Source organism: Polypterus senegalus, chromosome 3 (assembly GCF_016835505.1).
Source record: "Polypterus senegalus isolate Bchr_013 chromosome 3, ASM1683550v1, whole genome shotgun sequence".
NCBI classification, from domain to species: Eukaryota; Metazoa; Chordata; class Cladistia; order Polypteriformes; family Polypteridae; genus Polypterus; species Polypterus senegalus.
The window spans coordinates 216,388,121-216,522,164 of record NC_053156.1 but is presented as its reverse complement, the minus strand read 5'-3'; the positions used below and the strand labels follow the sequence as shown (position 1 = coordinate 216,522,164).

At 38.2% G+C, this 134,044-nt stretch overlaps 2 protein-coding genes across 4 annotated transcripts; both read right to left on the bottom strand.

Annotated features, from left to right (window-relative positions):
• Positions 1–25,532: 25,532 nt before the first annotated feature.
• fdft1 (farnesyl-diphosphate farnesyltransferase 1) lies at positions 25,533–66,690 on the bottom strand. Of its 2 annotated transcripts, XM_039748453.1 has the most exons (8): positions 66,487–66,690; positions 62,966–63,063; positions 62,492–62,675; positions 55,526–55,654; positions 51,101–51,292; positions 36,924–37,100; positions 35,519–35,671; positions 25,533–26,761 (listed from the first exon to the last, which is right to left on the bottom strand). In XM_039748453.1, exons 1-8 carry the CDS (start codon positions 66,583–66,585, stop codon positions 26,537–26,539), a joined length of 1,257 nt encoding a protein of 418 aa, XP_039604387.1. In that variant the 5' UTR covers positions 66,586–66,690; the 3' UTR covers positions 25,533–26,536. The 2 variants fall into 2 exon arrangements, with proteins under 2 accessions (XP_039604387.1, XP_039604386.1); XM_039748452.1 differs by lacking the exon at positions 66,487–66,690 and having other exon boundaries at positions 62,966–63,444.
• A 27,141-nt stretch (positions 66,691–93,831) lies between these two features.
• On the bottom strand, positions 93,832–123,638 carry LOC120525837 (cathepsin B-like). 2 transcript variants are annotated; one of them, XM_039748451.1, is made up of 10 exons: positions 123,526–123,638; positions 114,245–114,371; positions 113,012–113,097; positions 110,038–110,152; positions 106,457–106,575; positions 106,266–106,351; positions 100,378–100,524; positions 97,557–97,673; positions 97,103–97,231; positions 93,832–94,748 (listed from the first exon to the last, which is right to left on the bottom strand). In XM_039748451.1, exons 2-10 carry the CDS (start codon positions 114,368–114,370, stop codon positions 94,651–94,653), a joined length of 1,023 nt encoding a protein of 340 aa, XP_039604385.1. In that variant the 5' UTR covers position 114,371; positions 123,526–123,638; the 3' UTR covers positions 93,832–94,650. The 2 variants fall into 2 exon arrangements, with proteins under 2 accessions (XP_039604385.1, XP_039604384.1); XM_039748450.1 differs by lacking the exon at positions 123,526–123,638 and adding an exon at positions 115,074–115,150.
• Positions 123,639–134,044: the final 10,406 nt, after the last annotated feature.

The window sequence follows — 134,044 nt, the reverse complement described above, 5'->3', positions numbered from 1 at the left end:
ACTGTTAATTAACTTTTTTTCCCTTCATTTTAATAGGCCTGTTTTTAAGGATTCAGTCCTCTGAATTGATTCGTTTCTTCATTAAATGGCAGCCAAACAGAAATGTGATGTGAAACGAGCCAACAGATGACCAGTTAAATTGGGCCCACAAACTCCAACCAATTTTACTCCAGCTAATCTCTTAATGAGAAGCCAATTCTTGCTGTTAATTAAACCCATTATTTAATTCCATGGCTTGTTGCTGCTGTCATTCTGCCACAGCAGACTTTTCCAAAATCGCTGATTTTCTGTTTTTTTCTAAGAACGGCGTAAAAATGTTTTGGAGATCTAAGAGATCAGCGTTACAGAGACCATCACCTTTCTTTACTTTCAGATATTGTGCGATGGGCACAGGGGAGCTGGTCATGTGGCGGCTTGTTTTGTTTCTCATTATTGTTTGGTTGCTAATTAAGGGAAAAGAGACAACTAAGGGGTCTGAGTCAAGTTAATTAAAACTAAAGCAAAAGACATTAATTAGCAGCAAAAACTAGTCACTAATGAATAAGATGGTTAGAATGAAAACCTGCAGCCACTGCGGCCCTCCAGGACCAGAGTTCGGTACCTATGGTCTAAAGGATTACGTATAGAGAAGCCACTTTGACTTAACGGGGATAACATCATAACTCAGTACCACAACTTATTATTAGGAGAACCAGGGGTTCAAAGATACTGGAGATGGAAAGTAGTTTTAGGTAAAGGTTTCACGTTATGCTTTTACTGGCAGTCAGTGGTGGCTCTGAGGCTAGGGATCTGCACTGGCAATCAGAAGGTTGATGGTTTGAATCCCATAAATGCCAAAAGGGACTCTGCTCTGTTGGGCCCTTAGCCTGCAATTGCTCCATCCTGGGTATGACATTAATTTGCATCCATCCCTGCATGTAGGCCCTCTAACCTGCAGGGAAAATCGTGGGGGTTGGTGGCAGAATTGACACTCCAGCCACCATAAAGAACTTCACACTGGTTCCATTCCATCTGAACTAGTGTGGTGCTGAGGTGTCACCCATCACATGGCTCCACTCGGGTCCTAATCTGGGATCCTGAGTTGTTTTGTCGTGTGGTGGGTGCGGCAATGTGCTGTATCAGCACGTGCTCCTGACCTTTCTCTCATATCCATCTGTCTAGTTTTACCTTTTGCTGATAGGCTTAGTTTACCTTCATTTGTTATGGACAACAACAGAGTAGATTTATACAGGCAATTGTGATCTTGTCCTCTTTCAGTTTCTTATTTTTTGAAGGAGACAGAGTGGTTTTACTAAGGTACAGTGACAAAGACCAGTTCCAGTTCTGGTCAGTGTCTCTTTGAAGTTTGCATATTCACCCATTGTTGGCTTATATTTTGTTTTAATATGTCCCAATGATATCCATGTTAGGCAAATGGGTAACTCTCAATTATTGCAGTATGTATGAATATGGAAGTGTGGATGAGTATTTCTTGACTATTTTAATTTTTATGGTTGCTTTCTGCCTTGTGACTAGAAGATGTTTAATGGATGGAATGGGCAGTGAAAAGTGATTGATAAACCTCTTGGTGCTGAATGAAACATAGTATTGCAAGTGTCATCCAAGACATTTTACTCTCAGTTGATTATATATTCCAGCAGGATGGGGTTCAGATAGTGAAAATTCAAAGGTACAAGTATGGTAGTGCGGTGTGGGTGCAATACACCTGAAATAAACATGTTTAGAAGTGAATGCTAAAAAACTTTGACATCCTGAATAATAACGTGTATGCCACAGTGATCTGTAAGCATATTTGTGTTGTAAGTATTGTTAAACAAACATATAGGAATTTTTTCTGGTTTCCCAATCCTTTTTTGTGTTTTTGTCTCTCTAATATCTGAGATCTGGGTGAGATAAAACAAGAAATGAATAATTAAGCAGTTCACGTCTTTGATCATGGTGATGTGCCTCAAGCGCAGTTTGGATACAAATGAACAATGATTTCCTCTTGTGTCTGTATTCTATTACAGAGGACCAGAAATGGTGGAATCAAAGACAGGGGTTAGAGTTCTTCTTCTTGGTCTTTGCCTTTAAATCTGGAGGCAAAAAAGGGAAAAACCAAAGTGGCTATGTAGCAGCTAAATCTTTTCCCACTGGGCCCTTAAAATCAGTCCTAATAAAATAAGCCTGTGCATGTGACAGTATACTTATACAAAAATGTTTTTGTTTTATAAAACAATTCTATCTAGGGACACAACATGTAAACCAATGAGATGTAAGGCTGAAGCAGATGGGGTGTTAGAAGAGATGCTTATACCAATAGAAAGAGTTATGTAAATCTTCAAATATCATGTTTGCATCTAATTGGTTCATTCTGCAGCCAACAATGCCACAAGATATTAGCAGGGACTCTCCAGGACAGGGGTGTCCAAACTACGGCCGGCGGGCCAACTGCGGCCCGTGCTTCATTTTTAATTGGCCCACAGCAAATTCTAAAAATATAATGACATAAATGGCCCACAGACAAAACTTGTTTTTAACTGTATTGTACTTCTTGATCAAGGCAGCATCTTCACTAACAAGCGCAACCAAAGAACAATTTTGCTACAGGTGACCAAAAATGGCAGAACGAAAGAAACGCACAATAGCAAGTGAGTGCAGAAAATTTGAAACACGGTGGGAAAATTAATATTTCTTCCTAGATGTCAAGAGCAAGTCTGACTATTTGATTTGCAATGAAACTATTGCAGTGATAAAAGAGTATAAAGTTTGTCGACACTATAAAACCAAACATCCGACCTACACATCCTACGCTGGTGCCAAGGGAGAACAGAAAGCTAAGCAAATTATCAGAGAAGGACTTGAACAGAAAATGTCTCTATATGCAGATGATATGGTACTATATATCAGACCCACAAAATACTGTGCCTGCAGTCTTAAGAGCGCTTACAGAATTTCAAAAGATATCTGGTCTCAGAATTAATTTGAATAAAAGTGTGCTCTTTCCAGTGAATTCTCAAGCACACAATATCAGATTGGACATCTTCCCTTTTATCATTGCAGATCAGTTTAAATACCTAGGGGTAAATATCACAAGTAAATATAAAACTCTTTATCCACAAAATTTTGCCGTCCGTATGGAAAAAATTAAGCAGGACTTGCATAAATGGTCAACCCTTCATCTCACTTTAGCTGGAAGAATTAACACTGTTTTATTTCAAAACATTCCAATATACTATACATCAATAAATCATTTTTTAAGCATTTAGATTCAACAATAATATCCAAAAAGCGACCCTACAAAGACCAAAGGCAGAAGGTGGCATGGCTCTACCTAACTTTCAGTTTTATTACTGGGCAGCAAACATACAAGCTATAAAAACCTGGACACAAATAGAAGAACAGGCACAGGCCTGGTACGCAATAGAAATAAAATCCTGCAGTACTTCTTTATATTCCCTGCTTTGTGCACCAATAAATGCAAGTTATCACCAATATACGAATAACCTAATTGTGCTTCACTCACTCAGAATATGGAACCAATATAGAAAGAATTTTAAGATGGAGAATCTTTTATCTGTGGCACCTCTGCATGAGAAACACCTTTATCAACCCTCGCAAACATATGCAGTTTTTAATACCTGGAAAACATTTGAGATTATATTGCTTAGCGATCTTTATATAGACCACATCTTTGCATCCTATGAACAAATATATTTTAAATTTAACTTTTCAGCAACACATTTCTTTCACTATCTTCAAATTAGAAACTTTGTCAAACAGAACCTGCCCAATTTCCCTCATCTCGCACCTTCCTCTATGCTGGGAAAAATATTGCTCAGTTTGGAGGACTCAGACAGCATTTCTGCAATATATAAAATTACTAGCAAAATACCCGCGCTTCGCAGCGGCGAAGTACTGCCTCAAAATTTTTATTAAGAAGAAAATTAAACCTTTTTAAACTGAGGGAAAATATAAAAATAATTATTTGTTAAGGATCTCTTTGTATACCACATTGTGAGTTCGGCTCTCTGGTTGTAATATGACCAAGATGTGCACTGAGCTTACTCTTGAGCATGCAACGTACAGTTGGCCATGTGAACAGTAATCTTGTTTCAAATCTCACAGCTTGGATTGCTGCTGTCATAATCGGTTTGAGTTTCATGGTTTGTTTCAATTACGACAGCATTTGTAGGACTTGTGTTGAAGAGACATTCGGCATCTGTCAAGCGTTGTAAGTATACAACCAGTTTCATCAATATCTTCACATCCAGCTTTTGAGAGTTTAAACATTCATAAACATCAAAGTGTCCACTACTGAAATCATCACCTGTGAATCTAAGATATTTAAGAGGCATTGGCGGTTGTCAAAAGGTGTAAAATATTTGGCCATTTCAGTACATTTGAAAGCGACAACCAAACAATTCACCGGCAGCCATCAACTCACATGCAGATGCATAGGTGAAGGGCTTAAGCATTTCACTCTTATAGTGCTCCTGTGTAGTATAATTATCTCCTGTACCGTCATCGGTCCACACCTTGAACCTGTCCCAGTCATTCAATACACAAGACACAATGTTCCTCCGGATATCAAGAGTGAGCCTGATATGGCTGTGCAATATGTACCAAAGAGAATGGAAAAGGTAGGTGCCATCTCCGGGCATGGAAACCACTCGGTAAGTGACAGTTCTTTGATCGATGGTGATCACCTCGATAGACATGGTAATGGGGTTACGGTTGGAATGATAAAGGAAATGGGTACCTGAACAATGTAAAGTAAGTCTAAAATACCTACACAATAACTATAATCGTAATAAATGAACAATAAAACAGCGGAGAAGCCATGGATTAAATAAAAAGGCTGTAGTTATCAGCAGGGAGACGTGAATCCCGTGGCGAAGAAAGGAAGGGAATGTAGAGACTGGAGCGAAAAACAGCCTTATATAGGCAGGCAGCCAACAACGTGGGAGGCGTTGGGATGGGGGACCCAACGCCTCACACAATGACCGAGCTGCAGGCTATGGACGTATATATGTACGTAAGTAGGATTCAGTTAGCATTGGGTATCCGCGTACCAAATTTCTTGAAGATGGGCCCATAAGTAACAAAGACCGTTGAAAAGTTCAATATGGCGACCGACGGTGGCATCATACCACCGAAATAAGTACCAAATTTCAGCCTTCTACCTACACGGGAAGTTGGAGAATTAGTGACATTGGAAAGTTTAATGTGGCGGCTGAGAGTGGCGTCATACCACCGAAATAAGTATGTACATTGGTTTTGGTTAGCGCAGGGAAGCCGCCTACCAAATTTCGTGAAGATGGGGCCATGAATAAGAAAGTTCAACATGGCGGATGTTGTTGACCGTTATGACCGTTACGCGTAGAATTTCAAAATGAAACCTGCTTAACTTTTGTAAGTAAGCTGTAAGGAATGAGCCTGCCAAATTTCAGCCTTCTACCTACATGAGCAGTTGGAGAATCAGTGACATTGGAAACTTCAATATGGCAGCCAACAGTGGCATCATACCACTGAAATAAATATGTACATTGGTTTTGGTTAGCGCAGGGAAGCCACTTACCAAATTTCGTGAAGATGGGGTCAGCCTTCTACCTACACGGGAAGTTGGAAAATTAGTGACGTTGGAAAGTTCAATATGGCGGCCGACAGTGGCATCATACCATCGAAATAAGTACGAACATCGGTTTCGGTTAGCGCAGGGAAGCCGCCTACCAAATTTCGTGAAGATGTGGCTATAAATAAGAAAGTTCAACATGGCGGACATTGTCGACCATTACGTGTAGAATTTCGAAATGAAACCTGCTTAACTTCTGTAAGTAAGCTGTAAGGAATAAGCTTGCCAAATTTCAGCCTTCTACCTACACGGGAAGTTGGTGAATTAGTGATGAGTCAGTGAGTGAGTGAGTGAGTGAGTGAGGGCTTTGTCTTTTATTAGTATAGATTTTACAGTCCCTCCCTTTCAAAGATCCAAGAGGACACTGGGAAAAAGATCTCTTAATCAATACATCAGAAAAGAAGTGGAAAGTAGCAATGCAGAGAATTCACTCAAGCTCCATATGCGCAAAGCATACAATTATTCAACTCAAAATGATATATCGAGCACATCTGTCTCGCCTAAAATTCTCCAAAATGTTTCCAGGGCATGATCCAACCTGCGAACACTGCAACCAAGTCCCAGCCACACTGGGTCACATGTTTTGGGCCTGCACCAAATTAACATCATCCATATATCCATTATCCAACCCGCTATATCCTAACTACAGGGTTTTTGGACCAAAATTTTTAATTACCTTTCAGACAGCCTTGGTCTCACAATCCTTCCTAACCCATTAACAGCTGTGTTTGGGGTTCTTCCAGATGGGTTTAAAGTAGAGAAAGACAGACAAACAAACTGTGATTGCCTTCACTCCACTTTTGGCACTTAGACTGATTTTGCTAAACTGGAAGAATCCTAACTCTCCTCTTTTAAGTCAGTGGGAAACTGATGTTTTATAATATTTGAAATTGGAAAAAATTAAATTCTCACTTAGAGGATCTGTGCAGAACTTTTTCAAAACCTGGCAGGATCTAATCAATAATATTTAGAATAAGCTCTTTTTCTGTTTTCATTTATACACCATATGCACCAGCATAGGTCTGACAATGGGCCCAAGGATTTTATCCCGATACCTAATGGCAGTCAAGGTGCAATTGTCTAGCCTGTAGAGGTCTGTGCATCCCTCCATGAATATGCCTCCCAAGACCATCATTGAGCAACCACCAAACTGGTCATGCTGAATGATGTTACAGGCAGCATAACATTTTCCATGGCTTCTCCCGACCCTTTCACATCTGTCACATGTGCTCAGGGTGAACCTGCTCTCATCTGTGAAAAGCACAGGGTGCCAGTGATGGACCTGCTAATTCTGGTATTCTATGGCAAATGCCAATCGAGCTCCACGGTGCTGAGCAGTGAGCAAAGGGCCCACTAGAGGACATCAGGCCCTCAGGCCACCCTCATGAAGTCTGTTTCTGATTGTTTGGTCAGAGACATTCACACCAGTGGCCTGCTAGAGGTCATTTTGTAGGGCTCTGGCAGTGCTCATGCTGTTCCTCCTTGCCCAAAGGAGCAGAGATCAGTCCTGCTGATGGGTTAAGGACCTTCTACAGCCCTGTCCAGATCTCCTAGAGTAACTGCCTGTCTCCTGGAATCTCCTACATGCCATTGAGACTGTGCTGGGAGACACAGCAAACCTTCTGACAGTGGCACATATTGATGTGCCATCCTGGAGAAGTTGGACTACCTGTGCAACCTCTGTAGGGTCCAGGTATCGCCTCATGCTGCCAGTAGTGACACCAACCATAGCCAAATGCAAAACTAGTGAAAAAACAGTCAGAAAAGATGAGGAGGGAAAAATGTCAGTGGCCTTCACCTGTTGAACCATTCCTGTTTTGGGGGTCATCTCATTGTTGCCCCTCTAGTGCATCTGTTGTTAATTTCATTAACACCACAGCAGCTGAAACTGATTAACAACCCCCTCTGCTACTTAACTGACCAGATTAATATCCCATAAGTTTCATTGACTTGATGCCAAACTCTGATTAAAAAGTGTTTCCTTAATTATTTGAGCAGTATATATATATATATATATATATATATATATATATATATATATATATATACTGTGTGCACAATTATTAGGCAAGTGAGTATTTTGACCATATCATCATTTTTAATGCATATATTCCAACTCCAAGCTGTATTAACTTGAATGCTTATTGGATTTAAGCACGCCAGGTGATGTGTATTTGTGTAATGAGGGAGGGTGTGGCCTAAGGAGATCAACACCCTATATCAAGGTGTGCAGAATTATTAGGCAGCTAGTTTTCCTCGGGCAAAATGGGCCAAAAAGAGATTTAACTGACTCTGAAAAGTCAAAAATTGTAAAAGTCTTTCAGAGGGATGCAGCACTTTTGGAATTGCTAAGATATTGGTGTGTGATCACAGAACCATCAAACATTTTGTTGCAAATAGTCAACAGGGTCGCAAGAAACGTGTTGAGAACAAAAGATGCAAATTAGCTGCCAAAGATTTGAGAAGAATCAAACGTGAAGCTACCAGGAACCCATTATCCTCCAGTACTTTCATATTCCAGAGCTGCAACCTACCTGGAGTGCCCAGAAGTACAAGGTGTTCAGTGCTCAAAGACATGGCCAAGGTAAGGAGGGCTGAAACCCAACCACCACTGAACAAGAAACATAAGTTGAAACGTCAAAACTGGGCCAAGAAATATCTGAAGACAGATTTTTTCAAAGGTTTTATGGACCATGAGATGAGAGTGACTCTTGATGGACCAGATGGATGGACCTGTGGATCAGTAATGGGCACAGAGCTCCACTCCAACGTGGAGGTGGGGTACTGGTATGAGCTGGTATTTTTAAAGATGAGCTAGTTGGACCTTTTGCATTGAAGATGAACTCAAAATCAACTCCCAAACCTACTGCCAGTTTTTCAAGACACTTTCTTCAAACAGTGATACAGGAAAAGACCATGATTTTTATGCAGGCCAATGCTCCATCACTTGCATCGAAGTTCTCCACTGCGTGGCCAGCCAGTAAAGGCCTTAAAGATGAAGGAATAATGACATGGCCCCTTCCTCATCTGACCTAAACCCTATCGAGAACTTGTGGGCACTTCTTAAACGCTAGATTTACGGGGGAGAAAAACAATACACCTCTCTGAAGAGTGTCTGGGAGGCTGTAGTCACTGCTCCACAAAAAGCTGATCGTCAACAGATCAAGAAACTGACAGACTCCATGAATGGAAAGGCTTATGACTGTTATTGGAAAGAAGGGTGGCTATATTGGTCATTGATTGATTGATTTATTTTTTAAATGTCAGAGATGTTTATTTGTAAATTTTGAGGTGTTTGTTTATTATTCTCACTATAACAGATGAAAATAAACAAGTGAGATGGGAAAATTTTCATTTTTCCTTTAGTTGCATAATAAATCTGCACACTAATAGTTGCCTAATAATTGTGCACATATGTATTCCCCTGATGATGTTCACACTCACATTTCCGTTGTGAAACATTCAGGTTTCAGGTTTATTAACATTTTGGATTGACTGATAGCACTGTGTTTGTTCCATATTAAAATTAATCCTCAAAATACAACTTGCCTAATAATTCTGCACTCCTGTATATATATATATATATATATATATATATATATATATATATATATATAAAATATATCTTTTTTACGGAGTGGCACGGTGGTGTAGTGATAGCACTGCTGCTCCCCCTCAGTTAGGAGACCTGTGTTCGCTTTCCGGGTCCTCCCTGCGTGGAGTTTGCATGTTGCATGTTTGCATGGGTGCTCCGGTTTCCTCCCACAGTCCAAGGACATGCAGGTTAGGTGCATTGGCATTCCTAAATTGTCCATGGTGTGTGCTTGGTGTGTGTGTGTGTGCCCTGTGGTGGTCTGGCGCCCTGCCCGGGGTTTGTTTCCTGCCTTGTGCCCTGTGTTGGCTGGGATTGGCTCCAGCAGACCCCTGTGACCCTGTAGTTAGGATTTAGCAGGATGGATGGATGGATATCTTTTGTACAGGCTTCATACTGGTATATTTACAGTTGTTTGGTGATACTTCTTGCCCTTTATTAACTTCATATCTAAATATATGCACATATATTATTAATAGATTGTGAATATGTGTATCACAAAAAAGCATATATGTATAAAAATAAATATATTTAACAACTCTTATTTTTCTGCGGTGGACTGGCGCCCTGCCCAGGATTTGTTCCTGCCTTGCGCCCTGTGTTGGCTGGGATTGGCTCCAGCAGACCCCCGTGACCCTGCAGTTAGGATATAGCAGGTTGGATAATGAATGGATGGATGTACAAAGAATACATTACATTTGGCATTTGTAATTTGTGGGCTTAGAATCCACAGATCTATCATGTAATTGCTGGTTTGTCATCAATAATTAAATGGAAATCATTTTTGCAAATTTTGCGACCTACTGCATAGGCTAGAGAATGTAAAGAAAATTAGGTCCAGTAAGTAATAAGGTCCGGTAAGTCACAAGAGCATAAAATATATACAATATTAATAATTTCTATCATTTACTGCCATAAATATACACACACATTTATTATAATAAGGAAAGATTACAGTTCACCAAAGAGCACACTTTGTTTGGGAGACACCATGCATCTTTGTCTTGGCAGCCAGCCTCACACATGCCATTTTCTTGTGATCATTCTGTCTGGCGTTTCCACCAAATTTTTGCATCTTATACAGTGTTTAGAACTTAGAATATAATCATGGCTCCAAAATGTAATGTTTCTAGTGCTCCTGAAAGTGACATATTATTGGATATGTTTTGTTTGGTGAAGTCAGCTGCTGTTGTTGCTTGCCAGTAAGGTCTATCAAGAGAAAAAGAACAGGAAATCTGAGAAGCCGTAGCAGCAGCTACTCCAGCTGGGAAAGTGGATATTCATGTTTTTTTTTCAATTTACAGTTAGGGCTAGGTATAGAAAACAAATGTAAGTTTTATATTTTATCTCATACACTATTGAGTAATAATCATGCTGCACATGTATTGCTCCCTCTGTATGTGTGTTAGTCAAAATTGTTCAATGTATTTGAGGATTTTTATATTCACCCATAACCCCTGTGAATCACTAGGGCTGACTGCATATTTGTTGATGTTCTCTGTTGGAGCTCATGTGGTGCAAATAAAGGTGCAGCCTACTCACAGTGCCCAACGGTCGAAAATAGAGCACTTCCTGCTGCTGAAAAGAAAGCGTGTGATTGGCCCGCTAACCCATTAATATTATAATAAATCATAAATGAAATTCCTCACTCATAAACAATACACAAACATGAATAATAGCTGCCCTGAATGTAAAACTGTTAACTAGGTGGGATAACGAAGTAAGTTTAGCGTTTTTAACCAGCAGGGTTTATGTATCATGGCCCCAGCATGTTTGTGTTTATGTGATGTTACCACAAGCTGTGTCTTCCTTGGCTGCCGAGTTCACTGCCATGAATCATCCTGTTCATTTCCCTGGATTTTCCAAACCCACTAAATTCTAACACAAGGTCACAGCAGGCCAAACCCTGTCCTGGAAGCATTTGGGTACAAGACATTAAATCGGAACAAATGGAGAGCCCACTTGCACATACAGATCAAGAGTCCGCGATCAGCCCACATTTTTGTCTTTGGCATTTGGGAGGAATTGAGAATATCATAAAAGTGCAATTGAGATGACAAGAGATTAAGTGTTAGGATATTCTCACATCACAAATACCAGAGGAAATGGTGGCTTCTTTCTTTACTCTACACCTTCACATCCAACCCCTGCCTCACCTCAAAAGTGACCACCTTTAAATAACAATTATAAATAGAATATACAAAAAGAAAGTGAAAGAGTCAGTTTAATTTAGATAGATAGATAGATAGATAGATATAGATAGAACCTTGGCCACCACCAGGGGGCACCTGGATGGTTCCAGAGCCATGGACTGCAGCACTTCCACCACACCAGGGAGTGTTGCTGGAAGGCCATCAGGGAGCAACTGGAGCATATCCGGGTGCATTATAAAAGGGGCCACCTCACTCCATTCAGAGATCCGGAGTCAGGAGGTAGAAGACAGAGCTTGCGGGCGTGGAGTGGAGTGGAGTGGGTAGAAGAGAAGGAGAAGAAAGTAAAGCAAAAGGGACTGAGCATTGTGGATGAATTGTGCACTGTGTGTGCTGTATTGAAGAAAGCAAAATAAACGTGTGTGTTCTGGACACTGGAAGTCCTGTGTCGGTCTGTAGTCGGGCTGATCTTCACAGCTGGCAACAGCAGCATGGTAACAACTTTCTTGCACCTGCTCAGGCCATGTGAACAACGTTTATTGCTGTAATGTTAATGACTTATAAATACAGTTTGGGGGCAATGGAGGAGTCAAAATACAATAAACTGACACACACATCAGAAAACCAAAGGCCTGTCACGATCAGGCTAGAATCCCTAAACCAGGCCAAAGTGGTAGCGACTACTGCCGCAGTTTCCCAGCAAAACACTTCAACTGTAAGCATGATTAGTTAAACGAGCAATGCCGAGAGGAATCGTTGAGAACAGGTAGCTCAAGCTGAAGAGAAACAGGCTACCACAGCGGAAAGAGATTTGAGCGCGTATTATTATACCAGGGGCGGCACGGTGGCGCAGTGGTAGCGCTGCTGCCTCGCAGTTAGGAGACCCGGGTTTGCTTCCCGGGTCCTCCCGGCGTGGAGTTTGCATGTTCTCCCCGTGTCTGCATGGGTTTCCTTTGGGTACTCCGGTTTCCTCCCACAGTCCAAAGATGTGCAGGTTAGGTGGATTGGTGATTCTAAATTGGCCCTAGTGTGTGTTTGTGTGTGTCCTGCAGTGGGTTGGCACCCTGCCCAGGATTGGTTCCTGCCTTGTGCCCTGTGTTGGCTGGGATTGGCTCCAGCAGACCCCTGTGTTCAGATTCAGTGGGTTGGAAAATGGATGGATGGATGGATTATTATACCAGGCCAAATGGACAACCCCTGCATCAAAAAGAAAACATGAGATCTACTTAAATTTCAATCTGTCCTAGGTAGTTTTACAATAAGTCAGCCATGTTTATGTTTAACCGCTGGTGTTTAAATTCATTTTAGGTACTTTAATATAATGGGCTTTTGGCATCAAATGGCTCACTGTACTGGGTTAGGGTGGGGATTCAAGTGTTAATTATCATTCAGGTATCTTAAACTCCTTTTGATTTGAGTATTGATTGCATTAACGATTGGTCTGTTTTTTTTTTTTTCCTCCATATAGCAGCGTTTTGCTTTAACAAAATTTGATAAAATAAAAAATGAGTGTCAAGCACAGATACCAGTGAGTTTATACAAATATTAAAGAATTTTTAGCTTTGATATGAAAACCAACATAGTCTGGGTAATCGTCACATATGAAAAGCACCATCTTTGTTTGTCTCTTCTTTATGTAAAGCTTTGTTTTTCAAGCTACAGACTTGAAATTCAGCTTATGGTTGCTTCTCAAAGTAATGCTGGAGTCTGACAAATAACTTTCGGCCTTAATCTAGACAGCTCAGGATCAGGGAAAGTGGCAAGAAATTCTACAGTGGGATCTATCAAAAAAGAAAGAGTGCCATAGTGGTTGGGGCTCCATGCTGCCCCAGGTGGGGTAATATTATTTAGTGCAATTTGGGGTTGCAAGTGTTAACTCTTGCCATTCCCCACCATCAAAACCTGCTTGGCACTGCTTCTCTGTCATATGTGTAGAGTACAAGTTCAAACAGGTTATGCTGAAGCTTTAAAACACACTGGTTAGACCTCATCTGCAGAACTCCATTTTTATTTAAATTTGTGCTACACATTTCAGGAATAAAATGTATCACTCCTGTCCCAAAGGTATCACGTCCTAGTGAGCTGAATGACTTCCGGCCTGTTGCTCTGACGTCACATCTGATGAAGTCCATGGAGCGGCTGCTGTTTCACCACCTGAGGCCACAGGTCCGTCACGCCCTCGACCCTCTGCAGTTCGCATACCAGGAGAAGGTGGGAGCGGAGGATGCCATCATCTATATGCTTCATCGATCCCTCTCCCACCTAGACAGAGGCAGTGGTGCTGTAAGAATTATGTTTTTGGACTTCTCTAGCGCCTTCAACACCATCCAACCTCTGCTCCTTAGGGATAAGCTGACTGAGATGGGAGTAGATTCACACCTTGTGGCATGGATTGTGGACTATCTTACAGACAGACCTCAATATGTGCGTCTTGGGAACTGCAGGTCTGACATTGTGTTCAGCAATAAAGGGGCGCCGCAGGGGACTGTACTTTCTCCGGTCCTATTCAATCTATATACATCGGACTTCCAATATGACTCGGAGTCCTGCCACGTGCAAAAGTTCGCTGATGACACTGCTATTGTGGGCTGCATCAGGAGTGGGGAGGAGGAGTACAGAAAGTTAATCAAAGACTTTGTTAAATGGCGCGTCTCAAACCACTTACACCTTAACACCAGCAAGACCAAGGAGCTGGTGGTGGATTTTAGGAGGCCTAGGCCCCTCATGGACCCTGTGATCATCAGAGGTGACTGTGTGCAGAGGGTGCAGACCTTTACATATCTGGGAGTGCAGCTGGATGACAAATTGGACTGGACTGCCAATACTGATGCTCTATGTAAGAAAGGTCAGAGCAGACTAAACTTTCTGAGAAGGTTGGCATCCTTCAACATCTGCAGTAAGATGCTGCAGATGTTCTACCAGACGGTAGTGGCGAGTGCCCTCTTCTACGCGGTGGTGTGCTGGGGTGGCAGCATAAAGATGAAAGACGCCTCACACCTGGACAAACTTGTTAAGAAGGCAGGCTCTATTGTAAGATTAAAGTTGGACAGTTTAACATCTGTGGCAGAGCGACGGGCACTAAGCAAACTCCTGTCAATCATGAATAATCCACTGCATCCACTTAACAGTGTCATCTCCAGACAGAGGAGTAGCTTCAGTGACAGACTTTTGTCACTGTCCTGCTCCACTGACAGACTGAGGAGATCGTTTCTCCCCCACACTATGTGACTCTTCAATTCCACCCGGGGGAGTAAATGCGAACATTAATTTTATTTTAATTCTTTTCATTTTTATTATTATTTAATTTAATATTGTTTCTTTGTATCAGTATACTGCTGCTGGATTATGTGAATTTCCCCTTGGGATTAATAAAGTATCTATCTATCTATCTATCTATCTATCTATCTATCTATCTATCTACTTAACAGGTTACATCAAAGAATTTCTCTATTGTGTTAGAACGAGTGGCCAAATTACTGTTGAAAGAAGGATGTATCGTACTGTTATTGCGTAATTTATGTATGAGTGATGGGCTATGCAATAGGACAAGATTAGTTGTATTCAAAATTGGTCGAACAATTCTATCATGTAAAATTGTAAAAGGCAACAAGAAAGGTAATGTAATACAGGCATGTCAAACTCACTACCATTGGTGGGCCGCTTCGACTGCCATATGTGCGTCAGCGGGCTGCACTGTAACAAATACTATTATACTATTATACAAAGTTACTGTAGCTTTCTTTCCAATACTGAAAACTTTAAAAAATGTAACACTTAAAGTTTAAAGAAAAGCAATTTATTTCCATACAATCTCCATACAACAACGCACAATTAGAGTCTTAGCCTCTTAGCTAGGTCCTTATATTATTATATTATATTCATTATATTATATTCATTGCTTATATAAGAGTCTTACTGTGTGAGATCTATTTCTTTTGTCCCGACACTTGGCATCTCTTGTTAGTAACCAGTTTGTCAATATCAGGCTTAAAATCTTGTGCAGCTGCAACATTTATGAGGGATGAAAGGTGCTCGACAGTAAGTCTTAAGTAATGTGCGGTTTTGGTAGCTTACATTAATGAGAACAATTGCTCACAAAGGTAAGTGCTTCCAAACATAGACAGTACTCTCGATGCCAACTTATGGATCTGCACATACGAGGGTGGCAGGTAAGCATACAAGCCTGGCATGCCAACTTTGTTGTATTTTGCCATCAGAATAGAATCTGACTGCAGTTCAATCAATTCCATTGGGATATTCTCAGGCGCATTCTCAACGTTGTAAGAGTATGGTGACGCAAAGAGCACAAAGTTCTGTTCGTGTGAACTGAAATCGCGAAAACGCTCACTGAATTCATTGCTCAGTAATACAAGTTGGAAAACAAATCCTCCAAAAATCTAATTTTACTTTACTAAGTTTACTTCAAAGTTTATATCTATACTAATAAAAGGCAAAGCCCTCACTCACTCACTCACTCACTCACTCACTCATTCATCACTGATTCTCCAACTTCCCGTGTAGGTAGAAGGCTGCTTACTTACAAAAGTTCAGCAGGTTTCATTTCGAAATTCTACACGTAACGGTCATAACAGTCGACAACGTCCGCCATGTTGAACTTTCTTATTTATGGCCTCATCTTCACGAAATTTGGTAGGCGGCTTCCCTGCGCTAACGGAAAACCGATGTACGTACTTATTTTGGTGGTGTGACGCCACTGTCGGCCACCATATTGAACTTTCCAACGTCACTAATTCTCCAACTTCCCGTGTAGGTAGAAGGCTGAAAATTGTCAGGGTTATTCCTTACAGCTTACTTACAACAGTTAAGCAGGTTTAATTTCGAAATTCTACGCATAACGGTCATAAATGTCGACAACGTCCTCCATGTTGAACTTTCTTATTTATGGCCCCATTTTCACGAAATTTGGTAGGCGGCTTCCCTGCGCTAACCGAAATCAATGTACATACTTATTTCGGTGGTATGACGCCACTGTCTGCCGCCATATTGAACTGTCCAACGTCACTAATTCTCTAACTTCCCATGTAGGTAGAAGGCTGAAATTTGGCAGGCTCATTCCTTACAGCTTACTTACAAAAGTTAAGCAGGTTTCATTTTGAAATTCTACGCGTAACGGTCATAACAGTTGACAACGTCCGCCATGTTGAACTTTCTTATTTATGGCCCCATCTTCACGAAATTTGGTAGGCGGCTTCCCTGCGCTAACCGAAACCAATGTACATACTTATTTCAGTGGTATGATGCCGCTGTCGGCCCCCATATTGAACTTTTCAACAGTCTTTGTTACTTATGGGCCCATCTTCAAGAAATTTGGTACGCGGGTTCCCAACGCTAACTGATAACATGACTTGACTCGAGTCAGACTCGAGTCATAATTTTCAGGACTTGAGACTTGCTTGACTGAAGTAAGAAAATGACTTGACTTGACTTTGACTTGAGAGTAAGTGACTTGAGACTTGACTTGACTTAAAGTGGAAGACTCGACAATGACTTGAACTTTTAAATATAATTAAATATAATTCGTTTAATAAAATAAAATAATTTAATAAAATAATTATGACTCAGCAGCACCATAATTGGCGCCTGCGCCCTTAACGCTGCACAACTCTTAATGTTACCAAGAAGAAGAAGAAGAAGAACGCTGCACAACTCAAACCGCGCCAAACATGGCAGACAATAGTCGAGCTCCTCATATAGTCACGTTTGGCTATAAGGACTTTGAACTAGACCGTACTAACAAAAAAAGATTTGCCAGATGCAGAGAATGCAACGCGAGAGTATCAGACACGACAACCACAACATCAAATTTCATCCGCACTTCAAAAACCACAAGGAAAGGTAAGAAAGTCGAATTCTTTATAGTCAATTTAATAAAACGATTACTAATTAATTAAATTAATCTTTTCTGTTTGTCATAATTTAGCCTTGGTTGCATGTTTTTTTATCAGAAATGTGATAATCATCTCATAAATAAAACGCTATAACGTTACCAGTGGCGTAGCCACATTTTAATGTTGAGTGCAACTTGAAATGAAAGGGCTTCTCGATATTACATGTAAACTATAATGTCTATATTAAATGTGCACATTTTCAAGCGTTTGTATGGACTGACTGCGTGTGGTTAGTTGAATGGCAGCTCGTGTAACGTTATACTGCATGAAAATCTAAGATGAAAGCGTCGGTGCAATCACTTCTCCTTCAATAACTCGTTCAAAACTTTTTGGTCATACAGACAAGAATAATTTCATCGTTCGAATCGGTTACGTTAAGTGTCTATAATTTTTTTGTGTACACTCACAATAACAACAAAATGTTGTGTGCTGTATAACAATGAAACCAGTTCAAATAGAAAACAAATATATCAGATTATATATTATGTATGAAATGTGTATATTGCGCGTCCACCGTAGAGATGACGATTAAGCTTCATAACTTCATCACTGGGCTATATTAACATACTTTGTACATTATATTTATATTCTGCTGAAATGAAAAGATCCGTTCATTTTAATTAACGAGATTCATCACTAACGTTAGATTAAAAAGAGTGGATAAATCCCTACTGTGCCTTATAATGGACAGCATAAGTATTAAAGCATCATATATAAAACATACTAGATAAATCTTCAGTCACAATACTTTAATTTATAAGGTTCATAGCCTGTATAAATACTTAAGTCTTACATTCTGTCAGTACATATAGTACATATCATTAAGAAATTGTTTTTTTGAGGAAAACATTTCAGGATTTCTCTCTATATAATGGATATGTATGGCACCCCGAAGTTTGAATTTCCAAAATGCAGTTTAAATGCAGCTTCAGAAGACTCTAAACGATTCCAGCCGAGGAGGAGGAGTCTTATCTAGCGAAACAATCGGTTATTTTCTAAACAAATGGACAATTTATATACTTTTTAACCTCAAATGCTGGTCTTGTGTTGTCTCTGCGCAGTCTGTGTGATTCGGGTAAATACAGTCTTAGATTGCAGCAAAAGTGCAGACACAGTGTTTACACAGTTAACATGTATAGAAGCTCAAATGCCCTTTACAAAAAAAGGTAAAAACAGCATTGCAGGATGTTTTTGACATTAAAGATATAAAAGAGATTGTTGTTTTTTTGACATCTATTAACTGTATTTACCCGAATCACACAGACTGCACAGAGAGGAGACAAGACCAGCATTTGAGGCTAAAAAGTATATACATTGTCAATTTGTTTGGAAAATAACCAATCATTTTGGGCTTTCTGAAGCTGCATTTAAACTGCATTTTGGAAGTTCAAACTTCGGGGCGCCATACATATCCATTATATATAGACAGAAATCCTGAAATGTTTTCCTCAAAACAAAAAAACAATTTCTTTATGACTGAGGAAAGAAAGACATGAACATATTGGATGACAAGGGGTGAGTACATTATCTGTACATTGTTGTTGTCAAAGTAAACTAATCCTTTCAGATTGAATTGCATTATACATTTTAGACTGGATTTCTTAGTTTTAAACATTTTGTGTAAGCAACACAATTTTATTTTCAGATATTAATGTAGTACAGATATGCATATAATTTAAATATAGCAATGCAAATAAGATACATAATATATGTATATAAGTTCATCTTTTCTGTAAAAATTTTTCTGTGCAAAAATAAACGTATCGAAAATTTAACCTGTTTGTTTTAGTACTGCAACTTGACTTGACTTGGCTTGAAACTTATCAGGACTCGACTTGACTTGCTTAGGGTGAACCCTTGACTTGACTTGACTTGCTTGATTTGTCTTAACTGTGACTTGAGACTTGACTCGAGACTTGATGGTTAACACTTGAAACTTGCTTGGACTTGATCATATGCGACTTGTCCCCATCTCTGCAGGTTCAAGGTGTGGACTGATGACGGTACAGGAGATAATTATTCTACACAGGAGCACTATAAGAGTGAAATGCTTAAGCCCTTCACCTATGGTTCTGCATGTGAGTTGATGGCTGCCACTGAACTGTTCGGTTGTTGCTTTCAATGTAAAGAAATGGACAAATATTTTACACCTTTCCACAACCGCCAATGCCTCTTAAACATCTTAGATTGACAGGTGACGATTTCAGTAGTGGACACTTTGATGTTTATGAATGTTTACTCAAAAGCTGGACGTGAAGTTATCGATGAAACCAGTTGTGTGCTTACAACGCTTGACAGATGCCAAATGTCACTTCAACACGAGTCCTACAAATACTGTCGTAATTGAAACAAACCATGAAACTCAAACCGATTAGGACAGCAGCAATCCAAGCTGTGAGATTTGAGACAAGATTACTGTTCACATGGCCAACTGTACGTTGCATGCTCAAGAGTAAGCTCAGCGCACAGCTTGGTCATATTACAACCGGAGGGCCGAACTCACAATGTGGTATACAAAGAGATCCTTAACAAATAATTATTGGTATATTTTCCCTCAGTTTAAAAAGGTTTAATTTTCTTCTTAATAAAAATTTAAGGACAGTACTCCGCCGCTGCGAAGTGCGGGTATTTTACTATATATATATACACACACACATACACAATCATATATATATATATATATATATATATATATATATACACACACATAAACATATACACATATATATGTGTGTGTATGTATGTATATATATATATATATATATATGTATGTGTATGTGTGTGTGTGTGTATAGGTCTATATATATGTATGTGTATCTATGTATGTGTATATGTAGATATGTGTATATGTAGATGTGTACCTGTATATATACATGTGTGTATATATATATGTTTATATGCGTGTGTGTATATATATATACAGTATATATACGACAGCAACACTCATAACAGTGACAAAACAATTACACTGACAATCATGTTACGTTATTTTTAAAATGTTTCCTTTTCTTTTTTATAACTTCTCTAACACACTACTTCTCCGCTGCGAAGCACGGGTATTTTGCTAGTTGTATAATAAGCCGATATGCAAAAAGCCCCCTGACCTGCACTAATTTTACAAACTCAAAATCACAAAAGTATGTTAAGAAACAACTCACCAACTTCTCGCGTCCTCTTCAGATCTTCAGCTGTAGTCTGCACTAACTGTTTGCTACAATACTAGTACAAAATTACATAAAACTAGAGCAAAAAAATGTGAAAATATGCAAGCTATTACTACTCGTAATGGTCAGTTCTGCCCAGTGGCCAGTCTCAGCAGCCCAGCCAGTAGTGTAGCCCAGTGGTCCGCAACCTTTTTGACACCAAGGACCGCTTTACTAGAAGCAAATTTTTCCAGGGACCGGTAGGTTGTTGGAGGTTGGAGTTTGTGGGGTGATTATGGTTTGTAGGGCAGTTTTATACACAATTTACATTACATTTTTATTATTATTAAGTTATAATTTAGTAATAGAAATTATACAGCTGACCATAAAGCAGAATCAGTGAGACCCCTGAGCTTGTTTTCCTGCAACCAGATGATCCCATCTGGGGACGATGGAAGACAGTGACACGCGAAGTGTGTTGCTTATGTTCAGTCTACTCCGTAATCTCGTTTTGGTTGCTGTCACTGCAGAAAATGTGCCTCACAAAGATAGGATGTTAGAAATGGAAGCGGCTTCAATAGCTTCTTTTGCGTTATTTTAATCTTCTCCTGTCTACAAGTTATGCTGACGAGAATTTTTCTCAGCATTTCCTTGCGATAATACATTTTCAGGGTGCAAATGATGCCCAAATCCAATGACTGAAGCACTGCCGTGCAATTAATTGGGTGGGAGGAATTAAACGTGAAAAATATCTAAATGCGGAAGCATGTTGTGGTCAGCACAGTTATAGATAGATAGATAGATAGATAGATAGATAGATAGATAGATAGATAGATAGATAGATAGATAGATACTTTATTAATCCCAAGGGGAAATTCACATAATCCAGCAGCAGTATACTGATACAAAGAAACAATATTAAATTAAATAGTAATAAAAATGAAAAGAATTAAAATAAAATTAATGTTCACATTTACTCCCCCGGGTGGAATTGAAGAGTCGCATAGTGTAGGGTAGGAACGATCTCCTCAGTCTGTCAGTGGAACAGGACAGTAACAAAAGTCTGTCACTGAAGCTACTCCTCTGTCTGGAGATGACACTGTTCAGTGGATGCAGTGGATTATTCATGATTGGCAGTAGTTTGCTTAATGCCCGTCGCTCTGCCACAGATGTTAAACTGTCCAACTTTAATCCTACAATGGAGCCTGCCTTCTTAACAAGTTTGTCCAGGCGTGAGGCGTCTTTCATCTTTATGCTGCCACCCCAGCACACCACCGCGTAGAAGAGGGCACTCGCCACAACCGTCTGGTAGAACATCTGCAGCATCTTACTGCAGATGTTGAAGGATGCCAACCTTCTCAGAAAGTAAAATCTGCTCTGAGCTTTCTTACATAGAGCATCAGTATTGGCAGTCCAGTCCAATTTGTCATCCAGCTGCACTCCCAGATATTTATAGGTCTGCACCCTCTGCACACAGTCACCTCTGATGATCACAGGGTCCATGAGGGGCCTGGGCCTCCTAAAATCCACCACCAGCTCCTTGGTCTTGTTGGTGTTAAGGTTTTCGATCAGAAGCCAAATAATCCTTTTCTTCTTCTTCATATTGTGAGGTTTCTAAACTCTTTTGGGATCTGGGATCCCCCCACCCAACTGGAACGACACGCAGAAGTGCGTCCCAAAGCGCTATTGCCACGTGTGAGATTGTTTGTCCGGGTCCCAAGAGAGTTTAAAAGCCTCATATTTTTTTGAATGAGTGCCGGATTAATAGGAATGTTTCTTGAACAAGCATCACTGCAACCACATAAAAACGGCTTTTTCAGCGTCTTCAAATGCAGCAGTTCGCATACGTTTGCAACCCGAGATTTTTCTTCTTTTTTGTATATAACAAGTATGCCGTTTCTATAGAAGGGTGACAATGAGTTAAATTCCACTGGATATTTTTCAAATGTTGACGAGCAATAAGGAAAAGGTATTACTTAAAACCACACAAAACAAAAACAGCAAAAAAAACAGTACGAGGAAAGTTCGAAGAAAGAACATTTTTTTTACAGTGTTTTTTACAGCGTTTTCTGTTTGGGGATCGTTGTGCAAATGTCCACAACTGACCTGTTACCGCAGAACTAACTGCTCTGTGGATGATTCATTCAAGCATTTCAAGGTCACTTCATTGTAATGAAAGTATCTGCTGCTGAATGTACTTCATAGTAACGAGATTTCTGTGGACTCGTGTCATATGGGGAAACTGTAGAAACATAAAAATACTTTGTTATAATACTCTCTCACCGTGGTCTCTCCTCTCTATGCGCCGCTGCAAAGCCCCGCCCGCCTAGCATTCTGAAAAGTGTCCTCAGTGAAGGGGGCAGCCTTTTTGTTGTTGCCCTTCACTGAGTGAGTCTCCGTTGCTGGCAGTTCTCTCGCGGCCTGGTAGTGGGCTGCGCACTGCAGCCTAGCACTTCAGTTGCGATTTCGCGGCTGCAATTATACTAGCAGATGACATTTCCGGTACCGTAATGCTATGGGAAAACGTGCTTTTGTTAGAAGGCAGAAGTAAGAAAAGTCAATAAGTAACGGTGAAGATGCAGAATGATTCAATCACAAACAATAGTAATCATTTTGTACAAGTTTAGCGCTAACGAGGATCCCGGGAGGCCACGTGTTTGACATGCCTGATGTAGTACATCTTCCGTGGAGAACATTAGATACCAATGGAGATCTTAATACGCCATTCATATTAAAACATTTACAGTTTTCCATTAGAATAGCTTTTCCTATGACAATTAACAAATCTCAAGGCCAAACATTCGAAAAAGTTGTTTTATGTAATAGAGAAAAAGAAACTAAATTCTCTCATGGGCAGTTATACGTTGCATTGTGACTATGAAAGTCGAATCACCGAATCAAAATTCAATGTGATATTGACGAAAAGTTAATTCCAAATATTGTTTTAACTGAAGTTTTGCAGTAAAAGTGTAAGTTTAAAAAGTATTTGCGTGTCAATTTCAAAGCCAAACAGAATGAAAACATATAACACAACGAATACCTCTAATGCAATATGAAACATAGTTTTCTTTCAATTTATTACGTTTTACTATTTTTTACTATGGTTAATTACTTGCTGTAATGTAAAATAGTTAGGTCTATTATGCATATGTAACAATTCCTATGAAAATAACAATCTGTTTAAATTGTACATTCACATCCCCATACGTGAATGGCGGAGCTGCGAAGTGGCTAGCTCGTAATGCCTGCACGGGGGGTTGAGCCCCCTAGTTACATCAAAGAATTTCTCTATTTTGTTAGAATGATCTATGCATCTTGTGTACTTTCATGTGGCATTTTGCATAGTTCAGGGGCTCAGGAGGCCAGAGACCACCAAGGCACCATCTAGGGCGCAGAAGAACTCATCCAATTCTAGATGAAGTGCCAGTTTATCATAAGGCATGCCCACCTAAACACCCCCAACTAACTCATAAAAAAGCAATACAGAGTCAACAGTTAACCTACTCCTTTAAACCCCGCTTTCGTTTAAAGTGTATTTTGTAATCTTCATAAATTAATTATCACAAACAATTTAATTAAAAAAAAAAAAAATCACAACACTTGTTTTTCAAAAAAATATATACAATTGTTTTTTTGTGGATTAAATAGGACATTTTAATTGACAGGCATGCTTATGTCCAGATTGCATGGTCAGCATTGGCAGTTACTAAAGTTACCTTGGGTTTGTGTGTACAACCAAAGTCAGTAATGCAGATTTTTGATAGTGTAACCTGGACAACATAGAGCACCTGACCCAGCACAGACTGACGTAGAGGCACGTACAAAATGAATACAGGCTTTATTATTCTTCAACTGTGGGACACGTCTTCCTCGTGTCACACAGCCCAATACAGTCCTAACGCAAAATTACACCACCAAAACACTCTTCTCCTTTACCGCCACTCCTGCTCTAGGTTAGTCCTCCTCCTCCCGACTCTGGCTCTCGAGTGGTGGTGGCTGGCCCTTTTTATAGCCTACCCGGAAGCGTTCCAGGTGCTTGACTAACTGGTCCTTATTGCACTTCCGGGTGGGGCTGAAGACTTGTCCAGCCGGGCTGTTGGCTCCATGCAGCTCCCCCTAGCGGCCATCCAAGCTCCCAACCAGGTGGTGGAAGACTCCTTCTCCCATGGAGCCATGCGAAAGGTTGGGGGATCACTGTCCGCCAGGGATGCTGCCACCAAGCATCCCGGGGGAGGTATTGAGCTGCCCATGGTTGCTCCCCCAGAACAGATGCAGCAGGGGCATCCCGGCCGGGCATGGGAGCCGGCTGTCCATCACACTAGTTACAAAGCAGAAAGCTTCATGTTTGAAAAATTACAGGATTTGAAAATATCTGAACTGAAATCAATTTTACTTTAATTAGCATATGATTAATATTCCATTTAATTGAAATAACCTTATGTCTTGCCTATAATATATGGCACAGTTTTCAAAGCATTTGTTTGTAAATAGTTGTATTTTTGTTTTGCTGGTCTGTCTGGTTTACTGTAGTTTGGCTTCTAAGCTCTGTTGATGCCAGTTCCTCTGCTGGAGTGTAGGATGTTACACACCACCTCTTCAGTTTAAGTGCTTTATTGAAAATGTGTCACTGCCCTGTATTTAATTTAAATTCTTTTCACATTAATACTTTATTAAAATAGTTCTTGAAAATAAGACTGAAATTAATTTGATTTTATATTTAGTGCTTATCTATGAAAATGTAAACGCCCGCTTAAGATTTGGTTTGGATTGTAAGTCTGGGCAAATGATCTATTTTCCTGCAGACTCAATGGTCATTAACTGAAAAAAAAGTTTCTGTAATAGACATTGAACTTCAGATGCAGTTTATGATAATCAGTTCTTGACTGTTCATGTACGTTTTATGCATAAACAAAACGCTATTAATGATAAAAGTAAGAAATCAGGCTTTACTATAACAAAAGTGAAACACCTAAATGTACTTAGAAAAATCTGATTTAAAAGACAGTGCTCGAAAAGATTTCAAAAGACTCAAAACATTGCAGTCCTAGAACCTTTACACTATACAGTTGTACATTTTGCTCTTTAAAAATAAAGTACCAAAAATAACACACCAAAATAATGCTGTCATTTTATTTTCCATGTTTATTTATTTACAAAATACACTCAAGACTATACAAATTGAAAACTGATTAACCAATTCAATTTTTCTTTTTACATATAAACATGACTCCACATTACATAGCAATGCTGTCAAGCCAACTGTCTGTATACTGTACATTTCTTAAAGCTTCTACAATCAAAGCTCTCCATTAATTATACTTCTCAGTAGCACTGTATCATGGGGCTGGAGTGATGTGGTCAAATATTATCCACGTAATAATAATAACAAAACCACTACCACAGATAACCTTGGCTTCAATCCACTATAATTTAAGAAAAAGCGCTGCAAAGAACAATGTCAATTTAAGTTTGCTAAAGTGACCAGTTGATCAATATTATGAGTAAATTGTACTTTTCTACTGAATCAGTGTTAAAAAAATGATTTAAAACAGACAATCTTTAAAACACACACAAAAATCTTACTTTAATTTCTTCCATAGCACCTTCTGCATCATACCAGAAGTACCAAAGAGTTTTAACTCATAGTAAAGGATTTTGTTGTTTTTGCATTTTGTTTTTTAAACAGACTTTTAACAAAAAAAATACATATGCTGTACAGATGTACTGAAACATTTAAATGTGGCAGTGTAGAAATGATTTACCACACATATTTTAAAAGGTAGGTCTTTGCAATGATGCTGGAAAATCAGGACAAGCTCCTAAATCCATCTCCTTCCAGATGTAAAAAACGTTCAACAGAACCGAGTCTTGGACATTCAGTGATTTAAATACACTAAAGGTGTACATCTTCATTTGTGCCTCTCTCTTCTGCTTGCTTCACTGAATGTGAACGGAAAATGCATTAAACACACATTTTCTTTCTCACCAGTAAAAATGAATGTGTCATCTTCTCTTTTCTTATATAAAACACATCTTACTTTGCAAGAAAGAAACAGATAATGTTTGACTGTTCTATGTTAGGTATGTACTTTAGTTGAATACATTTCACGTATGTCACTGAAAAGTCCTTAACGTCCCTGTGTGTCCCCAACAGAGGCATTCTGTTCAGTGACTGTGCTGAGGTATTGCCAGCTTAGGGCTGCAAGAAGCATGGCGGCAGAGAGGTAGACTGGGGAGAGGTGCAACGTCCGCGACGCCAGAGGTGCTTGGGACTGAATTACTGCACGTATCTCGTCCACAATTTGCAGAGTTTTATCGTGTGAAGGGTCTGTCTGAGGAATCTTTTGGGCAATCTGTAGACAGAGAAAAGAACATGAATTGAATGATCTAAACTTCTCAAAAACAAACCCAATAAACGATTCACATGGAGCAATCTAGAGGAATATAAGAGTCACTGTATATTCTAGACATGGCACGATACCACTTTTTTATGTCCGATACCGATACCGATATTGTGAATTTGGATATCTGCCGATACGTCACAAATCCGATACAGTCATTGAGTCTTTTTTTAAACAGAAAACAAAAATTAATGCTTTCAAAAAAATGTCCAGATACATTTTATATACCTCAACACAAATACAGAAATCATAACTGTGATATAATAAGGAAGAAACATTGCAAAGAGAACATGGTTTAGTAACCGCTTCTTTTTATTTAAATGTCCTCAGTTTTAGCAGCATTTGACGGACCAGCACCATCCAAAAAATCCAAAAAGACAAGAGCAACTGTATACGAAAATAAAACATAGGATGACATAAAAGCTTAGTATCTAAAGAAACATTAATAATGAAATTGAGCTCATATTGAGCTCAATTTGAATGTTCTCCAAACGTGAATATGCAAGTGCAGAGTGCTTAAAGTGACCCACTATTTTTCTTCCGACAGCCACTGCATCACTAATACTACGTTGCGATAACAGTCCCTCATTCACCACGAGTTGCAAAGTGTGCGCGAAGCATCCTAAACTTGGAACTCCTAGTCTATCCATTGCCTTTATTACGTTGCTGCCATTGTCTCGTAAAACAACATGAACTTTGATTTTTGAAATTTTCCATTCATTTAACATTTCCTCTATAGCTGTAGCGATGCACTCTCCTGGGTGCGAGCCATGAAGCTGCTTAGCATGCAAAACTGCTTTTTGCAACTTAAAACTTGAGTCTATCCACTGTGCTGTTAGACCTAGCAAGGACAATGGACACACGTCTGAGCTCCAAATATCTGAGGTCAAGCTTAAAGCGGGAACGCTATCCAAGCATTCAAAAATGAACTTGCGCACTTGTTTGTACTTATCTGGAACAGCTGTCTCGGAGATAAAATGTCGGTTTGGTAGCGCGTAACGAGGCTCCAAATGTTCCATTAAGAGCCGAAACCCCACATTCTCAACAACAGAAAGGGGCTGGTCATCAAGCACAACAAACTCGACGATTTTCTCTGTTATCAGCTTTGCTTTGTTGCTTTCTGGAGGGAGTTTCTCGCGTTTCTGAATTGTTTCAAACAGTGTTTGTTGATGCAACACCATTTTCTTCTTGGCGCTCGTGGAATTAATAAATTCCGTGTACTCCTTTCCATGATATTTCTGCAGGTGTTTAATCAGATTCGTTGTGTTAAAGTTTCCAACTCTGCTACCACCCCGCGAAACACTTGTATTGCATAAATTACATTCGGCAGTCTTGGCTTTTTCTTCTTTGAGTCGGAAGTAACTCCAAACTGCTGACATGTCGGCAAGTCTCACACGCAACAGAAACTCTTATCACGTGATGCATGTCCCAAATCACGCTTATGCATCGCGGTAATTATTTTCCGTAATTTTTAAAGAATCAAATTACATTTTTTATTGCTTCCCGATCCAGTAATTTAGGTCAGGATCGGACCGATACCGATACAGAATATCGGATCGGCGCATCTTTAGTATATTCTAAAAAACTTAATAATTTGGGTGAAATATGTAAGAAAATTACATAAACATCCAAAAGAATCAATTTAATTTTCTTCAACTACAATTGTAGACATCAAAGAATGTACAGGATAGTTTATTCCATTTTGTAGTTAATCTTTACTTGCAATTAAATGACAATTAACAAATAACAATGTAAAAATTAATTTTATACTTTATATACATATACATATATTTTATCTGTTAAGTTTGTAAGGCAAAATTTTAAATTCATTTAGCATTGTAACCATTTTTATGTATCTACAGCTCAAAAAACACATTAATTAAATGGAACGAACTGCCCATCGCCATTCAAAATTTGGACTCCCTCAATATGTTTAAAAGTGTTGAAGACTCTTGGCGTGTATTAGAGGATAGATTTTTCTAAACTAAGAATTGTAACTCGCTTGTATTTTTGTTCTGAGCTCTTTACTGCTGGTGATCATCAATTTTGTAGCCTTGTCCTGTAACTCTCGTTTCCAAACAGTCCCCATACTGATGTTTACTCGATTATGGCGATCTCTTTTACAAGTCTCTTTGGATAAAAGCATCTGTTAAGTAAATTAAATTAAATTAAATGTAATTAAAAAGCAGAATGATTTTAACTGTATAGTTAGTATTAACTATAACTTATGGTTAACTAAATAAAGCTATCTGATATAAATCTGCTCTTTTACAAACTAAATTAAAAAAAATCACCAAGCTAACCATTTGCAATATGCAGCCTTACATAATGATTTTTTGCCACGCTTAGGTTTCTGGGATGTATAATACAAAGTTACAAGAGATCCAGGCAGTGAAAAATAATAACAACAGCCACAGTGATCTAAATAGATTTTTTAAAGCATCAAACAACACATTTACTGCCAAAGAAATGATATGTCCTTCATAAACATGCCATAAAATAGCACTGAACTGTATAATATTAACAAAGAACAATGGTATTGCCTGATCACTTTATTCTAAAGGTGAACAACAACATAGGCTTTCTCCCTTTTTGAGCTTGAAGATTTGGGTGAAATATGTAAGAAAATTACATACACATCCAAAAGTATCAATTTTGAAGATGACTTTGACTCAGCAGCCAATTAGGCTTGGCTACTTGTTAACGTCAAAAGTCATGTGACCACATCTACATATATATAAACAGTGCACAGCATGGAGGCACAGTTAAGAGGTTGAGGGGAGGTTTGACTGAACATCAGAATGGTCAATATTAGGGCTGAGTATTAGTACTAATGTCCCAATTTGATTCAAAGGATAGCATATCATATCATCACGGCCTACCTGATTTATCTTACCATGTGTAAATTCTAATTTTATTTGATGATATTTTCTTTCCTCAAACTGAAAAATACTTCTTAAAATCAATAATAAAAATATAATTTCAAATATTATTATATCTGTACTGTGGAATTAGTGATTTCCAAAATAATTCAGGATATTTCCAACTAAACAGACTGTTTAAAACGTTTTTTGTAATAATATGCTTTAAAATCCGATTTGTTAGAAAATCACTCTGTTAATTTTATAGCATGTGCTATTGCAAGATTTATACTTGCATCATTAGCTGGTTAAAAAATTGATAAAGAGTAAAAAAAAAATAACAGTCGAATCAAATTGATTCAAATGTCACAAACTATTGGGGATTTTATCCATGATGCAAGGAGTATTGTAAAGGCCGTTTTCAGAATATCTTACATAAGTGATTATATTCTGTTACTAGCAAAATACCCGCACTTCGCAGCGGAGAAGTAGTGTGTTGAAGAAGCAATGAAAAAGAAAAGGAAACATTTTGAAAATAACGTAACATGATTGTCAATGTAATTGTTTTGTCACTGTTGTGAGTGATGAGTGTTGCTGTCATATATATATATATATATATATATATATATATGTATATATTTACACACACATAAACATATATATATACATATCTATACATATACACATATATACACATATATATATATCTACATATACACACATACATATACATACACACACACATATATAAACATATATATACATATACATACATATCTACATATATACACACACAGCTATTTCTATCAGTGCAATACGCTGCTTGTTAAAACGGATAACTCCCGCTCTTACGTGCAAGTCTGCGTGGATATTATGAACTATCGTATTTGTTCAAGTTCTATTTAAATTTTAAATAGAAGGAATTTTTATTTAGTCGACAGAAATATCTTTGGTAGGAATGGTAAAAACAGACAGGAATATTATTCTGAATAAATCAACTCAATCCTTAAATAACTTAAAAGAACAAACATTCAAATTTCTTTACTCTTATGTAAATTTATATAAAAATAAACTTAGATTTTAAATATCCCAAAAGATTTTGCTCTCCATAAAAATATATCCTTTCAAAATTATACAAATTCAAATATGAACATGCTGCATAACAAAACCTGGAAATATAAATAAAATGTGTTCCTTTCAGCAATAACAAATCAAATCATTCAGTTGTCTTTGCTCATATGTCATTTTAGAGCTGGACGCCTGGCATCTTTTTTTGGCAACAGGTTCGTTTCTGTTTGGTGTGAGGTTCTGTGTTGTGGAGATTCTCAGGATGGATTGCAGGTGCTCATCAGTGAGGCAACTCCTGTGTGCTGTTTTGTTAGTCTTTATCACTGAGAAGAGCTTCTCACACAGATATGTGCTACCAAACATGCACAAGGTTCGAGCCGCATGTAGACGGACTTTTTTTGTTCTTCAAAGTCACCAAAGCGCCGTGCAAACTCAGTGCGCCGGTTTATCAGCAAAGTGCGATTTGGGAACACCGTAGTGACGACTTGGTTTAACATTACTTGGCAACAGGGAAAGTTGCACTGGTGCATTTGTGTCTCCCATAAAAGCAACTTCACTTGAAATCACTTTGTGATTGTGCACGGGTAAAACGTCCGCTGAAGTGTCAGATTCTTATTTAATTCTTCTGCTTTCTGTATCTTCTGCATTGCATTCAGGTCTTTCAGCCTCACTGATGAGCACCTGCAATCCATCCTGAGAATCTCCACAACACAGAACTCCCTGATGTTTTGTCTCATAGTGCCGTCTTAGATTAAATTCTGTAATTACAGCCACATTAGCTCCACAAATGAGACACACGGGTTCAGTAAACATATACTCAGCCTCCCATCGGTTTTAAAGGCTCTATTTTCAGAATCAACTTTTCTCTTCAGCATCGTGTGAGCTAGCTTCGCAATAACTTGCAGCATCATAAGCTAGACTTGATTAACGCGTAAGTGTTGGCAAGGCAGCTGAAGCGCTGCATTATGGGATCTGTAGTTTATTGTGTTACCAGCGCTTCATATACCCGGCCATTAATAACAATAATACAGTATATAAAATGATCTCGGGCTGGATATAATTACACGGGGCGGATGTGGCCCGCCCTTGAGTTTGACACATATGGACTAAATAGAACTTGAAAAGATATATTTTTTCAAATGTGATCGCAATTCAGATAGAGTTGACGCACTACAGCCTGCATGCCTCAATAAGTCATCCTCCCTCGCTCTTACTTTTTGCCGTTCATCTAATGAATACACTGAGTATGGCTTTACCAAAACAATCATTGATGGCGAATAAAGTATCCATTATTCGAGTATGTAGATCGGGATATATATATATATATATATATATATATATATGTATCGCAGCGGAGAAGTAGTGTGTTAAAAAAGCTAGAAAAAGAAAAGGGAACATTTTAAAAATAACGTAACATGACTGTCAATATACAGTATTTGTTTTGTGAGTGTTACTGAGTGTTGCTGTCATCAATGATTTGATTATCATTATTTCTTTCAATCAGGTTCGTATTTGTAGGATGTGTTGTGTTCAAGTTACATTCCGTGTTTGTCAATTGTTGTAAAGATGACAGGTTTCATTCATCGATTCGTTTCTTACTGCATCAATAAACAGCTCGTCTTCTTCTTTATCGAGACCTGACACACTGCATGCACGGGTTTTTTACACTGTCTTCCTTTAGCGGACATTGACTTTTTCCACCGTGTGCTTTGTTTCCACAGTAGCTGCATTTATGAATATGCTTGTATGTATCAGACGCTTCATATTTTTTGCTGCCTTTTCAATTGTGTAATTCGGTTTTGTTCAGCTCTTTGGAACTGTTGCTTTTATCTGTGCACTCGCGCCAGTTCACGGAGCCGCGGTGTACATGCATCAAGTTCCCAGCTGTGCTGGTGCCATCTCGCTATGTCCATGGCTGTATTTAATGTTACCTTAGTCCTGGCACTTAAAACTTTCTCTCGCAGTTTCGCTGAGTTTGTGCCAAACACCACGCTGACCATCTCATCTTCCTCTGCATAAGCACAGTCCTTAACCCGTGAATATTTAGTGGAGTTTGCTATTGGATTGCCGCTGACGGACGGCCTTATATGGGCAGGCACTAAATTACAAACGCCAGCGGCAGCCTGTCTATGAACTTAATTTAAAGTGTAGGTTTACATCGTGCTTTGTTTCCGAAGTAGCAGAACTCATCAATATGGTTGTATATGTCACTTCTTATTGTTTCGCTGCCTTCTCAATTATATAATGCATGTTTTCTTCAGCGCTTTTTGGAGGTCTTCCTGGTTTTCTATGTACTGCGTGATTACGTGGGAGGCGTGATGATGTCACACGAAACTCCGCCCCCACAGCGTTCAAGCTCATCTCCATTACAGTAAATGGAGAAAAACAGCTTCCAGTTATGACCATTACGCGTAGAATTTCGAAATGAAACCTGCCCAACTTTTGTAAGGAAGCTGTAAGGAATGAACCTGCCAAATTTCAGCCTTCCACCCACACGGGAAGTTGGAGAATTAGTGATGAGTGAGTGAGTGAGTGAGGGCTTTGCCTTTTATTAGTATAGATTATCTAGCATGTGTGCAAATTCAAAATGACAAAGTTAAGATTGACCTGCACTCAATTTTTTTAATTGAAAGACTTCATTACACTGTGGTGGGCTGGCGCCCTGCCCGGGGTTTGTTCCTGCCTTGCGCCCTGTGATGGCTGGGATTGGCTCCAGCAGACCCCCGTGACCCTGTGTTAGGATATAGCAGTTTGGACAATGACTGACAGTTGACTGACTTCATTACATTTTTCAACATAACATTCAAATATGTAATACACTATATATGTGCTTTCACTATGTCCGTCACTAGTGATGAATGAACTCCACGATGTTCCCTTCACCTCAAGTTCGGAGAATTCATAGAAGTGTTCGCGCAAATATTGCTGAACTCAGTAAAATGCATTGAAGTCAATGGGGAAGTACTAACTGAACTAGATTTGACAGAACAGTAATGGTGCAATCATCTTTAAAGTGTCCCCGAGGGCTAGGGAAATGGGAAACATCTGCCAACTATACTGGACTGATTATTGTGGCCAAAAAGGTGAAATGAGTTGTGCGGCAGCAGTTTCAATCACAGCACCACTGTGAGATCAAAATAGAAAGAACACAGTGCAATCATATATTTCGTCAAAACAAAGCAGAAATGCTGAAATTGTAGTCAAGTCTTTTAAAAGGTAGAAAATTCAAAGTGGAATGTCCTGATTGAAGCCGGGGTCTCATTCTGTTTTTTGAAGTAGTGCTTAAGGCTCTTAAAACTGTCTGTGCTAATGCTTTGCATTTTTTACTCTATCAAAACGACAGAAACTTCTTGTAAATAGTAATAAATATTTCGTTATTATTATTTCATAGACTCTCATGTATTTGGTGGTTTTGGGGGGGTGGGGTTTTTCAGGCTCCTTCAAGGTTTGTTTTCACTCTCGCTGCATAAACACGTGGCAAATTATTATGCATGCATAGGGTGTGCAACTACTTCTCTTATATTGGATGTGGAACTTCAAGATCGACCTGGACATTTGGCTACAACCACAGATAACTCATCCCGCAGAATCTGTAATGGAAATGATCAATGATAAATGATAATATACCCGGGGGACAGTCCAATTAATGTTGGCTGTTACAGCTCTGGAGGATGCTGCACTGCCCTCTCAAAGTGTTAAGGGGTTTTAAATAATAATAAAAAAAAAAAATCTTCTAAACCGGCTGGATTATCAATAAATAACTCAACTAACAAGGGTGAATGCGAATGCAGCAAATCCACTGCGAATAATACTTTCACTGATCAACACTACTCATCCCATAAGGCCATATATACTCATGAGCATTAGTTTTCCTTTAAAACTGTGTGTCTTTGTGATGCTTTATTGTTAACACAGTATATGTTGTTTTACTAGCGAGACCTGCATTAAAGCATTAAAACACTAAATAAATTTTTGTTTGGTATTAACAAATAGAGCAGCTAATTTCTTCGCCAGTGGGCACAACTCAAATAGCCTCTTCATTTACTTGTTTTAACTGTTATCAACTCTACCTATAGTACAGTCTCCTTCCACACTCCATTATCCTATATGTGTGATACTGGATGAGTGTGATGGTCAGAAAATGAATGGTTTCGGGAACAGACAACTATAGACATCCAATCAGAGAATGAATAATGCAAAGCCTCCTTTCCTTTATTGGTACTGTGTAGGACATGGTATTAAAAAGTGATTAATCTTGCCATCTGCAAGTCATACAATTACATCTCACATCTTCATAACAAGATGAAAGTGGCAATAATGAAAGCCTACGTATGTATGTGCCATTTTTTTAAATGATGATGATACCGGCAATCATGCACTGAAATTCTTGAACACAAAGCTTTTCCAGACATGACTTTTACTGGGTTTTTTTTTTCCAAGATGTGTTAATGCAGTTCAGTAGAACTTTGAGTCATTTTCATGAGTAGTTTTTCCTCACACTTTTATCACATATTGTTGTGGCTTCCAGTTTTTAGGTACTCATCAGTGCGGTACGGACTTTCACTCTGTACTACCGATATCCTAAAAGTTATCTCTGTTACATTTTGGTATTGACTTAGTACTGAAATCGTGGATCTTGTGACATCCCTAATCCCATGTCACTCTATTTAAGAAATAAAAACAGCAGAAAGCAGATTTTCAAATTGACAATTTATCCAAAACACATAAAATAAATGGTTATAGGGCAATATGTAGTGGTATACTACAGATGAACACATACCTCCTCGGTGTACTGAGAAATGATGGTGCAAACAGCTGACAAATTGGTGGCTTCCATCATAACAGTAACTGCTTGACCTTTTCTTATTTTAACAACACCCTGGAATACCTGAGGATTGTTATAGCAGGCAGATAAAGTGGCAATGGCCATTACCTGTTTGGAAAAAAAGACACCATCAGTTATAAGCGATAGTAAAATATATTGCTATCTTTGCTCATCATTTTTCATTAAACATTTATCTACAAATAGCTAATGAATTGTTCCTTCTCAAAACTGAGATATAGATAGATATATATTCTTACATAATATTAAGGTACAGTGTACTACTCCATTAACATTTCAAAGTCAATAAATGAGAAGTTCAATTTTTTTCAGCTTACTATTGGGAACTTCTTCAGAACAGACTACCATCCAATTACAGGTGAGCCCCCCTATAGGCATATAAATAAAATACAGCTTGTGCTGCTAAAAGTTCAGATTTGAGCAAAACACAATTTTAATAGGGTTCACCCAGAGCAGTCTCAAGAAGTGGATGGCCTAGACTGAGAGGGTTCCTAAATGTAGTAGTGGTGGCAGGGATCCATAATGAGGTGATGAAATACTGTAAATACCAAACAGGCCTTTGCAAACAAACACACAAAACCAAACATAACTAACCTGCACAAACTAGCAGCCAAAGCTAGCACAGAGAATACCTTTCAAGTTCCCATACTACTGCCTGATTTAGAAAAAGAAAACTTACCAACTGTACAAATGTTACATAAAGTTAACTATTGTCTTTCCTGCTACAGACTAGGCAATAAAATTAAAGTATTTCATTTTCAAGGCAGTGTCCTTCTCAACTGTGACAGGATAGCACAGTCTAACTGTTTAGACATAGTTCTTTGAAAATTATTACATTAAGTTTCAATAATGCTCCTGTGGCTGCTATAATTAGAGTCCTTACTAAGATTCTGTATCTCATTTTAGTGTTTGTAAAAAGTTCCTTGAAGAGATCTTAAAAAACTAAAGATCAGCAAGAGTTATTTCATTCTTTATCCTAATACACACAAATCTGCTGTGTGTAGAGCTAAAGTCAGAACTGCTATGTCTTCAGTTCTGAAAGCATCTCCAAATCATACTAACTTTAGATTTAAAAAATCAGTTTTGTGTTTAGCTTTACTAAAATAATTAAACATACATGTATTAATATTTTTATGCATATCCAATGTGGCACTGAGAACTGGGGGTGGCCAGCACAGAGTCCCCCAAAGCGCAGGGCTATGGATGGCAGTCTTTACCTTCCAAAATCCATTCCCCTTTCTCTTTGAGAAGGCCTTGAGCTTACAATAACCAGCCATATAATCAACTATTAAGAACTTAATGACAGGTGATCAAATTGTCTCAGATTACTTTCAAGAAATACCTGTGGTATGGCACAAAAGTTGAAAACGCTTTTATTTCGAAGTCGGGAAAGGTATTTCAGTACATGTGGAACATGTCTAAGTGCATCAGTAACAAGGAGATTGAGGCAGGAGAGAGCTGACTGGAGGTGCTGAGGCTGAGAAAAATCAGAATGTCGTTCCACAAACTGACCCCATGCCTATCAAGCAAAAAGAAAGAAACAAGTGTTACTTTAAAAATATAAAAAAATTGATCTCTTGAAATACTTTAAAGAAACATTTTTCAACTTATCAGTGACAGTTAATTATCTCTGTGCCTAACACCCTATCAATTCCCCATTATAAATAATATACATGTTCAACTTGCACAGTCAAGATCTGTAACCTGGATTAACATCCCCTGACATTAACAGGAAAACTAAAAGATTTTTATTACCTAATAGTGCTGGATTTTCAAATTTAAAGACTTAAAAAGGGTATATGTAATAACTATACAAGTATAATATGTCACTGTGGTCTGTATAAAAAATATTTTATAAATCCACTCACACGTACAGCTAACACAAGGCCAGATTTAGCACACAGGGGCTCATCATTTAGATCTGCTAGGCAAGCTTTTTAAGGCAAGACAAGTTAAGGACTAACCACGAAATGGATATTGTACCATTTCTGTGTGTAAGAGTCAGCATGACATTGGATCTTCTTTTCCTTTTTTGGAATGGCATGATTAACCTAAATGGGGGCCTGCACATTGAGAAAGAGTAAAAAGCCTTGGAAGATTGCCCGGCACACCTTTGTAGCCGACGGATGGATGGGAGATAACGTTACCCGATCCAGAAAATCCTTCCAACGCAGTGACGAAAATGGCAGACTCCACAGAAGGTCTTGTGATGGCTTCCTCATCTGTTATGCCGCGTAAACCGTCATTAAAGAAAGCTAAGTTATTTCTCCTATGTGATTTCTTAACGGCATATTACTAAGGGAGGGGTATCGCCTTTTTATATTATACTAGCAGAATACCCGCGCTTCGCAGCGGAGAAGTAGTGTGTTGAAGAAGGTATGAAAAAGAAAAGGAAAAATTTTAAAAATAACGTAACATGGTTGTTAATGTAATTGTTTTGTCATTGATATGAGTGTTGTTCTCATATCTATCTCTATATATATATATATATATATTAAGGGTGCAACAATACATGTATCGATATTGAACCGTTCGATACAGTGCTTTCGGTTCGGTACGCATATGTATTGAACGATACAAAATTATATACAGTAATCCTCCTCGATCAGGGGGTTGCGTTCCAGAACCCCCCGCGATAGGTGAAAATCCGCGAAGTAGAAACCATATGTTTGTATGATTATTTTTATATATTTTAAGCCCTTAGAAACTCTCCCACACTGTTTATAAATATTCTCCGCACAGTTATACAGTAAACCCTTGTTTATCGCGGTTAATCCGCTCCAGACAGATAAATGAATTTCCACGAAGTAGGATTCTTTATTTATAAATCTAATATTTTCGCAGTTAGAGCATAGAAAACCTGTTTATGACCTTCTAAATACGTTTTTTAACATTAGTAGAGCCCTCTAGACATGAAATAACACCCTTTAGTCAAAAGTTTAAACTGTGCTCCATGACAAGACAGAGATGACAGTTCTTTCTCACAATTAAAAGAATGCAAACATATCTTCCTCTTCAAAGTGCGCGTAAGGAGCGGAGAATGTCAGAGAGAGAGTAAAGTAAACAATGAAAAATCAATAGGGCTGTTGCGCTTTTAAGTATGCAAGCACCGTGATAAAGCAGCGGCAATGAAGGGATCAATGCGAAGGTAGCCTTTCAGCATTTTTTACAGGAGCGTCCCTATCTTCTAAGCAAACAGCCTCTGTGCAAAAGCCCTCTGCTCACATCTCCTCCGTCAAGCGCAGAGAACGTCAGAGAGAGAGAGAGAGAGAGAGCGCGAGATTAAAGCAAACAATCAAAAAATCAATAAGTGAGCTTTTGGACGCACCTCGATAAAGCGGCATTTCTTAGAGGAGCGTCCGTATCCACTAGGCAAAAAGCTTCTGTGCAAACAACACCTCAGCACACACCCTCTCCGTCAGGCGCAGAGAATGTCAGAGAGGGTGAGATAGAGGCAGAGACAAGCAAACAATCGAGCAGCGCAGGAGGCATATCTTATAGCATTGAGGAGTTTTAGTTAATATGTAATACGTGCTCTGATTGGGTAGCTTCTAAGCCATCCGCCAATAGCGTCCCTTGTATGAAATCAACTGGGCAAACAAACTGAGGAAGCATGTACCATTGGGTGTGTTTGTTTTATATTCTACCAAGTATAGAAAATACAGTCAGGGATCCCCAAATAATGCAGAACTGTATGTGGTTGATACCTTATTTTTAGAACATTTCAAATGTTTCAAAATATATTTAGGAAGGCATTTCTGTGCAATACATATTTTTATTTAAGTTGTTTTGTTGTATATGCAGCTAAGTGCTAGCACTCCAGAAGATGAGTGGGAGGGGAGGTCCATCAGAGAGTGGTTCATTTTATGGGGACATGATATGTTCAATATGCTCCTGAGAATATACCCCAGAAGAAGGGTATAGCATAGCTTTTATTTTGGAAAGGGACCTTTCTCTGTAATAAACTCGTTTCCAAACTCTTTTATTTTTTTATTATTTTGTTTTTTCAGCAACATTTAATTTAAAAACTGTATTTTTGAGTTAAAAGAAATATATATAATTTTAATAAATTACAAATTAAAAAAGGCATGAAAATTTTTTTGTATCGAAAAAATATCGAACCGTGACACCAAAGTACCGAACCGAACCGTAAATTTTGTGTATCGTTGCACCCTAATATATATATATATATATATATATATATATATATATATATATCTATATCTATATAATATATATCTATATCTATCTATCTATATATATATCTATATATATCTATATATCTATATATCTATCTACAAACCGGATTCCAAAAAAGTTGGGACACTAAACAAATCGTGAATAAAAACTGAATGCAATGATGTGGAGGTGCCAACTTCTAATATTTTATTCAGAATAGAACATAAATCACGGAACAAAAGTTTAAACTGAGAAAATGTATAATTTTAAGGTAAAAATATGTTGATTCAGAATTTCATGGTGTCAACAAATCCCAAAAAAGTTGGGACAAGGCCATTTTCACCACTGTGTGGCACCTCCCCTTCTTACAACACTCAACAGACGTCTGGGGACCGAGGAGACCAGTTTCTCAAGTTTAGAAATAGGAATGCTCCCCCATTCTTGTCTAATACAGGCCTCTAACTGTTCAATCGTCTTGGGCCTTCTTTGTGGCACCTTCCTCTTTATGATGCACCAAATGTTCTCTATAGGTGAAAGATCTGGACTGCAGACTGGCCATTTCAATACCCGGATCCTTCTCCTACGCAGCCATGATGTTGTGATTGATGCAGAATGTGGTCTGGAATTATCTTGTTGAAAAATGCAGGGAAAGAGCATCTCCTGAAAGAGATGACGTCTGGATGGGAGCATATGTTGTTCTAGAACCTGAATATATTTTTCTGCATTGATGGTGCCTTTCCAGACATGCAAGCTGCCCATGCCACACGCACTCATGCAACCCCATACCATCAGAGATGCAGGCTTCTGAACTGAGCGTTGATAACAACTTGGGTTGTCCTTGTCCTCTTTGGTCCGGATGACATGGCGTCCCAGATTTCCAAAAAGAACTTCAAATCGTGACTCGTCTTACCACAGAACAGTCTTCCATTTTGCCACACTCCATTTTAAATGATCCCTGGCCCAGTCACAACGCCTTAGCTTGTGGATCTTGCTTAGAAATGGCTTCTTCTTTGCACTGTAGAGTTTCAGCTGGCAACGGCGGATGGCACGGTGGATTGTGTTCACTGACAATGGTTTCTGGAAGTATTCCTGAGCCCATTCTGTGATATCCTTTACAGTAGCATTCCTGTTTGTGGTGCAGTGTCGTTTAAGGGCCCGGAGATCACAGGCATCCAGTATGGTTTTACAGCCTTGACCCTTACGCACAGAGATTGTTCCAGATTCTCTGAATCTTCGGATGATGTTATGCACAGTTGATGATGACAGATGCAAAGTCTTTGCAATTTTTCGCTGGGTAACACCTTTCTGATATTGCTCCACTATCTTTCTACGCAACATTGTGGGAATTGGTGATCCTCTACCCATCTTGGCTTCTGAGAGACACTGCCACTCTGAGAAGCTCTTTTTATACCCAATTGACCCATGTTGCCAATTGACCTAATTAGTGTTTATTGGTCATCCAGCTCTTCGGTATGCTCAAATTTACTTATTCCAGCCTCTTATTGCTACTTGTCCCAACTTTTTTGGGATTTGTTGACACCGTGAAATTTTGAATCAACACATTTTTTCCTTTAAAATGATACATTTACTCGGATTAAACGTTTGATCTGTCATCTACGTTCTATTACAAATAAAATATTGACATTTGCCATCTCCACATCATTGCATTCAGTTTTTATTCACAATTTGTTTAGCGTTCCAACTTTTTTGGAATCCGGTTTGTGTGTATGTATGTATATATAGCAAAATACCCGTGCTTGGCAGCGGAGAAGTAGTGTGTTAAAGGAGGAAAGAGAAAGAAAAGGAAACATTTTGAAAATAACGTAACATGATTGTCAATGTAATTGTTTTGTCACTGTTATGAGTGTCGCTGTGATATATATATATATATATATATATATATATAGCAAAATACCCGCGCTTGACAGCGATGTCGTGTGTTAAAGAAGTTATGAAAAGAAAAGGAAACATTTTAAAAATAATGTAAGATGATTGTCAAAGTAATTGTTTTGTGTATTTGGCGGCAGCGTCACAAAGTTTTTTCGATCTAGCTGCATCAGAAAATGTACCACAACGCTTGACACACTCCTTTTACTGTTTTCTCACAGCTTGGATTGCTGCTGTCATAACACACATATATATATATATATATATATATATATATATATATATATATATATATATATATATATATATATATATATATATATATATATATATATATATATATATATATATATATACATACATATACTTGTGTGTATGTTTGTATGTGTCTATATGTGTGTGTATAGCTTTGGTCATTGAGTGCAAGGGAAAAATAATAAAATATAGTCTATAAGTTATTAAACAGTAAAACATTAACGCTTTTAAGAAGTACAGGTACATTGAGCACTACTGGAGTGGTTATGGTAAACTACATTTTAAAGACTGTAACACAACAGGTAAGTAGTACTAACAGCAGCTAAAATGTATATGGATCATCTCTCGGTAGTAGATCCCTTTTGAAAGGCACTACACGACGGCTGTGGTATAGAAATTACATTTTCTATGTGAACGTTCAAATTTGTGCCTCTGGTAATGTGCCTTACCGCATTTAAAGAAAATTAGTTTTGTGTCCTCTGCAGTGTTAAGAGAGAAAGGCTTTGGTTTGGGATAAAAGGAAAAAGGTGTAAAGAAAGGAAAGTTGCCTTTTTCTTTATATAGTATAGAGAGATGTGTTCGCTGACGCTATGATTGCCTTTTGGGGACAGTCGCGTGGGTCTTGTGTAGACTGGTGAGACGTCCCCGCCATTAATCGGTTGTGATGGCACTGTCAGTCCTCCACTCGTGTGCGTGTCTTCATAATCCGAGCTGACGATCTCATAATCATATACGTGCAAAAGAAAGTGCAAATTGCCTTAATATTAGTTTGCCGCGGTGTAGAAAAGGGGTCCCGTGTTTGCACTTGTCTGGGCTATAGCTCAGGGGGAGGATGAAAAAAATTAAAAGTGCTCACTTTGACTTAAAGAAGAAGCACAGTCAGCGTCTCAAAGGCCGGCACAGCTATGCACGCGCGCTGACTGCTCGACTTTTGCTGGGCAGGAGACCCCAGTTTTTGCAGACACGTTCACGAAATCAAAAGTCTCAGCGCTCTTTGGAGGTCATTCATATATATATATATATATATATATATATATATATATATATATATATCAAAATACCCGCTACTAGAGCGAGAAGTAGTGTGTTAAAGAAGTAATGAAAAAGAAAAGGAAACATTTTAATAATAACGTAACATAGTGTTGCTGTCATATATATGCCTGCCTAAATAAGTCACCCTCGCTTTGCTCTTACTTTTTTACCGTTCATTTAATCATGGCTAGTGGCGGAAAAATTATAAAATGGATTACACTGAGTATGGCTTTACCAAAACAATTATTGATGGCGAATCGATTATTCATAAAGCTTGAATTGGTGATCTGTTTTTCTGTGTTAACCTCATATTTTTCATACTTCTTCTCAAACTAAGGTGGTGCGAGGGTAAAATGAATCGATGCGCTGATCAATGTAATCGTGTACCAGGAAATCATGCATTGACAAAATCTCCCTTTGCTTGTAATGCAAAGTGTGATTAAATGCATTATTTTTTTAACGCGTTATGGAGCACATGCATTGAAGCTTCTCAGCTGTGCTTGTGCTAAGAAAAGGAAAGATTTTAAAAATAACGTAACACGATTGTCAATGTAACCTTTTGTAAGTAGTGCCTGGAGGATTCAGTGTGGAGAAACTCTAGAGACAGCGTGTGTATTAACTTGTGGATCTTTCTGTGAGTATTTGGTGGCAGTCTGACGGTTGCTTGAAGACGGCGTTAGCATGAGCTCAGCTCAGAACGAAATGAGATGAATGGGAGGGAGATGATGACGTGACTCCCCACCGCCTTTAACTGTCAATCCCCACAAACACAGTCTCGGAATTTGCATAAGCACACCCCTTCACCTACAATTTTAACTTAGTTACAAAGTGATCAAAACTCTCGTTTTTATCCTGCGTCCTCTTATTAAACTTGTATCCCGCATTCCCTGTGGCATGTGAAACGCCAGCGGTAGCCTGTCTATGAACTTAATTTAAAGTTTAGGTTTACACCTTGTTTTCTTTCCGAGGTAGCAGCACTCATGAATATGGTAGTATATGTCACTCGCTCGCTTCTTATTGTTTCGCTGCCTTCTCAATTATATAATGCATGTTTTCTTAAGCGCTTTTTGGAGGTCTTCCTGGTTTTCTACGCACTGCGTTGACAGTCAGTTCACGTGATTACGTGGGAGGCGTGATGATGTCACACGAAACTCCGCCCCCCCACGTCTTTCCAGCTCAACTCCATTACAGTTAATGGAGAAAAATACCTTCCAGTTATGACTATTAGGCGTAGAATTTCGAAATGAAACCTGCCCAACTTTTGTAAGTAAGCTGTAAGGAATGAGCCTGCCAAATTTCAGCCTTCTACCTACACGGGAAGTTGGAGAATGAGTGAGTGAGTGAGTGAGTGAGGGCTTTGCCTTTTATTAGTATAGATCTATATAGTTTTGGGTTATATAACATGCCACAATTACAAAAGAACTTATTCCAACAAGGGAGCTAGCTCCCCCTGCTGGATTTAGTATATTATAAATAAATATTAATTTCAGCCCCAGAACGCAGGAACCCATTTTGCTAGCATCAAGTCATTGCATAACCATGAAGAGATTATTTCTGTTTGAAACTTTGGTAAAGGGGGATAATGAGACTGTTGGTCTTGGGGAATGGTATAATTATTAATTTGAAACCATGGTATAAGTACTGGGTAACTAGGATATTGATTGCAAAGTGACTTCCCGTCAGATTTAAAAGTATAGGAAGGTAAGAGATGTTCCCAGTCCTTTACCAGATCTCATTAATACCAGATGTTTTTTTGGATTCCATAATGGTATGACATTGGACTAGTATGATATGGGCCTATATAATGATACTACTTGATTACAGTCTTTGAGAAACACACCTTGTAATAGGTCTGGGCGATACAGCAGGAAAAAAATAATAATAAAAAAAAAAACCCTTGATATTTATATTAATGGAAGAATTACAGTTTATTTACAATTTGCTTAAATACTTTAACACAAAAAGCACTTCTAATTAAAAAAAAAACATAAATGAGAAGGGTGACTGGCCCAGTCAAAACACACTCTTCTCCTAAGGTAATCACGCTGTCCAATGGCTTGTTTATATTGAACACATGGAGCTGATGCACACACTGCAACACAAGCGTGCTCAGAAAGCAATTGAAACACATTCATAATTCTTATGGTCCATTATTTCTCTGGTATTCTCAAAGTCAGTGGGAGACAGTTTTGGGTCAATATCACAAATGAAACAATGTCACAGCAGAGAAAGTGAGACTTGTCTGATGGAAGATTTGTTTTACCTGGTAAAGAGATGGTGGAGTGTCCAAAAGCAGTGAAGGGCAAGTATAATATTCTCGTGAGTGGGTGACCTACATGATGAAGAGATGCACAAACATTTTTGCATGTCTTGTCATGCCCTTTGAAGACCTGTGGTTTTATTTTCAGTCATTCATTCACCATACCAATACCCACATAGCAAATCTCACCTTGAAATTCACTACGTTGGATATGGCACCGCTCTTGCGTAGGTATAAAAAAATTTGCGTAAATTCAATGCACATCAGTGTGGCTTTGTGCCTGTTGTTATTTTCGCCACATGCCAGCACGACTATACATCTTTTGTCATTTTCATCGTGCGACCCTCATGCTAAGCGCAGGCTCATTAAGTAAACATCAGCCTTTACTGGACATATAACAGGGAGCGTGCCTTGTGCGGTCCATGCTGAAGCAGAGAGAAAAATACTCAAAAACTATTGTTTGGGGACAGGCTTTAACTTTGTTCCATGGTTTCTCGCACCGGTTTCATTGTACCATTTCTGTTTTAAGTGCTGAAATAAATTGGATGTGCTGGCACTTTTACTGCTACCTACTTTTTGAAAACATTGCATTTTTACTTAAGTTTGTTCAGCTTCCAATCTTTCGTATCTGAATCCAATCTTTCGTATCTGAACCACTTCCAGACAACGTTACTGCCTTTCATTGGAATGAGCCTATTCAAAAGGGATGCGCTACTAGTCATATTTTTTGCATTAAATATATAATGCCCCTTCTCAGACGTGAGGAACAAATCAACACTTATAGATCACTGTGTAGAAATCAAACAGGTTATTTCTACCAACAAAAACAGTCAAAAAAACAAGAACGTAATTCGCAACTATTTACAATCCTCCCATTATTATAGCTATGGGAGACACTATCAATTAGGTCCTTACTTTTTCCTTAAGTGACTCTGTGAGAGCTTTACATGTCGTTGTCCTGCAGGCTCTATTCAGCTCTGGCACAGCAAACAAATTCACCATCCTGCCTACTGCCTAACATGTGACACTATCTCCACACCATCCAAACTGTAAAGAGTGCCAGTTTGCCTCAGCACACCATTTTAATCCCCAATCCCTGCCCCTCAGTATCTCAGTTGCTGTTTTCCATTGAGAGTGTGCTGATGTAGTTCCTCTGTACTTTATATACTTTTAAAGGACTTTGCACAAATGATGACACAAGCACCACAGGGTATATTTGAAACTGATTCTTAGATTTTACATATTGAAGACAATAAAAAAAAATAAAACACAACAATGAAAAATGCACTTAATTCATTTTAGACTTCTACATTTTCAAGTAGTCCTTTTCATCACTATTTTGTTAAAGATGTTTTTTTCATTTAACGGGCAAGCTGAGTAGTCCTAAAATGACTTAGATTTCTTTCTAAAATTGACATAATGATCTACAAAAATGTACAAAATTGGCTATTATTAATCATAAATTGTGCTAAGGCTGGAGACAAAGAGGATTTTCAAAGAGTTGAAGAAGCACTGTCCAATACAGAAGTGGTGGCAGGTTAATTCCAATTTTATCTTATTGCTGATGATAACTCTTCATCAGCATTTTGTTTATGAACATATTAAACTCAGTTTTTTTTATGTGTTTTGCAATTTAATTTTGCTTTTTATTCTGGGATTATTTTTATTATTTTTCTTCATTTCTGTGCCAGCATTACATTTTTCTCAGATCCTTTTGGATATTTTTCCTGGCCACAGCCATAATGTGAAAAGACAGATTCCCATTGGGGAGTAATACAGTGTACCAAGTGCCAAAAAATATTTTTGTTGGTGACAGTGTTAGGTCGCTACTATGTGACAAAAGGAAATGGTGCTGTGTGACATCATTGTATAGTCAGTATATGCAATGGAGGTACATTATTACTGGCATAAGGCAAAAAAAAAAACCTTCAGAATGAGTTCATTAGACTATCTAATAGTTTAGCAGGCCTCCATTTTAAACCTTGCATAGACTATCATGAGCTAAACAAAATCACTATTAAAAAAGAATTGACTCCTCTCATTAATATTGTACTTCCTAAACCAAGCAACAGGTTCAACAATTTTTTAAAAAACTGCATTTAAGGAGAACTTATAAAGTAAAGTAATTATAAGGGAGGGGAATGAGTGGAAGACAGCTTCCAGTACTACAGTGGGACATTACAAATACATTAAAAACCCAATGGATTGACTAATGCTTCAGCCGACTTTCAATTATTTGTTAAATTATATTTTTTACAGAGGTTTTAGGAATTTTTGTGCTTATGTATATCAGTGATTAAGTGATTTATTCTCAGAATATGGATCAACACATTGCTCATCTGGCGGCACAGTGGTAGCACTGTTGCCTCGCAGTTAGGAGACCTGGGTTCACTTCCAGGATCCTCCCAGCGTGGAGTTTGCATGTTCTCCCCGTGTCTGCGTGGGTTTCCTCCCACAGTCCAAAGACAGCAAGTTGGGACAACTGAGGATTGCCAATGCACCTTAGTGTGTGCTTGGTGTGTGGGTGTATGTGTGTGTGCCCTGTGGGCTGGTGCCCTGCCGGGGTTTGTTCCCTGCCTTGCGCCCTGTGTTGGCTGGGATTGGCTCCAGCAGAACCCCCCTGACCCTGTGTTAGGATATAGCGAGTTGGACAATGACTGACTGACATTGCTCATCTGAAAGAGGTTCTTTTGCAACTTCAAAAAATGAAAATTTATTTAGATGCCTCTAGTATAGGGGTTAATGTCATCCTTTCGCAAAAATGTAAGAATATTGGGGAACTGCATCCATATGCCTTTTAATCTAGCAGAGCACAATTATGACTTGAGTAACTGGGAACATTTAGCAATAAAAATCGCTTTATAAGAATGGTGTCATTATTTGGAGGGGTCAGAACCTCCATTTTATTTATTTTTTCAATTGATTAAATTTTGCTATTTCTTAATTGATTGGGAAAAAAAACAAAAGGTAAATGCCATCTATAGGCAGTTTGAGTGTGATAAATTACCGTGTGAACTTGAGAAAATGTTTCCAGCTAAGACCCAGGAGACCTTAATACATCGGTATATTCCACCCAGGAATATGCATAATTTCCTGTGAGCACTCCGAAAGAGAAACTTTATACCTGACTCCATTAATGAAAAAGTTTTAGTTTAGTCTCATTGCTTGCTGTTTTTTTTTTTTTGAGCACCTGAGTATAAAAACACACCACAGAGCTAATAAAGTTTTTTTGTTTTTGGGTGGGAGACTATGACTTTATTCTTGCTTGTGATATAGAAGGGTCAAACCTATCCAAGATTCCTCCATGGGATGCTTGCATAGATTACATTGGATTTCACAACGAATTTTCCACCATACCAAGTAATAATCACGATTGTAGTGGTAAAAAGAGTGCAAAAGTTCGCTGACGACCCTGTTATCATGGGCTGCATCAGGAGTGGGCAGGAGGAGGAGTATAGGAACCTAATCAAGGACATTATTAAATAGTGCGACTCAAACCACCTACACCTGAACACCAGCAAAATCAAAGATCTGGTGGTGGATTTTAGGAGGCCCAGGCCCCTCATGGACCCCATGATCATCAGAGGTGACTGTGTGCATGGAAGTGCAGCCGGATGATAACTTTGGCTGGACTGCCAATACTGATGCTCTGTGCAAGACAGGCCAGAGCCGACTATACTTTCTTAGAAGGCTAGCGTCCTTCAACATTTGCAACAAGATGCTGCAGATGTTCTATCAGACAGTTGTGGCAAGTGCCCTCTTCTACACGGTGGTGTGCTGGGGAGGCAGCATAAAGAAGAGGGATGCCTCATGCTTGGACAAACTGGTGAGGAAGGCAGGCTCTATTGTAGGCACGGAGCTGGACAGTTTGACATCTGTAGCAGAGCGATGGCCGCTGAGCAGGCTCCTGTCAATCATGGAGAATCTACTGCATCCACTGAACAGGACCATCTCCAGACAGAGGAGCAGCTTCAGCGACAGACTGCTGTCACTGCACTGTACCACTGACAGACTGAGGAGATTGTCCCTCCCCCACACTATGCAACTCTTCAATTCCACCCAGATGGGTAAACATTAACATTATACAAAGTTATTGACTGTTATACCTGCCTTGCACTCTCCACCTTGCATTTTTTACCTTGCACTGCACTTTTATCACTATTCAATTAATATTGTATTTATCAGTATGCTGCTGCTGGAGTATGTGAATTTCCCCTTTAATATTAATAAAGTATCTATCTATCAATCAATCAATTGGTATAATTCTAACTCTAATATTTTAAGTAAGTGGGTAACTGATGTTATACACTATTTGAAACTGGAAAAAATCATATTCACACTTAGAGGATCTCCACAAAACTTTTTCAAAACCTGGCAGGATGTAATCAATAACATTTCAGAATAAGCATTTAAATGGAGGAAGCAGGTTCTTTCCCCTCTTTTACTCCATTTATCTTTATTCATTTATTAATTTATCTATCTATTCACTCATCTTTAGTAACATAATTTTATACAGCTGGCCTAGCTCTCTTTCTCAGGGGTGGGGGTTGATTTGTTTCAAACTTTTTTTTTTTTTTTAATTGTTTAACTTGAGTTATGTGTATGGAATGTTATTTGATTTTAATAAAAACAATAACATTACAAAAAAAAAGTACAACGTCTAAGATATTTGTGGAAATATTTATTATATTTTTAGGCTTAAAGTATTGCCAAAATCAGTAATCTTGAATTGTTATGTTCAATTTGTTTGTAAATTTTGGTATTATTTCTGCTCCAAGCAGCTTGGGTTTCCGTTGCTCTTAAATCAGGGTATCAACATGATGCTAATGGACAGACTGAATGAGTGAATTAGGATTTAGAAAAATGTTTTGTATTGTACTACAAACTCCTTAAAAGATGGCTGGAAAGAACATTTACAGCTGGTAGAATTTGCTTGCAACAGTATATATAACACTTCAATCAACATAATAACTATTGAGTGTCTTTATGGGTGTAAGCTTTTTTTTTTTTGAATTTACCTTCTGGAACTCATACATTCCTAGTATGATAGAATTTCTAACTAGGCTAAAGAGACTGGAGGCTAGTCTGAGTTAATTTGATTACAGCAGGGACCTTTAGAAAATGGTGTCCGGGCAGACTGCATGAGAAATTCAGACCAGAATACAGGTTTGGGCAGAGGCTATGGTATGCGACAAAAGATATCCACATAAATAAGTAGTCTCAACATCAAGCTTGCTCTTTTTGGCAATGCAAAAACAAGCTGCTGTTCTATGTGACATCATCACTTAGTCACTGTATATAAGATAGCGGTGCACTGTTCCTACTGTATAAGTTTATTTATAAATTTGCTTGCAGTAGCTAAAAACAAATCTCTCTTGGCATTTAAAATTTTTGTTAGAATTTTTCAAGTTACGTATTGGGTTTAAGTGAAATGATCTTGTAGATGTCCTGGTTTTGGGCCTTTTGGGTTTCTGCGTAAAAGTTTATTCATCTCCTGGCTCATCACACAACTTGACTTTTGGGATTTCAAAAAGGCATTTTTAAAATTACTGCAGCAATCCATGAGTCACTTGCCCCTAAATATACTTTCTCTCTCACTAACTAACTTTACTCATCACCCAGTCCAGAAGAGTTTGGCATTGACTCTGTTTGTCTAACACGCACAAAGGCTCAAAGAGAGTTGTGCTGAGGGCATTTATGTATCATCTGACATTACTTCATGTCTGACTCCAAAACAAAAGAAAAAAACAAAAACATACTTTTTTGGAACTTTTCACATTTCAAATTGTTCAAAAGGCTCTATGAACCTATATGACTAAACATAGTTTAGCTCACAATTAACACAAAGTTTTCAACACAAGGAATGTATGTCATTCACTTAACGAATATTTAAAAGCTATAATTACCTCCTCTGGCCAAAACTCTCTGCCATCTCTTTGGTCTTCCAAATAGTCTCGAATAATATTTGTTTTTTGAAGAAATAGTCCCATAGAGTTTGCAAGCTCAATGTCTTGTCCAACCTCTGCATCTTCAAGTTCAGAAGCAGAGAAAAGCTTGGATAGTCCAATGCCAACAAGACCAGCAACATAGTGACAATACTGAATAAAGTAAAATACAGTACATGCAAATTTTAGTGTAAATCCATTATAAGGTTAAACAAAAACAAGTACTTACTGGCTACTGGCAAAAATATGAAAATTACACAAGGTATAATTACACAAGGTATAAATAAATAATATTTTACAATCTATACAAAAAGCATTTACAATTACGTCTTTCCGTCATCTATAATGTTACATCTTGCACTATGATAGAACTTAAATTCATGTTTTATATGTTGTAGCATATAGTGAATTTTGACACACTTTATTTTTTTATAAAAGCATTAATGGATGTAAAGTTAACAATAAACAAAATAATATATACTGTTAACCTTAACATAAGGTATAGTAAAATTATCAATTGTACAACAATATGCAGTATGTGGTGTAATTTTAGTTCAAAATGATCAGTTAAATTCTGTGACCTTTAGCTGTTCAATGCATGTTATACTGAAATTTGAATATTAAAAATGCTTAAAAAGCAGGTATGTTGAGCTTTGACTTTCAGACTACAAAAGAGACAACATGTATAACAACAGCATTCAAGATAGCTGGAATTCTTTAACACGCTACAGGCTCTCTCCAACAAATATAGTCCACATGAATAAATTTTTTTCTAAACATGCATTACAACTCTTCACACCCCAATTTCTAGCATGAATGGTTCTAACTCACATCAGTAAACATTTTATTAGCCATTAACATAAATTTTAAAGTGCTCACACTTTCATAATGCCTAGAAAGGTAGAAATTTCTTGTGGCTTAATCTGTTATAAAAATAAAGGTAGAAATTGAAGAACATAAATTAAATTCCATCCGAATTCAGATACTGTACTTTATAAGTCTCTTATGGTTATAATACATCATTCAGCTATGAATCACTGAAAATTAAAATAATATACTTTGCACTACATGCAAGGTAGTGATATTAAGCATGTTAGCCTCCTACATTGCACACTCTGGCATGACACATACTACAAAATGACATCAACTACTATGTCTCAACAATGTTGAAAATTATAAATACTGTTGTCTGCGTGTTTACCTGCCCTCTATTTTCTGATTTTTGAAGCTAGTACAGTTTCAGAGCAAGCCAAAAAGTTAAATTACATGCTTTTCCACTTTTGTCTCAATTACATTACTTAGTCTGTGACTAGCACATAAAGTTTGCTTCCACATGAAGTATAGTACATATATGCCATTGTTCAATAACACCTCAGGTCTAAGGATTCTGAAGCAGCTAACAGTTTCCCTTGTCACTCCACTGATGTTGACTAGGCTGTGGCTCTCTATATTACCAGAAGTCCAAACAACTACCTTGCATTGGCAATGTTCAGATCAATTTTGCTTTCCTAAAAATCACTATTTCAAATCAGTCACCTCATTTCTGGGAGTAATCTTATCATTGTTTCAATAAATTAAATTACTATACTGGCATCAACAAATTCTGATGTTATAATAGCAGAATTTTCTTTCTGCTTTCCCTGATGAGGGACGGAGCAACAACATGTTGAGCTGGGATGCCCAAGTCTATCCATTCCCAGTAACGTTTACTCCAGATGTTCCTTAAAAAATACCCCAGCACTTCAATGATAATCAAGAAATATAATTTCTCCAGGACATGCTGGACCTTCTCTCAGTAGGCCGTACCACAGACAACTCCTTGTAGAAGGTAGAAGGAAATTAATTCTTACCTTCAGAAAAATAATTTCTAGAAATTTAATTACAGGTAGTCACGGACCAGTCATAACTAGATCTGGACGTAAGATGGACTAGTATATGTACAGTATTCAAACCTGACCATATGTACAGTACTGTATAATAGGGCCCTTAACTCATATGGTTTATTTTATATCCTTTTTAAATCATCGTTCTTAACACATTGTGTAGATTTGTGTTTTGTAAATTTTTATTTTATTTCACTATTACTGCTGCGTGCATGGGTGCCAAACCTTTAACAGCTTCATGAGTCCTTTCTTTGTCTACGTTAAGTTACATCATCAGTGTGAGCCTCTCCCAGTGTTTATTGTGTCAGCAGTAAGAGGAGAAATTGTACTGGCAGAATTTGAGCACTCATATGTTTTCTGTTTTAAAATTTCAGCCTATTAATAATAAACATTAACACATAAAGGAGCTCAGTGTGGTTTCATTACCCTATCGTGGCATTTCGAATGAAGAAGCAGATCTTGACTGAGTCACAACGCAGAAGCTTTGGAGGTAAACCAGATGCAAAACCAGAGTGCAGCCGTACAGCACATGCAGTGAATACTGGTTACAAAGGGAAAAAAACTTAAATCACATGCGACTGCATTTGCTATCTTTCCACCATCATACTGTTTTGATCACCTTCATTTTTGTGTCGAGATCAATTGCCTTTTTTTCCCCTCTAACTGTAATACAAACATAAGTGAACAGTATGTAACTGAAAACCGCTGCAGGTCATATACGTTGGGTACGGAAAGTATTCAGACCCCCTTCAATTTTCTACTCTGTTATATTGCAGCCATTTGCTAAAATCATTTAAATTTTTTCCCTCATTAATGTACACACAGCACCCCATATTGACAGACAAAAAAAATAATTTTTGAAATTGTTGCAGATTTATTAAAAAGAAAAACTGAAATATCACATGGTCCTAAGTATTCAGACCCTGTGCTCAGTATTTAGTAGCAGCACCCTTTTGAGCTAATACAGCCATGAGTCTTCTTGGGAAAGATGCAACAAGTTTTTCACACCTGGATTTGGGGATCCTCTGCCATTCCTCCTTGCAGATCCTCTCCAGTTCTGTCAGGTTGGATGGTAAACATTAGTGGACAGCCATTTTTAGGTCTCTCCAGAGATGCTCAATTGGGTTTAAGTCAGGGCTCTGGCTGTGCCATTCAAGAACAGTCACAGAGTTGTTGTGAAGCCACTCCTTCGTTATTTTAGCTGTGTGCTTAGGGTCATTGTCTTGTTGGAAGGTAAACCTTTGGCCCAGTCTGAGGTCCTTAGCACTCTGGAGAAGGTTTTTGTCCAGGATATCCCTGTACTTGGCCGCATTCATCTTTCCCTTGACTGCAACCAGTCGTCTTGTCCCTGCAGCTGAAAAACACCCCCACAGCATGATGCTGCCACCGCCATGCTTCACTGTAGGGACTGTATTGGACAAGTGATGAGCAGTGCCTGGTTGTCTCCACACATACCGCTTAGAATTAAGGCCAAAAAGTTCTCTCTTGGTCTCATCAGACCAGAGAATCTTATTTCTCACCATCTCAGAGTTCTTCAGGTGTCTTTTTAGCAAACTCCATGCGGGCCGTCATGTGTCTTGCACTGAGGAGAGGCTTCCGACAGGCCACTCTGCCATAAAGCCCTGACTGGTGGAGGGCTGCAATGATGGTTGACTTTCTACAACTTTCTCCCATCTCCTGACTGCATCTCTGGAGCTCAGCCAAAGTGATCTTTGGGTTCTTCTTTACCTCTCTCACCAAGGCACGTCTCCCCCGGTAACCGGATGGCCAGATCTAGGAAGGGTTCTGGTCATCCCAAATGTCTTCCATTTACGGATTATGGAGGCCACTATGCTCTTCGGAACCTTAAGTGCAGCAGAAATTGTTTTGTAACCTTGGCCAGATCTGTGCCTTGCCACAATTCTGTCTCTGAGCTCTTCAGGCAGTTCCTTTGACCTCATGATTCTCATTTGCTCTGACATGCATTGTGAGCTGTAAGGTCTTATATAGACAGGTGTGTGGCTTTCCTAATCAAGTCCAAGCAGTATAATCAGTATAATCAAACACAGCTGGACTCAAATGAAGGTGATCTCAAGGATGAGCAGAAGGAATGGAAAGCACCTGAGTTAAATATATGAGCGTCACAGCAAAGGGTCTGAATACTTAGGACCATGTGATATTTCAGTTTTTCTTTTTTAATAAATCTGCAACAATTTCAAAAATTCTTTTTTTGTCTGTCAATATGTGTGTACATTAATGAGGTAAAAAATTAATTTAAATGATTTTAGCAAATGGCTGCAATATAACAAAGAGTGAAAAATTGAAGGGGGTCTGAATACTTTCCGTACCCACTGTGTGTGTATATATATATATATGTATATATATATATATATATATATATATATATAAATTTGTAGGTAACAGTGATATATTTTTTGTGGACTGGGAATATAGGATATCATCCATCCATCCATCCATCCACTATATAACCGGCTATATCCTAACAGATCCATAAAAATATTACCTTATCCCACTCATGCATGGACTGCACATTCTTTTCCAAGAATTCTGCCATTCCTACTCCCATGCGGTGGCATATATCAGAAATTACATTCCGATATTCTGCACCCAGATTACGAAATTCCAGGGATATCTAAAAAAAAAATGTAAACACATTTATATAGATATAATTCAAGTACTGTTTATATATAGTACTTTATATATATATTGATATACACACACAAAATATATATTTTCCATCAAATTCAAATGAATTCAACTAAATCTGCTTTTTACAATATCTTATTTACTGTATAAATAACTGTCTTTTTTCAAAATGTAAATAAGATATTGTAAAAGGCGCTATATAGCACCCAACCCGGCACAGACCACGCAGAGGCACGTGTACAAAACACACAGGCTTTATTGTTTTTCTTCACCCGGCATCGCGTCTTCCCTGTGACCCACAGGCAATACACAGTCCCAAAGCACAACACACAAACTATGATCAACCCTTTCTGGCACCACCACTCCTCCCAGGCAACCTCGTCCTCTACCTCCGGATTCTGGCCAAGAATGAAGGGAAGTTGGCCCTCTTTATAGCCCACCCGGAAGTGCTCCAAGTGCCTGACCAGCTGGTCTTAATTGCACCTCCGTGTGGGGCTGGTAAGTCGTCCCTTGTGGCGGCTGGCTCTCCGCAGCACCCCCTAGCGGCCACCCCATCTCCCATCCGGGCTGTGGTGGACTCCATGTCCCATGGAGCCACGGGGGAGACTGAGGAAGGACCCACGGCCAGGGAGACTGCCCCCAGGCGCCCCGGGGAAGGTATTGCACTGTCCATGGTGGCTCCCCCTGGACGTATGCAGCAGAGGCGTCCCGGCCGGGCATGGGACCCGGCTGTCCGTCACAATATATAAAACAGACTGTTGATTACTATCAAATTAAAATTAGCAGTATATTTAACTTTTTATTTTATTTTGAAAAATAATCTTTTGGTAGTTGTTGCAAAAAAATGTGTTTTGATTTTCTTGTCATTTATATTGAATATACTACAGTATATTTGGTCAGAAAATATATTTTAAAATAAGCATTTTTTAGCACACCTTAAAAGTGACTTGTTGCTGAACCCCTTTTTTTGCAGCAGCAGTACAAACAACATCCTGCTGCAGGTCACATAATAAAACCATTTCACATCAGATTGATCTCAAACATGTTAATATTTAACAAGCTGGATTGATAGAATATCACTAGGAAAGAAATCTTAATTAAATGCTGCCATTGTTTTTTGAAGCCATTCACACATTATACAATACAATCGCTTTGTGTCAAAACACTGCCAGACCAGTATCACTTTCATGTCAAACAAGCAAAAATATGTATGCTTCTGATATTACAAAAATACTGCAGTCCTGAATCCAATATTTTCCATATCATTAATTGTGAAACATAAAAATACATGCATTAGTGTTGTATATGTATTTTTAAGATGCAAGTTCCTTTTTTGGTAATAAGAGTGCTCTTTTCTACATTAATAGTGCTTATTATCCATTTTACTAAGTAAATTTCAGTCATAACTGTTCAGATTATTCATGCACCACACACTTTTTCCGCTTTGCATTTTTATAAGTAGTTAATTAAGAGAATTTGTATGTGCCCATTCCTGCTGATAAAGGCTTTACTTTTTTTGCATGTTTATTTCAATTAAAAGCCTAACAATGACTTATTATTTTCTTTCCAACTCTGGCTTATTATTATTGCATAGCATGACACGGTTTGGTTTACACAAAATTTTAGTTATCAAATTTACACTTAATATTAAACAATGTGTTACTCAGACATGCACTCCCCACTTAAAGTTGCTGCAAGACAAACCTAACCTCAACATCCCAATTAATGAAGGAGTAAGGAACAGCAGAAAGCCCAACTGAGAAAGGGCAAGAGTTGGGGACAGGAGAACTACATTCTTACCACTACATCAGCATGAGCACCTGGCCTAATGACTGCTTAGGATAATAGCAGTTTAAAGGGTTTCTTTCCAGTACATTTAGAAGCTGATCTAACCACTGATGGTGTCAGTTAGGGTTCAACACACATAATTTATGAAAAGCAGTACTATGAAGCCTAAAACTTATTGTTTTTAGAAGACTACAGAACAAATTCACAGAGTAACATGGTTGCTTGGTTGAAAAAAGATAATCTGAGAAGATGGTCACAGAGTGACCAATATGGAGTAGAAAAAGTATTTCTGCCTGAACTGTAAACTGAATGCTGACACATCATGTTGTGCTATAAAGAAAAATAAATTCCTTTTCCATTTAAGCCTTTTAAAAATGATCTTCAAGAATTTGTTTTCCTTTAATTTGCAACTGTAGTGAAATAGCTACATTGATTGGTTTTACTATTTTTTTTATTCTGACAACAGCTTATCAATAAAGGACTAACCTTCTGAATCTAGATTAAATTAACATGGTAGTTTTTCTTTGATAAAGTGTGTCTTATGAGTAAGTAATGACCAGAACAGGCATTTCACTGTAATTTTTAAATAGGTTTCTCCATCCAAAGTACAGTAATCAAATGAAACCTTTAGAAAGTACATGGTACAGGAATTTAAAAACATGTTAAAAAATTAATTCTTCCAGGAAAAACAATATTTCAGGAAGAAAAAAGTTTCTGCAAGCAGGTTGTGTCGCCCATTTAAAGCTGTGAAACTCCCAACACTGCCCATAAAGTGGTCAGATGTACTTTATAACAAATCATTGAAGCCTTATGTACAAAAATAATGGAAAACAAAAAAAAAACAAACAATGGAGCGAATTACAAGAATTCCTTGTGCGCATAGACACATTCTCACTATGAAATTGGTAATTACGAATGGCACAACCTAGTTTTTAAATTTTACTGATTTGATAAATTGTTTTGCAATGAATGAGGCATAGATTAATCAAGGATATGGTCAATACAACTTACTGAACATGAACGAACATCTACATCAAATGAATACAGATAGCAAAGGATCGGGGAGCTTAGTATACATACTGAGGCATCAAAAAAGTGAACAGGGTCCTGTTAGTTTATTTTACAACAGCATTAATAACTTCTTGCCAAATTCTGAAAAGTATTTTGGACTTCTCTTTGTAGGAAAAGTTAGATTTTCTTCTAACTGTAAGTAAAACATGCTAACAGATTTTTCATGATCAAGTGTTTTTCCATATAACGTTACTCTGAATAATGCTATCAAAGGATTTAGAGTGAACGTAAATCCAAAACTAGTCAACAAAATTAATTTTTAATCCAAGATTATGAATATAAGGTCCCACACTGAATATTGATTTAGGCCATCTAGAAGTGCACTCTTTCATTGACATTGGAAAAACAATTGGTAAAAAAACAAAAACAATTGTTATAAAATGTCTTTTCCTGGGTTGCAGTTTGATGCCACAATATTTCTGCCTGATATTTTTACCACTCATCAGTAGAAAGTAACATATAATATCAATATGAAAAATACAATCTAAACATTCTGTTAAACATGAAAAACAAAAAAGTAACTCAAAACCTAACATTGAATCACTAGCTCTGACACACCAAAACTACTTCTGAAATAGTCCACTCTTTTTTCCCGATCAAATAATTACTTGACTGAAGTCCACCCATGCATAGTTGAAATTAAAAGCTGTTTCACATCGTTTTAGAATAAATCCACCTATGTCTAGGAGCTTTTCCAGTTTGTGGATTTTCAAGAAATACTCTAAGTAGGTAAGAGGCAATAGTCTTTAAAAAAAATACTACTCGGGTAAATTATATAAGAACTTTTCCATAGCCCTGACTATACCTCAAAGTACTCTGTCATTACAAAGATAAGAGAACAAGGGGAAAAAGTTTTCAGAGCTTGCCATCCTTCAAATATAAGTGTCTGAGCAAAGGGATTATAGTAAGGGAAGACATCACAACAGTAGGAGTAACAATCCTCCATTACCAGTGGAGGGAGAAAGTATGAGAAAACAGTAGTACAGGTACATGAGTGACAAGTAGAATGCTTTTGTTCTTAAAACACCTCATATCACATCTCAGCTGAAGTTGGACCCAAATTGAAAGGCTCAAAAATCTAGAGGAAAATTATGCAGTATAATGACACCAAAAGAGAACTTTTGTGTCACAGTAATAAGCACTAAAACTGGACCAAACATAATACAACAAATCATACTGAGAACATCATCTGTGGAGTAAAGCATGGTGGTGATATTAATATGCACTGGAAATTCTATGCAGCAGCCACTGAACAAACCTTAAAAATAGAAGGAAAAGGGATGGAATGGAATATAGAAAAAGTCTAAAGGAAAACCTCCCGAAATCCACAAAAGCACTGGAACATAAGAATCAATTCATCTTCCAACAATATAATGACTGAAACATTCAGCAAATGTCACACTGGAATGTCTTAAAACCAGAAAGGTTAACCTCCTGGAGGGGCCCAATTAAAGCCCAAACCTCAGTCCTAATTATTTCCTGTGCAATAATGCAAACATCTTGTTCACAAACAATCCCCATTGAAAGAAATGGAGACTGAGCATTTTGCTAAGAAAAATGGACAAGCATTGAAGTGTTAACATGTCTTCCACTGACAAACTTTTTGAAGGAGACTCACAGCTGTAATTTTCTTAAATAAAGTCCTACGAACCATAGTTTCTGTCATAAGTGGTACTACCAAGTATTTGCTCTGGGGGAGTACAGACCTATGGCATCTACAGTGGGGCAAAAAGGTATTTAGTCAGCCACCAATTGTGCAAGCACTCCCACTTAAAAATATGAGAGAGGCCTGTAATTTCCATCATAGGTATACCTCAACTATGAGAGACAAAATGAGAAAAAGAAATCCAGAAAAATCACATTGTCTGATTTTTGAAGAATTTATTTGCCAATTATGGTGGAAAATAAGTATTTGGTCAATAACAAACGTTCATCTCAATACTTTGTTATATACCCTTTGTTGGCAATGACAGAGGTCAAACGTTTTCTGCAAGTCTTCACAAGGTTTTCACACACTGTTGCTGGTATTTTGGCCCATTCCTCCTAGCAGATCTCCTCTAGAGCAGTGATGTTTTGGGGCTGTCGCTGGGCAACACGGACTTTCAACTCCCTCCAAAGATTTTCTATGGGGTTGAGATCTGGAGTCTGGCTAGGCCACTCCAGGACCTTGAAATGCTTCTTATGAAGCCACTCCTTAGTTACCCGGGCAGTGTTGTTGGGATCATTGTCATGCTGAAAGACCCAGCCACGTTTCATCTTCAATGCCCTTGCTGATGGAAGGAGGTTTTCACTCAAAAACTGACGATACATGGCCCCATTCATTCTTTCCTTTACATGGATCAGTTGTCCTGGTCCCTTTGCAGAAAAACAGCCCCAAAGCATGATGTTTCCACCCCCATGCTTTACAGTAGGTATGGTGTTCTTTGGATGCAACTCAGCATTCTTTCTCCTCCAAACACGACGAGTAGAGTTTTTACAAAAAAGTTCTATTTTGGTTTCATCTGACCATATGACATTCTCCCAATCCTCCTCTGGATCATCCAAATGCTCTCTAGCAAACTTCAGACGGGCCTGCACATGTACTGGCTTAAGCAGGGGGACACGTCTGGCACTGCAGGATTTGAGTCCCTGGCGTAGTGTGTTACTGATGGTAGCCTTTGTTACTTTGGTCCCAGCTCTCTGCAGGTCATTCACTAGGTCCCCCCGTGTGGTTCTGGGATTTTTGCTCACCGTTCTTGTGATCATTTTGACCCCACGGGGTGAGATCTTGTGTGAAGCCCCAGATTGAGGGAGATTATCAGTGGTCTTGTATGTCTTCCTTTTTCTAATAATTGCTCCCACAGTTGATTTCTTCACACCAAGCTGCTTACTTATTGCAGATTCAGTCTTCCCATCCTGGTGCAGGTCTACAATTTTGTTTCTGGTGTCCTTTGACAGCTCTTTGGTCTTGGCCATAGTGGAGTTTGGAGTGTGACTGCTTGAGGTTGTGGACAGGTGTCTTTTATATTCATAACGAGTTGAAACAGGCACCATTAATACAGGTAACGAGTTGAGGACAGAGGAGCCTCTTACAGAAGAAGTTACAGGTCTGTGAGAGCCAGAAATCTTGCTTGTTTGTAGGTGACCAAATACTTATTTTCCACCATAATTTGCAAATAAATTCTTTAAAAATCAGACAATGTGATTTTCTGGATTTTTTTTTCTCATTTTGTCTCTCATAGTTGAGGTATACCTATGATGAAAATTATGTATACCTATGATGCAAATTACAGACCTCTCTCATCTTTTTAAGTAGGAGAACTGGCACAATTGGTGGCTGACTAAATATTTTTTTGCCCCACTATATATATATATATATATAAAAAAATATATTTAATTAATTTAATCATATATCCAGATTTTGTTTACACGTGGATATTATACAGTATTTCATGTTGATGGGTTGCAAAAAAAAAAAAAAATCAGTTAAATACATCATGGTTGTACAATATTATATGAAAAGCCCAAGGGGGATGAATATTTCTATTGATAAGCTATTGTAATTATAATTTTACCTAATAGATATTGATGACAAATTAAGAAATGAGCACAATTTTATTTTTACCTATTCCTTTAAACAAGAAAGCTTAACTACTTCAAAATATGGTTGTATGTGAAAATGAGGAAACTTGTCACTTATATGACTTGAAGGGCATGGTTTCAATACACTATCTTTAAGTGATCATGCCAATTTGAATTACTTTTTTTTTTCTTACTAACATAACATTCTGAAACAGAGGCATACAAGTCTGAATAACTGTTACACTGCTTTAGGGATTCTGCATTGTCCTGAACCTTGGATGACAAAAAGACTTTTACAACCTTTCAGCTGCTCTGCGTTTAAACAGGTTGTGGATTAATAGCATACACACTGTTCTCACCAATTGGTAATTTACAAAAAGGAAACAAGTGTTGAGCTTTTTACCGTTGGGAAATCTTCAAGGACTTTCCGGTCTTTTTCCTGACTGCCAGTGAATCGCCATTCAGGGTCATTAAGGAACGTGTAGAAGTTATGTAGCAGTGGCACCTTTGTTCCCAGCGGGATAGTCATGTCATCTTCCACAGTGTCCAAAGCCCTTAGCACCAGGTAGAAGATGCAAACAGCATGACTGCAAAGCATAATCGTGCATTAAGAGTCGTTCTTTGCGAGTTACAAATTATATGTAGACACTTTAAAATAAAGTGCAATTCACTTCACTAAAAATTTCAATTCAGTCAAGTGCAAATTAATTTTGAAAACAACTGCTGTGACAGGCTTCCTGATCACGTAAACACCAAATCGTACATATTACTTTTTATACAATATCCAAGCCACACTAGCAAAAGTAAAATGCTATCTCTTGCCCGTGGCCGAGCATTAAGTTGCATACCGGAGTACCTCAACTACAGGCTCACTTACCGAAGTTCACCGTCCAGCGCCTGGATGACAGCAGCGAAGCTTCGGCTCGTCTCGTTAAGGTAGTGGTAACACGTTCTCAGGCTCTCGCTCATGGACTCCTGGCAAGAGAAACACAGGAAGACTGGATAACGATGAGTAAATGTTGCTTGGTAAACTGCAGGGTGTGTCGCTCGCCTCTCGGACAGCTTGCTTCCATGCAGCAGGGGCCGAGGCGCAGCCGACGTACTACGGGGAGAGGCAGACAGGCTCCGCTTCAGCACAACCCACGACAGGGTACTTTTGCAGCCTGGGGCGGCCATCTCCTACTTAAAGAAGCGTGCCGTCTCTCATGGTCACCTTGCGCTGTCCTGTCGCACATGCAGAGTAATCCACAAACCCCCTAGGCAACGTTTTTCATGAAACAAATCCTCAGTCAAGGGGGATAGCACACGCGTTTGGACGTACTTTCTCACTTCTTGTTTACGCCTCCCGGGCGCTGTACGCGACCTGCGCAATAAGCGCGCGGCCGCCCAGTAGCGCTCACATGGCGCAGTAACTTAGACGAGAAGTGCTACTTTTTGGTCACTCCGTAGAAGTCCCATTTAGTGCAACCGACGTTTTGCACAGCTGTGACCTAAAAGTTGCACTAAGGACATAAGTGAGCATTTTGTGTGAAGCTACTTGCTGTTTCCTACGTAAGTCGATTTTACGTGGTTTTAAATAATAACATCCCTAAACTAACCTAAAAGTTAACGATGCTGTATTGTGTTATGACCCATTCATGACAAAGGCGAGTGCAGTATAGGGCTATAAAATAAAACGATGCTGTATTGTGTTATGATCCATTCATGACAAAGGCGAGTGCAGTATATTGCTATAAAATAAAAAGTGAAAATAGTTGAAACAACGCTACTTTAAAACCTTTGGTTGAAACTGACTCACAATTTCATAATGACATAACAGACAGCTTGTTGTGCAAGTTACCTCAATCTTAAAATGTAATCCTGTCTGAAACACCAAAGTATGTAGTCTGCATGCTCCACATGTGTCTATATAGAGTGTCTCCAGGTACCACCTTCAGACTGTCATGTTTTCATGTTAAATTGTTCAAGTGTGAGTGTACTTACATGCTTTATGCAAAAAACAGCAATCCAACTGAAGAAGGGTTTCCATCTTGTAATGCCAGGTTAACCTCTGATTCCTTGTATATGAGAAGTATGTATGTTTTGAATACAAATTCTTTGATAGGTCAACATTGTAATAATTCTGAGGACAGAATAGTAGCACACTGGCATCAAAGCAACTGAACACTACAGTAGTTTAAAAACCCAGCTGTGTTCTGTTTTGGGAAACCAAGATGTATTGTCTTCTGTGTGGAATCCAACATTTCCTCTGGGACTTTTGTTCTTTCTTTAACTACAAATCCATGATGATGAGTGAATTGGCAACTCTAAAATGATCCAGAATATACAGTGTGTTTTGTTTGACTGTTTAAGCGCTGCTGCCCTGTGTCGGGTTTGTCCGTACATTGTGCCTGTTCCAAACATTTTACTGTTAGGTGAGACAAGTAATAAAAATGATCAAATGATGGCTACATCAGAGAGATTATATATGGCTAAATACTCCACTGTTCCACTGTTAACTTCTCTGCTATATCCTATGTCTGAAGCTTCTTGCACACCAAAATCCTCTGCTGTAGATACCTGTATACTCTTCAGGAAGATGCATAAGCCAGGAATTTGCTGTCTGCAATTGATTGCTGTAAGTTAATGAAACTAAGACAAAAGGCTACACATAATCATAAAGTATAATCATGCAAGATTGAGTTCTATCCCAGGTACAACAATGGTGGGAGATCTATTGCAAGAGGAAAGCCTGGACTGTGAGAGTGGGGACTGTTAAAAAGAGGCAAGGGAGAATTCACAGTGTTAACAGTAACCAATAATTTATTAAATTAATTAGTCAATATTATGAATAGAATGTAAATATATTTAAATGAAAGATCACGGAAACTAAATATTTTGAATATATGATAAGAATGGCATGGTGCACTGCTGCCTCACAGTAAGGAGACCTGTATTCACATCCCTGGTCCTCGCTGGGTGCAGTTTGGATGTTCTCCCTATGTCTGTGTTGGTTTCGACTGGGTGCTTTGGCTCCCTCCCACTGTCCAAAGACATGCAGAATAAGAAGATTGTCATTGTAAAATTATCCTGTGTGTTTGTGTGTGTGTGTGTGTGAGTATGTTCTCCCATCAAAGAACTGCCACCCGATCCAGGAATTGATCCTGCCTTGTACCTAATGCTTCCTAGGATGGGTTTCAGCCCTGCTCAGAATTAAATGGGCTTAGACGATGATACGCTATATAATGTCATTGAAATGTAACACAAAGTAATGTATACCAAAGAACTGAACTAGAAAAACTTTAAAGGATCTAAATCAATTTGAAACAATTTGGTTCTGAACTAAGTGGCAAGACCACAAGATAAGTGAATACATTTTGTGTTAAATGACGTTTCCCCATCTCACTGCAAAAGAAAAAAAATATTCAGTATAGGGAAGATTCTTTTGTGCCAAGTGCCAATGGAAAAATGAGAAAAACAAAAAGTATAATTTTAAATATATAATAAAGGTGGAGAAAGTATGTGTTGAACCTGTCAGCGGGAGGATAGCATTGTTGATGAACAAGCGGCAGGCACCAAGTATGAATAATTGCTATTTTCTCGGTGTAAGTGAAAATTGGTAATACAGATAATATGGACGGCTGGTGGTACAACGAAATATTCAAGCAAGACAAACCCGGCTACCAAATACTGACAATACAATAGGTCTGCGACAAAAGAAACTTCATTTCAAAAGACTAGTACCATTGTGGGGGAATGCCATTAATATGAGGGGTTTAGGTTAAGTCGTATTCAAATTTATGACACCATAAAAGCTGTCCGGGATATATAATCAACTGCATTAGGAATGTATTGAGCATGCATCTTGCCAACGACAGTACGTGTACTGAAGATCCAGTAAAAGATAAAAATCCTGATGCCAGTGCGGATACAGGGTGCACAGAATGATTGGTCTCGTTTCAAACACGGAGCGATTTTTTGCATTCTCAAGTTGATTTCAACAGCTGATAATCTACTTTTCTAGCATACATACCCTTCAGTTTATCTAACGGTTTTATGTGGTATATTCATTACTAACAAATATGATCCAAATTAAAATGCATATTATAAATAAAACAAATTTGGCAGCGCCAGCATTTAAGAAAGACACTAGCCAGCCACCATCAGTAGATGCGCATCTCTAGCGAAACGGTTGACTTTGTGCTGCGTCGCATATTCGTCAAATGGTTCTCTGGAAATTAGTTGTGTCCAAATGTCTAAAATCCATCTTTTGACTTCAGTCAAGATTTTCAATGTATTATACAGAAAATGTACTATGTACACGCGACAGTAAACTTGACTCGATTTTGTCGAAATGTTTAATTAAACAGCCAAGCATAACTCCTAAAAGTAAAAGATGTACATATTGCGAATACTCACATAATCTAGTTTGGGCATAACCTTGCGACTGCCACCCAGTTTGAAACGAAAGAGGTTGTAAATTTCTTCTGGGTGACCTAGAGATTTGAGGATGTCCATTGCTAAATGTCCCGACGTTTTTCAAAGATCCTTAGAAATAGACGACTGGAGCCGGTGGAGCATCATTTCCAGCATCAACTCCTCCTCCTCCTGCTCTCCCACCTGACAACTCAAGTCACTGCCGTGTTCCGTTTGCCGACCACGCCTCTTTCTTGCTGCGCTAAAGTCATTCAAGTAACGTCAAGTGGAGTGACGCGACTGATTTGTAAGTCACAATGGGCCCAGCTAAAACTGACCAATAGTAAGCATCGCGTGCTGGCGTGATAGCCCGCCTACCGGAGAGACAGGCTCGTGTAGGCCACGAAAGAGGCGTTGCGTGAGGTTACGTCGGACAACGTGCGGTTGTTGCTGTGTTGCGAAATGTAAAAGTTTTCACGTTATTATTGCGTTTGTCTTCGCTTGAAACGTTCTGGCTTTGAAAATATAATTTCACGAGTTCAAACAGTACTATTTTATTATTTCAACAACTATGTACATTTTTAGTTTTTCTTCCACTGCTTTCATGTTGAAATCGGAAACGCAATGAGGACATGTGTTTAGAAATAGGCAAAATCAAATAAACGCTATGGCTGGAATATTTTTTATTTTCAAGGTACCCACAGATCGTTTCTTCCTCTGTCATCGTTGCTTCATTTTATCAAATGTTCTACGCAGTTTCGAAATACCACTAATGCGAGTAGAACCATACCAGAAAAAAATAGGAACTGTACTAAATAATTCAGACCGTGTTAACATACACATTTTACACAGAAAATTAGCACAACGTATTTTACAAAACGTGTAGTGTATTTAATCAGATTTTTTAAATTTGCAAAGTCAGTTTTGGGATAATGTGTTATAATTGCGGAAGGAGAATACTATAAAATGTTCTTGCGTCAAATGAACTCCACACTCTAAACCAGACGTTTTAGCACTCATTATAAAAGGTAGTGTCTGAAAAACTGTGGAATTTATTTACTACCAGATTAAACCGTTTTTCTTTCTATCAACTATTTGATGTAACCAGCGATTGACTTGCAGCATCATATGAAGGAATACTTATAAACTCTTGAAATGACACTAAGTAATAGGGAAGCTTACATAAGGATAAATGCTAACCTGTGGGGTATTGCACAAAAGTAGAATTAAGAAAGCCAGGATAACAGAACAGTCGCGGCTTGACCTAGTTTAATCAGTGCATCCTGGCTTAATCCGTTGCACGTTTGCTGAGCCAGGATGAGAACGCGCGGATATGTTAAGCCAGGTGTATATAGTTTGGATAAATGCGCGTTCATGGTATTCTTAAAAAGATCACGAAATCGATCACAGAATCACCGATGCAAAAATGGACAAAACCCGTGCGGCATACTTTTCGCTTAATGAGCAACAGCTTCTTATGGAAACGTATGAAGAAGTGAAACATATAATATGTAAAAAAGGCAATACAGCTGCTGTAATAAAGCAAAGAGAGAATGCCTGGCAAACAATAGCGGACCGATTGAATGCGTAAGTAGTCCAAATAACCAGTGCTCCACTGAAACCCTCATAATTACAATTCAAGGAGTTACTTGTCATTTTCAAAAATAATTGTATACTTTGCCTTAAATGTGTCCAGTGGACATGCATTTAACATGAAGAATAATTGCAAACACTTACCCACTATATGCATCTATTTGATATATTTAGTTTATTTTATGTCTCTAATGTGTTTAATCCTTTTACTCTTATCTATTTGTATGTAGGTTTTGTTTCTAATTAATTTGATGTAATCTATAATCAGATAATTTGCTCTATTTTTATCCATCTAATCTATTTTATCATTTGTATCTTTCTATTCCTCTTAAAGAACAAACATGTCTGGCCAAAAAAGGACTTGGCAGCAAGTCAAGATTAAATACAAGAATATTTTGCAGGCTGGTAAGTGACTTGTTTGCTGAGAACATAGGTGACATGTTTGCTGACATTTTATTATCTGTGCTGATTTTAGCCATAAAAAAGAAAAGTCATATTACTGGTACGGGGTGGCCCTCCAACCCAAGACTTCACCCCAGCAGAGGAGCTGGCCCTGGACTCAAATAAAGGGAAGCCAGTGATTGAAGGGATCCAGGGAGGGACAGCCACTGACTCTGGCCCAGCAAGGGATACTGGCCTCTTCATACAATGTACATTATTGCCATACTACTGCGCATGGAAAATATTAAAATCCATTTATATTTTGTTATGTGGACTGTGTGACTTTGCTTTACCTTGCAGTGGCTGGTAACACTCTTACACTTTTGGATCCCCAGACTATGATTTGCGGTGAGTATTCTTTATTAAATCATTGGCTTTGCGTGTTCTGTCAAAAATATCAATACCAGTAATGAATATGGCAGAGGGAAGCCACATCTACAGCAGTGGAGTGCACTTCTGCCGATGATGAGACCGTGTCGTTGGACTCTAGAAGGCTCGAGGTATCATGTCAATTTTGTGGAAATGGACACATTTTTTAAGTTTATAATAGATAAGAAGTCAGGGAAGTGGTACTAATAGAAAATATCATTTGTTAAAGGATCCTGACATTGGGCAGTCTGATAAGCAGCCTGGTAACATAGTGAGTATTGCCTAAAGTAAATTTACATTATGCAAAAATTGTGCTATGCTAACAAAAAGGTGTTCACAGAATTCACAAACTGTCAGACATCTCTACACAACACATCTTAAGAGACAGATCGAGCTTTCAGAAGTCAAGATTGATGTGAACAAAAGAAAGCTGCAGGACATGGACCTTGACATGCAAATTAAACGCAAGACACTGAGGAAACTAGAACTGGAAATCCAGAAACTACAAACAGAAGTAAGTGACTTCAGTTCATACTGTAACCATGACTGTAACCCAATGTATTAATCATCATAATTTGTTCTGTCCACAGCTCCAAGCTGACAAGTGATAACAGCAAAATAATAAAAGAAAAATATTCCAAAACCATTGTGGTCTTCTACAATTTTTTTATGACTGTCAGGTACACTTTATAGTGATCGATCCAGTGAAGTGGAACTAGAATTTGGGAAGATAACCACAGTGTGTGCTACTGATGCCAAATAAAATGCATGTACACATGAAGAGTTATATAGCCTACATTATCCTTTATTAAGGGATGGGCTAAATCAAAACTAAATTAACTGAAATAATTTGCAATGTATTGTTCTCTAACAAGTCTACCATTTCTGTTATCTGGGAATATGGCAGCATTGTCCCAATCAACATCCAAAGCAACTCTGGGAGCCCTTTCTTTTCTTAGGCTGGCAATATTGTGCAGCACTGTGCAGGCAACAGTCACGTCGCATGCTCTGTCTGGGAAGACCCTCAGGTGGTGCAGGCACTGAAATCGGGATTTCAGGAGGCCGAAGGTCATTTCAATTCGAGCCCTGGTTTTGGCATGGGCATGGTTGTAAGCTTGCTGTGCTGGGGTTTGGGGGTCTGTAAGGGGAGTCATCAGAAATGTCTCACAGGCATAACCTTTGTCCCCCAGCAGCACACCAGAGAACTCACCTGTGAATACAAAACATAATTCTTACAAGTACTGTACTCTTGCTGTTCAAGGTGCTTAAAAAATGGGGTGGTTTACCTAGAGAGAGTCTCTGGTAAATTCTACTGGCCGAAAGATTCTGGAGTCGTGGACTGAGCCAGGCCACTTTGCCTCTAAATTTGTGATAAGGCAGTCAGCATCACAGATCATCTGTAACAATATATAGCCTATTAAGGTAATTTAATGCACAGAATAATTATGTAGCTGACAGTAACCATTACTTATTCTTACCTGAACATTGACACTGTGGAAGGATTTCCTGTTCACATAATCTCCCTCATGTGCCCCTGAGGGCGTTGGATACTAATATGGGTGCAATCCACTGTACCAATTACATTAGGAAAAGCTATAACACAAAACAATGACTGTCATACTGTGACTGTGCTAATGTAACATTTTGTAGTAATCTGTTATTATTCATGTTACCTGCAATCTTGTAGAACTCCTCCTTGATGTGGATGAATCTTCTGTGGCCAGGAAGGTGATAAATATGTGCACAAGAGATTTCAATGCCAGACTTACTTTTCTTATTGTGCGGCAAATAGTGGCTTTATTGAGGTTTTCTGCATCACCGACAGAATACAGAAACATGCCACTTGCAAAGAATCGCAGTGCTATGCAGACCATCTGTGGGACAGTGAGAGCATGGCTCCGTGCGGTCCTGTGCTGTATGTTTGGACCCAGCAGCCTACACAAATATCTGATGCCATCACTTGAGAATCTGTACCTCTCAGTCAGATATTCGTCTGAAAAGGCCAATGGGTCTGCCCTATCTCGAAGACTCTTTCATGCCTGAATGCTCGTCTGAGTATTAAAACTTCCTCATCAACTACATCATTCAACAAAGGGCAAGCCATTGTGGATAGGAAACACACAAATCTTTAGTCTATATATACTACGTATTGACCTCGTTACGGACTTAATTGAAACCACATTTGCAAATTGAGGAGCCATTTCTTATTATCTCATCAACTGCAATAAAATATAATATATTGATATTTTTTATCATTCAACAATACATTTCTACTGTATACTTGCATATATAGATATACATAGTCTATATTCTATTTCTCATATTGTATAGTATAGTTCTTTTGCACTGTGTTGGCATTCATTGTGGACAGCAAAGTAATAATTGCTCAGGAAAATGTGCTTTCCTCACTGGGTGTTTTAAATCTCTTTAAATCTCGAATAATATATATATTCATCAAACCTCTGACAGTGAAATGAACAGCAGTTTTCAATAATAACTAAAATAACAGTACGCATAAATAGATGAATGACAGTATATCTAGTTTTTTAATGCAGGACCATGAAATGACTAAAACACATTAATATCTAGTAGGATTTAGGGAGGAACTAGCCGATAAATCACTAAGATTAATCTTAGCCTGGTTGTTAGCCTGCTCTGGAGCTGGCTAGCTGCAAAGTGTAAATCTCCATAGTAACTTAATGTAGATTAATTTAGCCTCCCTTCATGCAACCGAGTCAGGGCTAAATTCAGCCCGGATAACCAGAAAATCCCAGCTTAATTCCTTATCTTGGTTTTGTGCAATACCCCCCTGGTGCATTTATTATTATTATTATTATTATTATTATTATTATGTTATCTGCATAAGTAAATACAAGGGTATTGCATGTATATATACAATCATCCATCAATCTCGGTTCTGCTTATTCTGGCCAGAGTCGCGGATCAGCAGAAGTCTGTCCCAGCAATCATAGGTCACAAGGCAGGAACAATACCTGCACAGGATGCCAGTTCATAATGAGGTGAATAACTACATACACACACAGGCCAGTTTAGCAGTGTCAGTTCACTTAACCTGTATGTCTTTGGAGCACCCAGAGGAAACTCACTCAAGCAAGGGGAGAAAATGCAAACACAACAAATGGAATACCTGTGATGCAAACCCCGGTGTCCTAATTGCCAGGCAGTAGTCTGACCGCAGCACCACCATGCTATCCCACATGCATCTTTATTTTTATATGTTTCCTTGTCCCATATGGTTCTATGAACTTTTATGCTACCCATCCCACCAGAGCAGACACCTTGACTAACATACAATTTGTCATTTTAGGAATCCAGAGATTTTTGTTGCATACTGTCTTATTTGTAATCATATTTTAATGTATCTTTGATTGAACTGTATTTTGTTTTGTCCCCTAAAATTAAAAATAATACAAATTTAGATCTTAAAGGAAAGCAACACTGAGCGATTTCTCAGTAGAGACAACAGTATCTCATAATCTTAAGTTAGTGGTTGGTTTTTGTGTCATCATTATGCTTTCAGCAACTGTGTTTTGTACTGTATCATTATCAAAAACTGTACAATGTTTAAACATAAGGTGTACATACTGTAATACCAATTAGTTCAAAATTTTAGTTTAGATTATTTGTAATATTGCTCCACTGTCATTTTAGTGATAAGCTGGAAATATATTTCTATTAAATAGCTAATCAAGCATTATGTATTTTTGGTAATTTTCCATTTATAAATATTTTTCAGTGCAAGTTCTAACTTGCATTCAAAATTGAATTATGAACATTTTTTAGAATAAAACTTGCTTTTAACCTATGACCCTGTCCGTATCTGAACTAATTTAACATACAGTACATACAGTACATACATACAGTATTTCCAAAATATCACAAGCTTCTCTGTTTATTTTTTCCTCTATTATTTATGACTAAACACGTCATGACTTGGTCTTCTTGTTTGACTGCTCCTCCAAGCACATGTTACAAAAACATCAGCTTACAGGAAATTTTCACCACTTACATTTTACTGAAAAAATCTTTCTCTCTTTCTCCCAGCTGTTAAATTTCATCATGCATTTATTTTGTATAGCATCTAACTAATTAACATGCTTTTAATTTTATAGCTCTGGCCTTTCCTCCTCTCACCAGTTTTGCAGTTACCTTTAACTCATCTTCCATATGCACTTTGAATGGGCTACTGGCTGAAGAACAGCTTTAAACCCAAACAAGGTACTTCTAAGGGTTAGGAGTGCCCTATGACAGTCCTGGAGCTACCTTTTCCTGAACTGCCCTGTTGGCTTTGAGTATCCTTGCAGTTCTTAGAGTTAATGTGTCATTAAAGAGCTCATGTATCCTTTGTAATAAGCACTATGGCCTAACATTTTTCAAATGGGACCCCTTGCTTGGTGTATATCTCCTGTCATTATACTTGTCCTCTACATCAACATTTTCACTTCTACAACTCATGTAGTAGCTAATTCTGTGGCACCTTGCCCTAGACACACCACTGTTTGGGCCCACCGTTATCCCACAGTACACAGTGATATACAGGTATATTACCTGTGCCATAATAATGTTTTTCTTGTTTATCTAGAGCCATCGTAACCCCTGTCATTTTCATTTGCCATCCTTTTTTTCTTTAAAACAACTTCCCCAACAGAAACTAACTGCAATGTCCCTAACTGAAGGAGAATCATATTCCATTTATCCTACACTGATAGATTCTTTAGGAGCTGCAAATTCATTACAATCAGCCCTGTTTACTCTGCCTTGCTGTATGGGTTAGCAAAGACACGCATTTGTGGTGCAATTAATCTACAGCTGTGAGGATTTGCTGAACACCTGCCTCTTCAAATACATTAGGCAGTACTAGTGATGTCTGAGGTTGCTACAAAGCAACATTACATCTGTCAGGACAAGCAGAAATATACAGTAAAAAGAACAATTATAAAGATATGAATTTTTCTGTAGAGTGACCCTGGGTCATTGTAAGCTTTGACAGATACATATTGTACATACTGAACACAGGATGTAACACGTGTTAAGATTAGAAACTAACAGCCCAAAAACTTATCCCAAAAGAAGACATTAAAAACAAAAGGTCTACATAAGGCTGGAAAGAGTTTGCTTTACTCACCTCAACCTGTGCATTTGGTGCAAGTTAAAACTGATTCATTTAGCAAGCAACTAATGGTACAGGCACCCAGAACACTGAAACAAAATCAACAGAAGAAATAATGTGTCCAAAGATGGCAAAACAATTAGAAAATTAATCAGTAGAGCTAATTATCTGATATGCCTAGGCCTGCTTTTATTGGGGAAAATGGCCCACTGCAATAACATCTCTTGGATACCAAAAATGGTGAAGGATTTAATATGCATCCATCCATCCATCCATTTTCTAACCCGCTGAATCCGAATACAGGGTCACGGGGGTCTGCTGGAGCCAATCCCAGCCAACACAGGGCACAAGGCAGGAACCAATCCTGGGCATGGTGCCAAGCCACCGCAGGACACACACAAACACACCCACTAGGGCCAATTTAGAATCGCCAATCCACCTAACCTGCATGTCTTTGGATTGTGGGAGGAAACCGGAGCGCCCGGAGGAAACCCACGCAGGCACGGGGAGAACATGCAAACTCCACGCAGGGAGGACCCGGGAAGCGAACCCGGGTCTCCTAACTGCGAGGCAGCAGCGCTACCACTGCGCCACCGTGCCGCCCGGATTTAATATGCAATAAAACAAATTAAGCATCAATGTAAAAAAGAAATAAAACGGTCAAAATATACTTAATCAGATGCAGAACCTGACAATGACAGATAATCCAAAGGATAATAAAAGATGGCATCACTCTGTGGTGTTAGTGATTTTTTTTTCTAGGAGTTGTGGTTTTTGGAAAAAAAACAAAAAACTTTATTTTTATTTGAATTTATATCCAGTTATATACAGACATGTGAAAAAGTAAGTACTGTAGGTAGCACCTGGGATGGACGGGCATTTCAACATGGAGAATGGAAGATACCTTAACTTACTGGAAGAGAACTACAGAAAGATGTTATGTGGGAGGGAGATGTTATGTTGTGTGACCTGGAAGTGCCTCCACTGGGTAACAGCCTTGGCACCAGAAGTACTACCAGGTCCCCAATAAAATGGACCACACTGCCTTATCAAGGCAAGTCAGAGCTGCGAGGAGGATGACCAATACTTAACTTGTGGAGGGCAGTGTGGTGAAGACAGTTGAGGTAATTGGAGGAGAGATAACTTGTAGTTTGGTGATTTTGTGAGGTATTTGTTTAATAAACACCACATTATTTCAATCCAGGACTATTTGGTGTACTTGTGTTTAGGGTTTGGGGCTGTACTGCTGCCCCCTAGCTTTCCCAGTACATATTTGTTTTTCAAATTGGACATTTTAAGGTTTGATCATGATTTAAGCAGTATCTACTCATAAGTGTTATACAATATAACAAACATCATGCCACATTTACATCTTGTAGTTTATTATAATGTAAATAAACATAAATACAAAATTCACATCTGGGAAAGGTAAGTGCACCCTGTAAAATATAAGACAAGACAAGATAAAGTGTTGAGGCACTTTAAAGGTGAAACCTGTATAACTGGTATAACCTGTATAAAGTACATTTGTAAAGATGTCTTTTCAGACTGGAGTCAAGAGAGTGACTGATTCAAAATAGTGGCAGTGCCTCTTAAGAAGAAGCCAGACTGGAAGGGGTGGTGCCATGAGACCATGACTCTGAAGTGACATCATTGGGACTGCTGGTCATCTGATCTGTAGGAGGGAAAGGAGGAGAAGCATCTAGCACTCAACTCACGGTGGAGTTAACGTTAGATAAGATGTCAAATTGTCTCCCAAGTGCACATGTGTGACAACCCCTACATTTATCACTACCTCAAAATTTAGAATCAAATGTAAATGACAAAAACATCATTAGAGAGGATCTTGGAGAAATCTGTCTTATTTAAACCACATATATTTAGTTTAATTTGCTCTTTCTTGCAAGTGTGTATTATCACCATCTGTAGATGGAAAGAGTTCCTTGAGATCTTTAGAAGGAATGATATAGATGCAGATGAGTCTACAAAGGAATTTAGAAAGATCTTCAAACATTTGGAAATCAACCATTCCACTTAATGGAAGATCATCTACAGTACAAGCAGAGAAGATTTCACGCGACACAGCAAGTTGCCTCAGCAAGTTTAGCCTGAGAGCAGAATGCAAGATTCTGAAAGAAGTCTTTAAGAACACAGGAATTTCATTTACATTACCTACAGGTAGCTCTTGCCACTGTTGATGTCAATGTGTACAAGTCTACCATTAGAAAGATGCTCCACAAATTAGATCTACATGGGAGATATGTCAGGAGGAAACATTTGCTGTCCAGAAACAACATCAAGGCAAGAATGAAATTTACCTATGAACACCTAGGCAAAGACCAGTTCTGGAACAATGTGCTCTCAATAGGTGATTCAAAGTTATCTGGCCACAGTACCAGAAGACACATATGACAAACCTCATCCCTATTTGTTTGTTATTTGCTGTACTGTATTTTTCATGGGTTTGGGGTTATCAATATATATAAATGTACTGTAGACACAGGATTATATCAAGGCTATTTCTGACATCATAGACTGTCAGCTTATGGGAAAAGCGAAAGCGAAACACTGTGGTGTTTCTTCAATAAGATATAAACAATACACTCTTACTGCTCTTTTCCCTTCCTGTCTCATGCTAAGCTAACATTACAGCATAATTGGACTAATACAATTGTAATTGGCGTTCCAATTTCAGGGAAGGTTTAATTAATTATGTTCCAATAAGAGATAAGAACTAAAATAAACAGAAATGAACAGAAGAGCTAATATAAATAACACAAACAAGGAAGCCTCTTTCTCTTAAATGTAATGAACTAAAATATAGAGGATTAATTAGTAGCATTATGGTGGCATTACAAGTGCCTCTGTAAAACCATAACAGAACCAATGAAAAAAAGGAGCTGTGAAGAAATTCCCACTGCTTAGGATACAAGATGTTATCCTGTGTTAGCCTTGTTTACCACATCTTTCCAGCCATACATTCATCCACATTTTCTTTCTTTTTTGTTTTCAATGTTTTCACCACAAAATAACATACAAACTGTTAAAACAAGTTGTTCTTGAATGTTGAACTCCATGTTGATTCTCCAATGATCCATTTGGACAGAATCATCTAGTGTGTGTCCTCCAATAACAGAAGATGGACTAGATGATAAAAAAAATCATGAAATTTTTCATTATGTGTGGGGTAATTTTCAACATGGTGTATAGGACAAAGTGGGCATTGCACATTCTGCTAGGCTTTAGTGGCACACCAGGCCTGTAAGAAAGCAGATTTAGCAAACGTTCAACTGTACAAAACCCCCACTTGCATTCCAAACTAAGTGACTGAATTCTTCATACTAGGATCTGCCTGGACTTCATTAATAACAAGGGTGTATATCAGAGGTGACCTGATGTCTTTGTAAAGGCCCACTCCATCCGGCAAAGTAGTACCAGACAAAGACATGTAATTCAAGGAATGAAAACTAGGCTGGACAGAATAACTCATCTGCAAGGAGGCACTGATTTTGTAACTGAAAGTGACTTCCTTCCTTTATAAACTTGCTGCACCCTGCAGGAACCAATGAAAGAGAAGCAGAGAATGGAGAGAAGCAAAGACAGTCTTGGAGAACTGAGACTTGAACATGCTCAGTGAAATTATCTAGTGAATCCTAAAGAACCCTGAGACTTTTCCCATAGGTACTCTGTGCACATTCCTCAAAATGACTTTCTAAAATCTTATCACAAACTAATACGTTGTGAGCCAGCCTCTCTTTGAGGTGCTGAAAAGTTGAAATTCTCTTTTCTTTGCGGATCAGATGCTGAGACTCACTCTGTCAAGCCAAAGCTGTGTGCCAATAGTCTGACATGGCAGAAAAGCCATTATTTCAAGAAGGTAACTTCAGCATCTAAACTCTTGGGCTAGAATGAGTAATGCCTTTTCCTATGAAGTGGCAAAAGAAGTAGAAAAAAAAAGTAGAAGGCAAGCTGAGAACCCAGGAACATACCAATCTAATGCAAAAAGAGTCCTATACTTAAACCTGAACCAACAACAAAGTAACGACTCCTCACATCGCACATTATCTTTAAACACTTTGTATTGTAGAACTTATTAACTATGACAAAACAAATTAAAACCCTAAATAACCAGTAATCAGCCAGCCTATATGTTTGTCTCTCTAGACTGTCTGCATCCAGTCTTGTATGTCAATATATATTAATTTATGATACTTTTATAGCCTTTGGGTTTATTAAAAATTGTATTATTCTGTTCCTTAAAACCAATGTGCCTTAATTATTTTGGTTTAAGTCTAAAGGCCAGAAACCTCCTCCTGCAACAGAGAAAGGCAAGGTAAATAAACTAGGAGCCTTGTGGATTTATTTGAGTAATTACAGATAGTGCCAAAGTCAAAAGTGATAATTAATTAACCAAATTTACTCAATTCCTACAATTAAATTGACTGTCCCAGGGTGGACAAGTAAAAAGATATTTTTCAAATCCTACAGCTGCAATTAAAAAACTATTCTAGTATATACTGTGGTATTATTTGGTAATAAACACATAATTGAAGTGTTGTTTTCTGCAATAGGTCTAATGCAGTACTCTAATATACTTGCTTGTGATTACTCTGTCTACTATATATTGGCATATTTTGATGCATGGGGTTACCTCTACAATAATATCTATATTAGTCTGGTTTCTGTCATTGTCTTGTGTCCTTGATTCAGGGCTGTGTGAGGGTCCGGGCCTTAAGGTCAAGGGGGGCTGATTCAGTTGGTCATGAAAATTTTTATTACTGTTTAATCAGTCCGCACCTATTGTTTCTCAAGGCTGTTTCTGCTGGACCATAGCTCACAGTCTTTTCTAGGTCAATGCTGGCTTTCAATGACCTCTGAATATCTGTAAGCGCAGAACGTCTTTCCAGCTTAGACAAAACTTATTTTACATTATGTCTCTCCCCTCTTTGTGTATCTGGGGTTTTGCCTAGACAGTGTCCCCCAGATCATATAGCTCTTTTATGGCTGCATTAAGGCAAAATTCTAAATTTATGCAAAATGTTATTTATATTTATTGTATCACCAGAGGGGACAATGCAGATTACAAAAAGCCTCCCAGCACACAGATTTAAAATGAAGTATTCCCCACTGTCAATAGAAGAAATGTCAATTTCCACAACCACAGGAAATCCACAATGCCAGATAGTCATTATCTCACAGGTTTGTGTGTCAAGGGCTGGAATGAATACTTGATCACTATTTAATCTTCAAGCATTAAATGGCCTCTTGGACAATTTATTGATATACAAGAAAATACAGTGGTGTGAAAAACTATTTGCCCCTTTCCTGATTTCTTATTCTTTTGCATGTTTGTCACACAAAATGTTTCTGATCATCAAACACATTTAACCATTAGTCAAATATAACACAAGTAAACACAAAATGCAGTTTTAAAATGATGGTTTTTATTATTTAGAGAGAAAAAAAAATACAAACCTACATGGCCCTGTGTGAAAAAGTAATTGCCCCCTGAACCTAATAACTGGTTGGGCCACCCTTAGCAGCAATAACTGCAATCAAGCGTTTGCGATAACTTGCAATGAGTCTTTTACAGCGCTCTGGAGGAATTTTGGCCCACTCATCTTTGCAGAATTGTTGTAATTCAGCTTTATTTGAGGGTTTTCTAGCATGAACCGCCTTTTTAAGGTCATGCCATAGCATCTCAATTGGATTCAGGTCAGGACTTTGACTAGGCCACTCCAAAGTCTTCATTTTGTTTTTCTTCAGCCATTCAGAGGTGGATTTGCTGGTATGTTTTGGGTCATTGTCCTGTTGCAGCACCCAAGAACGCTTCAGCTTGAGTTGACGAACAGATGGCCGGACATTCTCCTTCAGGATTTTTTGGTAGACAGTAGAATTCATGGTTCCATCTATCACAGCAAGCCTTCCAGATCCTGAAGCAGCAAAACAACCCCAGACCATCACACTACCACCACCATATTTTATTGTTGGTATGATGTTCTTTTTCTGAAATGCTGTGTTCCTTTTACGCCAGATGTAACGGGACATTTGCCTTCCAAAAGTTCAACTTTTGTCTCATCAGTCCACAAGGTATTTTCCCAAAAGTCTTGGCAAACATTGAGATGTTTCTTAGCAAAATTGAGACGAGCCATAATGTTCTTTTTGCTTAACAGTGGTTTGCGTCTTGGAAATCTGCCATGCAGGCCGTTTTGCCCAGTCTCTTTCTTATGGTGGAGTCGTGAACACTGACCTTAATTGAGGCAAGTGAGGCCTGCAGTTCTTTAGACGTTGTCCTGGGGTCTTTTGTGACCTCTCGGATGAGTCGCCTCTGCGCTCTTGGGGTAATTTTGGTCGGCCGGTCACTCCTGGGAAGGTTCACCACTGTTCCATGTTTTTGCCATTTGTGGATAATGGCTCTCACTGTGGTTCGCTGGAGTCCCAAAGCTTTAGAAATGGCTTTATAACCTTTACCAGACTGATAGATCTCAATTACTTCTGTTCTCATTTGTTCCTGAATTTCCTTGGATCTTGGCATGATGTCTAGCTTTTGAGGTGCTTTTGGTCTACTTCTCAGTGTCAGGCAGCTCCTATTTAAGTGATTTCTTGATTGAAACAGGTGTGACAGTAATCAGGCCTGGGGGTGGCTACAGAAATTGAACTCCGGTGTGATACACCACAGTTAGGTTATTTTTTAACAAGGGGGCAATTACTTTTTCACACAGGGCCATGTAGGTTTGGATTTTTTTCTCCTAAATAATAAAACCATCATTTAAAAACTGCATTTTGTGTTTATTTGTGTTATATTTGACTAATGGTTAAATGTGTTTGATGATCAGAAACATTTTGTGTGACAAACATGCAAAAGAATAAGAAATCAGGAAAGGGGCAAATAGTTTTTCACACCACTGTATGTAATGCTTTCAAAGGTGACACAGGAGTAACAAATCAGTGCCTGACTACTATCCGTCTCTTTTTTAAAAAATGTGTTTATTTAATTTGACAATTTCAAAGCATTTCAATGCCTTAAAAACATGATTTGTTTCAGAAACTAATTTTCATCAGTGCAGAACAGTTGCAAAAATTGGTGATTTATTACAATTGCATAGGCACAGTTTTTTCTTTGTTTAACGCTTACATCTTCAAATGCAGACTCAATGCTATCTATGTCTTTAGGGACTTTTTTGAATTGATTCTGACAACCAATTTTAGGTTCCCTGGACATGAAATCTTTCACCACAAACCTATTGATTGACCATCATAACATGTAATACAGATGATCCTAACTTTTAGAGGAGATGACATTTAAGATGTTTTTATGGGTTGTGAACAAACAAAGCATCTTAAGTCCAGGGGAAAGTCAACAGTAGATAAAAACTGAGTCAACCGACATGGAAGAGTTCAAAATATGTAGCAGTGGTACCAAAATATGACATCTGGAAAAGGTTTTGTTTTTTGTGAAGTTAGATTACTTTACTAAAATCCTTCATATTTCTGAGCTGAATAGATACCATTTGGGTTGTCTGTATGGGATGTGAACAAGCAAACCACCCTAAATTAGTAAAATCTACTGAAGTATATTTATACATCAATGCTGACCCAGAGGACATGGCAGTGTTCAAAATGTGTAGCAGCTGTACAAAAATGTATCATTGAGAAACCTTTTTGTTTTTCATAAAGTTAGGGCACAACATTTCTGAGCTAAAAAGATGACATTTAGGATGTTCCTAACTGCACTGAAAATCCATGCAAATCATAATGGGTCAAAACTGACCCAAAGGACGTGGCAGACATTTGTAGCAATCAGTATAAAAATGTAACATTTGGAAACTTCTTTGAAAATTATTTTATTTTGTGTTAAATGAGGACACTTTGATAAACAGATTCACATTTCTGAGCTGAAAAGCTGACATTTAACATGTTTGTGAACAAATAAAGCACTTTAAACAAACCATTAAAGCTAACAGAGGATCAAAACTGACCTGAAAGACATGGCAGTGTTTAAAATGTGTAGCAGCTGTACAAAAATGTGAGATTTAGAAAAATTTTTGCATTTTGTAAAGTTTGGGCACTTTACTAAAACTTTTTATATGGCTGAGTTGAAAAGATGCTTTTTAGGATGTTTTATGCATGGTAAATAACCAAATTACCCTAAATGCAGTAGTAAACCCATTAAAAGTCAATGATGGACCAAAACTAACCAGAAAGACATGGCAAAATAAATTCTTTAGAAGCTGTACTAATTTTTGGATGTTTATTTTTTTTACTTTCTATTAATTTGTAGAAAAAGTCACCTGCATAGTTATATTCATTGTGCTTTTCAAACGGGCGGCATGGTGGCGCAGTGGGTAGCACTGCAGCCTCGCAGTTAGGAGACCCGGGTTTGCTTCTCGGGTCCTCCCTGCCTAGAGTTTGCATGTTCTCCCTGTGTCTGCGTAGGTTTCCTCCGGGTGCTCTGGTTTCCTCCCAAAGACATTCAGGTTAGGTGCATTGGAGATCCTAAATTGTTCCGTGTGTGTGCGTTCCCTGCGGTGGGCTGGTGCCCTGCCTGGGGTTTGTTTTCTGCCTTGTGCCCTGTGTTGGCTGGGATTGGCTCCAGCAGACCCCCGTGACCCTGTAGTTAGGATATAGCATGCAGGATAATGGATGGATGGATGTGCTTTTCAAACGTAATAATGAGTCAAATCTAACCTGAAGATATTTTGTGGGTTAATGCAGATTATTTTTCATTGTTTAATGCTTATTTATGTAGTTCCATTGGAGTGCAAGATGAAACCTTGAAAGAATTTCCATATACTTAAAAGAACTGTCAAATCAGACTTTATCTCATGTACAGTATTCAGTAAACATACTGTATATATAACATGATTTACAAAGCACATAGCCTTAGAATACAGGAAAGGTATATAACAGTAATACTAAAATGGCAAATTGTCTTGAATAGTGACGGTAATGCCATTTTTATTCTTGCTTGAATCTTTTTAAAATAATGACTAAAATAAGAATGGAGGGTAATAATGAAACTAAGCCAAGAGTTCCCAAGCAGACCCCTTTACCAAAAACTTTTAAAACAGTCAACCCCCAAGTCATTTACTTTACTTACTCAAATTAATAAATTTGTACAGTACTCAGTATTACATATTTCACTAGATATCAAACTTTCATTTTAATCACTTGTAATTAATGATTGAAAAAGATAAAAGGACTACGGAATATGGCATTATCTTGTGCAACATATAATATCGAAACCTGTACTAATGAAAATTAAAGCAAAAAAATACCAGTAGAGTTTTTTTTTTACATTTTTGACATAAATACATAAATATGTAAATTCAAAATAAGTACAAATAGTCCAAGCTGTACTGTCTGCATTTCTTTTTTTGGTTCAGTCATATTATCTGAAGAAATAAAAACTTTTATTAACAAACAATTTTGACAGCCCCTGTGATAAAAAAAACAATAAAGTATGTACTTACTTGAAACAGAAAATTTTTGTTCAAACTCGAATAAATAAACTGTGTCCTCTGATTTTCTTTTTCGTAGTACTGCTCCTCAATAAATAATTATATTCAAAGTTCAAATCACAAATAAGTACTGTATATGTCACATCAAACAAACCAATTTCTAGTGTTTTATGAAAGCATGACCGTCCAAGACTGATAGATTCTGCTAATATCGAATATCCGTCATCTCGTCCCATCGCGAGCAAGTGCGGACATACAACAGTTTTTCATGTCCGCACCTGCTTTGATACGTTCAATAAGACAATGCACAGACATGTTTGTGCTACATGTATTTTCATACATTTTTACGTGTGACTCTTTTAATGACACATATTTTACCTTTTTGTTTGCAAGTTTGGTACGTAATGTGTTTTCATCAAAAAAGTGTTTTTTTTTAATTACTTTACTTCTTAATTAGGTACCTATTGGAATCATAGATATTTCGAATTAACAAACAAATAACAGTAGTAAGGGGATCTATTTTTGCTGTTGTCAACCCCCAAATTTTTTTATTGAAACCCCTAGAAAGTTCAAATCGACCCCAGGGGGACGATATCGACCACTTTTGAACTCTTGAACTAGGCAGTTGTGTTAAAATTTGCTAATAAATGAGACTAGAATAATTAATGTAAAAGCTTGTTTTGCTTTGTTTTTTTTGTTTGCTTTGTACTTTGTTTTGCTTGCAGCTGCAGTGACAGAATTACTCTGTTCCATGTACAAACGTTCACAAATGTATCTGGGCAGTAGGAGAACAAATATCCATATCTTTGTATACAGTAACAGTCTGTGTAGGGCAAAGAAAATAAAATCGCAGTCAGACATGGCCGACTGATTTGCCTCTTATGGGAATGGTGCAGTTCCGCGTTCTCCCACAACTCCAAGAACCGCCAAATAAGAGCAAACATCTAAAGACAGTGGTGCCACATCTTTTATCCCTATCTCCTCTCCTCTCAGGAGATATAAGCACCATCATCAAGCTAAGTCACTGTTATTTGACTATATCAGTCATATCACTAGAGCAAATTTGCAAACAAATGGGGTATCCAGGATGAAACCCAACCCTTTATTGTCTTATTTTTAATTATTTAATAGTGAGACAGTAGCTTTCCAGGATTGATTAGTATAAAGTATGGTGATATATAAACATGGTATGTACAGAAAATGATGATTGCTGTACTATATTTCCTAGATGTTAATGTGATTTCAGAGCCACAAGTGCCTACATTATACAAGTGACTTATAATTTTCACAGAACTGCAAAAATTCAATGTTTTACTTTGTCTGTTGGGTGTACTGATGGACATAGCAGTGACAGGGGAAGTGCATCTGGAGATTATGAATGTCAGTGGCCTGTAGGCACATGCAAATAGCATCTTTTTCTGTAAACATATCCTGAACAAGACAACATGATCTTTTCTTGCAAGTGAACATGAAACGAACAGTAAGCCTTTAGCAGATCACATTATTGTGTTTTCTACACTGTGAGGGGCTGAGAGAAGTAGAAATCAACATGAATTGAAGAACATGGATTCTTCAACATGTTTGAATATATAGGCCCTATGAAGAAAGTTTTTTTGTTTTAGACACATTTTCATTTTGTATTTCCATATTTAAAGGTAATGTTTAATGGTTAATATCCTTTGAACATCCTTATTTATCTGTTTGGACTTTTTACATATATGTTTTACTAGGTGTCCCATATAGTAGTAGGTTAAAAATCAATAAACAAACAGGTATCAATAGCTAAACGGAGGCAAGAACGCTCCAAAATATGGCCAGTGTTAGAGTCATTGGCGCATGAGTGAGGAGGGCTCTGCCCGGCTCTCAATTCCTGATGTCACGCTTCCCCTTCCACTCGACCTGCAGTCTCTGCCTTGGATTAGTGCGAATAAATCACTCCAGTATGCGAACTACTATACTAAGTGTGATGAGAGAAATCGCAAAATCAACCTGAATGTTCAAGCAAATTATGGAAAAAAACCTGATCTAAATCGATTAAGTAGTTCTGTCAGTAAAAGCGGACAGACATATGGACAGACGTTGGATTTTATATAAATAGAAATGTATATCTGATGGCTGTTAACATGTGTAAGCCACTATAGTGTGACAATTTCTCCACCATTAGACATTATACTGAAATACCTTGACACTGTATATGTTTTAAATAATCATAATACAATGTTAAATCTTAATGACCATAGCAGGCCTAGCAGTCCTCTGACCTAAATTATCTTAACAATACACACTGGTCACAGTGATTACTTTAAAGATAAATAATCCTATGTGTTTGTTTGGATGTTGTTTTTTTTGTAATATCTGGGAAAACACATTGGTTTAAAAAACAGACATTTTGTTTCCAATGTTCTTGAGAAGCTGACTATCTGACTTTTACTGGTAACTGAATAATTAATAGAGATGACTGTTCCAATTGAATGATTGCTAAACAATGCCTTTAATAAACCAATTAATTAGAGTTAACCTAGAAGGCAGTATAGCCCCTAAGAAGTTAGTTTGACAATCCTGAGAAAGCCAATAAAGTGCTGTGTTATGTTGAGTTGGTTTATTAGTATGTTAGTATGTATGTACAGCAGTAACCATGAACAAGATATGGTTTTGGTAACCCTTAAGTAGCAACAAGCCTTTTTTCTGAATTTGTGGTCAATTATTCATTGAGTTTCTAATTTGCAGTAAATAATGTGTACTTCCTTTTAAAATCAGTGTTATCATTATTCACAAAGAGGAGTTGTTTGATTTTGTGTGCATGTTAACTTATGCAGTTTCTTTGTAATAATAAGAAATTCATACCATAGTTCCTTTTTTCTGAGGTATTTCCTAAACCTTTAATTAAAAAAAAATTGTTTTTCACACTGGCAAATAAGGCCTCACAGCTTGGAATTTTCAAGTTCTTCCTCTGTATAAATGGGGCAAAAATATAAGAGGGTAGGTAGACAAAAGGAGTCCATTCAGTCTATCGGGCTGATTTGGTTAGCTTTTAGGAAAGTACTATAACCTGCCTGAAGAAGGAGCCTGAGCTGCCTCAAAAGCAGTGGTTGTGGGTGTTTTCAGCAAAATTCAATCTTTATTAGGTATGAAGATAAATCAGAATCAGGTTATATCAGAGTGCTTGTGTAAATGCAGCCTTTTCTTTCTTTGATCTGTTTGTTATCACCCTTCCTTTTCCTGAATTGTGGCTACTACAGGAGGATAATCCTATTCTCGATGCCAGGTAAGCTCCTTGCTAGGGTCATTCTCAATAGGATCCATGATCACTTGCTCACCTACCAACTGCTAACGCAGTCTGGTTTTACACCTAAGAAGTCTACCATCAACTGCATCCTGAGAGCACTGAGGGTTCACAAAAGTGAATATCAGCAGTTTCTTTGGAGCCTTTGTCAATTTTTGTAAAGTGTTTGACTGAGTTGGTCAAGCTGCCCTGTGGGACATTCTGAGACTTTGCAGGATACCGTCAAAGTTTATGAATATTATGGCCAGCCTGTACATTGGTACTGTGAGTGCTGGGCTGAGTGGATGCAGGGTCGTGGGCTGTGAGGCCTTCTGTTGGTGAAGAAAGATTCACTGATTTTGATATTGCTGACGAGGCTGTGATTGGGGCTCTGGAGAGAGAGAGCGAAGAGTCTGAGTGTCTGGACTTGTGAGTATCCTGGATGAAAACCAAGGTAAAGGCCTTTAATGACGTCTTGGGCACAGCCATCAGCAGTGTGTCTGTCTGCACAGAGAGCGTCAACCATATTGAGAGATTTATTTACCTAGGCAGCGACATTCATGGTGTCACAAGGTCACTGGAAAGGGGTGTGTGGTGCTCCCGATATCTTTGCAAAATGCCGAAGATGCAAGTCTTTAGAGTCCTGGTACTTCCTGCCTTGCTATATGGTTGCAGCCCAGTGACCTGAGACGATGACTGGACTCCTTCGGTACTGTGTCTCTTTGGAGAATCCTTGGGTGCCAATGGTTTGACTTTGTGTTGAACAAGCGGTTGCTCACATTACCTGCATTGTGAGGGAGCGTTAGTTATGGCACTACCCCCAGGGTAATCCGGCTCGCAGGATACTCATTGTTGAGGACACCCCTGTGTTTGGTTAATCAAATATACAATTTAATTTTTTTTTTCTTTGGAACTGTTTCAATTTCATTATTTGCACTTTTACTTTAAAGCTTCATTAAAAACAATTTTTTTTAGAGACACATTGTGACAACGCAACGTATAACTGCCCATGAGTGAATATTGTTTCTGTTTCCCTAATAAATAATCCGACTTTTTCTAATGTTTGTCCCTGTGATTTATTGATTGTCATAGCAAAAGCTATTCTCACAGTAATCTGTAATCATTTTAATACGAATGGCATATCACGATCTCCTTTGGTGTGTAATGTTGTTCGCGGAATATATACAGTACATCACCTTTCTTTTTGCCTGTTAAAATTTGCATCGCTTCTCTGTGATCATAAATATACACCTGACCGAGTTGTGTATTCTTTGAAATTCAACTTGTCGTTGCTTTAACTGTTGCAGGACCACAGATTCTCATAGCGTATGGTCTATTATTGTGTAAATCCACGTTTTGTGCATAAGAATGATGCGAATGTGAAAAGACTTTGTTGTTTACTGTTTGCCTTTTATTTCTGATCTCGATTTGTCCTGCTCTTTTTTCAATTACACCTGGTTCTGATGTTTAATCACCTTTTGTTTTGCGGTAATGCGATCTTTTCTATCTTTTCTTTGATACTGTAGCGACTGACATGATAAAGTGTCACAAAAGATTTACTTGAACAATCGCTGACTTCATAACCCCAAAAACAACTTTCTAGCACCCTCTCCAATCCCTCATCCCCCGCGTCTCGCCGCCCTTACCGCTTCAATCAATACCCTGCTATCAGTATTCTGTGCTGTACTCCACCCTCCCTCAATTGGACCGAACAGTCACTTAAAACCAAAAGGCCGCAGCCTGGTTGGGAAAGGAGGTGTTTCTGGGCATAAACTAAGAAAACTAAAACTTTCTTCGCAGCATTCCTTAATTAATGCATTATTACTGAATATGTATTTCTGATTCTGTTTATTTCTAGTAGAACTGACTACTTAGTGCAATGTATTTTTCACAAATCATACTACATGTAGCTTTCAGGTAATTCAGAATACTGCTGCAAGTATCATTACTAGAACTACAAAGTACAACTACATAACTCCTGTCCTTATTTTCTCACACTGGCTTTCTGTTAAACTTAGGGTGTTATGATGTGGAGCCTGGAAAATGGCAAAAAGTGTGGAAGGCCTCTTCAGTGTGTAAGGACCTTCAATGGTCATCGGAAAAGAAACTCAACCAAGCCAACCAGACCCCCAAATGCAACCTGCAGTCTTTGGAGTAGAGAGGCCTATAAATGGGAAGCTAGCTTTTAGAGATAAATCCCAAATTTAACATGGGAGAGAAACCATAAAAACTCTGATGTGTAAACAAAAAGGTAATGAGAATTTTGACAATGTTCTTCTTCTTCTTTCAATTTATTGAAAGAAGGCAAAATTAGGCAAATATAATGATGGACTTATCTAACAGGCAATCCAAAGCTAACAAACCCTAAAAACCATTCATAGAGTAGAATTCAGAAACAGAAGCAAAAATAATCACAAAAAAACAGATAATCCAAACAAAATAGCAATACTTACAATACACACCTTACCAACTCACTTAACCACTACTTAATCCTCCTTTCTGGCTGACAGATAAAGCCACAAGGAAGACTCAACAGTTGTTACAATTACATTTATTTGTTTGTCAGACACTTTTATCCAAAGCTACTTACAGCAGAGGCAAACATAATCTAGCACCATTAGGCTAGGGCCAGTTTGTTGAGCAAGTATAATAGGACAGGTAACACAAGTTGATTGCCTCAAGTGAAAAAATGTAAGAACTAATAAATGTACAAGCATAGATTAACAATCGATAGAACAATTAAACTTAATACAACAATAAATCATCCCACAATATGAAAGATCACAGAGCAAAGTTTATTTTTTATCTCAATCAATCAATTAGACAAATATTCACAGAACAGATGGGTTTTAAATTGCTTCTTAAACAAATTGAGGGAGCCAGCAGTTTGGATGGAGGGAGGCAGCTTGTTCCTCCATCTAGGAACTACACAGGAAAAGAGTCTGGATTGAGACTTGATACCACTCGATGCTGTTCCCTGGCTGACCTGAGTGGGCGAGAAGGAGGATATCACCTTACCAGTGTCTTCATATACATAGGTGCTAACCCACTGACTACTCTAAACTATAGGCAAGCAACAGGGATTTGAACTTAATGTGTTAACCAAAGAACTTTGGTGTGACCTCTCACCCTTAATAAATTCTGCACAGATGAGTAAATGGCAATCTTCCCTGCATCAGGTGTCATAATTATTTACTTTTTTTTTACCTCAGTCATTCAGGATATAAAGACAAAATATAAACATTTAAAAACAAAGTATTTATTAAAGTATAATAATACCAATTGAGAAAAATTGTAATTGAAAATAAACAGTCTTGAGAAATCAGCAATGTCAAAGGTGGCTGTTGTCCTGGGCAGCTTTTTGATGCAGAAATCAGTGTAATGCATTGTCAATTTAATTATATAGCACATTTAAAACAACATAGGAATGCTGTGGCCAACGTGCTTTACAATAATAGAATAAAAGGAAACAAACAAATAACATAAATAGAAATAAAATATAAGAACATAAATAAAATACATAATAAATAGAAGTAATGTTATATAATCACAATGAGGAAACCATCAGTATTACTGAAGGTCACAGAATGCAAGGGAATAGAAATGAGTCTTTAATCCTGTTTTAAACAGTTCAATTGTAGACGACTCCTTTATGTAACGAGGTAAAGAGTTCCACAGGTGAGGGGCAGCAGCTGCAAAAGCCCTGTCCCCCTTGGTTTTACACTTGGTACGAGGGACAACAAGAGACAACTGAACAGAAGATCTAAGCACTCAGGATGGCTGGTGTAAAACACACAATTCAGATAAATAGACAGGAGCAAGCCCATGTAAACATTTAAAAACAAGCAACAAGATTTTAAAATCAATTCGAAAACTGACAGGCAGCCAGTGTAAAGAAGCTAAAACAGGAGAAAAGGAGTCACACTTTCTTGCCCCAACCAGAAAGCGAGCGGCAGCATTCTGGACCAACTGTAACCTGTGTATCAGGGATTTGTTAATCCCAGAATACAACAAGTTGCAGTAATCGAGTCGAAAAAAAATAAAAGCATGAGTAGCTTTCTCAAGATCCCTAGAAGATAAAAAAAAGGCTTGATCTCACATAATAGACGAAGCTGGAAAAAGCAACTCTTGACTACAGACAGAATTTACTTGTTTCTCAAAAGAGAGGTTACTGTCAAAGATAACACCTAGATTGCGGACTTGAGGTTTGCAAAAGACAGAGAAAGAGCCAAGAGGTCCAAGACCAATTTGGGCTTTAGCTGATGGACCCACTATGAGCACCTCTGTTTTATTTTTATTCAGATCAAGGAAATTATTAGCCATCCAGGATCTTAGTTCAAAAAGACAGTTGTGGAGTTGATTTATTGCAGAGCTGCAGACAGGAATATAAACCTATATCATCAGCATAGCAGTGAAAAGAAATGTTAAATTTCCTAAAAATCGCTCCAATAGGACGAAGGTATATAGAGAATAAAATAGGACCCAAAATGGATCCCTAAGGAACACCATATTTAAGAGGTGCAGTAGACGAAAAAGAGGAATTTAAAGTAACTGAAAAGTGTCTACCAGTTAAATATCACCTGAACCAGTTAAGAGCAGCCCCTTTAAGCCCAACAAGGGGCTTCAGCAATATCTCATAGTCAATTGTGTCAAAGGCAGTGGACAGGTCAAGGAGGAGAAGGACTGCCGCGATGGGACAGTTCAGCCCAAAAGCTTTGATCCTATATTTGTAAAATTTCTTACTGTGTCTGTTTTACCATTATCACACACGTGCACATTGGAGGCAGCTAAAAGACCAGGGGGTGGCGAAGTGCACTGACCTTTTTTCTCATTTTCCTGCAGACCGTTCACGGGAAATTCCCCCTGGCCCTGATGTCGTCACTTGTGGTTCTGGACCCTGGGATGACGTCACTTCCAGTGAAGAACCGCACCATAAATTCCTTTAGAAATTAGTACTTTAATAGATTTCATCATGGTGTGTTTGAGCAAAATTAAAAAAAAAAATTATATATACAGTATACACTCACCTAAAGAATTATTAGGAACACCATACTAATACGGCGTTTGACCCCCTTTCGCCTTCAGAACTGCCTTAATTCTACGTGGCATTGATTCAACAAGGTGCTGAAAGCATTCTTTAGAAATGTTGGCCCATATTGATAGGATAGCATCTTGCAGTTGATGGAGATTTGTGGGATGCACATCCAGGGCACGAAGCTCCCATTCCACCACATTCCAAAGAAGCTCTATTGGGTTGAGATCTGGTGACTGTGGGGGCCATTTTAGTACAGTGAACTCGTTGTCATGTTCAAGAAACCAATTTGAAATGATTCAAGCTTTGTGACATGGTGCATTATCCTGCTGGAAGTAGCCATCCGAGGATGGGTACATGGTGGTCATGAAGGGATGGACATGGTCAGAAACAATGCTCAGGTAGCCCGTGGCATTTAAACGATGCCCAATTGGCACTAAGGGGCCTAAAGTGTACAAAGAAAACATCCCCCACACCATTACACCACCACCACCAGCCTGCACAGTGGTAACAAGGCATGATGGATCCATGTTCTCATTCTGTTTATGCCAAATTCTTACTCTACCATTTGAATGTCTCAACAGAAATCGAGACTCATCAGACCAGGCAACATTTTTCCAGTCTTCAACTGTCCAATTTTGGTGAGCTTGTGCAAATTGTAGCCTCTTTTTCCTATTTGTAGTGGAGATGAGTGGTACCCGGTGGGGTCTTCTGCTGTTGTAGCCCATCCACCTCAAGGTTGTGCGGCGTGTTGTGGCTTCACAAATGCTTTGCTGCATATCTCGGTTGTAACGAGTGGTTATTTCAGTCAAAGTTGCTCTTCTATCAGCTTGAATCAGTCGGCCCATTCTCCTCTGACCTCTAGCATCAACAAGGCATTTTCCCACAGGACTGCCGCGATACTGGATGTTTTTCCCTTTTCACACCATTCTTTGTAAACTCTAGAAATGGTTGTGCGTGAAAATCCCAGTAACTGAGCAGATTGTGAAATACTCAGACCGGCCCATCTGGCACCAACAACCATGCCACGCTCAAAATTGCTTAAATCACCTTTCTTTCCCATTCTGACATTCAGTTTGGAGTTCAGGAGATTGTCTTCACCAGGACCACACCCCTAAATGCATTGAAGCAATGTGATTGGTTGATTAGATAATTGCATGAATGAGAAATTGAACAGGTGTTCCTAATAATCCTTTAGGTGAGTGTGTGTGTATATATATATATATATATATATATATATATATATATATATATATATATATATATAATATATATATATAAATAAAATATAAGCAGTCTGCTGTTTAAAAAAATAATGATTTCAGTGTCCACAACATGCACACACACCAAAGGGATGTAAGGAAACTAAAAATAATAATGTATTGAATATAATTCAAAAAGAGTGAGTGCCAACCCAGGATTTAATTGCCAGGTGATTTAAAAAAAAAGTATATGAACTTAAATGATTACCTTTAGCATACTTGCAATAAAAAAGCAACTCGACGTTTCATGAAACTTTTATTGGCTTTATTTAAATAAAAAAGAAACAATATCAATTAACTCATAAAAAATAATTAAGGATTAGTTTATCATCCTTAAAAATTTAAATGACAATTAAACTCTTTGTATGTGATACTCATACTGTTAAGATTGTATTTTCATTTAAAAAATATTAGCCAAGTCCCAACATATTAAAAGAAAATATCCAAACATCCACACAACATTTTCAAATAAGCACATTCTCAACTTCATTCTTAAGGAAATGTATTAATTGCACTTTATACTTAATGGTAACTTTTTTCTTTACATATCCAAACATAAAGTAATTTATCCTGGTAAAGCCAAAAAAGTTTGAGTGTACAATTATTATGTTTAATAATATGTTTTGTTTGTTCTATTGTGTCAAACCATAACTTAAAATCCAGTCGAAATAGAAATGTGGCAGGAAAGTGTAAACTACAACTATGACGCATTTCCAGACTAAAGAAGGACACTGCATTAAATCTAAGTTCTTTGGTTAGCTAATATTAACTTTTCTCACTCTTTTTTGAAGAACATGCATCCATGAAAACATCAGTAGCTTGTTGCTGATTCTCATTACCAGCTATACTAAACAGGCAATTCTTATTTTTTGCCTTACATGAGCTCCCCCTATTTTCCACTTGTGCTGTCAAAGGTGTGCCTCATTGTTTAGTGTGGAAAAAATAGAAAAATCTCAAATGTGTACTAGATTCTGTGCAATTTGCCAGTATTTATTAAAAATAAACATTTAAATAAAATTCTCCTAAAACCATGACATTTCTGAAATGCTTTAAAAAGGTGCTGGAATATTGACTTTATGGACTACAAGTTACGTGAAGCTATGGCACAAAGTGCCACAATTCAATGTGCTCCACTAAAAGAATTATAAAAAAAGGAGTAAGTATACTATTTGTTGAAATAAAACCAATTCAATCTTATTCGATCTTTAAAAACATTCAGACAACTGATCGTCTATCTACTGACCAGCAGAAGAAAACATTTTGTGCAGTAAATGAGTACATATCATTATCCATTTAGGTGTTTAACAAGCATTCAAATTTGATAAGATCATAAAACGATTGGTGTGTCAAATTCATTTTTCCCAGCTCTCAGAATTTGAAATGCAGAAGATAAAAAGGATCTCAATAGTTTACATCTGCTGTTACTCCCAGAGTTGTGGAGAGTGCAGCTAAATGTGTGCTCAGTGTTACAGCATTTTAAATAGGAGAGCAGACAGCTGGATACTAAGAAGATGTCTACATCACTCCATACCCTGGCACTTGGTGCCTGTCGGGACTTGCACAGAAGGAAAATAAAAAGAGAAAAGCCAATATGCTTTAAGTTCATTCCATTGAACTTAAAGAAGATTAGCAGAAGATGTATCTTTCGGGATCCCAGCCACGATCATTGATTCAATTCCACAGTGATCTTCTCCGCGCAGAATTTTGAAAAACCCTAAAGGGAAACACAAAGCATTAGCTATTAAATCCAAAATGGCATTGCCAAACAAACACAATGGCAAAACATACAGTACTTGTCTGGATGGCTGACTTAAAGACATAATGGAAGGCTCTTGTCTTGTACTACATGTGTTCTGAAAGTGAAGTAAACTGCCCTGAGGAGTTAAAAGTACCGGCATGGGTTTTATGAAGTTGTGATACTCAAACTGAGTTAACCATGAAGGCTACCTAAAAACAGAGAGAGCACAGTCTACGTAAAACAGTAGCCTAGTAAATTGGAAACACTCTTAATTCAGGAACTCCTTAACATTATAAAATGGGGCTATCCAACTCTATTCTAAAAAGGCTGTTTCTGAATCTACCAAATTCGTAATAAGAAACCAATTCTTTCTTAATGACACATGTAGTACTAGGGTGTTGTACCGTGTTAGCCATTATGAATGTAGAGCCAAGCAAAATGACACCTTTTATTGGCTAACTAAAAAGATTACAATATGCAAGGATTCGAGTCAACTCAGGCCCCTTCTTCAGGCAAGATGTAATCTTTGCATTTCATTAAGAAGAAGATGTTGCATTTCATTAAGAAGAAGATGTCGCTGTCCATGTCATTACCTCTTGCCTGAAGAAGGGGTCTGAGTTGACTCGAATCCTTGCATATTGTAATCTTTTAAGTTAGCCAATAAAAGGTGTCATTTTGCTTGGCTTTTCTCTACATTAGTGACACATTATATTTAATTATATTTGTCCTGCATGTTATTTGGCCTCATTCACATACTATAAGATAGATGGTAGACTTGAGTTCCCAAGTCAGAAATTTGACATGAACAGCTCACGGTCAATCAATTCAGAGAAAACAAATCTCCCCAAATTCTTTAAGTTGTGACGTAATGCTGACCCTTTCACTTCATTCTACTCTATAAAGTAAAATATTTAAAAAAAAAATAACACAGTTAGCCAAAAATGGCATTTTTGTGGTCGAATTACATTTGGAGTGTCACAATACACCTTTATTACATTTATTTTGCGTTTTATTTTCATGAAAACATGCAATTTATCTTTACTTTTTTTTTATTTTATTCTCAGAGCAAGTAAACAAAATCCGCAGCAACCTTAGCTTTCTCCCAAAAACTCTTAACCAGAAATTCACGCAAACATAATGACGTGGGAAGTTGAAATGTCACAAGTTGAAGCTTCGAAAACTCCATCAGCATGTGAACAAAGCATTATTCCATGACAGGTGCTTATAATATTGCAAATTTTCCTTTTCAGAAGATCAACGTTTTTAGTGAGCCTGAGCACATTGGTAATCATTAGTCATTCCTTTATGATGATCACTAATTGGAACAAGTTAGCTGCTGATTCCTTTTTTAATAAAAAAGCAAGTAAAGACCACACATACTTCTGGTTTCCAGTTCGTAAAACACGGGAGTGAACTAAAATAGAGCAATACAATTGTTTCAATAATATAGTAAGTGGCTTCTTATTACACTGGCTGCAACGAAAATCTGAGGCCAGTGCAGCCCTCCAGGTTATGTAATTTGACTCCCCACATCTAAGGCTATATATTCTGCTGTGCAGATTCACACAGTTAGCACTGTTCCACTCATTTGGTCGTTCATTGTCTCTATGGAGTTTAACATGCATAACATCTCCCGTGTGGCCACATTCCGTCCAAAAGAGGTAGCATTTAAGTTAACCAATGACTCCTAACAGATCCAGCAGTGATGGTGAGTGTGAGCCCAGTCCTTGGCTGGTTCCCACCCTGTGCTTAAATCTATAAGTATAGACTGTGGATTAGAGAATAGCTACAATAATAGACTGCAGACTGCTTTAAAGTTAAAAGTGAATTCAAAAAATGACTTGATGGATGGATGTTACACCTGCAAGCAGAATTCTGTGAAGTTTCATTATATAAACTCTCAAGAAATGGGTGGTATTCACCAGAAAGTGCATGGTGACTAGATGACCCATATAGACTAGTTGTGGTGAGCTTAAAAAAGCCACATAAAGCTGCCGTGTATGCATCCTTACATTTGAACACATTCTCACTACAGAATGCATCTGCCAGCATTATACAATCTAAGTAGGAAGTGTAGGTTTGTAGCTAAGGATTTAAGACTAGAAATCATAATGCTAGATTTACTAATATGATATTCTTAATGAAAGGTTCTCTGTAAAGACTACAACCCACGAAGATTAAAAGAGTGCTGTTAACTTGTGATAATCACAACATGAATCTACATAACTGGCTTAAGATTCATCCCAAAAAGTAAAAAAGGAATCCAAAATAAAGAACAAAATAAAAAACCTTAAAAACCATGAGATTATTAGCGAATCTTTTAAACTTACCATTATCACCCCAATCGGTATTCCATGAGTTCGCTGCAAGCCAGTATGGAGTGCCATTATCAACTCCCCAACCAAGGATCTTAATGGCATGACCTCCAACAGCCTGACCGCTCACATGCTTGTATACCCCTGAGGAAAGAATGACAATGAACTAGTAACTCAACTACATCTCAGCAGCACTTACATTTAAATAGATCAACCATTATGATGTGGCAGCATGGCCTCAAATTCACAATGCAGACTAAAGCAACCAGCTCAGTAGGAGACACCTCAACGTAGACTGATTAATTGCACCCCAGCTTTGAATCTAGTGTTTGTTGCCATTTGTAGAAGAGTACTGAAGAATAAGTTATCATGTCAGAAATATTAGCTAACCATTAGTTCCTCTGTCACTGGATTGAAATACAGCTCTATTGACATTTTGACATGACTACTAGAATAAATATACACACACCTGTTTTGTACATTAGAAAATCTTCATAAACTGTGAAGGCACCTTCCACGGGTCCATTTTTATATATCTCTGTCATAATTTGACTCTCATCTGCTGGCACATTGTAAGACTGACTTCCTTTAAAATAACAAAAAAATCCAGGTCATGATTTAAAATCATAGTTATCAGATCCTCACTGTGGTGCTATAAATTAAAAAGTATTTAAGATACAGATTATAGAGAGAAAAATAAATATTATAACATTAACCCGAACATCTCTACAAACCCTAACCCAATTATAATTTCAAATTACTGTACAGTCAAATTTTAAATCCAACATAATGGAGCTGATTTCACATACAGTACGTTTTAGCACTTTGACCATTTAGCAAAAGTTGTTAATTTATGAGTTTTCATTAGAGCTTCTATTTTCAGTGTTGAGTATTTGATGCTGATGTTGAGATATCTTCTAATACAGTAATTTGGTACGACAAAATGATATGATGACAGATCTTCATTTTATGTGATTTTTAGGGCTTTATGTTGCTGGTATTTATCATCACCGGTGCTGGTAGCCTAATACATTTATAAGTTCCAGGCCGGATTATCTAGCATCACGTCAAGGATGAGTTTGGGACCCTTACCTGGACAGGAGCACAACATAAAACAGCAGTGGAGGTAAGCTCCTGATTTTGAATATTATTATCCCCCATCTGCTAAATGGCAACATCCCAGGTCCTCAGTAGCCATGTGGAACCCTGCAGTGCATGATGGGAGTTGTAATGACGTGAGTCAACCCTACTGGGTTCCATGGGTGTCACCAGGAAGTACTGCAGGGGTTCATTGTCCCTACTTGACTCAGGGGTGCATCCATCGGGCTATAACCTCGCACTGTAAGTACTCCCAGGTCCCACATAAAGGGAAGCCATCCAGCCTCCTCCAACTGAGTCAGAGTCAGGAGGAAGAAGCTGGAAGGTGGTGGGTGGAGAGAGAAGTGTAGAGAAGGAAGGGAGAAGCACTTGTTTAAAATTGTGTTTGTGCAACCTGTCCTGAAATCGTTTGTGAGGTATTGACATAATAAAACCTGTTGTTTTGAACCCATGACTGTTTTTGTGTTGGTTAGATCCAAGGTTTGGAGCTTGGTGGCACCCCATATCTGTCACAACATAATAAATAAAAGTGTCTATCCCTCAATCCATCAATCATGATTTACTGAATGTTGACTTCAGGCCACCCTCCAACACTGCTGCTGCCACTCTAGTCTTTCACAGCTCATTCAATGCAGATCCAATGATGATGTTTTCTCTGCTGCATCCACTGACTGCACATTCACGGTCTACCTCATATAAATCATTTGGGGTCAAACAAAGCAACATCTGCACTGACGTTCCACAACTTTGTGAGATGGCCCAAGCCAGGATACCATCTGAGGCTCATAAGTGACCACATACCCAGGACAATGAATTTAAGCAAAGGAGCAGGTCTGATGTTTGTTGATCTTTAAGTGCGTGATTGTCTCTCTCTGTCTCTCACTCACAAACACAGACCATCTGCACAGCTTTTTAGGATACCTCCACTCCTTCAGGCAGAGTCTCTCTCCAAGGTGTCAGTGCATAAGAACTTTCATTTCAACTATAATATTGGACATATATAGGTAGCAGTGCATTAAACATATATTTACAGTATATATAATATACGTGTGAGTATTGTGGCAAGTTCAATCAAGCTTGAATTTTGGGCATCTTTGAACAAGCCGAGACTCTTGGAAGATTGGTAAAAGCAGATTTTACACAAATATAAAGTTTTTCTACACGCAAAGACCCATAGATACATTTAACAAGAAGTACGATGGAGAGTAGGACATTAGGGACCTTTAAATGCCGACATGATGTGATATTGGAGAATTTAGGTGAATAGGACAGTTGACCATATGGTCTGTTCACGTCACAACTGTTCTAATGTTCTAATTAACTATTTTTGTACTGATTTCTATCTGGCTGTCATGATACATCTGAGGTCATGGTAACTACAAGTAAATCACTCAGACCTAATGAAACACTTACCCCTACCTACTGTTACTGTTCCTTACTATATATGTTATTGTGTCAACCACTTCTTGTGTGTGCCATGTTTTGTAGTTTTATATTGCAACTGTGCGAGTTTTGTAAAACTCCTTTTGATGCTCACTACAAAACTTTGTTAGGTATACTCAATCTGCTCTAGATGCCTTTCACTGCTATTTTATTTAAATTTGTTGGGGTTGTTTTTATCATATTCATAAGTTTGTATTATTTTAAGTTTAGTTAGATGGCATATTGGTACAGTAAATAGTGCTGTTACCATTACCGATCCAATGTTTTATGTTCAGGGGGAGCTGCAGAGCCCTATAAAAGACCTCCAGCACACTTGGGATTGATTCCAGGTAATACTGATGAGCCACCACCAGAGTCGGGAGGAAGAACACAAAGCCTGAGGAGCAAGTGGAGGCAGATGAACTGCCGGCTGAAAAGGGACTGGATTGTGTGCATTGGTGCTGGTATTTGTGAACAGAATGGTAAATAAACTGGGTGTTGTGCTGAACCTGTGTTCTGCCTTTCTGTGTCGGGGGTTAGGGAAATTGTACGCGCCTAAGCTTCACATAGTATATTTCTATATTCAAAACTAATGGTGTTTTATATTTTGCTTTGCATTTTTATGTTTTTTGTGCATATTATTTTGTGTTTTAACATAACATTAAAACACACACTGTTTCCCCATAAATTAAAAACCAAAAATGTGTTTATTTGTGTAAAACAACACTTCCTAAATATTCTGACTTTCATGTCTGATTCACTTTACTTACCATAGTGTTTATCATTTTTGTACGAGGGAGTGTAGCCATCTTCGCACTTTTTCTCACATTTAGGAGTATTTCCACCCTCTCCTGTGCATGGAGGTCTGGAGCCATTCACATGGTGCTCACAGGGAGGAATGCTGTATGGACGGCAGCCTGCACAAACAAGGAAACCATGAGATATTAGTTGTGGAAAATCCAGTATTCACTAATGACAAAAACACTCTTGAAAATATTAGTCACAGGAAATTTTCATTTTGTGTTTTCTTAAAAGTACAAAAAAATCTGCATTGCAACAATATGTTTTTATAATAATGGAGCGCTGCCCATAACTCATTTATATGTGAAATTAAAAAATGTTGACATTTAGAGATAATTGGAATAAAAATATTTATGTACGTGTAAACAAAAAGTTCTTAAATGCATCCTTGTAAAACTATTTTAAAACAAAAGCTAAACCACTCTGTTGTTCTAGACTGCAGACACCATGACTCTGATTCAGTTTTTTCTTGGTTTTCTCGCAACTCTTTTATGACCGGCACTACTTCTCCACACACAATATTATGCACTGATCTCAGTTTCTCGGTCATCACATGCTGGCATTCGGTTCTTTGCAATTGTTTCCATTAATGCCTAATTAAAACTGTATTATCAATTTGTTAACATTAGCAGTGTTTCTCAATATTAGAAAATATTCAGCTGATTTTAAAAATTGAACTTTTAGTTAAACTTATTTTTCAATATGCAGCATGGTGATGAAAAGGTTATTACTGCTGCTTCAAAGCTCCAGTGTCCCAGATTTGAATACTGGCCTGGTCCTCCTGTTCTACCTGTGTTTTCTTCAAACATGCCAAATATGTAAGATAATGAATTGGATAAGTAAAAAATGGACAAGCAGTTAACCGTATATTTTAAAGATATTTAGCTAAAATCTAGATTTTATACACAAGTAAATTCACCTAATTGTGCATATTTTTCCTATATATCCTTACATCTATGTACAGCTCATGGAGGACACATTAGAATTTGTAACTTTTAATCTCACGTTTATATTCCCAAGAACAGTACAGAATAAAGTTTGCAACGCCCAAAAAAGAATGCAGTGAATGTGTAGACAGTAATAAATACACACCAGAAACTCCAATATGAACAACCTGCATACAAAATGCAGATGTGCATGTTTCTAATTGTAACACTGCATTCATTTTTGTACTACAAAGCAGCATGTAAACACACATTCCATTTTATCTGTCTTCACTACCCAGCAAACTTTTGATGTCTTTGGTATTTATTTATCATTGCCTGTTTTTACACATGGTTAAGCATATGTTACTTTGTCTAGAATAATTGAAAAGGCAAGGCAAACATTCTTGATGCAGAAAAGCAAAGAAAACTAATTCCTAATGAAGACAGAATGTTTGCTTAAAATATTATATATATATTCAAGCATTTTCGACCTAAATATGTTATTTAATTCAATAAGGAGTTAAGTTAGCATACAAGTATATGTACAACAAGTATTTCAAAATACAAGTTACATGTTGTAAGTGCCAGGGAGGATTATCTGTCATTCTGCTGGGGAGAAAAGGGGAACCATTGCTGAGAAGGGAAGCTGGAATGGTAGGACAGTGGCAGACTCCCATCTGGAATGGGAGGACAAAACAAAGGAGCAGTGGGGAGAGGCTCCTATTTCAGAATGAGTTTATCTCCCATCCAATAGATTGCAGCATCCCAGGACCTTGGTAACCATGTGGACACCAACAGGACTAACTCAGAGCACTCATCATGCCCAAGGGTCTCCCTATTCCTTTGGGCAGGATGCTGGATAATCCTGCCTTGCACTTACAATGTATATATAGAAACATTTAAACATACAATTTAGTCATCCATTGTCTTATCCTTTTTTGGCTCTTAAAACCGTAAGCACTATGTACAGATCCAATATGACAGCCTTCCTTCCACAGATGGTAGCTGTGTTGTTATGGCTAGTTCTTTTCAAAGCATTTCTAGTACTTATCAGGGAACAATGAAGGGATTGAAAAGTGAGAAAAAAAAATAGGAGGGAATCTAAGTTAATGTACAGGCTTCTAGTAAAAATGTGGTCATTTACAGGTTTATAGGGTCAGACTGTACAGAGTAAAGTGAAAATCAGATTATCTTGGGCTCACGGTCATAATTAATCCTCTAAGTTCTCTTTGAGATAACACCTGATGTGACTTTACTCCTTCATCGAAAACCTATTGTGATAACCTATAGTAAAACTGTTACCGTACTTTCGAGTCCTGCTCCTAACCCACCCAACATGAGACAACAAAAAGTTTTATTTAAAATTAGGTTAAATGAAATACAATTTATGAAATCTCAACACATATTGTTCTAAATTACTTAAACAGCCTGTGTGACTATATTTAAAATCTACAACCACTGTTTCTCAGGAGCAGAATTACAACATTTATTTATAAAGCACATTTTCATACAAATTATGTAGCTCAAAGTGCTTTACAAGATGAAGAAAAAAGAAAAATATAAAAATAAGATTAGACAATACTAAGTAAAAAAAAATAAAGTAAGGTCCGATGGCCAAGAGGACTGAAGAAACAAACAAAAAAAAACTCCAGAGGGTTGGATAAAAAGACAAAATCTGCTGGGGTTCCAAAGCCACAAGACCACCCAGCCCTCCCTGGGAATTGTAGTAATTAGGAAACATCCATCCATTCAATATCCAACCCGCTATATCCTAACTACAGGGTCACGGGTTCTGCTGGGGCCAATCCCAGCTAACACAGGGCACAAGGCAGAAAACAAACCGCAGGCAGGGTGCCAGCCACCGCAGGGCACACACACACACACCAAGGACAATGTAGAATTGCCAATACACCTAACCTGCATGTCTTTGGACTGTGGGAGGAAACCGGAGTACCCAGAGGAAACCCACGCAGACACGGGTAGAACATGCAAACTCCATGCAGGGAGGACCCAGGTAGGACTCCTAACTGCAAGGCAGCAGCATTACCCACTGCGCCACCGTGCCACCCATAATTAGGAAACAATTACATAATAATACTTTCTGTGTCTTCTCTAAGAATTAGAGAGGGGGAGTTTTTAAGTCTGCTACATGAAATGATTTACATATTAATGTTATTTGCTTTGAAATATTTCTCAATTATCCTAATTACAACGCTTAAGAGAATAACATGTGGCACAGTGTTTAGCATTGCCATTTCACAGATACAGCCTCCCGGGTTCCAGTCTTAAACACAGCTGCTGTCTATGCAGAATTTACACCTTCTCCTAGTGTCTTTTGGGGTTTTTCTTGAGTTTTCCTCCCACATCCGAATTGTGTGTATATTAGATGAATGTCAGCAATGAGCTGGCACTCAGTCCAAGTGGCTTACTGCCCTGCATCCAGTGCTACTAGACCCCTGTGACTCTGATCTGGATTGAATGGTGTTTAGAATTTTAATGTTAGGTTATACATATAATAAAGGAATTGTGATAAAAATTAGCGTAGTTAGAACAAAAGTCTTGCCTAGACATTTTACAAAACAGTAATGCAAAACATCAACTTTCTGCTTTGTCTTGATGGGAATCATTTTTTTTTATATGACACAGATTATTTATAACAGTGTATATTGCATTGATCACTGAGTTTTCCTTTTGCGAATCATATTGATAAATAACATTGCTAATCTCATTCTTATCTACTGCAGATGTTGTTAAACTGATGTCTTATATTTGTTCTTTTAAACAAATTTCATTATTAACATGCATGTTAGCATTGACAAATATTAAAATTTTCAAAGTGCCAAGCACAGAAAGCCATGACACTTAAATGTTTTCTCTATATTTATATCCTTTCTCATAGCACATCTCAAAGTTATTATTAACTGTACCAAAGAGTGTGCAAAGAGATAAGAACTTGATTCCAAGGATAAATTAAACAGCCATAAAAAACACAGCCTTGAGACATCCAACACCCTAACTTTGGAATGATCTACGTACTGATATTACAGAAGCTCAATTAATCACAAGCTTTATTCATGAACTGAAGCTGAAGACTCCCTTATTTTAGCGTATCCCACTCCTACTATGGCTGCTGGTGAGCCTTATCATCTTACATTTTAAAGTTTGCTATCTTTTGATTGGGTGTTCCTTCACTGTTCCTATTCTGTGTATCCTGAGATGTTAAGGCCATTTTTATTGTGCTACTTTTGTCATGAGTGACTTGCAGGCATGAGGAGAGCTTGAAATGGAGGCTCAGCTATCCAGAGATAAAGAGGCAAGGAAGGAGAGACAGAATTAAGAAAAACTGAATTATGGGATGTCAGAAAAGTTAGGTTCATTCATGTCAGCAAGAAGGTGGTATGTGCTACACAACCAGGTGTTAATGACCAATTTAAGCAGGCTCACACAAAACCCTTTCTTTCTATATCATTCGCTTTACTTACAGTTTGTGTTCACCATTTGACAGAATACTCCTTGAGTATTTTTCTCAGTAAGGGCATCACTTTTATCTGCTTTTAATCTCCTTGGTGTTTCTCCAAGTATGGAGTTGGAAGATATTAGCAGTGATAGATCCAGTGACATGGCTTTATCATTCTCTACTAACGTTGACACTAGTCATTTATTTACAGAGTAACTTAATTTAAAAAAAAAAAACATAATTAAATTTAAAAAGATGACATTTCTATACAAGAAACACAAGATTAACTTAAATATATAGGACAGAGCCGACCAAACTTCCTTAGAAGGCCGGCATCCTTTAACATCTGCAATAAGATGCTGCAGATGTTCTATCAGATGGTTGTGGCGAGCGCCCTCTTCTACGCAGTGGTGTGCTGGGGAGGCAGCTTAAAGAAGAGGGACGCCTCACGCCTGGACAAACTGGTGAGGAAGGCAGGCTCTATTGTATGCACAGAGCTGGACAGTTTGACATCCGTGGCGGAGCGATGGGCGCTGAGCAGGTTCCTGTCAATCATGGAGAAACCACTGCATCCACTGAACAGTATCATCTCCAGACAGAGGAGCAGCTTCAGCAACAGACAGCTGTCACTGCCCTGCTCCACTGACAGACTAAGGAGATCGTTCTTCCCCCACACTATGTGACTCTTCAATCCCACCCCTTTAAACGTCAACATTGTACAAAGTTATTGTCTGTTTTACTTGCATTTTTATCACTCTTTAATTTAATATTGTTTTTTATTAGTATGCTGCTGCTGGAGTATGTGAATTTCCTCTTGGGATTAATAAAGTATATATCTATCTATCGTGTCACGCTTGTGCGCACTGAGGACATCTTAAAGGCTTGGATAATTATAATTTCCCACCAAAACATAGGATGGCGCTGTTGACTAACACCTTATCGCTTCCTCCCTTTGCAGACAGGGAGATTGATGACTTTATCACCCTTGACGTCACTTCCGTTGCCCACCTGCCTGGACCCGCCTCTTCCTGCCGGCAGTCCTTATCAGCGGAAACTCAGTCATCTTGAGTCAGTCTATTTGGAGACCTGTGTCTGCAAAGGTGTTTTCCTTTCAACATATTTATAAACCTTGTTTTGTATAAATTATATTGGGTTTTCCTGCGGGTGCCCCAACACTTCACAGCTGTCTGTGTTCTTTCTTACAATATATACATCAATGCCACGACAGGTACTACTGATATAACTAAGCAAAAATCATGAACACGACACCTTCTGATTTTAGTTTTAATACTTCTTGAAATATTTAATACAATATTTTCAAACCTTTTTAATTTAAGGGTTGTGAAAGGGGATGGACAAAAAGCAGCACTCCAATTAATCAAACCAGCAAGATGTAGTGTGGGGGGGTGCCAAAGTACCCAGTTTGAAACTATTATGTTGCTATACAGTGAAATGAATTTCTACATATACTTACCCACATGCGAGTCATACAGTCCGCCAGAAACCAAACCCTTCTCCGTCCAGTACTGCCAGGCACCAGAGGGGTAGCCTCCATTGCAACTAAAGAAATAATATATTAATATAAGTACAGACGTTACATAAAAAGCAGCAGTATTACCAAACCAATGACTAAAGTTTAGTCATTAACACAGTTAAGTGTCTTACCCCATTCCACATTCAAATCCACAGCAAGAAAGCAGGTCTTCTGCAGAGATTTCAACACTGACTTTCCCATTTGAATGAACGCAGATCCTGTCAGACATTGCCTCAGTGGCACCAAATGCCTAGAGGTAAAATGACAAAACTAAAATGTAAGATTTTAAAGAATATTAACATTTTAACATTTAAACCTTAACTCCTTTAATAATGCCATCTGTCATTATTAGAACATCCGGCACAAGCCAGGGGCACCGGTCCATCACAAGACTTATGCACACACCCATGCTTACACAGGGCCAGTTTAGAATAACCACATAACTTAGCCTGAACAACACTGGGAGAACATGCAAACCCCACACAGACAATAACTGGACACAGGACACTAGATAAAGACACAGACCTAACCACTGCACTAAAATGCTACAGAGTTTATATTAATTCTTAACTAGGAGGCTTTGCCCCCTGCTCTCTTCGCTTGCCAACCCCTCTCCTAACCTGCACTACGCACCAGCCACTTCATATCTCTGCTGCTCGCGAATGTGGATTTCACTTTCACCAAACAACAAATCTTTTAATTCTCGCGGATATGCCTCTTCATTGGGAAGAAACACTACTTCTCCCCGATGGCAACACAAATTAGACAATTTACAAGTCTCCGACTTAAAGTTTAAATCCGAACAATATATTCAATCTCTATTCACTGTTTTGTTATTTCACCAAGTAATAATTTTCGTTCGTTTGCGCTAATGCGATCTTTACTATCATTTTTTTGAGACTGTCGAATTTTAGTACTTTCATTATCTCTAATATGCTCTGCAGGTGTATTGTGCCAACATTTTTGAATTCTTTACGACGTTCTACTTTGTCATCTACTCTTTGACTTTTATTTCTGGCCCCGGGTGTGGTTAAATCTCTTGGCACAAAGTCTCATCTCGTGGGATGTGAAAGTGTCTCTCTGAAAAAGTCACATCTTGTCCCAGGATTTTTTTTATTATAATAGAGAGATTTAATTCACTGTAAAATGAGACATTGCTGTAGATCATATGTATTCTTAACAAAGAAGTGAACACCCAACAGTTATATTTATCAATTTCCATCTGACATATTCAATTCTGTTTGAAAGTAATGAACGAATGAATAATTAATTCTGTTTAGAAAGAGTAATGAATACTAAGTTTAGAGGAGCAGCAAAGTGTGTTGTAAGATCCATTCTTAGTAAGTTAATGTTCATGTTATAAAGCATGAAACTTAAACATCACCCTGAAGCCTTTATTGTGTATTATGAACTTCTGTTCCTAATTTTACAAAGATGTTTTTCTTGGAATTTATACTTTTAAAGTTTGAAAAAGAAGCCACATGGACTGTGGAATATCTTATGTTACACATCATACTCATTGCCTGAACCTTTGGCATCTAAGTAGCTGTACAATTTTGGAAACTTCAAAGAAACTCAGGATACAGACGTAACTTAAAGAGGTGGGTGTGTGATCTACTGTATGTAATACTGCTTACAGTCTAAGGGCCTACCTTCATCCGGCAAAAGTCTTGCTTTTATCGTATACAGTATATGTTTACAATTCAATAATGTGCACCCTGACTTACATTTCTCATTATTCTGCAGAGTACAAGAACATTCGGCACAAACACCTCAACAAGCAGCTAAATTTGATCCATCCATCCAATTTTTAAACTTCTTATCTAATTTGAGGTCACGGGAAGCTAATGTTTATAGTAGTGGACACAAGGAAAGAAACATTTTTAGCCCTGTTTGGAAGGGATTTGTTTTACAACAGGAGTTGGAGTAAAGCAATAATTAGCGGATGACCTCTGTCATTTTTTAAGCTCTATTTGGATGGGAATAGTTTTTACACCAAATCAGCAATTTACCAACAGTGCTTTACTCTGTACTAACATTTCCTCATTCCCTTTAGCTAATCTCTACATACTGTCATTTCAGACCACATTAGCAACCTTTATTTACAAGAGCAATATGTCCTTTTGCACCTCAAAAACAGACAGCGCCCCCTCCCACCTGCTTTTCAATGTAAATTCTGTATATCAGAATCCTGACAGACCACCAAGGGGATATAACACTACTGTATATGGTATTCAGCATGCACAACTACATCGGCAGCTCTATTTTTCCATATCAGGCACTCGGTAAAGTAATTGCTATCGGAGGACCTCTGTAACTGTTGTCCCATCCAAATTGCTCATATGACTTAATTTTACTGACATGTTGATTTGAACAGGAGTAGTTTAACCTGAGGCTATTTTATACAGACTTTTTACAGCTGGTAGTGTAGAAGGAAAATTTTTTATTAGCATAAGAGAATAGCAAATTAACATATAGAGCCATAAAAAGTAATTAAAAGCTTCTAAAACATTAGATTAAGCATAAATTAGAATATTAAAGTAAATACGATAGGTCTAGCAAATAGTTAACTAATAAAATCAGTTATATTGCATTATTTTATAGGCTTACATTAAAATTTCCAAAGTAAAGAAAAGAACAGCTAATTGATACACTGAGACCAGTTTTGGACAGGATAAGAGTTTGAGAACACCTGTGATTCAAGGCTAGGAAGAGATAAAGATGGCTCTGTAAGCAGCTGGACTGATGAATCAGCAGAAAGGCAACAAAAGGCTTTTGCTATAAGCAGGGTCACGCTGACCTAATGCGTGAAGAGAAAATCTTAGTAAATTCAGGCATTAGCAAAAATACTATAAGGATATATTAGCAATTAACTTTAGTGTAGAAATTAAGACAAATCAAGCATGCCAAGCAATGATCAAATGAAAGCACATACTATACTTCTTTTTAATTAAGCTTAAGGTCACTATTGTAAAAAGTTTGGAAGGCTTAAGAGAGGAAACGATGAGAGGAAATCCCATATATGGAATTGAAGCCTTGGCCAGTTAGAGAAAATGGGAACAGCATAGAAAGATTACAAATTCCATAAGGGGGCCAGTAATAGGAAAACTAAGGAGATAATAAGGGTTCCCATGGAAACTCAAGGTACGGCGGACAGGAGTAGAAGGGAGTCAGAGAAGAGGTTGGGAGGAAACCATCCACCCAGTCTTAGACAAATCAAAATAAGCCAAACAGACACCAAGAGGAATAATGGACAGTAAAACCAGGTGCAGAATGAGCTAATTGAATGAGCCAAAATGATAAGAAATTGTTATAAAAACTTCAATTGCTGTAAAGATCGGGGCTCAATCTCGTGTGGTTGATTTATTGCAATAAAGCCTTAAAACTCTGTCTGTCTATCTCGACTCCTAATAGCCTTTATTTTAAGGTAAAAAGCCTTCTGATGATGAATTTTTCACCAGGACAGTAGAAGTCTATGTAACTTTTACTGAGATATGAATGTACAGTCCGTGAAAAGTTACTGACACAAGAGAGTTGGACAGGATTAAAATTACTAAAGTCTTCCAGTAAAAATTACTTTGCACCACCTCTCTGGTGTAAAAAAATAATAGGGCTTTTGGATAGGGGTGACAGTCCATCATTGTACCTAGGACCAGCACATTACTATTTAAATCTATACACTCTTAACATACATTATAAAGTGAACTCTTACCCAGCAAGAACCACAAGAGCCTTGATCTCTGATTTCCTTGATTGTTGGGCAGTTTGGCCATTGTTCTCTAGAGTCAAAATTAACAGGCAGCTCAATCTTTCCAGCAAACTCCACCCTTAAAAAGTCATAAATGTAAATTATTGTCAATAACAGAAAACATCTAAAAAGTCAAATATATAGTATATGGCAGAGATCTAAGACAAATTTTAATTACATTGTGGGGATCAGATCCTTACACACAGTTCTGGAGAGTAGCAGTGGCTGCAGATTTTCACTTCAACAATTAATTCATTAGAACCCATTTATTATCTGATACAGCAATGTTTTGTGGGTTTAATTTCAGTTAACGAATGTATGATTCAGAACGCTTAATTGCCTATTTAATGTTAAGCATCTATATTTAGGATTTAATTGTTTCCCGTTTTATTAACTAGCCACAATTAATAATGAAATGCAAATAACAAAGAAACCACCAGCTCTTAAGCTAACTACAAAATGGGAGGATCGGGAAGTATAAATCTGTTCTGGTCCACATAACATACGGATGTTCTCAGAAAAGGAAATTCTACAATGTAACTAAACCTTGTCTTGAATGACTGAGATCACTAATAAGCAATATACTGTAAAATATGGTTAGGAACAAAAAGCTGCTGCCTCTGCAGCCCTCCAGGACTACAAGTGAAGATCTCTAAAATATCACAAAGCTAATGATCATACAGAATTACCACATAATTTAAAAGGTTAGTCATTCTCATGTATATTACAAGATATGTTACAGCAGAACAGCTGAATCCAACTTGTAAAGTGCCTTTTTTTAGCAGATTTATAGTATTATTCTCACTTTTCATTTTATAATTTAGCTATTAATGTCTTAAGAGCTTGAACTGATCTTTTAAAGCCTGATTCAAAGTAACATATTAACAGATGTCATTTGAAATTCTGGAAGCTGAGAAATGACGATTACTGTATGTTCATACAATGTAAACGGAGCAGTAATGATGCATAGACAGTGGACTTTTGTGCAAGCAAAGATAAAGTAACAAATTTTTTAATGTCTCAGTGACCGCTATCACCAGTGAGGCGAAGTCTATACATTTACTAGCAATCACTTTAAAACGGGGGTGGAAAAATGTTTCTGAGGTAAACAGTTCAGCTGTGGTTGGCAATATGCAGATATTGGTGTAGCACTTCTGATTCATACTAGGACTAGAGCTTCATTAATTGTTCTGTCATTTTGAACCCAAAAGCAAATCTAACAAAACCAGAAAAGTACTGACAAATAGAAATCAGGGCACCCCATAGACAACGGAAACTTCTGTTACCATCACGAGAATGTGTTTTCAGACATACTGTATCTAACAAAAACTGCATATTTAACAAGTCTGGAGTTGTACAGGAATGTAATACTATAAAACAATCTGGATACTTCTGGTACTTTTTTACTCTAGGCTACACCCAAACACAACTTCCTATGCAAGTTCCTTTTCACTAATGAGCAGTTCTATTGAATGTAAATTTTGTTTACTACTCAACAACGTACACTATACGGTCAAAAGTATATGGACATCCTTCCAAATTATTAAGTTGAGGTGTTCCAGCTGCACACATTGGTTACAGGTGCATGAAATAAAGCACATAGCCATGCAATCTCCATTGAACTCCATTTGCAGTAGAATGGGTCATACTGAAGAGCTCGGTGACCTTAAATGTGGGTACTGACATTTCTGCTCTGTTAGATCTACACTGGTTAACTGTAAGTGCTATTGTTGTGAAATAGAAGTGTCTATGAGCAACAACACCCTAGCCACAAAATGGCATGCTGTGTAAACTCAGATTGGGGCCACTGATTGCTGAAGCAGATGGTATGTAGAAATTGTCTATCCTTTGTTGCAACACTCATGGCAGAATTTCAAACTGGCTCTAGAAACAACATTAGCACAAGAACAGTGTGTCGGGAGCTTCATGAAATGGGTTTCCATGACTGAATAGCTGCACACCAGCCTAAGAGTGATGTAAGGCACATTGCCATTGGACTCTAGACCAGTGGAAATGTGCTCAGTAGTGTGATCAATCAAGTCTGATGATGAATCTGGGTTTGGCATATGGTAGAAGAATACTACCTTCCAAACTGCATAGTGTCTATTGTAAAGTTTGATGGAAGAATGGTCCTTGACTGTTTTTTAGGGTTTGATGGTACTAATGAAGGGTATCATTAATAATAGAGCATACAGATACATTTAGGACAAGTGTTTGTTTCCAAGTTTGTTGCAATAGATTGGGAACTGTTCTTTTCTTTTCCAGCATGACTGTGTACCTATGCATAAAGCCAGATCCATAAAGACATGGTTTGATGAGTTTAGCATGCAGGAACTTGAGTTGCCTGCACAGAATCCTGACCTTAACACTACTGAACACCTTTGGGATGAGTCTAAACGAAGATTACAAGCCAAGTCTTTATGTCGAACATCGGTACCTGACCCAGAAAATGCTCCTTTTGGCTGAATGGGCACAAAATATTGTTAAAAGCCTTCCCAGAAGATGATAGGCTGTTACAGCCAACTCTATATAAAAGCACAAGGTCTTGGAATGGGATGTCCAACAAGTACATAAAGGTATGATTGTCAAGTGTCCACAAGCTTTTGACCACATACTGTGTACAGGTTTTCGCTTGATTTCTTGTATGTGTTCTATTTACTTATGTATTATTTTATTTTTAACACATTAACCTGACACTGTGTAACACATGGCTTATTAATTTGTATTACACTGTGCAGACCTTTAGACTCGTTTTGTGCTATATAAGAACTCAATTCAACCAGTAACGCAAGTGTAGACAAAAGTACAAAAACTGCAAGAGGAAGCCCACCCTAGCCTTTCTCTTAAATTCACTAATATAGCTGTAATTGTTTCTGGAAGTTTAGTTGTATATCCTGTAAACTTAGATTACTGAATTGTGTTAGGAAACAACACTTACATAATAGGCAGCTTCGGTCCATCAAGGAAAGTTCCGCATAATTTTTTTACATAATTTATGTCAGCATTTTGGAAATTCTGTCCAGCCTTAAAAACAGAAAATGAAGGACATTATTGTTATTAATGAACATTTACTGTGAGATTACTGGAATATGTTTCAGTCCCCATGATGCTGTATTTCACAACGCAAGTATCAAAAATATTTGGACAAATTTAGGCCAGGGAAATCTAACAACTTCAATAACACTTTCAAATCTAAAAGGACTTTTCTTTACTTTGTTTTGATTCTTGAGACTGTAGCACAACTAAAGTTTGTCCATCCACATTTACCTAATTTTCTCTACTTCAAGCATAACTTTAAAGCAGAAGGCCAACTATATACCCAGAGTGCACTGTTTTGAAACCCTTGTTCTGCTTGTACTCCATATATAACAATCTAAGCTTATTCAAGAGAGCCAAGTTAACTATTTCTCCTCTGTGTTACTTTCAAATGTAAAGAATTATATGAAAATATGTAAAGATTATCCACACTCAACTGGTTAAGGACTTTGTAAACAAACAAGCATCAATTTAACTGTATCTCAGAAATATTATAAAGAGCTTACAAAATATACTTTTATGAAATTAGTACATCCAGACTCTTGTTTTACTTCTACCAAATGATTTACAACATCATCCATCCATTCATTATCCAACCCACTATATCCTAACTACAGGGTCACTGCTGGAGCCAATCCCAGCGCAGGGCGCAAGGCAGGAAACAAACCCCGGGCATGGCGCCAGCCCACCGCATGGCACAGACACACACACCAAGCACACACTAGGGACAATTTAGTATCGCCAATGCACCTAACCTGCATGTCTTTGGACTGTGGGAGGAAACCGGAGTACCCGGAGGAAACCCACGCAGACACAGGGAGAACATGTAAACACCACGCAGGGAGGACATGGGAAGCGAGCCTGGGTCTCCTAACGGCGAGGCAGCAGCGCTACCTACTGCGCCACAGTGCCGCCCTACAACATCATATTAAAATTAATAAAATTTGGTCCCAGCCTTTGCATGCACACTGCTATTTCTTCATAAAGTATATACTAGAGCTTTAAGACAAAAATGTACTCAATTTGTATTAATTTCAAAGCTGCAACTAGAATTCTAGAAAGCCAGGGATAGAGGTTTAGTACCGAACTCTGCTTCGTAAAGTGAATGCAAGAAAGAAACAAAAATATTTTATACCTTCCACGTAGTGTTGAGTTTGTTGATGTAGTTAATGAGATCAGGCGATAAAGGTTCAAAGTGAGGTAGAATCTTGGCATCAGTTACAACCAAGATTATGCAACACAATGTCAGAAAACGCAACATCCTGCAGAAAAGAAAAAAGAAATTAAACTTCAGGTTCAAGTGTTCTGTCACGTGTGCACAGTACAATGAAATTCTTACTCACAGGCCTCATCATAACAGTAACAGTAACACCAAAAGAAGCTTTTACTTGGCTAGAATATTGGATTTTACTTATGTAATTTTAGTGTTATCTCTTACAATTTTATTTAGTCTTTAGACAGCAATATTGTAGGTTACAGCACAATTCAAATTAATCACTTTTATGGTATACGATCAGCCACATTGATACCATCTGCTCAATATTGTGCAGGTCCACCAAAACAGCTCTGACATGTTAAGGCATGGATTTCGCAAGACCTCTGGAGGTGTCCTGTGGTATCTGGCATCGAGAGGTTAGTAGCAGATAATTTAACTATTGTAAGTTGTGAGGTGGGGTCTCCATAGATTGGACTTACCTTTATAGCACATCACATACTGTAGATGCTCAATCAGATTGAGATCTGGGGAGTATGGAGGCCAAGTCAATTCCTTAACCTCACTGTCCTGTTCCTCAAACCATTCATGAACAATTTGTGCAGTTAGATGGGGTACATTATCCTACTGAAAGAACCCGCTGCCATAAAGAAATACTTTTGCCTTGAATAAGTGTATGTAGTCTGCAACAGTCTTTAGGCAGGCAGTATGTGTCAAAGTAAAATACACATAAATGTTAGACCCAGTTTACCAGCACAGCATTGCCCAGGGCATCACACTTCCTCAGCCGGCTTGCCTCCTTCCTATAGTGAATCCTGCTGCCATCTTTTCCCCAGGTAAACTAGACTGTTCACATGATCTAAAAGAAAATGTGATTAATCAGACCAGGCCACCATCTTCCACTGCTCCATGTTCCAATTCTGACACTCACCTGCCCACTGATGGTGCTTTCAGAGGTGGATAGTGGTCAGCATGGGCATTCTAACTGGTCTGCAGCTACACAACAATTTGTGAATCACTGGGTGTTCTGACACCTTTCTCTCATGGTATTTGTGCTACAGTAGCTTTCTGTGGGACTGGATGAGACAGGCTAGCCTTCGCTCCCCACACAAATCAATAAGCCTTGGGCACACCTGACTTTGTCGCCAGTTCACTGATTGTCCTTTCTTGGACCACTTTTGGTAGGTACTAACCACTGCATACCGTGAGCACCACATAAGACATGCCATTCTGTACATGTTATGACCCAGTCGTCTAGCCATCACAATTTGGCCCTTGTCAAAGTTGCACGTATTTTTATGCTTGCCCATTTTTCCTGCTTCAGCACCTTCCAGAACTGACTGTTCACTTGCTGCCTAATATATCGCACCACTTGACAAGTGCCATTGTAAGAAGATAATCAAAGTTATTCACTTCACCAGTCAGTGGTTTTATGTTACTGATCAATGTACTTTATATTACCATGTAGTAGTTATGCAAGTATAAAATGCCTTGCAAAAGTATTCAGTCCAGTCAACCAAGCACAAAAATTTTTAAAAAGCTTAAATGCTCAAGGCAAAGGTGGAACAAGGCATGTGCTAGCCTGCATCACACACAGGCAGAGTCCACCGTGGGGTACGTTTAGAGTACCTGAGTTTGTATACTGTGGATGACATATACCAATTTAAATTATATTAGCCAGTTCTTGGTAGAAATTGAAAATAAGTGATGAATTGGTGATACTAAATTGGCTCTAGTGTGTTTGGTGTGTGTATGTGTGTCCACACTGTGATGGACTGCCGTCCTGTCCAGGATTTGTTCCTGCCTTGCAGCCTATGCTGGCTGGGATAGAGTTAGAAAATGACTGACTGACTGAACTCAATAGACGAGTAGTTTTCTTGACATTATACAAGAATGAGATCAGATCCTATTTCCTTACCTATTTCAAGAGATTGAAGTCAGGGCCATCTTAAAAGTGTTCATGCTTGACCTTTCAGAATTTATAAGTGTACAGGTACTACTGAAAGAAATCTTGAGTTGAATCAATTCCTTCAGTGACGACTAAAGCCAATATCATGTACACCTGTCTCACACTCTCCACCTTGCACTGCATTTTTATCACTCTTTAATTAATATTGTTTTTATCAGTATGCTGCTGCAGTATGTGAATTTATCCTTGGGGATTAATAAAGTATCTATCTATCTATCTATCTATCTAACAAGTAATGCTAGTTCAGCTGCAATCTCTGCTTCTTTTTTTTCTTTTTATCCATTCTGTCATGGTTCATAAAAGATGACACAGCAGACACGTGAGCTTCTACTCTATTGTTCCCTATTCCCTGTCACTGCATTATTTGCACTCTGCTTCCAGATGAGCAGGCACTGGTTGTCAGTCCTCATGCATACAGAGTCCATCCCTTAACTAAAGACAAAATCAAACCTGTTTTGTTGGGGCAAGTCGTGGACTAATTGGGAGTGAGTTGCTGGGTATGTCTGTCTAGACAACTGACCTTCACAGGAGCACACCAACGACTGCCTAGGACTCGCTAACTTTACGTAAATGAAGGCTATGATTAAAAGTTGCTGCTAAAGTCATCTAATGTGACATGGCCTGAAGTGATGTAACATGTGAGCTAGTGGCTCAATTACTATGTAGCAGTTAACACTTAACACTGTGGAATAGGCACAGAAGCAATTAAATAACAGCTAAAGCCTGGGCACTTTGATATCTAGAGGGATAGTCAATTACTGCTTCTGTACACTCCATCAATTGTGTCTTCAAAAGTTTGCAAAAGTTTGTATCTCCTCTTTTCTTCAGCATATTTACCACTGAGTAAACAAGTAAGCTTTCTGGAGTGATTCTATCTAAATATTTCTGTTTGTGTTGTCCTAATATACTGTAATCTCATTTTCTGACCACTTTAAAAAATGTTATTGTGGCAAGATTGAATTGATCAGACCAAATCCTTAGCAATATTATCTGCAAAAGTAAGGTGGACCAGATTGTGAATGAACTTTGTCAGTGCTCATCAGTTCTCTATAGCAGACAATAATAAGAAATATTGACTTTTTAAATTGATCCTTAAAAATGTTAAAAGGAGCAAAAAAAGAAAATTGAAATGGAGCTACTACTTAAGGGGTGCAAGCAAGCAATGTGGTCTATCGGCTACAGCACTGAATTTAAAATACATGGCCACTTGTTCAATTCCCAACTCTGACTCTGTAACCTAAAGAAAGAGACTGAACATATCCGTTCTCAAATTATGAAAAAATGTAAAATTCTGTATTTTCTAACTGGGGTGGCATTCTTGGAGTTTGTGTGGTAAAATGTTGCCTTGAATTGCATGTGGACGTCACAATGCTCCTCCCTAGTTTTTGCCCAGAGCAAAAAAGACAAAGTTGGTGGGGGATATTTCTACCACCTTTACTCAGTACTGGCAAGCAAAACAATGACTACATTACGTTATTTTTCAGGCATACACTTTAGTTTAAGCTTAAGTGCATCACTGTTTGCTTTCAACAGCTTGACACTATTATGCAACTGTTTCTTCTGAAACTTTAATGTTGTTTTAGGGATTCAAGCAGTACAGGTTAAGAGGATTAGTTTTATTAGAACAGCTGCCAAGTTATCTTGCGAACTCCCTTCACTAAATATACTTTAAAAGTCTAATGTACACTCTCAAGTCTAAATTCACAATGCAAACTGCTTTAACCTCATATTATGTTTAGGTTACTGATTTAATCTTAACTAATGTTTCTCTTTTTGGTTGACTTTCAGACATGGGAGGTGTGGAGGTCAGCTCTTCCACCTCACAGCGTTAAAGTCATGAATTGTAATCCTAGCCTAGGTATTTATTAGTATTAACAAATCCTAACCCACCTCATTTAAGTCAGTGGGTAATTGATATTATATATTACTAGGGGGTTCGCCCCCTGCTCACTTCGCTCATCAACCCCCCTGGCCTGCGATACACGCCAGCCACTTTGCGCCTCTGCTGCTCGTGTTGTGAAGAGACACGGCCGCTCCTCCGAAACTCCCTCTTAAATGGTGATACAATGGGAAACACAATAGTTTTTTTATACCTCCTCTTTGCTCGTCCAGCTGCTGCTGCTGCCGTGCCGTGTTTCGAACATTTAAAAGCCTGTACAGCAGCTGTCCTACTCTTTGTCTTTTATTTCCAGCCCCGGGCATGGTTAAATCTCTTGACACAAAGTCTCGTCTCGCTGGGCACGAGTTCTTGATATTTTTTAGTTTATAATTTAAAAATGGAATAAGAATCTGAAAATCTAACAAAATCACATTAAAGTTCGATAAATTCTGAAAAGAATGATACCAAACATATATATATACAGTAGGTTTTAAAATAAGCCCGATTTAAAGCATGACAAAAAAAGTAACATTAAAAAGTCACATAAAATCATTGCATTTTTAGGCTTAGGGTTTTATATACAGTATATAGAGAGAAAAAACGTTTTTAAAATCTGGCAGGATCTAATCAATAACATTTTAGATTATTAGATTAGTTTTATTTATGTATGTATTTATTTATCTTTACTATTTTTTAATGTTTTACTCTGCTCGCCTAACTCTCTTTCTCACGGGTGGTGGTTGATTTGATTTGAACTTCGTTCTGTAAAATTTGACTTGCTTGTATGGAATGTTGTTTGCTTTTAATAAATTCAATAAAATCCTTTTAAAAAAGTATTAACTTTACACATTTTAACTGTGTCAGTGCCAAATACATGCAGGTTTAGGTGTACAGGCATGTCACAAATGGTCCCAGTGTGCACTGTTATAGGGAGACACCCGACCGTGGCTTGGGTGCCTTTTTGTGCCCAGTGGTACTTGAACAGGCACAAGCTCCATGTGATCTGATCTGGATGAGAGCATTTGAAAAATAAATAAATGGACATTCCGGCTTATTTTGTAGTAAAGAAACAAAAGATTCTTTAAATCTAATGCTTCATACATTCGTAGATACAAAAAACCAGAAAAAATACAAGTTAAAATATATTTGAAAAGTACTGTGCAGGTGAAACAGTTGTTGAAATAAAAACAGAACAAGTAGTAAAAAGGTACTTAAGATTTATCCCTTCTCAGTGTGTTACCTTTTCCAAATTTAAGCTCACAATAAAACGATCCTTTAAATTTTCATACTAATTTGCTGCTGTAGTTAATACTACCACCTCACAGCACCAGAGTCCCAGGTTTGAATCCCAGGCTTGGATAAACTCATTTTCTTCTGATATGTCAAAAATGTGCATGGTGGATTTAGTGGTAACTTGACCAAGTGACTGAATGTGTGGGAATGTGCCCTGTGATGGACTGGCATAGTCATCCACAGTCGGTTTCTGCATTGTGCCTGGTGCTGCGACAACCAGGTTAAACAATGGATAGATTTTCATATTACATTTTGAGTATGGATAGAGTCAAATTTAATCTTTTTTATGTTACTTAAATTGTAATTATTTTTACCAATGTGCACTGTGTACATTCTTTGCAATAGCTTAATTTAAAGTTCTTTTTTCATTTAAAATATCAGAATGCTACAGGCTGCCATTCTCTAAATTTTCACACATTTAACTAATACTTTTCCCATCCACATGACCTACGGAGGAGCATGGTGATAGATTGAGGAGGGCTAACCAGACTTTCCCGTCCAATTCAAAAATCTGCAGCTTTCCTCCTGGGGACTTTCCAGCCACTTCCCGACAAACTGAGAAATATAATCTCCTCCAGCATATACTGAATCCATCTCTGGGTCTCTGCCAGAATGAATTAGGCCTGGAACACCACCTGGTGGAGGCAGCCATACACATAAACCACTTTAACTCTCTCCTCTCAAACTGGAGCAGCAGCAGCTTCACTCTGATGTCGTCCTGGAGTGATAAGCTCCTCACCTTGCCACTGGGAGCAATTCTATAATTGCACAGGGTACAGAATTTGCACCAGTTCTAAGAATATTCTCATTCAGTTGGTCAATAACCCCCATTTTGGTCAGAGCCCCTTTAACCAACTAAAATTTTTAAGCAGAATTTGTCAATTATGGAGAATCCACTGAATCCACTGAATCCACTGAACAGTCTCATCTCCAGACAGAGGAGTAGCTTCAGCAACAGACTGTTGTCACTGTCCTGCTCCACTGACAGACTGAGCAGATCGTTCCTCCCCCACACTATGTGACTCTTCAATTCCACCCAGGGGAGTAAATGCTAACATTATTCAAAGTTATTGTTTGTTTTTACATGCATTTTTATTACTCTTTAATTTAATATTTTTTTTGGATCAGTATACTGCTGCTGGATTATGTGAATTTCCCCTTGGGATTAATAAAGTATCTATCTATCTATCTATCTATCTATCTATCTATCTATCTATCTATCTATCTATCTATCTATCTATCTATCTATCTATCCACAGGCAGCCCGGTTTACAGATAACTTGCAATTAAGAACAGCTTGCTATAGAGCCTATTGTGTTTGAAATTTGAGCTAAATATAATAATAATAATAATAATAATAATAATAACCAATTCGGCTTCAGAAGTTGGTCAGATTAAGGAAGGAAGTCGGATCATGTTGCCGCCAATAATCACGACTGAAAATAAAGTGGAAATAATAAGATGATTGGAAAGAGGTGAAATGGCATTGGTCAATGGAAACTCATTAGGTTACAGTCGGTGAACAATTGGAGCAATTTTAAAGGATAACAATTCTCTCTCTTTCTTATACCAATGGAAATGAAGGAGGTCATATATCTTTAGGTTTTGAGTCTTGAGAAAATAAATCTCCAACCTGACAGAACCAAATGAAATGTTGGTAAAAGGAAATGGCTCCCATCTATTAGAATCAACTTGCCTACTTTCTAACCTGCTTGTGATAAAGTTCTGTGAAACAGAACTGCTGGAGACCAATAATTGCATTAAGAATTTTGACTATGCTGTTGCAAACAGTATTTGATTGTAAATGAAGATTTAAAAGCAAATGCATATTGAATAACAAAGTAAACAATAAAATGGCAACATTCAGGGAGAGATTAAGACCTTTAGAGGCCCTAAGCACATAAAAGATTTTATTGCCCCAATATATGTAAGCCGAATCTACTCTCAGAGGATGACTTAATAGGACATCCAACATGACTAAGACATGAATGATCACATGAGCCTCGATGGACTGTGTGGCAGTTACTGGATTCTAATTTTGTTGTATCCCCAAGATTTATACCATTAACCTCTGCTATTACTATTATATTATTATTGTGTATATATGTATGTAATTTTTTTTTTATTTAATGTGGGAACCACTTTTTGTGGAACCTGCTGCATTTAAAGTTTTGCACCATATGGTCCATGGTAAATCTGACAAGGGAATTTTTCTGTGGAGCCTCCCATCCCTTGATGCCCAAAGCACACTTTTATTTTGTTTAAGGGTTAATACAGCCCTGGCGATATTGCATATAAGTGACATTATATGCAAAGTTAAGACTATGTATTCATTACCAGATGTGTGTGATGAGTAGGTAAATAGTTTTTGTACATCATTTGGAGAATGTCTTCTCTATTTGTATTAATGCTTTCATTTTTTGTAATTGTTGGTTTGTTTTCATGTCAGCATTACAATTGTACAATTTTTGTTAGCAAACAGTATGCAGTCCCTCATTAAAAATCTTCTATTACATGATCTTCTATTACATGTATTAGTGCTTTTCTATTATTTATTTAACATATTTTATATTTGATATACAATCTAACTTTTACCTTGTACTTTGTTCTTGAATTTTGAAAATCCCCACGTTATAAGGCAAGTTTGCCGCCCTGTATAAATACTGGAATTTTGACAGGAGTTTTAGTTAATTCTAGGCGTTGGCTTTACAAAAGTGTTATCAACAGAATCTATTGGTACTTCAGTCAATACACAACCAAAGATCTATTAAGTTGAAGTGTGCGCCACACGACCCGAGTCCCACAAAGATGTGAATATTAGTCTATGCTGAAGCATTTAATCAAGAAGGCAAAATGGCACAGTAACATTGCTTCAGATTTCGAGATTAAGTGCTTAAAACATACAAATACAGCCTAGCATCACCGCCCAGCAACCCACACAATCGTTTTGGTGCTGAATGAATACAAACGTCCGAACAAATGGACAAACGAATTCGGAAACACGGAAAAACCTGAGCTAAGTCGCCGAAGACGTGCCGCTGATCAGCAGTTCAGTTTAACCGAATGGACGAGTCATCAAAGTCTGCAAACTAAGAAAATATCCAAAAATGGGTCTGGGTTTAACTGGTCTGACCTTTCATTTTCCATTTTGGGGAAATTGCGTATATGGGCTCAGCTGATTTATGCTGCATCCCCACGCGATCTCAAACCGAAACAGTCGTCTATTCAAGGGTTCGCCTTCTTAAGTGAGCAGATATTTTCCTGCTGTGGGCAGTTTCGCTCTGAAACGACACCGCGGTCGCTCGCTCTTACTCATATAAGTGTATTTCACGGAATGTAAAACGGAGGGGGAGAATGAGGCCACATTTCCCAGACAGACTTACATCGCGACCGTTAAGCAGAATTCAGCCGGGCGGGACCACTCATGCAGCTACAGGTGAATCGTGACCTGGATCGCTGCCCTTTTCAACAGGTCAGAAATCGGTGATAAGTTTCTTTAAAAGTAAAGCCCCACTTTATCTGGGTGGCACACACACACGCGCGCGACACTCCCTTTCAACAGGGCACCATCACGAGTTACCGGGCCTAGAAATCGAAACTTTTCATTTCCGCAGGGCAACAACCTACATTGCCTGAAAGTCAGTTGGTATCAACAGAATCTATGGACCGCCCTTAATCTCGGGGTACAGGCTATGTATGTGCAGGACAGAACAAGAAAGTCAACTTCTTTTTTGTTGAAGGAAAAAGCAGTTCTGTTTACCAGTAAATAAGAGAACGCGACAAACTTTCTGTTGCACACCATATCTTACCACAAGATTCTGTCATTTAGTTGCAAACGGATCACCGATCGTTTTTTCAACAAGTATCCTCGAATCCAAAAAGAAGTGACTGCTCCTTCAACGCCCTATTATCAACAACTTGGCTCTGTCCATCTTCACACAACGCGAATTCAAGCAGTTATTTAACGCGTAAAATCACCACACCTCACTCCTTTAAGACGAAGTGAAAAAAAGTCCGCGCGCTAGGTGAACAAACAATTACGGTGTTAATCGATTTTATTACCTGCACAAACCCGCCGTAGCCCAGCCAAATCTCAAGTGGACTCACTGCTTTGGAATATCTGTCTTTAAATATAAAAATCATGTGACCAATCACATGCATGTCACCCTGAGGGCATTCACGTGACGACAACGGGCGGGGGACTTTGCGGCACTGGTGGAGCCAGGGGCTCAGCTGTAGACTCGTGGCTCAGTGTTATGAGGAAGTAAAACGGACTGATAAACAGTTAGGCTTATTTGTGGTTATGAATATACGTAAATTGGGTCTTAAGAACAGCGTTCCTCTGCTATAGGATTGTTCACTGTATAAGGTCCTTTCCTAGCGGTGCTACACATTTTTTCTCCAACCATAATTCTGCCGAAACCCTGTTTCCTCTCCTCCAGTTAACAAATAAGTTAACAAAAGTTTCAACAAGGTTAAGGATGTAAATTTATAATCTAAATCATAGGTGAATTATTCATCTAGGTTTCCATTTTTCTCACTGATATTGCAATAATCTGCGGGTTGGGGGGTGTAATTGGTTGAAGTACTCTCCATATATTGTGTCAGGGGGCTGCTCTATAGCTGTCCCTTTCAGGTATTCCAATACCCTCACACAGCCTGTGGCCACCTGAGGAGTGTTTCCCTCTCAGGTATGGACCTGGGCATGTTACACTGGCATTTTCTAAGAACCCTCGCCCTCTATCTGGGACATTCAAGGGGTGCAAGGTGATCTGGTAAGACATGGATGAAGCAAGCCATTGTGACCCCAATCGAGAGGTCCACCAGTGTTGGAGATAAACTATTTCTCTGTCTCAGGGTTGTGAGTCGCTTCTTCTACCAACTGGTGATACCAGTGTTATAAGCCCAGGAGTTTCTAGAGACTGAGGAATGGAATCTATCTTTAAGGTGATTGTCGGTGAGTGGCCCTTAAAGGACCTTTGGCATCTTTAGCAGCCATTTCCCTCATGTAGCAGCATGCACTGCCAGTTGCTTTGTCCCTTTGCCTGCTCATACATTACCATCTGCTCCACCTAACTCTACATGCCACATTATCACCCAGTTCCATGAGAAGATCCAAGGCCAGGGTCCACTTCCAAGTCTCACCAGTGGTCACACATCAGAGCCAAAGGGCTTTAGCAGCTGGAACACAAGGTCGAAGTGCTATCTAAGTGCTGTGTCTGTCACTGCTCACAGGACTGCTTTTAAGCAGCCTCCCTGAGGTATTCCTGCCCCCTCAGACAGTCCGCAGCCAACCGAGGAGCATGTCCCTCTTAGGTCTGGAACCAGCAGTGCTACACTGCCCTCCTCTCAGAAACCTCTCACTCAAGGTTAACACAAACTCCATCTGTTAGGACATTCATCTGTTGCAAGGTGGTCTGGTCTGCCTTGCCAGAAGTGAGCAGCTGTGAGTGTGATTAAAGGGTCCATCAGCATTAGTGTTAAATTAGTCCTCCATCTCAGGACCACCAATGTAATGCTCAGGGAGGAGTGAGAGACAAAGGAATGGATTCAGCCTGTCTTCAGTGTGTGTTGGTGAGTGGCCATTTTAAAAAGACCTTCTAAAAAAGCATCTTCAATGGCCACTTCTGCCTCGTCACTGAGATGTTTGGTGGTGACACATGATCTCCACTGCTTTGTCCCTTTGCCCACTCTTGCATGCTGCCTAACTCCATCAACACTATCCCCCACCTCCATTAGCCTACCAAAGGCCAAGATCTACATCCGAAGCTCACGTGGCCATACATAAGGGCTAATGACCTTAGCAGCTGGGAGACATGGTTAAAGTGCTCTCCAAGTGTTGTGTCAGGAATTCCCGATCCCCCTCAGCCACCTGAGGAGTGTGTCCCTCTCATGTTCAGACTCAGGGGAGCTACAAGATCTTTAGTGGCAGCTTCCCAAGCAAGGGGAAACCACTCCTGTTCTCCAGCAACTGCTTCTGTAGGATCTCCAAACATGTCAGGTCCTCCCAGTATGTTCTTGATATACCTGCATTCCTGCCACACTGGTCTATACCTGATACCACTCCTGTGTTAACTACAGAGTACATAATTTGCTGTTTCACATGGGTCTTCCAATACAGAGGATCCCCAGCTCTGAAGCTCTCCAAAGCCCATTGTCCTAATAAAAATATCAGACACCATAATTTTATTCTTTTACCTGCAGTTGTGTCCTTTTAGTTATACACCATAACTGTCAGAGAGTAGCTACAGAATGTCCTGTTGACTGAGACCAAAAGCCATCCCTTATTTCACCATTGACAGTCCATGCCAGGCTTACAAACTGGTATCACTGCATTTGTCAGAGTCTCCTTTGTGAGCAGGACTCTGAGGTTCTTAAAAACCTCCACTTGCAACATTTGTTCCTGCACTCACCATGAGGAAGTAGTTTACACTTTTTAAAGAACCGCAGTTTTACTTTTAGATGGTCAGATTTTCGTCACTTCCTTGTGACACTCAAGAGCTAATACTCAGTTATTTTGTCATATGGATCGAGTTTGTTTGGGAAGTTGGGGATCTTTATTAACAATCTAGTAGTCTTTGTTAATGTTGGTCCTTAACAGCCTATTAATCTGTTTACATAACAATGGTGATCCTCTACACCAATCACTAATCCTAGTCAGTTATTAGGAACCTATTGTGGCAGAAGTGAACACAACACAGGAATCCTGTGGAGAGCTGTTGTGAATTATATTCAAAGGTCGTTTCACACTGGAGCAATTCCACATTGACAATTAGCATGGCAGCATCTGTTCAGACAGCTGTTGATGGAAATCTGTGGATCAAACCTTGGTTATAAAATTTTAGGATAGCAGCACTACAATTTTGTCTGTTTTTATAGAGATAGAGAACAAGGCAGGGTATTAGCCCAATGTTAACCTTTCACTCTACACAATCTCAAGGTATTTTGCAACTTCACTGTCTGTAAGGTGCTACTTTTACTCATATGTATACAGTAATCTTGTGCAGTTTATTTAAATCCTCACAGTGAAGTACTTCTCCTGAGCTTTGTGTGAAGCTTACTCTTCAGTAGCATTCATTTTCTCCTGCTGCATTATTTTTCATTAATATTTTTTTGAAATGGGGTGGTTAGCATTGCTATGTCACTGAATCCTGAACCAGAGAACTGCCTCTGTGGAATATGGATTCTCCCCATTTGTCTTTGTGAGGGTTTCTGTGAATTACTTAGGTGTTTCTCTTATATCAAATAGATTGGTATATTTTATTAATTAATGACTCTAAATGGACAGATCTAAGTGACTGTAAGTGTTCATGAGTGTGTTTGGCCTGTAATAGGCTGTAATTTCATTCAGGGTTGGTTTGTACTCAGTTCTACTTTGGTTAAGCACTTGCTCTACAAAACCCTGAATGATATAAGTTGGTTAGAAAATGAATGTATGTTTAACGTGGGTGCAGGACCACTATAGTGGTGTGTGCTGGATGCAAAACTGCATTTTTTAAAGTGGCAGTGGAAACTGACATGCTTTATTCTCTTCACATTACTCATTTACTTGTAGAAGGCCAATTTAGAGTCAGCAACTTACCTACATTAACACATCTTCAAGAGGAAATCTGGAGTAAAATTAACAAAGGCCCATGAAGTACAGTAAACACTATGGAGAGGGATTCAAACAATCTGTGCCACCATGCTCCCTGGGTTTGTAACTAGCACCTTGTGTTGTCTGGCTTTGGCACATAAGTTGTTTTATTTTCTGCAATCTTTGCAAAATACCACTATGACCTAAATACACCTTGTAGCTATATGTCCAAAGAAGAGACAAATATGAGTGACTATGAACATGGGTGAGTGTGTATATTTTTACATTTATAGGGTCATCATTTTCACATGTACAGAGTACAGTGAAATTATTACATATTAAAATTCCAACATTTTACATTCTGCAATGGGCCAACATGAATTAGTATCGAAATTATTGTATTGTATTGTGTTTCTCAGGTGTATTTTTAATGCATCATACTTTCTATTAGTTAAGCTGTTTTTGAGGCTTGTTTTTGCATTATTTTTTCTCTCTCGCTACTTTTCAGGGTTTTTAATTTCCCTTTACCCATTTAACTCACTGATCATTAATGCACATCTATTTTTTTACAAGGATTGCTCTAAAGTGTTTGTAACATTTTGTATATTTTAGCAAAAAAAATGTCTGTGAGTACTTTTGCGATTAATTTGAAAAGTTCCACTTGCCTTAGGATATTCCACAATATGTGCCTGTTGGGTTCCATTAAGCCAAATTGTCAGTCATATAACTTCCAAAAAAGAGGTATTTACAGAATTGTTGTCTCATTATGAGGCTGAAGATGAAAGCTTTTGATAATAGATCATCTTGAAGAAGGTAACATGGATGCAATTATTTTAATCCAAGACCAAAAGATGGTGAAATGAATGACGTCATCCAACTTCTTTGAAACAGTGAAAACATGGCTGTGAGTGCTGGATTCATAATGGGGCAAGAAGGGGCTTTATGGTGTCTGGCACATTCACTGGGATGACATAGAAAAATGGGACATTAGCAAATATGTTTATTTATCCAGTGAGTATGTTCAAACATTTCTCTCTATTATAAAAAAAACAAAGGAGAAGAGACGTGATTTTTTCAGAGAAACACTTACACGTCCCGTGAGGCGAGACTTTGTGCCAAGAGATTTAAATACGCCCGTGGCCAGAAATAAAAGACAAACAGTAGATGACAAAGTAGAACATCGTAAAGAATTGAAAAACGTTGGTGCATTAAAATATGCAGAGCAGGTTAGAGATAATGGAAGTACGAAAATTCAAACTTTCAAAAAAAGGATAGTAAAGATCGCATTAGCGCAAACACACGGAAATTACTACTCGGTGAAATAACAGAACAGCGAAAAGAGATCGAATATATTTTTCGGATTTAAACTTTAAGTCAGAGACTTGTAGATTGTCTAATTAGTGTTGCCATCAGGGAAAAAAAGTAGTGTTTCTTCCCAGTGAAGAGGCTTATCCATGACAATTAAAAGATTAAAGAAAAAAATTACAATGCCCCACGAGAAAAGAGCTTATACAAAGAGATTTGGAAAAATCCTGTCCACATAACAACGCACACTGTTCAATCATTTCTCATTTGTGTGAATGCTATTGTCAGACACATTTCTTGTAGAGAGAAAGAAACAATATTCACTCACAGGCAGTTATATGTTGCGTTATCACAATCTAATTCCAAACATGGAATCAAAATTCAATGCGATAATGATGAAAAAGGTAAAAGTGAAAAGAGATTGAATATATGGACATACAGTAGCAGATATGACAGAAGTGCGCCGTGTGAGATGCAGGTCACGCGGCACTGCAGCAGCAGCAAGCCAGCAGCTGATTGAGCAAAGAGGAGGTAAAAAAAACTTATTTTGTTTCCCATTGTATCACCGTTTAAGAGGGGGTTTCAGAGGAGCGCCCGTGTCTCCTTGGGATACGTTCAGCCCCCCCTCTTCACAACATGAGCGGCAGAGATGCGAAATGGCTGGTGCGTAGCGAAGGCTGGGGGGAAGGAGGGTTTTGGTGGTTGGTGAGTAAAGTGTGCAGGAGGCAAAGCCCCCTAGTCTATAATAAATTACTAGCAATGAAATAATTGTGCTGCACCTTTCTGGCCAACTATCCTACCTTATTTACCCAAACTGCTACAATTAGAATTATTAAGAATCTGAAAGACTTGAAAAATTTAGAAAATATTAATGTATATGTGAATATATTTAATGTGAATTTTTTATTTTTTTTTATTTTTATTACTATTTAATTCAATATTGTTTCTTTGTATCAGTATACTGCTGCTGGATTATGTGAATTTCCCCTTGGGATTAATAAAGTATCTATCTATCTATCTATCTATCTATCTATCTATCTATCTATCTATCTATCTATCTATCTATCTATCTATCTATCTAATATATACTATATATATATGATATACATATTACTGTAATATTTTGGTAGGAACAAACATGGAGACAGCCAAAGGTATGGGGAGAAACACTGGGGTCCTCATTTATTGTACAGATGTATGAAAGAATTACACCATATTGAGAGACACTTCAATAATTAGATTATGCTCACTAGATGCAGGGAAGTGACACGGCCCTTTAGTTCCTCTTCTTGATTCTCACTTTCATTTTCTTTCTCTCTCTCTCTCTTTCATTAGAATGGGCCCATTTGCTGGTTTCATGTGGGTGTGGTTAGACCCCCTCAAGAGTGTATTCCTGCTGAGGAGAAAAATAGGCAAAGCATTGAGACTTCCAGTCTCTTGTTTCACTCCTCCCTTCATCTCATTAACATGTTTTAGCATAACAAAGCCCTGAGTTACATCCTTTTGACAATATGCACACACACACAGAAATACATAATGTTCTCAAATACCATTCAGTCATGGGGGACCAAGATCTATCGATAGATAGGTAGTACTTTATTTGTCCCTAGGGCGAAATGTAGAATTTTACAGAAGCTCAATAACTAATTAAATAAATAAATCTAACAAACAACAGCAACCCTGCTCAAATGCACACAAAAACATCTGACTTGGCTAAAGATAAAAAGAGAAGTCACGGTTACTGTGAAGCCATATACAGGCATATTATATGTTGGTACTCAGTTTTGTCTTCTTTCTCTCCTTTGCATCTACCTTCGGGGGATTAAGAGTGTGTCCCATAACTGAGCTTGCCCTTTTTAATTAGCTTGTTGATTCGGTGGGCCTCTCTTAAAAAGATGTTACCAGCCCAGCATATCACAGTGTAGAAAATAACACTGGCTATCACAGAGTTGTACAATTTATAAAGAATGGCACTACCTACATTAAAGTCTTGTAAGAAAAAAGAGCATGCTCTGCCATTTTTTTATACCTAGCAGCTTTGGACCCACACAGATGGGGTTCCAATCCATTACAATGCCCACTGTAGGTCCCACCCAGAAAAGGGTAATCAACCTAACACATACTTGTTTGGAATATGGGAGAAAAGATGGAACACTTGAAGAACAACCTACATAGACACATTGAATCTGCCTACACACTGCTGCCCCTGTCAATCACGTTGGATTGCTGGTCTACTTTCCACAGATACCCCATACAACACTCCATTTCTCATCTTCCTTTAACATAACTAAAACACTTATTACACCCCCTGGCTTTTCATCCTCTCACCAGTCAAGTACTTGCTAAATACACACCTTCCAACTTCAACTTCATTGGCCAGATGGTCTCGTGGGGATTTTAAACCCTGGTCATTAATGCTTGTTTGTATGCCTAAGCAATTACTTCTGTAGTCCCAGATAACACAGCCTCCTGGGGTTGTACAAACAGCACTCATCTTAGTGGCCACAGATGTTCCTTGCAATCCTAAAGCACCATACTGAGGAACAGATGGATTGTCCTCCTTGTACCCTTGTGGTGATTTAAATGCTCCAGTCAGTATATTGCCCTTTAATAGCTTAGTGGAGACCACCCAGAGAAATTGGAATTCCATCGCTTAAAATAGAATCCTGAATTTCTTTCTGTTGGTCACTTTTTGCTTATATGTCTTTTACAAGATATACACACACACACGGTTCTAACCCTCAGTCGAGGACTCTGAAATGGATTAGGCTGATTTAACATTGTGTATGTACCGTCTATATGTATGTGTTCAGTACATACAGAATGTAGCACACTGACTTCTATTTTGAATTGTATTGTAGTTGCAAATATCTACAGAGATGTCCTAAGTTGTGAAAACAGGAAGTGTGATTTACATAAAAAAGGAAGTGAAACACTCAGTTATTTTTCTTCTACATTTCTTCTGTATATATTGTATTTTGTGAGTTATTTTTCTTCTACATTTGTTCTGTATACAGTATATTGTATTTTGTGAAGGTTTAAAAATTCACAACTTTGTCAACTGCCTCTACATCAGGATTTTCTATTAATCACATCTACAAACACCTTTCCAGCATTTTGCTGAATACTGGGGGTCTCTCAGTCTAAGCAAAACTATACGTAAATAAAGTTAAACTTTACTGCTGTGGCATCATCACTAGTATTTTATTTTGAAGTAATTGAATACTCAAAAATATATTGTTCAGTAAGTAAGTGTCGTATGAACATGTAGTCTAAGCCAAATTGTAATGGAACTCTCACATTTTTTTTCTTAATCTTATAAATGTTCAGTATGTATTCCTTCTGGGTCTCATGTGGCGCGCATCATTTCTGTAGTTTACTAAATCCCAGACCCTTTGTAGTATATCACCATAGATGAATTAAGTGCTGTGATATATGGCCGGCCATTCATCCCAGCCAATACCCCCACGCCGCCAGGTGGAGCCCTCCCTGCAGCATGGAGGTGCCCTGAAGGCCAGCAGGGCATCATGGGCACTGGATTCTTTATTCACAGCCTTGCTGCATACCATGGGGGCTGATAGAAGACGCTACAGGGAGGAAGGATGGATGTTTTCCCTACACCTCGGAAGTACGTCTGAGTCACCTGGACAAGGGGAATGATGTGCTTCCAGGGTGAAGAAAAGGACTTTTTATCTGACCTCGAAGTGATAAGGAATCATGGACTGGGGATTGGAAACACTTCTGGGTCAGGGAATATAAAAGGACTCCCAGACGATGAGCTGAGCTGGGTGGAAGGGTGGCAACGTGTCTGGGAGTGGTGAATTGAGTATTGATTGTGTATTATGTTAATTTAATGAGTATTGTGGAGAGGAGGGTGCTCGTGCACTGTATTTGTCCAAATAAAGAAGATTATTGGACTTTTACCTGATGTCTGACGTCTTGGACAAGGGTTCAAGGGAGCGATAGAGGCCCAATCTGTCACAGTGCCAAAATCTAGAAAAAAATAAGGGTAACTCTTCTACTACTAGAACCATAGACAAATGGGATAAATTACCAACTAGTGTGGAAGACAGTGGGACTTTAGGGAACTTCAAATCTTGACTTGCTGCTATTTTATTGAAATTATGTGACTAGGATTGTCGAGCTTGTTAGACTGAATGGTCTGTTCTCATCACAATCATTCTAATATTCAGTTTTAGTGCATAATACATATTAATGTGACAATCAGCTACTGAGTAATACATTTTTAAAGAGTTCTTTTTGTTTTGCCTTGAATTATTATAAATCTGTTTCTGTAAATGTTAATGGACAAGAGTGTCAAGGCCTGCCCCTGCATCATAGGGTGCAAAGTGGGAACACAAACTCTGGACAGGGCACTAACCTATTACAGGGCCCGCCCAGCTAATGTGCACATCTTTGGGTTATTGAGAAGAAAACCAGAGTAGACAGAGGAAAAAAATAATGCAATCTAGTCCACATTTTAAGCGGTTTTACAATATATTTAAATACTGCCATCATTTCATTGATTCACATTCAGTTTTTTTTGCAGTTGGTTACATATTGTATATTTCTCAATACTGACTTGAATTTTTCAAAATTCTTTATACAGTGTCACATATCTTCAAATGGGAGACGACTTCAGGGCTTTTGTAATTTCACCCTGAATTGCCTCTCTTTTTTTTTCACCCTCAGACCAGCAGCTCCAATACTGCATGACAAGCCCCTTCCTCCAAGGCTAATGTAAATAGGGCACCACCACCAGAAACTCAGTGCCAAAAAAACACCGTCTGAAGAAGATGTGAAACATAAAAGATAAAATTATTCAAGACAGTGGCGTCTTTCAAAATATCAGCACTGTTTATCTGGCTGTTATTGACCAGATTTTGCTAGGAATTTTGGTAGCAGTGAAGCAGGTCCATAAGGTACCATTTGAATGGAGCTATGCCAGAGTGAAAGAGCAGTGGTGTCAGTATGTTCAGATATGCATTCACTTCATGAAGTCTGTTATAAAGTAATGGACTCAGTATATTTACTATATTTATTTAGTCAGTGTAATACATTACTGTATATACTCCACAATTCACTGTAGTATTCAGTAAACTGTATCACATTCCTGCTTATTGTGCAGTACGCATTGTGATATTTTACTGTATTGCACTGTATGTACTGTAAACCTTTTGCTTTTCCAGAGGATTCTATGATTGTGTTTTTGTTGATGAAGTATGGTTGAAAATAGATTAGGGCTACAACAGAAGTCCCAGGGCAATGGGGTGGAAACATCACAATTTGCGCAATAGGATAAAATGGGGTCACATACTATCATGTTGTGGTTGGGGCCTATAATGCAGCTCCCTGGTGTTCCTTGATGGGCTTACAGTGTGACTAATGGTGGGAGAAGCAATGAAGAAGCAGCAGTTGGAGAATGCTGTCATCATATGGGACAGTGTGAGATTCCATCATAGCAGAGCAGTTCAAGAGTAATTCTAAGCCCATCCAATGATATCAGTGGTGTATCTTCCACCATACTCCTCATTCCTCATTGCCATCAAGGAGTTTGTTTCAGCATAGTGGTGGAAGGTTTATGGCCATAAGCGATATGTAATGGCATCACTACAGAGACATGCCAAGCTTAGATTCATCACACAAACCTTTTTTTTCCCATGATGTCTGGCAAGGGATGATATTAACGTGTGATGTTAA

What these genes read in the sequence shown, in the direction of transcription:
- LOC120525837 (XM_039748450.1), bottom strand. Translation starts at nt 115,096, where the DNA reads ATGCCCTGGGCAATGCTGTGCTG. An exon ending in GCTCTTGTGGTTCTTGCTGG is followed by an intron (nt 106,576 to 110,037) that starts GTAAGAGTTCAC and finishes TTTTACCTCTAG; the next exon opens with GCATTTGGTGCCACTGAGGC. An exon ending in TTTTCTAATGTACAAAACAG is followed by an intron (nt 97,232 to 97,556) that starts GTGTGTGTATAT and finishes TTCTTTCCTCAG; the next exon opens with GGGTATACAAGCATGTGAGC.
- fdft1 (XM_039748452.1), bottom strand. Translation starts at nt 63,264, where the DNA reads ATGGCCGCCCCAGGCTGCAAAAGTACCCTGTCGTGGGTTGTGCTGAAG. An exon ending in CCATGCATGAGTGGGATAAG is followed by an intron (nt 51,293 to 55,525) that starts GTAATATTTTTA and finishes TACTTTATTCAG; the next exon opens with TATTGTCACTATGTTGCTGG. An exon ending in TTTCTCAGTACACCGAGGAG is followed by an intron (nt 26,762 to 35,518) that starts GTATGTGTTCAT and finishes CTCTGTCTACAG; the next exon opens with ATTGCCCAAAAGATTCCTCA.